Source organism: Trichomycterus rosablanca, chromosome 15 (assembly GCF_030014385.1).
Source record: "Trichomycterus rosablanca isolate fTriRos1 chromosome 15, fTriRos1.hap1, whole genome shotgun sequence".
NCBI lineage: Eukaryota > Metazoa > Chordata > Actinopteri > Siluriformes > Trichomycteridae > Trichomycterus > Trichomycterus rosablanca.
In genome coordinates, this window is record NC_086002.1 from 14,771,726 (window position 1) to 14,890,080 (window position 118,355).

At 41.4% G+C, this 118,355-nt stretch overlaps 4 protein-coding genes across 6 annotated transcripts; 2 read left to right on the forward strand and 2 right to left on the reverse strand.

The window, feature by feature from the left end:
* The first annotated feature begins 10,749 nt into the window (after positions 1 to 10,749).
* On the forward strand, positions 10,750 to 36,137 carry pgap6 (post-glycosylphosphatidylinositol attachment to proteins 6). The gene is made up of 12 exons (XM_063010866.1): positions 10,750 to 10,937; positions 12,332 to 12,542; positions 13,874 to 13,998; positions 17,149 to 17,417; positions 18,302 to 18,591; positions 19,763 to 19,856; positions 19,980 to 20,097; positions 22,391 to 22,530; positions 23,717 to 23,895; positions 25,026 to 25,172; positions 29,626 to 29,742; positions 32,867 to 36,137. Exons 1-12 carry the CDS (start codon positions 10,750 to 10,752, stop codon positions 33,158 to 33,160), a joined length of 2,172 nt encoding a protein of 723 aa, XP_062866936.1. The 3' UTR covers positions 33,161 to 36,137.
* A 7,931-nt stretch (positions 36,138 to 44,068) lies between these two features.
* rgs11 (regulator of G protein signaling 11) lies at positions 44,069 to 85,007 on the reverse strand. 3 transcript variants are annotated; one of them, XM_063010423.1, is made up of 17 exons: positions 84,945 to 85,007; positions 82,666 to 82,762; positions 75,857 to 75,907; positions 72,551 to 72,657; positions 71,269 to 71,320; positions 71,122 to 71,180; positions 70,936 to 71,012; positions 65,716 to 65,797; positions 59,060 to 59,128; positions 54,246 to 54,269; positions 53,326 to 53,387; positions 52,058 to 52,171; positions 50,087 to 50,202; positions 48,330 to 48,417; positions 47,642 to 47,780; positions 45,352 to 45,434; positions 44,069 to 44,228 (listed from the first exon to the last, which is right to left on the reverse strand). In XM_063010423.1, exons 1-17 carry the CDS (start codon positions 85,005 to 85,007, stop codon positions 44,129 to 44,131), a joined length of 1,383 nt encoding a protein of 460 aa, XP_062866493.1. In that variant the 3' UTR covers positions 44,069 to 44,128. The 3 variants fall into 3 exon arrangements, with proteins under 3 accessions (XP_062866493.1, XP_062866492.1, XP_062866494.1); XM_063010422.1 differs by having other exon boundaries at positions 54,246 to 54,274; positions 59,056 to 59,128; XM_063010424.1 differs by lacking the exons at positions 71,269 to 71,320; positions 84,945 to 85,007 and having other exon boundaries at positions 54,246 to 54,274; positions 59,056 to 59,128; positions 71,122 to 71,194; positions 72,546 to 72,657.
* A 2,655-nt stretch (positions 85,008 to 87,662) lies between these two features.
* Positions 87,663 to 101,403, forward strand: ints15 (integrator complex subunit 15). Its single transcript, XM_063009791.1, has 8 exons — positions 87,663 to 87,751; positions 89,572 to 89,762; positions 92,599 to 92,820; positions 93,579 to 93,744; positions 95,912 to 96,213; positions 98,322 to 98,523; positions 98,618 to 98,657; positions 100,879 to 101,403. Exons 2-8 carry the CDS (start codon positions 89,577 to 89,579, stop codon positions 101,129 to 101,131), a joined length of 1,371 nt encoding a protein of 456 aa, XP_062865861.1. The 5' UTR covers positions 87,663 to 87,751; positions 89,572 to 89,576; the 3' UTR covers positions 101,132 to 101,403.
* A 3,778-nt stretch (positions 101,404 to 105,181) lies between these two features.
* pmm2 (phosphomannomutase 2) lies at positions 105,182 to 116,344 on the reverse strand. The gene is made up of 8 exons (XM_063009798.1): positions 116,174 to 116,344; positions 113,304 to 113,415; positions 111,377 to 111,453; positions 111,191 to 111,282; positions 107,854 to 107,953; positions 106,866 to 106,941; positions 106,675 to 106,790; positions 105,182 to 106,438 (listed from the first exon to the last, which is right to left on the reverse strand). The coding sequence occupies exons 1-8, from the start codon at positions 116,246 to 116,248 to the stop codon at positions 106,334 to 106,336; spliced, it is 753 nt and encodes a 250-aa protein (XP_062865868.1). The 5' UTR covers positions 116,249 to 116,344; the 3' UTR covers positions 105,182 to 106,333.
* Between the last annotated feature and the right edge of the window lie 2,011 nt (positions 116,345 to 118,355).

Below are 118,355 nucleotides of genomic sequence, written 5' to 3' on the forward strand. Positions count from 1 at the left end.
AAATTATATGTTTAATTTTTCTTTTTTTTTCTACACTTTTTACATTTTAAAAACATTTCTATATATTTTTTATAAATATATTTTGACTACTTTGTAACTAGTGGCTGAGCAGTCACAGAAGCATTTCACTTCCAGTTGTACTGTGTATGACTATGTATCTGACAAATAAACTTTGATTTGATTTAATTTTGCAATCAAAATTTCAGTCCTTTCAGTTTCTCCAGCAACTTCACTGTGGTCACATGGACACTCCAGATTTCTGCCATACACACTGCTAACAGGTATATAATATAAATGATATAAAATCTATCAAATGCTTCCACCAAGATATGGTTTTAGTTCACGAGTCTGGTGTGGAGAACCTGCAGTGACCTATATAGACCTCGAACACTAACATGAATTGGAATGTCAAATGCAAGCCAGGCCTTCTAGTACAACATTAGTGTCTAATCTTACAAGTTCTTTTTAAACAATATGGGCATAAACTCTTACAGACACTGGGTGTGTATGTGTGTGTGAGAGGAGAGGTGGTACAACTCTTTGGTTGTCCAGCAGTCTTACAGCCAGGTATCCATATACTTTTAACCATAGTGTAGCTGTCAATCAGGTTAGTTGTTCACAAAGACTACTACAAACTACAACCCCATATCAGAAAAAGTTGGGACGGCATGGAAAAAGCAAATAATAAAAAAAAAACTCAGAGTTTCTTACATTTACTCTTATTTAATTGCAGACAGGATGAACCTGAGATATTTCATGTTTTATCTGCTCAACTTCATTTAATTTATTAATAAACATCCATTCCTGCATTTTAGGCCTGCAACACCTTCCAAAAAAAGTTGGGACAGTAAAGCATTTACCACTTTGTAATGTTGCCATTCCTTTTAACCACACTTTAAATCACTTGGTATCCTTGGTGCCAAAACTGGTGCAGGCAGGCCAGTCCAGTACCCGTACCCTCTTCATCCGCAGCCATGCCTTCGTAATGTGTGCAGCATGTGGTTTTGCATTGTCTGAAAAATGCATGGACGTCCCAGGAAAAGATGACGTCTTGAAAGCAGCATATGTTGCTCTAAGATCTCAATGTACTTTTCTGCATTAATGTTGCCATCACAGAAGTGTAAATCACCTTTGCCAAAGGCACTGACACAACCCCATACCATGAGAGAACCTGGCTTTTGGTCTAGATCAGAGGTCACTAACAGGCGGACCGCGGTCCGGGTCCGGACCCAGAAGCTGTCCCATACGGACCCGGACCTATAGCCAAAACAGAAAGTTAGGATTTGAAACCTGACGGAGCGCTTTTGTAGTCTTTACGGTAGCGGTTTAGCGTATGAGAACCAATCACGTGACACCACTCAGCCAATCAAGTCTGTGCATTCCATCCGGTAAACACTGCGACTGCAGTGCAGACAGTTGAGAGAGTTAGAGGCGAGTTACATGTGGAAAGACGGTGGAAAGAAAAAGAAAGATAGCGAATGTAGAAAAAACGAAGGGAGAGATACAGACGACTGTGCCGGAGAAAGTTGAGAAAAAGACGAGTGAGACAGGAGACAAATAGCGCTCTCCAAAAAAGAAACATGTACAGCGAAATTACAGCATTTTATCCGTGATGGAGAGACTCATCTCTGTTCTTACTTCCCACTGGAGCACAATTTATTGTCCGGTCAGGGTCCTCTCTGTGTGTGCATGTTCTCCCCGTGTCCGCATGGGTTTCCTTCGGTGCTCCGGTTTCCTCCCACAGTCCAAAAACATGCAAGTGAGGTGTATTGGAGATACTAAATTGTCCATGACTGTGTTCGATATAACCTTGTGACCTGATGAATCTTGTGTAATGAGTAACTACCGTTCCTGTCATGAATGTAACCAAAGTGTAAAACATGACGTTAAAATCCTAATAAATAAACAGACATTTGATTTGACAGTTATTGATAACATGCAGATGTTGATACAACTACTAGGCTACATTATACTATATTGTATATATGTTATAGTGTTAAGGTACTGGACTAATAAACAGAAGGTTGCCAGTTCAAGCCCCACCACCACCAAGTTGCCACTGTTGGGTCCCTGAGCAAGGCCCTTAACCCTCAATTGCTCATTGTGTTCCGCTCATTGTGTAAGTCGCTTTGGATAAAAGCGTCTGCTAAATGCTGAAAATGTAAATGTAAATATCAATATATTTACATTATATATATATATATATATATATATATATATATATATATATATATATATATATATATATATATATATATATATATATATATATATATAGTTAAACATTCCGGACCTTTGCTTCAAGAAATTTTCTCTAACTGGACCCCTTTAAATTTTAGTTGAATACCCCTGGTCTAGATGGTACTTTTCGCCTTTGGTCTGGAGCACACGGCGTCCACTTTTTCCAAAAAAAGGCTTGGAATGCTAAATTATCTGAACACAATACACGTTTCCACTGTGTGATGGTCCAGCCTAGATGCATCAGAGACCAGAGAAGTCAACACCGCTTCTGGACATGGTTAACATAAGGCTTCTTTGTTGCACAGTAAAGTTTTAAGTGGCATTTGTGCATGTAACTCTGTATTGTAGTGCTTGCCAAAGGTTTGCCAAAGTAATCCCTTACCCATGTGGTTATATCAGCGATTGTTGAGTGGCGGCTCTTGATGCAGTGCTGTCTGAGGGATCAAAGATCACGAGCATTCAGCTTAAGCTTGCGCCCTTGGCCTTTACAAACTGAAATTCCTCCCGATTTCTTGAATGGTTTAATGATATTATGCACTGTAGAGGGAGAAATATGCAAATCCCTTCCAATCTTTCTTTGAGGTACATTGTTTTTAAACATTTCAATCATTTTCTTACACATTTATTGACAAACTGGAGAGCCTCTGATCATCTTTGCTTATCAAAGACTCAGCCTTTCCTGGATGCTGCTTTTGTACCAAACCATGATTACAATCACCTGTTGACATCACCTGTTTGGAATCACATCATTATTTAGTTTTTTCACCTCATTACTAGCCCTAAATTGCCCCCGTCCCAACTTTTTTGGAATGTGTAGAAAGTTGAGCAGACAAAACATGAACTATCTTGGGTTCAAACTGTCTGCAATCAATTCAAAGTCAAAGTAAATGTAAGGTACACTGCATTTTTATTTTATCTGCTTTTTCCATACTGTCCTAACTTTTTCTTATTTGGGGTTGTAAATGGAACGGTTGTCTTTTGCCAAGGTTGGAAGGGAAGAATAAACTTTGGAGGAAACTGCTGAGAGTAAATTTGTTCAGATAATCAGATTTAAACCAAATACCACCAGAAAAGGAGCTCTGCAGGAAACTATCCCTGGTCAAGCAAGCTTTACATCAGTGCAAGTGTATGATGTATTTCACTTAAACTCTTGACCAAGCTTTGTTGCTCATTACGTTTTTGCAGTGCAGTGACCTGAACAGACCTCTGACCCCAACCGTATTGAACACTTTTGGGATGAATTGGAATGTTGATCGAAAAGCCAAAATGGTCAAAAGCCATTTCAAAAAAGCGGAGGCCCTGTACACAGGGTGGTAGTGGTAGGGGGGTTACAATGCCATGTTAATGTTTATGGTTTTGGAAGAGGATGTCCACCAAGCTAATTGTCAAGTGTTCACATTCTTTTGGACCTATAATACAGGTGTATATAGGGTTAGTTTGCAAAAACTTGTAAAACTACATTGAATAGTGGTCTCTTAGCCAAGGTAAGAAAGAAAAACTAAAGTGATCAGTTTATCCTAAGATAAGCCAAATGTTAGGCTTTTTTCTTGATCTCAGTGAAAATGACCACTGTTCTGTACTGTAGCCTAATCGGTGCAGTTAAACTATCCCTATTTGTGTGGGTAAAGGCACCCGTTGCAACCAATCATTCCAGCTTCCAAGGAATCACCGGGCACAATGCAGTAACACCTTCATGGCTGGTCTTTGGCCATCTCTACTCCAGACATTCCAAAACCATGAGCATTCAAATTGAGATGTTTTTGATGATTTTCAGACCATCAGTGTTCTGAAAAGGTTTTCCACAAGATTTTACAGTGTCTGTGGGAATTTGTGTCAGTTTGTTCAAAAAGCATTTACTGAATACATTTTCCAGTTCATCATAAAGATGTTTAATGGTATTGGGGTCAGGGATCTATGCAGGCTATTGGAGTTCCTCCACACCAAACATGTCAAGCCATGTCTTTATTAATCTCTTTATATGCTTAGTGACACAGTCATGGTGGGAAAAAAAACCTTTCCTAAACTGTTGCCTCAAAATTATAAGCATAACGCGTTGTGGTGTGGATAAAACACCTGAACTGAATAAGGTGTTCACATACTTTTGGCCATATAGTAGTATATTATAATGTATTATGCAAAGAAAGTAAATCAAGAAAACAGATAAGGTCTTAATGCTTGACCCAAACAGTGAGTGGGTTCGGTGGTATTGTGATGCTGTTGGCGGCATTTTGCTGCCATGGATTAGGTACGCTTGGGTGAAAGTTCACTGCGAATTCATGATTCTATGATTTCCATCCTTATGGAAGTGTTCTCGTCTAGGATGACAATGCCTCCATCCACAATCATTGCTCCCTTTCCTCATGATATTAAAAAGAGACTAGGATTTAAGTAAGGAGGTGACATTTAAGTAATGGGACACACCCATGTTCTTCTGCAGCAGCAGTAGTGAACACCAGCATCACAGCAGGTCTCTGGAGAACACATTTGGTTGAGAAATTATGGAAGTGTTCTCTCTAGAATAGAGATGTATCCCTCCACAATATTAAAATGAGACACTAGGATTCAGCGAGGCGACATTAAAGTAATGGGACACACCCAAGGATTTTATGTAAACACCAGCATCCCAGCAGACCACAGACAAACATTTAGAAATGATGGAAACGCAAACAGGGATCATGGTAAAACAGATATGCTGAGGAGCTTCAGATTAAAAGCCCAATAGCTCTACCTGTAGGATTTGTGGTGAACTGTAAAACATTTTCAAATGCCTAAAGATCCTCTCAACGGACGATCATTCTAATAACTGAGTTCCTGGTGTTTTAGCCACTACCAAATATATTATACTGGCTTTCCACAAGGTTTAGGAGTGTGTTTATGGGGATTTTTGACCATTCTTCCAGAAGCGCATTTGTGAGGTCAGACACTGATGTAGGACGAGAAGGTCTCCTCTTTAATTCATCCCAAAGTTGTTCTATTGGGTTGAGGTCAGGACTCTGTGCAGGCCAGTCAAGTTCTTCCACACCAAACTCACTCATCCATGTCTTTATGGACCTTGCTTTGTACACTGGTGCAGACACGTAGACCCCTAGTGGTGCTCAAGCACCTGCCCTTTTGCCATGGATGAGAAAAGTGCCCTATCTGCTGGAGCCCAATTTTTTTCTACATTCATCATTACTTAAAAATAAAAATTACCCTCTCAAATTACCTGTCCTCAATTCCCCCAAAAGTGTTTTGATATCTGACGGGCATTTATTTGAGTTCTGGTGAGAATTCTGCCATTACGCGTACAAGCTCCCGCCTTGCCCCTCCCTCCTCCTCCGGTTAGCACTCATGCAGTGCTGAGCGCCAGGCCAAACCGCTGCTACACACTTCTCCTCTGACCCGCAGCATCAGACAGACAGGTAATGACAATGTTTCATACAAAAAGCATCGATGCATAACGCATAGCTTACATGTTTTGTACTCATGAGTCATGAAATACGTGATTTCAAAGCCTTGTCCAGCTTTTTACTGACGTTTGTCATGTTTAATGAAGGGGGAGGGGGACAAACTGCAGCAGACAGACAGACAGGTAGACAGAGAATTTAAAGACAGTTTTACTGTTTTACAAATTAGACAAGTTCACTAGTGTTGTTTCATTTAAAATCTTACTTATTTTGATGTGAAAAAAAAGCACAAACATTTTGCAGGAGAATGTCAAGTAGCTCTCACAGTAAAGTGTTGAAAATAGATACAAACATACAATATTTTATAATGACAACATCCTGGCCAAAACGCTGTGTAGAAAAAGTCACCTTTAGTCAAGGAGTTATTTTCATGCAAGCATTTATACTTCAACCGTTGAGGTTTACAAATGAGGAATAATTTTGCTAGGTAATTAACATTACAAACTAATATATGTAGAAGGCTAAATATAATGCTCTATGATATAGAACAGCATACAAAAAATGATGAATAAATAGGAAAATGTTATTTAGCTGTCTATTTGATTTTATTGGCATAAAAATAGGCCCATTGTTAACATTAACTACCCAAAGTGGGTTTCTGATTTGAAATCAAAGGTAGGTCTGAAGTTGAGCTACATGACAGTCTGGTAAGGTAAATTAATACTAGTAATGGTATATTATTAGTGTAATGCTTCACCTCTGTCAGAAAACAGTAAAATGATGTATACTGTGTTCTCCTCTTTATGGAGATTCAGTAAGTCACTCTTTATTATTATGCACAACATTGATTTATCTCATTTACAAATTTTGCAGCATAATGCCAAGAAAAGAAAGATTACAAAAGCAGAAAGAAAAGGAACTACAGCAAGCAGCTCAGGGTAGCAGCTCTCTTTTATCCTGGATTAGGCCATCTACCAGTAAAGCCAATGAGGGAGATGTATCAGTATCAGTTGGTTATTAAAAAGCGCGCACAATATGGCCTTGTTTTTGCCTGTTATTTGATTAGATGTGTATTGATGTGTACTGATTGTGTTAACAAAATAAATATATAAGTTAAATATTCTACAGTGTTTTTTATTTTATTTTATTTTATTAATAATTTTGGCGATGGGTGCCCTTTTTTTGGCTTGAGCACCTGCCCCCAAAATGTCTGTGCACGTGCCTGCACTAGTGTGCAGTCATGTTGGAACAGGAAGGGGCCATCCCCAAACTGTTCCCACAAAGTTCGGAGCATGAAATTGTCCAAAATCTCTTGGTATGCTGAAGCATTAAGAGTTCCTTTCACTAGAACTAAGGGGCCGAGCCCAACTCCTGAAAAACAACCCCACACCATAATCCCCCCTCCACCAAACTTTACACTTGGCACAATGGAGTCAGACAAGTACCGTTCTCCTGGCAACCGCCAAACCCAGACTCATCCATCGGATTGCCAGATGGAGAAGCGTGATTCGTCACTTCAGAGAACACGTCTCCCCTGCTCTAGAGTCCAGTGGTGGCGTGCTTTACACCACTGCATCTGACGCTTTGCATTGCGCTTGGTGATGTAAGGCTTGAATGCAGCTGTTTGGTCTCTACACACTGTGCTTGAGCTAATCTGAAGGCCACATAAAGTTTGGAGGTCTGTAGCAATTGTCTCTGCAGAAAGTTGGCGACCTCTGTGCAATATGCGCCTCAGCATCCGCTGACCCCGCTCTGTCATTTTACGTGGCTACAACTTCGTGGCTGAGTTGCTGTCGTTCCCAATCGCTTCCTCTTTGTAATAATAACACTGACAGTCGACTGTGGAATATTTAGTAGTGAGGAAATTTCACGACTGGACTTGTTGCACAGGTGGCATCCTATCACGGTACCACGCTGGAATTCACTGAGCTCCTGAGAGCGACCAATTCTTTCACTAATGTTTGTAGAAGCAGTCTGAATGCCTAGGTGCTTGGTTTTATACACCTGTAGCCATGGACGTGATTGGAACACCTGAATTCAATGATTTGGATGGGTGAGTGAATACTTTTGGCAATATAGTGTACTGTTTTGAGAATTTAAGGTACGTGTGAGCCGTGACCAATCACAGAGAACTTTCTTTAAACTGAATGGACATAAATTCCCACAGACGTGCCAAAATCTTGCAGACTTCCTTATTATTGACCTTGGTTCTGAAATATACAAGCAGATGCTCTGGTGTCCATATACTTTTTTGAGAATTTAAGGTACGTGTGAGCAGTGACCAATCACAGCGTGAGGAGCTCGACGGGGCGTGGCTATCTCGGAAAAGCGGTGGGTTATGACAGGGCTCAGAGAGCGGAGGTGAAAAACACACAGAACCAGGAAGTGAAGAAAAACACTGGTGTCATGGGGACTGTCACCGGCTGATACCTGTCCTAAACTAAAATGAGATTGTTGTTCTGTTTTCTGATATAAAATGGATAAATTATTGTCAGTGTTTCCTTGGATGTTTTTCGTTGTCGCTTGTTGTTTGGCCGACGGTGAGTAAATATATTTAAGTCCACCTGTTTTTACTAATCCAGATCCTCAGACTTCTATGATCACTGGTCTACCATAAGCTAAAAACATGGAGACACTTGGACCTCCAAAAAGAGGTTTGAGTTATTCTGAATTAATGATCAAATCTGCTGGGTTAAAGACGTACAGCATTTAATACTTGACAACATCCAAAATCTTACCTTATGGTCAGGTGTCCTCATAGTTTTAGCTACAACCCCAAATCAGAAAAGGTTGGGACAGCATGGAAAATGCAAATAATAAAAACATTTACTTTGACTTTGACAGGATGAACCTGAGATATTTCATGTTTTGTCTGCTCAACTTCATTTCATTTATTTATTAAGTTGGGACAGTAAAGCATTTACCACTTTGTAATGTTGCTATTCCTTTTCACCACACTTAAAATATGTTTTGGCATTGATGATACCAAGTGATTTAGTGTTTCAGGTTTTATTTTGTCCCGTTCTTCCTGCAAACACGTCTTAAGACACAGTTCTCTACACATTCTCTATTGGGGACAGGTCAGGACTGCAGGCAGGCCAGTCCAGTACCCGTACCCTCTTCTTCCGCAGCCATGCCTTTGTAATGTGTGCAGCATGTGGTTTTGCATTGTCTTGTTGAAAAATGCATGGACGTCCCTGGAAAAGATGATGTCTTGAAGGCAGCACATGTTGCTCCAAGATCTTAATGCACTTTTCTGCATTAATGCTGCCATCACAGAAGTGTAAATGACCTTTGCCGAGGGCACTGACACAACCCCATACCATGACAGACCCTGGCTTTTGGACTTGTTGCTGATAACAGTCTGGATGGTCCTTTTCGTCTTTGGTTCGGAGCACACAGCATTCATCTGACCACAATACACGTTTCCACTGTGTGATGGTCCATCCTAGATGCCTCCGAGCCCAGAGAAGTCGCCGCCGCTTCTGGACATGGTTAACATAAGGCTTTTTTTTTTGCACAGTAAAGTTTTAAGTGGCATTTGTGCATGTAACTCTGTATTGTAGTGCCAAAGTAATCCCTTGCCCATGTGGTTATATCAGCTATTGATGAGTGGTGTTTTCTGTTGACATCACCTGTTTGGAATCACATCATTATTTAGTTATTTCACCTCATTACTAGCTTTAAATTGCCTCTGTCCCAACTTTTTTTGGAATGTGTTGCAGGCCTGAAATGCAGGAATGGAAGTTGAGCAGATAAAACATTAGATATCTTGGGTTCAAACTGTCTGCCATCAAGTAAATGTAAATGTCCCAACTTTTTTCTGATTTGGGGTTGTATTTTTGAGAGCTGCCAACAAGCTTCTGGCACAGTTTTGTTTGGATCTTTGATGAAAGTTTGGCTATAATTGTAACAAATTTGTTTATCATCTGGCACAGACGTGACCTTCCAGCACTGTCCACATGTTCTCAACAGAGTCATTGTCAATTGTAGCCTAATTTGCATTACAGCAACTGTTCTGACGTTTATCATGGGTCATTGTCCTGTTTTGCATCCAAAATTCAACCTATTTGAGTGTGTGTGGGGGGGAGGGTCATGTTTTTCATTTGTACAGGTTATTTTGGGACTTTGTGTGTGTGTGTGTGTGTGTGTGTTTTATTAGAATTTTAACATTATGATTTATACTTTAGTGCCATTTATGACAGGACAGGTAGTTACACATGATTCATCAGTTCAAGTTCAATGTCAAACACAACAGACAATATTGTATCTCCAATTCACCTCACTCACATGACTTTGGACTGTGTGAGGAAACCGGAGCTCCTATAGGAAACCCACACAGACACTAAGAGAACATGCAAACTCCACATAAAAAGGACTTGTCCGATCCACTGGGGAATCTTCTCCAGGGACCTTCTCGCTGGCTATCTTGGGACCTAAAGTTACTTAGCAATGACTCCATAAGACGATCCCGACTGATCCACTTTCTTTAATATGTACAGAATTTGGTACACTTCTATTGTAGTGCTTGTGGCTCAGTCTCATGGGTGGAGTCGAAACTAACCCTTTTTACATTGTCACCAGATATAGTGACCTATAATCACTAACAAACGCACTATAAAGTTATAAAAGAGTTCAAATGTATGATCTGACCTGTCTCACATTTATCGTAGAATTTTGTAGTCATTACCCCCATCGCCCTGTCCAGAGTATTCCAGACCATTCCTAGTGCTCAGCGTTTCACAGTTCAACAGGACTCACCTCAACCCTGACCAGCATAAAGCGGTTTATGAAAATGAAATGCAATAAACTATGTGGACAAAAGTATGTGGACACCCCTGCTAATTATTGAATTCAGGTGTTTTGCACCAATTTTACTCTGTGTTAATGACTTAGTTTTGGAATAGGGTATCCAACAAGCTCATAGTCAGGTGTCCATATTGTTTGGACCAAATAATAGTGTTGGTCAGTGTTTTTTTTTTTTTTTTTACTGCTGAGTAGTGGACAGCTGTAACAATGACTTCACATAATGCCACATACTTTAGACCATATAGTCGATGAAATGTATTGTAATAATATAAGTGAGGTTTTTTGTTGTTTATAAATATGCTGTTATCCCATTATGTCCACAGATGTCACGTACGTCAATGGGTTCTACTCGAACATGCCACAGCGTCTGTCCAAATACAGCTGGTTTGGAAATGGGCGCCTCTACCACTTCCAGGTTCCGGAGGGGGCGGAGCTGGTGCGCTGGTCGCTTACTGTAATGCGCAGCTCCGGATTCAGCTGCGGCAACCAGAACATCACAGTGTGAGTAGCAGTCGTGATTTGTGAAGCGATAAGGTCAAAAGTATGTGGACATCTGACCACAAGCTTGTTGGGACCCACAAGAACATTTGAGAGGTACCGATGTTGGATGAGAAGGCCTGGCTCTCAATAGAGGTGTTCATTTGGGTTCAAGCCACTGGAATTCCTCCACAGCAGTTTTGTCAAGCCGTGTCTTTTTGGAGCTTGCTGAAACAGAATATGGCCTTCCCCAAACTAGGGATGTCCCGATCACGTTTTTTTGTTCCCGATCCCAATCATAAATTTTGATCCCGATCCGATACCGAGTCTCAAACCGATACTTGTATTTCTAGATATTGTCTAGATAAGAACTAGATAATACTGTTCACACAGTGCACACTTCAAGTACATTACAGTTATTCAAATTAATCCAATGTATATGTTTAACAGCTGAATAGCTCTGCAGTGCTGTAGGAAAAAAAATTGCCTGCATCCAAGCTATTGCTTAAATGTTCTTTTATTTTTACAAAATAAAAGTAAATAAACTTAGTGCAGCATTGTAGTAGTAAAACTAGAACACTCAAAATGAAGTGAAGGTTCTTTTTAAGGAAAATCAGCATCTCTGCCATGTTAGCGGACAGCTGGTTCCTCTTCTCATCATATAATAATAAACTCGCTGTATGAGTGTTTATTTTTTAGGTGCCGTATCAAATTGGTAGATCGTTTGGTTAAATGATATCTGGTTTGTTTCTTATAAACCACCGTACTTGTATGCATGTTGTAACTGTAACAAACTTTTCTGTGGTTGTATTGTGACAATGGTTTGATGGACGTTTCTACGCGAAGTGAGTGTGTTTTGACCCTTTGGGGCTTCCGTGTATTTATTTCTTTATTAAGCAAGTGCATCACTATGTTGTTTTGTAAACCGGAGTGATCCTTGACTCACACACCATATAAACAGTAAAATTCTACAGTAATGAACGCAGCTCTGCTCCTACCGCCTCGTTGCAGACATTACACTTCGCTGTTGGACTTGTTTCACTTTCCAATTTAAAGTGTTGCCACACAGCGGACATGCCGACGTAAAACAAAGGATCGGGCTTAGGATTGGCCTTAGTAAAATCGATACCGGTCAGTTAAGAAATGCCTTGATCGGCCCCGATCGACATCCCTACTTAACCCTCAATTGCTTTGATTGTATTTGGTGAAAATTGCAAGTCACTTTGAATAGAAGCATCTGCTTAATGCTGTAAATGTGAATACACATTAGCTGTTTGTTAGCAGTGGCTTGAACACCTAAGGTCCATATAGTGTATCACGAGATGATATGTATTTATAATCATTACTGTGGGGGCAGGGGAAACAGCACTGTTTACTTTTAATGGTGTTATTATATAATAATGATTTTAATCCAACAGACACTTTCGGGCCGGCGCACCACCAGTCATCAACCCCATCCTCACAACCTTCCCAAACTTCACAGCCTTTTCTCCTGCCTATAACCTGACTCTGAATGTCCCAAATGGACAGTCCAGCAACGTCATACTGTTCAATGTAACGCGCCCTGAAGCCGGGGATTGGTTCCTTGTGGCTCATCTGCCTAAAGATGATGGGAAGATCGAGCAACAGGTAAGGCGGAAAAAACTTTGCCCCTTGTGTCTTTCAGTTGTTAATACAGGGAAGAATTTTACGGTATGGTGATCAAATTGACAAATAAAAAAGATACAATATGGCCAAAAGTATGTGGACACCAGACAATCACTTTGCAACGCCTTTAACCTTTTGTGTTTTTTTGGACATCAGATCATTTTTACCTGTGATGCTGCGTCCATATGGACTTTTTTGGCTTCCAGTCTAATATGCTAGCCCATTATCGCGAGACCCAGGTTGTGTTTGGATGCTCTGCAGACACTGTTGGCTGTGTTTGAGGGTGCGCAAAAATTGTGGAGAAAAAACATTGGACGTAGGACCCACTGTCTGTGTCAGAGCTCTTTGTAAACATTCGGACACTGGTTGGCATTGATTTGGCCACGGGCTTTATTGATGTGAGAGAAGTCATGTGCCAGCCTCAGTGATGGTATCAAGCTTATGGTAGAGAGTGTTTGATTGCACCCAGTTCTTGGGTATATCCAGATTGGGAAATTTCAAAATGCTGTTGTGTTTGTGGGCAGAATTTACTTCCCCTACATTACTGGAAAATCATGTTTAAAACTACACACTAAATAGTATTGAAAACCAGAACAACATTAATAATCATGTTGGTAAGTATCTAATACAATATGATGTGAATTGGAACGCAGTCGAAGATCCTTGTAAGATACCAGCTTTCATATATGTATACATTCTATGTATACATCCTCTATATGGGACAGTGGTAGCCTACTGGGTAGCGCTTTGGGCTATCAATTGAAAAGTTGAGAGTTTGAATCGGCTCTGCCATGCTGCCACTGTTGGGCCCTTGAGCAAAGCCCTTAACCTCTCTGCTACAGGGGTGCTGTACAAAGGCTGACCCTGCACTCTGACCCCAGCTTCCAAACAAGCCGGTATATGCGATCTATTGTGTCTATACAGTTTTGGATTGTCTGGATTTCCCTTGCACATGTCTGACAGTATAATGATGTCATGTTGCGTTTCGGTAAAAGTTCATTTAGACGTGTCCAATCCCTTGTTGCATTGTCAACCTCAGCCCCAAGCATGACATCCATACTGGCCAAGCAGGGCCCCAGGTTCTTCTTTTTACCAGCCAGTGGCGGATTCCACTATCCAGCATCCCCATACAACCAACTATGTTTGTAGAGGGCCAGACCAGGCCAGAAGATCATTATGCGTCAAAGATGTGCAAAGGAAATGAACAATCTAAAAGTTGCCTGTAGAGAGGAAAGCTAGTGTGATAGAATGCTGCACTTTGGAAACTTCTTAAACAAATGATGTGTGTGTGTGTGTGTGTGTGTGTGTTACAGGGGTTGCCTTCCTGCTCATATTTGTTCCAGCCTCAGATGTACGTGAGGAGAGCTGTTGACATCCCGGTCTTGCAGGACAACATTCCACAAACTCAAACACTGACTCAGAAACTGGCTCATTTCAAGTACGTTCAGTGTGTTTGCACCATTGACATTGAATGCCTGTAAAATTTGCTAATAAAAAGAACACCTTGACGTTCTAGGACAATTACGAGGTTACTCTAGGTTTAGTTTCTGACAACAATCCATCTGTTAAAGGACAGTTTTTGTAACTGGTGTATGAAATAATTCTAGTATTGACAAATACACACATTAGCTATTATGGCAAGAGTTTGGGGTAGGTCCCTTTCCAACATACAGTGTATCACAAAAGTGAGTACACCCCTCACATTTCTGCAAATATTTCATTATATCTTTTCATTGGACAACACTATAGACATGAAACTTGGATATAACTTAGAGTAGTCAGTGTACAACTTGTATAGCAGTGTAGATTTACTGTCTTCTGAAAATAACTCAACACACAGCCATTAATGTCTAAATAGCTGCAACATAAGTGAGTACACCCCACAGTGAACATGTCCAAATTGTGCCCAAAGGGTCAATATTTTGTGTGACCACCATTATTATCCAGCACTGCCTTAACCCTCCTGGGCATGGAATTCACCAGAGCTGCACAGGTTGCTACTGGAATCCTCTTCCACTCCTCCATGATGACATCACGGAGCTGGTGGATGTTAGACACCTTGAACTCCTCCACCTTCCACTTGAGGATGTACCACAGGTGCTCAATTGGGTTTAGTCCATCACCTTTACCTTCAGCTTCCTCAGCAAGGCAGTTGTCATCTTGGAGGTTGTGTTTGGGGTCATTATCCTGTTGGAAAATTGCCATGAGGCCCAGTTTTCGAAGGGAGAGGATCATGCTCTGTTTCAGAATGTCACAGTACATGTTGGAATTCATGTTTCCCTCAATGAACTGCAGCTCCCCAGTGCCAGCAACACTCATGCAGCCCAAGACCATGATGCTACCACCACCATGCTTGACTGTAGGCAAGATACAGTTGTCTTGGTACTTCTCACCAGGGCGCCGCCACACATGCTGGACACCATCTGAGCCAAACAAGTTTATCTTGGTCTCGTCAGACCACAGGGCATTCCAGTAAACCATGTTCTTGGACTGCTTGTCTTCAGCAAACTGTTTGCGGGCTTTCTTGTGCGTCAGCTTCCTTCTGGGATGACGACCATGCAGACCGAGTTGATGCAGTGTGCGGCGTATGGTCTGAGCACTGACAGGCTGACCTCCCACGTCTTCAACCTCTGCAGCAATGCTGGCAGCACTCATGTGTCTATTTTTTAAAGCCAACCTCTGGATATGATGCCGAACACGTGGACTCAACTTCTTTGGTCGACCCTGGCGAAGCCTGTTCCGAGTGGAACCTGTCCTGGAAAACCGCTGTATGACCTTGGCCACCATGCTGTAGCTCAGTTTCAGGGTGTTAGCAATCTTCTTATAGCCCAGGCCATCTTTGTGGAGAGCAACAATTCTATTTCTCACATCCTCAGAGAGTTCTTTGCCATGAGGTGCCATGTTGAATATCCAGTGGCCAGTATGAGAGAATTGTACCCAAAACACCAAATTTAACAGCCCTGCTCCCCATTTACACCTGGGACCTTGACACATGACACCAGGGAGGGACAACGACACATTTGGGCACAATTTGGACATGTTCACTGTGGGGTGTACTCACTTATGTTGCCAGCTATTTAGACATTAATGGCTGTGTGTTGAGTTATTTTCAGAAGACAGTAAATCTACACTGCTATACAAGTTGTACACTGACTACTCTAAGTTATATCCAAGTTTCATGTCTATAGTGTTGTCCCATGAAAAGATATAATGAAATATTTGCAGAAATGTGAGGGGTGTACTCACTTTTGTGATACACTGTATATATGTTCTTGTGCCTTGTGCGTGAAGCAAGGCACTCCAGTCGCCTGTCCAAAGCCTCGCCTGTCCAAAGCCCTGACCTCAATCCTAATGAGCATATTTGGGCTGAATTGGAATAATGATTTCCAGTCAGACCTGTATGTCCATTCTAAGTGTCCAAACTTTTGACCAAATAGACACACATTCGCCCAGTCACACTGCAAGATCTTTTAAAGAGACAAAAGCAACTTCCAAAAAGAATGGATGGTCCTATACCCACAAGGTGGTAGGAGGTATATACGCTTATGATCTGGTGTCCACATACTTTTGGCCTTGCTACATGAAAATACTAGTAGATTAACATCTCTACCACACCTTTGCATTTTCATCACACAGTGAAACGTCTGTCAGTCTGGGGTTTAATACAGTAATCGAAAGCACAAGAGCACTTCTGTCGCTTGTTAGCGATGAATGTAGCTGAAACAGTTTATCTGAATAATTAGGATGGGTGTCCAAAAGTTTTTGGCTTTATGGTGCATTTTAAAGTACCAGTAGGGACACTGGTGGCCTAGTGGGTAGAGCTTTGGGCTATCAGTCATAAGATTGCCGGTTCAAATCCAGACTCAGGACAGGTCTGGACCACCACAGAGTAGGTATTATTTGGGTGGTGGATCATTCTCAGCACTGCAGTGACACTGACATGGTGGTGGTGTGTTAGTGTGTGTTGTGCTGGTATGAGTGGATCAGACACAGCAGTGCTGCTGGAGTTTTTAAATAGTGTCCACTCACTGTCCACTCTATTAGACACTCCTACCTAGTTGGTCCACCTTGTAGATGTAAAGTCAGAGACGATCGCTCATCTATTGCTGCTGTTTGAGTTGGTCATCTTCTAGACCTTCATCAGTGGTCACAGGACGCTGCCCATGGGGCACTGTTGGCTGGATATATTTTTGGTTGGTGGACTACTCTCAGTCCAACAGGGACAGTGAGGTGTTTAAAAACTCCATAAGCGCTGCTGTGTCTGATCCACTCATACCAGCACAACACACACTAACACACCACCACCATGTCAGTGTCACTGCAGTGCTGCGAATGATCCATCACCCAAATAATACCTGCTCTGTGGTGGTCCTGTGGGGGTCCTGACCATTGAAGAACAGGGTGAAAGCAGGCTAAAAAGTATGTAGAGGAATAGATGGACTGCAGTCAGTAATTGTAGAACTACAAAGTGCTTCTTTATGATAAGTAAAGCTGATAAAATGGACTGTGAATGTAGAAACCAGGAGGTGGGTTTAATGTTACCCACTGATTATGGCTGATAATGTTATGGCTCTCTCCTCTCTGATAGGGTCTTTGTTCCTGAGTTCTCCTCCAATTTAGAAGTCTTTATCCATTCCTGTTCAGTGGAGTCTGTGCCATCACGGGATTGTGGATTGTCCATTGCTTTAGGTTCAGCCTCCCTAGTCCAGAGCTCAGTTACTACCGTGAACTGTTCAGGGAACGAACCGTGTTCCGCTTCTGTCTCAAATCCACCATGGAACTCCTGGGTACGAGTTACTGTGGAAAACAGCCAGCCAAATGTGACGACAACGTTTAGCATCTCCGCCAATCATACAGGTTTGTCTGCGTAATTACTTCTTAATATATTTTTACAGAAGCATCATGAGTGTGTGTGTGTGTGTGTGTGCACTCAGCCAGGTTTTAAAACCCTTCAGGTTAGATGTGCGAAACTACAGCTTGGGTTACACAGCACTTCAATGCGCAAACTCGCCACAACTGGGATTTCAAACTCTTGGTTGTGTTATCAAGTGGCCTGGCGACCGCCGGCGACCCCTGACGGGAGCAGCCGAGGAAATAGATAGAGGGGTGGCATAGAGGTCTAATTTGGTATCTCACTGGCACAAAAGCATAGCATGGTCCACCAGTGTAAAGTCTTGGAAGACGCTGTGGCATCTCCCTACGTGTTGGCTGAGGCGTGAGCTTGGGTGACGGTCAACCAACAAAGGTTGCCAGAATGCAAAAGCCAATCAGCTTCATTTTACTTGGGACAGTAACCTCTCAGGGCACCCCAAATGCACTTGTTGTCCTTATTGGACATTATGGCCACTTAAAGGCATTGATTCTTCATTTAAGTTTGTGTGGCATGATGGGAGGCTTCACACTGCCTGTTCTGGGGGTTCGAATCTTTGGTTGGGCCTAGCAGTACAGAAGGTGCAGGGCATAACTTTAACCTAGCCATCGGGGTGGGGGGCATATTAGTGCACCTTTAGTGTTGGCTCAAAGCCCAAATGAAATACGAGGGCTGCATTGGGAAGGTCATCCAGCCCAAAAGCTGTTCCGAATCGAACGTGGACGGACCCTGACAGGAGCAGCCGAAGGAATCGTCATGTTTGCAGACAAATTGCAGCTAGTTTTTAATTCACTTTATACCCTCCTTAATCTGCCTCCTGACAACCATCTTTCTCTCTTCTCTGTGATGTCTCTATGATTCTTCCCAACAGCAGGCTGTAAACCCTCCAGTGCCCCGCCAGATTCGAACGCTTCTTTTCCCCTGGGTGACACGTCTCCGAACACCACTTCTGCAGAAACCCCCCCAGCCAGAGTACCAGTTTCGAACAGCTGCATGCAGAACTTAGCTGTGGTACGAGAGGACCAAGATGTATTTTCGGTGCGCTTCGCAGTGCCCAATGGCAGCGTGAATGTGGTCTCCATGCTCCCGACCATGCTTGGCCTGGACCTGGAGGATGCATACAGTGGAGGGACACTGACGGTCCAGCTCGATCTTAACACGGTGAGTGAATAAGCTTTACCTGCATTGGTTAAAAATGTCTATCAGGCAGCATTCATCTGGATGTTCTTGGCATCAAACGACTCCCAAAAAATGCAATGCAATACATTAACGAATCCTACCCTCATGACACAAGAACCCATCACTGAGGAGAGTGAAAAATAGTAAATACATATTCACCAGATTTGGAAAAAAACAATAATGAGGCATAATAGAAATGCATTGTGACTTGTACACAATTGTACACAATGCAGCTTGTGTCTTGAAAAGTGGGCGTGGTTTAAAAATATTGGTATTTTTAATATCATGTTTTACACACTTTGGTTGCATTCATGACAGAACAGGAAGTTACTTGATACACAAATGTATTAGTTCAAGTCTGTAATGTCCATCACAGTCATGGACAATTTTGTATCTCCAGTTCACCTCACTTGCATATTTTTGGACCGTGGGAGGAAACCGGAGGCCCTGTAGGAAACCAGCATAGACGCGGGGAGAACATGCATACTCCACACAGTAAGGACCCAGACCGCTCCACCTGGAAATCAAACCCAGGACCTTCTTGATGTGAGCCGACAGTGAAACGCACCAAGCTTATATACCAAGCAATAAAAGTCTTAATACGTGGCATAAACGCGTCTGGTGGGAATTGGCCCCAATGGTACACTGTAGTGATGAGAACAACATAAAAGAATGACCTGCACTATATGCACTAAATGTATATGGACACTCTGTATAATTGTTTAGTCCAGGTATTTCAGCCTTTCAATTACAGTTATATAAAATAATACATTTCTCCAACTTTGTGGAAACAATTTGGGTACAGCTCCTTCATGTTTCATGATTTGACGTTTAAAGGTGTAAAAAATGACAGTGGCCTGCATAGAGCCATGGGATGACTTCAAATATCAGTTGCGAGCCAGGTTTTTTAGTCCAATATCAGTGCATGACCTCACTAATTGTCACTTGACCGAATACAAGAGCGCAGGCTGTTCGACCCGCCAACTCCACGTCAGTGGGGTAGTGTGCCAGTCGCCACGTTCTCGCATAGTATACCAAGTAGCAATGCCAACTCTGGGTAGGTTAAATTATTTGAGCCAAATAAAACAGTCCTGTTGTTCATTGTTTTTATGTAACAAATGGGAGTTTATTGAAACTTCTCTTTTTCTTATAGACTTCTCTGACTGGTGCATTTGACAGAGTGAGGGCGTGTCTGACACCTTCTGCTCCTTCTCTTCAACTCAACACCAGCCAGTCATGTGATGCAGGTGTGTTATCTATACACGTCTATATGTAAAAGATTTGGGTTGTGGTACCATTTTACCTTTTAACACAGTGACACGTTGCAGGGCAATACACCACTTACCGTGTGTGTGTGTGTGTGTGTGTAGCTTTTATGAAAGGATACTCACTAGAAGTGAGCAACAATGAAACCAAGGCATTGTTGAGGATTCCCTTCCCGGATGGTGAGACTTGGTACCTCACACTCCAAACCATCTGCAACACTTCGTAAGTACCAAGTAAACGCCCACCCACACGAATACACGTCCCCCCCCCTTTTTTTTGTCCCCCTATAGCGCATCCAATCGTTCAATTTGCATCGTGCTTCCTCTCTGTCTATGCCGAACCCTGGCCTGACCGAGGAGATCGAAGCCAACCCAAATCCCCTCCGAAACATGGGCAGCAGCCGGATGCATTTTTGCCACCCACACATTGATGAGTGTGGGGCCACCTAGCGTTGCATGCGGAGAGACACACCCTAAGGGCACTCTTCCTCATCTCTGTGCAGGCACCTCTAATAAGCCGGCAGAGGTCGTAATCGCATTCTGACAGAGAGAGACCCACATCCGGTTCTTTGTCCTGCCCCCCCCAACTGAGCAACCGGCCAATCGATGCTCATACAGCCACTCCGCCTCGAACTGGTAAGGCAGGTGTCTTTTTACCACTGCGCCACCTGAGCGGCTTACACGTCGTCTTTTACGTAAATCGGCTGCCCACAACTGGATTGGTGGCATTCTTCAAACGCTTTCGATTTCAATCTACGTGTTTTTATTATCACTCAAACCATATTTACATTTTAATTTTTGGCATTTAGCAGACGCTCTTATCCAAAGTGACTTACAGTACTGTGACAGTATATTGTTAGGGGCTTTGCTCAAGTGCCCAACAGTGGCAACCTGGCGGTGATGGGGCTTGAACCGGCAACCTGTGGATTACTAGTCCAGTACTTTACCTGCTAGGCTACAACTGTCCCTACCATTCTCAACAGGTGTTGGCATCTGGGGAGAGTCCATAAAAAATTGGCTATGAAGTGCAAGTTTCATATCAACGCACATAAAGTCACACATGCCTTTATCAATTAATAAGCAGACCATAGTGTGTGCTTGGATGGCGCAGCAGTCTGTTATGCTAGCCCACCACTTGCCTGCCTGGGCATCTACACAGACATGGTTGGCTGTGTCTGAGGGAGGGCTGAGGGTTGAATGTCCGGGATAAAGCTTGGTTGATAAAAATGAAAAACTACCTGCAGAACCAGTTCAGCGCTTGGCATGTTGTCAAGATTTTACCCAATGTTGGTAGTGGATAGTTCATTATAAGCACTAACCAGACATGCTAAATCAAAGCATAGCGATGCAGTCAGTACATGCAGCCTACATTTATACTGGGACATGATGCAAAATCTCCACATCATTTTCGGACAGCCAACACAGATCTACACGCACATGCATGTGCCTAATTAGAGAGGATTCTAAGAACACATTAAACTGACAAGCTGGTTATTTAGAGGCACTACTTAGACAGCGATTACGGTGATTACGTCACCGCAGTTCTCACTTACTAAGCTAACACAGTTAGCCTTGGGCCATTTGTAGACAGCATTTTGCGTCATCCTAAATTTTAGGTACCTAGAAAGGCTGCCTAATGAAGTGCCTTAATTGTAAGCATTAGTCTGACTGAATAATGAGGGAGCTTCCTTAGCGGTGAAGGCAATCCTAGCATTCAGTGCGGCACAACATATCAAATCTAAAATAATTGTTTTCACCTGCGAGACTTGATTTAATCACTGATTTGGACTCATTAGGACATTGATTATTAGTGATTCCATGGCTGTGTTCCAAATTGTATCCGGTGTGATACATTGTGTGGAACTATACTAGTCAAAGTGCACAAATTAGGCATATTATTCAGTCCAGTAGCTTGCGATTTGAGACACAGCCTTCATTATTCTGAGCTCTACTTATGTTTGTTGGGTAATATCATGTTATAGAAAGTGTTTGGCTGAAGTCATTGGTGTGAATGGTGTCGCAGGGATGATATGGACATCCTTAGATTAATGATGTTTCACAGAGTAAGCGGCACAGTTGCTTGGTGGGTAGCACTGCCGCCTCATAGCAAATAGGTGAAGCGGTCCGGGTCCTTTCTGTGTGGAGTTTGCATGTTCTCCCTATGTCTTTATGGATTTTCTCTAGGAGCTCTGGTTTCTCCCACAATTCAAAGACATGCAGTCAGGCTATATTGGCCTGGGTGTAAATGTGTGATGAACTGGTTGACCTGTCTGAGGTGTTTCTTACCTTTCGCCCAGTGAATTGTACCCACAGTGACTCTAAATAGGATAAAGTGGTGGTAAAACAGATAATGAATAAATGCTTTTCCCCACTAGTTGCCTTTGGACTGAAAGATTTCTAATAAACAAAGAAAACACAGTCACTGTGATTACAGAACATATCTGAAAGGGGGCAATTACTTTTTCACACCTGGCACACACTGCTCTTTGAAATCATGTTGTTTGTGGCATTTCCAGCACTGGCTGCAGTAACGCCTCTGCCATGGTCAGTGTGTCGGCGAGTGTGAGCGCGTGTATTGATGACTGTGGACCGTATGGAGAGTGCAGGCTTCTGCGTACACACGCCTACCTCTATTCTGCATGTGTATGCAAAGCAGGTATGAAACACACACACTTTATTTGTATGGTTATATGGCCAAAAGTATGTAGACACCCTTCATTATCATTGAGTTTAGGTGTTTTCACCACACTGTCAGGTGTATACAATCAATTGGACAAAATAAAGTGTAAACTTTTAATGCTGGGGCAACAGTTTAAGGAAGACCCTTTCTTGTTACAGTATGATTGTGACAAGTTTGATGTAGAAGAACACTGGTGGCACAGAACCTTGATCCCTACCACACTGAATACTGCTGGGCTAAATTGGAATTGAAATTGTATTACTGCATGAGTGCCTGACCTCTCTTTTACCAAAATGAGGGATTCCCACAGACACACTCAAAAATTCTGTGGAAAGCCTTCTGGCTTTGTCTATGTTATGGAAAAATTAGATATTATGTTTTTTTTTTAGTATAGTTTGCTTCTTGTGCATTAAATCATTATAGTTGTTAAATCCTAATGTGGCTGCTTGAGATGTGTCTAAAGTACAAGGTTAAGCAACATGTCTGTCGTTAAGCTGTTGTAAAATGTTATAAGCAGATAAGAAACAACAGTTAGCACAGAATGGAGATTCCAAGGTCCAACACCCAATCTGATGTGACTAGAGCAGTATAAAGGTAGGGCCATAGTTCTGTTTCTTGTTCTTCAGCTATTTCACTGCTGAAAGAACCCACGATCGTGCCAATAAATCCAGGCAGCTGTAATCTCTGTTTTCACACAGAGTGCTGATCCGCATATGCACTCGTCAAAGTGTAGGTGACAAAATGCATACGGCTGCTGTCCACATGTCGGAGGGGGCGTGGGTTAGCTTCGTTCTCCTCAATTAAAGCGGGGATCGCATTGGTGGAGAGGAAGCATGACGCAATTGGGGAATTGGATGCACTAAAAGGGAGAAAAAGGGGAGAAAATGCATAAACAACATATAAAAAAATAGCAGCAATAAATCCCCAAGGATCACTGTTGAAGAGTTAAAGAAAAAAATTTGCACCTTGGGTTCACAAAGTCTCCAAAACTACCATTAGAACAGCAAAGGGCCTTTCACAAACTGTTGCCTCAAAGTTGGAAGCACATCATTTATTTGATCAAACTGCATATGCTTAGGTAGTAATGGGTGTGGCCGCAGTTACACTGTATGTCATTTAAAAATGCTTGCATGACGCCTGGTTGTGGTTCGTTTGTCGACAGGTTGGCAGGGATGGAGCTGCTCGGACAATTCAAGCGCTCAGTCGTTCTCCCGGCAGCTGACTGCAGCCCTGCTCCTCACGCTCAGTAACCTGTTCTTCATCCCTCCTATCATCGTAGCACTTTACCGTGGCTACCACCCAGAAGCTGCCGTCTACCTTTTCACCATGTTCTTCTCTACGGTGTGTATGACAAGGCTAGACCTTTAGAAGATGCATGTCATCTGTACATAATATGTATATGCTTTCAATGTTACATTTACAATAGGTTAGATTTGCAAAAAGTGGTGGTGGTTCTTTTATTTTCAATTTAATTAACCACTTCCTGGTCAGGGTTGTGGCGGGCCCAGTTAAGCCAGGAAACACTATTCGCAAGACTGTAACATCCTGGACTGAGCACCAATCCATCACAAGTCTTCAGCCATCCGTTCAGACACAGCCAAATCATGTCTTTGTATGTGCCCCTTCGTAAGATAGTACATGAACTTAAACTGGCCTATTAGACTAGCCGATTATACCAGTTCCATTTCTTTTATTAAGTTGTTCATCAATGGGGTTTAACTCAGGGTGCAGGCCAAAAATCTGCCATGAAGAATGGAATAAACAGCCCAAATCCAGATATACAAAGCTTGTAGAGACATATCCAAGAAGAGTTGTATTGAATAAAGGGTCTGCATACTTTAATTACTTTAATTAATACTTTAATAATAATTAATTACTTTAATGAATACTTTAAAAATCTATAAAAATCAATTCACAAGGAAGAGGATGGTAAGAGAGGCAAAAATCACCAAGAATCACTGATGGAGAGTTACAGAAAACAAATTAGCATCTTGAGGTCACCAAGTCTCCAAAACTACAATCAAATACCACCTCCACGCTGGCAAAAGCACAAATGTAGGCTCCTAAAGTTTGCTAAACGCTACTGGCACCTTAAAACACACTTAAAACAGTGTGTCGGCACTGAAAAGAACCTGATGTACACTGTAAAGTATGGTGGAGGATCTGTAATGTTGTGGGGCGGTTTTTCCTCCAAACCCCCTGTGAACCTTGTTAAGGTACATGGCATATGTTCATGGGTCAATAGATTTTTTTTTTAAATGAGTGTGAGGGTGGCCGGCTGCCTTACCTCTGCTGGAGAGACCGCGTGGTAGGCTACGGCAAAGGTTTCCAGCTGTGCACAGGGAAATCAGTCTATCCAAAATATAAATTATGATAATGACATGCTTAGATGATGTGTTGTACCCTTAATAGACTCATAAAACATTATTGCTGTACTAAAGTGTTGTGTTTTTTTGCATGTCTTTACCCAGTTCTATCATGCCTGTGACCAGCCTGGTGTTACAGTACTGTGCATCATGGATTACGACACCCTCCAGTTTTGCGACTTCCTGGGCTCTGTGGTTGCTGTATGGGTCACTATTGTCTGTATGGCGAAACTAAAGGATCTGCTGAAATACGTGAGTATTCCCCCCCCCCCCCCCCCCCCATTACAATTATGAAATATATATATATTTTTTTTATCAGGTCATTGTTCAGAAGGTTCTTCCCAACCCAACAGTAGTTGGGAACCACAGATGTGCTTTGATTGGCAGCTTGTCCCAAACCAGCTCATTGGAGTTAAAGTCTGGAGACTCACGTTTGTATAAGCTGTAGTTCTGACAAAGCCTGTTGGTAAGTTTGAACCCCTGGAAAGCTAGATGTAGACCAGAGTGTATTACATAGTGCTGCAAAATGCTGTGCCAGTCTCTTCGGCTCAGGACCCAAGCACTCGAGCAAGTCACTGACTGTGGATCCAGCTGAGAGCCCATCCTCCACCATATTTGACAGTTGATATTACATTTGGTCCATAATACCTTTCTTTCAGTGGTCAGTAGTTCTCTCTTCACACTTGCTTACCTTGACCAGTGTAAAGCTGTTCTTAAAGATGTTGTTCTTTAAGTTTCCTACCAATAGCTGTTCACTCTAAGAGACTTTTCTTCTGGTGCTGTTAGGGCTTTCGGTCTACCCGACCTCTTATTGTCTGGTTTCCCCAAGTTTCCAAGTGACATTTGATTGGGCTGGAAACTGTACTTATTGACACTTGGCTTTCTTTGCAGTCTCTATAGAAAGACTGTGTTTTTCATTATTATAAGCAATATGCTATGTTTTGTACTGACCCAGAGGGAGTACTAATGCAGTCTGGTCTGATATTACACTTAAATCAGACAGGGGGGTTTGTAGGTAATGGAGGTAATCAACAAAATTTGGGACACCTTTTAAAATGGTTTGCATCAACGTTTAAAGCCTAATTTGCTTCCACTGCAAAACAGTGGCTAATGGCTAATCAACGACTTATTTATTTGTTTTTGTTTTACCTATATCCTTATTTGATCTAGGTTTTCAGATTATTCATTAAATTTAAACTGCTTAAACATCAACAAAAACACTGTAAAACTGGGAACGTTCCAAAACTTTTAAGTGGTAGTGTAAAAACTCTGTATCGGTCCGATATTGGCCCAAATCACTGGATTGGATATCGGAGGGAAAAAACGTGTAATCCGATCCGATACTGTCGCTTAATGTAAATAACACTTAATGTAAATAAGGCCATTGTTTGTGTGTAAAGCAAATAACACACAAAGATACGTTCCAACAGAGCATCGTTTATTGCCAGGTCACTCGGCAACTGCTGTAACAAGGTGCATCTTGATGACATCATTAACATGTGCCACTGATCTACAACTCATCTGCAACAGCCATTCAGAAATTAAAAAACACTGATCTACTTAAACTTTTAGCATTTTAAAAAATCATCTACTACTGTCACATCTAAAAAACAACGCTTACCTGAGATAAAGAACCTATCATGTCCTGGCTTGGAGATATCTCACATCCTCACCGATTAATCCATTAGTGTTATGAAATAAAACAAACTACATCGTTTCCCGTTTAGCCACAGACGTCCTCTTCATAATCCAGCAGGGTTTAATAATCTAAAAACGTGTCAGGACTTTAGCGGGAAATCTCAACTCTGCATCAAGTCTAATTGGTCCATCGCGTTTGATTGCTCGAACGTAAGTGAAACCAAAAATGCTGCTAAATGTAAAAGTTAAAATAAAAACAGCAGTTTTGCATAAGTGTGATGTTGGAGGTTCTGTATTTATTCCTTTAGAATACAGTGGAACCTTGATTTACGAGTGACCCAATTTACGAATTTTCCGAGATACGAGCTGTCACTTGGTCGATTTTTTGCTTTGTGATACGAGCCGAGATCTGAGTTACGAGCTCAGCTGAGTTCAGTTCACCTGGTTATCTAGCCGTACAAGCAAGTGAAAGAGAGGAAAATGTGACGAAAAAGCCCAAAGTCAGTGAAGAATAAGATTAAGTGAAGTCAAAAAAATATATATTTTTTTAAAAAGTCGCAATTAAGCTTAGCGATAAAGTGTAGCATAGTGTGTACGTTAAATTTAGCAATATATTGTAGCATTAAGTGTGTAGTGAGTAAGTTAAGTGATAGAGCACGAAATGAAACACTCCCCCAACTTCCTCCGCCAATCTCCACCTCCGCCAGCATCTTCGTCTGGTAAATACACTTAATAAAACCAGTTTATTTCTTTACATTCTCTTTTATTATGTATTATAATTTTTTTATACATTATTTGTTATTTATAAAGTAATTTTTTCTTATTTATAAACACGTAACAAAAAAATCGGTGTGGTTTTTGCGGGGCTGGAACGGATTAATAGCGTTTCAATTCATTTTAATGGGAAAATTTGATTTGATATACGAGCAAATTGAGTTACGAGCTTGGTCACAGAACGAATTAAACTCGTAAGTCAAGGTTCCACTGTATTTGCTTCACAGTCTGAGCTAGGGTTGCCAACCGTCCCGTAAAATACGGAATCGTTCCGTATTTGGAAACTAAATGTCGCGTTTCGTATTGAACTGATACGGGACGCGCTTTGTTCCGTATTTTTATCAATGGGAGAGAAACGCTGCAGATTAGACTGTTCAATACTAGAGTTGGGCGGTTCCTGAATCACCCGGGTTAATGATTCGAATCTTTGTACTGAATCAGGAATCACGAGTCCGAAATCTCAAATTAACCCGGATCCTACGAGTCCTCTGACTGGCTGCTGCTCAGAACACAAGGCGAGTGAGCCGACTCACCAGAAACACCTCTGACCCAGATGATTCGGCTGAACCGACTTCACTCCAGTCTATGAATCTAAGTAATAAATTAAATATTCCAATAAACAGCGATTACACACACTGGTGTTCGTTATGTGGCTGATTTTATGCACATGCTATTATTATTATTATTATTATTATTATTATTATTATTATCAGTAGTAGTGGTATAGATTAGTAATGCAGCATATTTTCTTGTAAGCAAAATAACAAAATATAGTTATATTATTATTAAAATGCAAATGCTTACAGGCTACTTTAGTACTGTACTGCTTATAGCCCCCATGGTAATTTTAAACCCTTGACCCATTAATATACCCATCTGATTGGTAGGTGAGTCCACCCCCCTCTCCCGCATGGTCAAGATTCCACTTAAAAAAAAGTGTCAACTTGTCACTGATAAGAGAAGTGTAAGGTGCCAAGAGAATTAAGAGCGACTCAGATTAACCCGAGTGCATAAAATTAACCGAATTTACCACCACTATAAATATTCCGCTGTTTGAGTAGCGCAGTGGGTGCCCTAGGTTCGAATCCGGCTTAGGGCGAAACTAAAGTAACACAAGCAGGGCCGGCGCTATGGGGGCGCTGGGGTGGGCATTGCCCCAACCCTCCCCCAATTTTCTCACTGCCCCCCTAAGCAACGCAGTCCAGAACCGGGGCTGCATGACGGTGTGAAGATGGATTATGTGAAAATGTTGTTTTCACTATTGAGAAAAAATGTTATGATGTTGTTTATGCATGTTCTTTTACCTAAAATATGGTTCTGATTTATTATTATAAAGAATGAAAATAATATATGTTAAACAGCCTAAATAAAACATGTTAATAATGTTCCTATGATGGTGTAAGACCCGTTATATTGTTTACAGGTGCAAATAATAAACAATATAATACAGCCGCTCTGGAAGACAGATCCCTTGTTTACTCTTAGCTCTTTTCTCTATAGCTCTCTCTGTTGAAGGTGCAACAGTGATCCTGTCCACTCGTCTGCTTAAATGCATGTGAAGGCAGAAGTCCTTAGCCATCCATAATGATCTTCAGCTGTTACCAGTTGACTGATTAGCGCTCGGCTGACTGGGAGTTGTAGTTCCAGCCGTCCGCACACACCTGACACGGCGGCGCCCTCTGCCTGCCGTTGGGCGTACAGCTGGACCACTTACATATAATAAAAATAATAATACATTTTATTTATAATGCACTTTACATTTGAAAACAAATCTCAGAGCGCTACAGAAAAAGAGTAATATAAAACATCAAGAAATATAAAACAAATATAAACATCATAGCATAATGAAACATACATTGTAACATCAGCGGTTATTTAAGAGTAATAAAATCTGGTTAAAAAAAAAAAAAACTTTTTAAAATTCTCAATCGTCTGTCGTGCCCTCAGATGGTCGGGAAGGGCATTCCATAGACGAGGAGCAGCAGAACAGAAAGCCCGGTCACCCATGGTACTTAGTTTAGTTCTGGGAATGTGGAGAAGATTTGAGTTTGCAGAACGGAGGGTTCGCGATGGAATTTTAGGGGTAAGAAGTTCTTTCATGTAGGGCGGTGCATTTCCATAGATGCACTGATATGTAAGGAGAGAAATTTTATATTCTATCCTTGCAGAGACAGGAAGCCAGTGGAGTGAATGAAGGTCAGGTACATATGTCATGATCAAGGAGAAAGGACATTGTGATAGAAGACTAACAAAAGACGAACATTTTCTTATGCTTATCTGCTTTCTCCATTAGGTGTTCTTTATCGGAGGGGCACTCCTCATCGCTATGGCGATGCAGCTGGACCGCCGTGGCCTGTGGAACCTTCTAGGTCCTGTCCTGTTCGCTTTAGCAATCATGATCACCGCATGGGTAAGAGCGCTTGCAATTTTGCACATAAAACACAAATTTGTATACTATATCACCAAAGGTATATGGACACCCCCTTTAAAAGTTGCAGTGTTTCAGACACATCATATTTTTATTGTACAATGTGATTGGATGGTATGTGGCTTGCTCAAGGGCCCAAAAGTAGTGCCCTTTCGATTACTAGTCCAGTATCTTTACCACTGATTTACCACACCAGTTGGTAACAGGTGTATAAAATAAATTCCAACTTTATAACAGTTTAGGAAAGGCTATTTTCCTCCTCCAGCATGACTGTGTACCCCTGTGCACAAACCTCTAGAAAGACATAATTTGAGTAGTTGGCTGTGGAAGAACATCAGTAGCCTTCACAGAGCAATTATTCTTTTAAACACCTTTGGGATGAATTGGAAAGTTAATGAGCCTAGAAATATCCACACAGGGATGGCAACATCATAACAATGGGGCGGCACAGTGGCTAAGTGGGTAGCACTGTCGCCTCACAGCAAGAAGGTCCTGGGTTCGATCCCTAGGAGGGGCGGTCCGGGTCCTTTCTGTGTGGAGTTTGCATGTTGTCCCCGTGTCTGTGTGGGTTTCCTCTGGGTGCTTTGGTTTCCTCCCACAGTCCAAAGACATGCAGTGAGGCTAATTGGAGATACTAAAATTGTCCATGACTGTGTTCGATATAACCTTGTGGACTGATGATTCTTGTGTAATGAGTAACTACCGATCCTGTCATGAATGTAACCAAAGTGTTTGAAACATGATGTTAAAATCCTAATAAAACAAACAAATCATAATAATGGAAATGGGTTTTAAATGCCCAAGCTCATGGTTAGGTGTCCACATACATTTGATCTTTACAGTTTGTAAAATGCAATAAAAACAAGAACCTTTAGTTAACTGACAAAAGAGACAAAATTAATTGTACAGTGGGACCTCGGTATACATCCGCTTTGGAATAAGTCCAACCTGGTATACGTCCTGTTTGGACGCGAAAAATTTTGCTTGGTGTACGACCTTTATTTAGAATACGACTCGCGTGCTAGAACTTGTATGGGTCAAAATGAGTCACAACACCGCGCTACCCTTGTTTACCTCACGCGAGACAAAGCCACGAGCGTCATTACGCCAGTTGCTACCATTCAGTAAACAACCCGCGCTATAATTCTCTGAGAATTTTCAGGTACTGTACTACAGGTACTGTAGTCCCGTTAACGGTGTGCCGTGTTGCTAGGCAACATGAGGGCGAACATACCATTCACAAACTATTACACTATTTCTTGGACGAAACACCCGCTTAATGATTAGGATTACTGTTTATATTAATCTGGACATTTCCATGTATAGTACACGACTTAAAATAGTGTTCAACCAAGTTTGTACTTTTTCTTTTCAGTGGCGTATTAATATGGAATGATGTGAGGTGGTCATAGGTGTGCGTATATCGGGGATTTTACAACGGCTTCGAACGCGGCTCAGCCAATCAGATTTTAGGACCGGAACTATCCGTTTTATAAATTATTTTATACAACCCCATCAGCGTATAATATGCCAATAACAATAGGATTGTTTTCATGGGAACGGATTAATCATTTTCCCTTTATTTCTTATGGTAAAAATTTGTTTTGTATACGTCCTGTTTGGTATAAGTCCAAGGATCTGGAACGGATTAAGGACGTATACCGAGGTACCACTGTACTTTGTAAATATAAACAATTTTAGAATTTCATGCCTGCAACACCCTCAAAAAAAGTTGGGACAGATGCGTGTTTACTACTAGGTTACATCATCTGTCCTATTAATGAGACTTTCTAATGGTTCTGGAACTGAGGACATTTGTTGCTCATTCTTGCTTAATATGAGATTTCAGCTGCTCAACAGTCCGTGGTCACTGTTGTCTGATTCTCCTTTTCATGATGCACCATACATTTTCAATAGGAGACAAATCTGGACTGCAGGCAGGCCAGCCAAACACACACACTCTGTCTACTTCCCGGAAAAACACTCTGTCTACATCACCTTGACAACGTGTGTCTCTCTAAAGTCTCAATATACGCCTCCATGTCAATGGTAACGATGCAGCCCCATATCATTACAGATCTTGGCTCTTGCACCTTTTCCTTTTTCCCCTAAAATAAGCTGAACATATCTGACCAAGCACAAGTCTGTTGGTCCATCAATGATTAGCTCGTGCTTATGCCTAGTTCACACTACACGATTTTGGCCCTGGTCACCGCTAGATGTGCCGGCTCGCAGGCAACTCGGCGTTCGAAACTCGGCTCTCGATCGCTGTGTGTGAACTGTTCAAAAACTCAATCTGAGCGATATCCAGCATGTTAAATATCTAAATCAGTCGGCCGACTGGCAGCGAGTGTGGTGTCGAACTACAGCCAATGAGAACGCAAGATACAGGGTTTTGAAACCCAGGGGAGATGTAAGATGTGGGACAAGGACATAATATAGAATACATTGGCATACACTCAAGTTTTACAGTATTTGTAACCCCATCGTCCACGCCAAACCATAATACCAGTGCGCTGCATTGCAAAAAATATTTATTGACCTCCAACTCACTACAGAACAGATGATCCCTGCTGGTCGTGTTGCCAAATCCACTCAGATTTGTTTATTTTTCTCTTTCTTTTTACACTGCACATCAACGCACAAACTTTGATCGCTCGCTTCTTGTTGACGTGCATTTTTGGACACGGTTTCATTAAACCCCTCGTCACTTCTCGTGTTTGTTTTCGTGACAAAACGTAGTTTGGGAGACCAGACCGACCCATCCTGGTGATAGGGGATTACACACTACACGATCTATCAGTCGTGTAGTGTGAAAACCACAACGATGTAGTGTGAACTTGGCATTAGAGAACTCAGTGACGTTTCTGCATAGAATCGATGCATTATTACTGATATTTTTGAGTTTCTTGATGCTGAGGCGGACTGTGTTTGTGACAATGTTTTCCTGAAGTGTTGCCGGCATCAAATTCAACATGTGTTTATATTTACAAAGTACAATTAAGTTGTTTTGTAATTTTAATGATAATCAATTTATTATCATTTCTAAAACAGTTTATGCTAATGGTTTAACATTAAAAGTCATATATTATGAATATTTTTGCAGGTGTATCGTGGAGTAAAGCGTCGTCACTGCTACCCACCAACATGGAAGCGCTGGGTCTTTTTCCTGATCCCAGGCATCGTATCGGCGCTCATCGGTCTGTGTGTGTATGCCTTCGCTCAGACCGACAGCAACTACTACTACACGCACTCCATATGGCACGTCATGGTGGCCACGAGCGTCGTTTTTCTTTTACCGCCACGCAAGAAGAACATGCCACCGTGGGGCTGGCCTTACAAACTCTGTGGCTACAAAATGTGTCAAAACCAAAAGGAAGAACTCTACATCGTTTCTTAAAGACACTAAACATTATAGGAATATCAGTGTGCATTTTGTAACGACCATTACACTACAGTTACCAAAAAAAAAAAAAAAAATGTTAGTGTTTTTTAGCCTTCTATTAATTTCTACCCCTATTCAGAGTTCCTCTCTGAAGCTCCGGTCCCACCAGGAATGTGCTTTGCAAAGCAGTCATGGTCAGGCTAAGACTGGAAGATTTTAACCAGAAATGATCCATTGTTGCAGGTAATGAGCAATTTACACTTAGCGACTTGGCATACTTGGATATTTCAGGACTTCATTCATTCAGGAATTCGTCACTAGTTTGTTTAAAAAAAATCAGCTTTATACACCGACCAGACATAACATTATGAGCACTGACAGGTGACCTGAATAACACTGATTATCTCTTCATCACGGCACCTGTTAGTGGGTGGGATATTATAAGGCAGCAAGTAACCATTTTATACTTAAAGTTGATGTGTTAGAAGCAGGAAAAATGGGCGAGCGTGAGGATTTGAGTGAGTCTGACAAGGGCCATATTGTGATGGCTAGACGACTGGGTCAGAGCATCTCCAAAACTGCAGCTCTTGTGGGGTTCCTGGTCTGCAGTGGTCAGTATCTATCAAAAGTGGTCCAAGGAAGGAACAGTGGAAAACCAGCAACAGGGTCATGGGCGACCAAGGCTCATTGATGCACGTTGGGGAGCCTTTACCAAGAGACGAACTGATAGAAAGGTGTCAGACTCCATGCCTCGACGGGTCAGGGCTGCTTTGGCAGCATAAGGGGACCAACACAATATTAGGAAGGTGGTTATAATGTTATGCCTGATCGGTGTACATGTCGAAGGCGCATTGTGAAGGTTCACAAGGGTGTAGTGTAGTGAATCTATCCAAAATTGAGAAAGGGAGAAAAAAAGATTAAATACATTTGGGGTTTGTTAGCAAGCTAAGCTTCTGACCACTGTACACTAAAACACTACAATGAAATATGTTAGCACATACATACACTGATTTTAACTCTTGTTTTTATAGTATTATTTCTATTTAATTTGGGTAATATTTATTCTCGGATGGTGCACCGTGAACTATGTATCTACACGTTGCTCCGCCCAGTTACAAGTCAAAACAACATGGCGGTGGCCCCGTTGGCTCAAAGTCTAACAGATTCAAAAAGTGCATGAAATTCTGCCTGTTTTCAGCTGTCAGTTTTCATGCTGCATCCCAAACCACATACTATTTAGTGAATTAGTATTTTAAGATGGCAGTGGTAGTATTCAAATTACACCGAACTGAGAAGTAGGTATTCAAAATGATGTCAATGTGGTTTAAAAAAACAGAAAAAAACTGAAGAAAATACTACAGTAACCTCAAAAGTGTTGCCCATGTGATCAACCATGTGTTGACCATATGATCAACATTTGACGTCCCACATCTAATACAGGGTTGTGGAGACCATCCTGACGTTTTTTTTTAGATGTTTTTCTTCGGTTATTTTCTAGTCGAACATTGTAGATTTTTTGAAAGTTACATGGGTATTCGAGCACATGAGTCTGTTGGTCCATCAATGATTAGCTCATGCTTAGAAAACTCGATGTATTACTTTGTCTTTGTGTAATGGAGTTTCAGATTGCATTTCTTGATGCCGAGGCGGACTATGTTAAGTGGCAATGTTTTCCTGAAGTACTTTTAAGACCATGTGGACACTTCTTTTGAGTGTGGGTTGAGGCATCATTTACATTTTCAGCATTTATCAGATGCTTTTATCCAAAGCGACTTACAGTTATGACTGAACACCATTTTGAGCAATTGAGAGTTAAGGGCCTTGCTCAGGGGCCCAACAGTGGCAACTTGGCGGTGGTGGGGCTTGAACCAGCAACCTTTTGATTACTAGTCCAGTACCTTATCCACTGAGCTATCACTGCCCTGCATCAACACTTGTTTATATTTACACTTTGTTTTTCTTGGGTTATTTCCTAGTCAAACATTGTAGATTATACAAAAGTTACCTAAGTATTCTAACGCAGCATTTACTTTGTGGATTGGGATGTAACCACTTTTTTCTATTTTATTTATGCATTTTCTCCCCAATTTAGCGTCGTCAGTTTGTCTTCCGCTGCTGCAGGACAACTGATTGCAGTCGAGGTGGGTATATTGCTGCTCACGCCTCCTCTGACCGTTTTTTCACCCATGCATTCTACACAGGCGCCTCTCTATCTGTCGATCAGGGTCCTTACACAGCGTTAGAAGACCCCACCCACATAGTCCGGTCATCCCGCCCTAGCAGAACAGACAAATTTTTTTATGCCCGCTAGATGGCGCCCAGCTGACCGGTGGCAACACCGAGTTTCGAACCAAGGAGTTTAGATTCTCAGCACTGGTGTGCTAGCGGGATGTAACCATTTTTGATCACCATGGAGTCTCACCTTCTGTTTGGAGAAACAAAATCTCAGTTTGAATTTGGTCGGGGGTTGTGCAACCGGCAGCAGATTTAGAGTTGTGAATTGGAAATGACTAGTTTGGGGGATAAAGGGGGGAAATCCAGAAAAACAGAAATTAATTATCACTAGCCAGTGTCAGACAGGCGAGTGCAATTGTGGCAGTTGCAGCAAATTGGCTAGATGGTCAATCAAAATAAGCATCGTCTCTCAGACACCTTTATTGAGTGAATTAACGCTAGGATAGAATGAATAAATGAATCATGTTTTACGTTGTATTTTCTTAGATGTTCAGTATTTTTGTGTTTGATTTTTCAGTATATATATATTTTTTTTAATTAGGGTGTACACAAGTGTTTTGATATTTGTTCTTTGGGTTAGGGTTATGTTATATAGCCTTGAATGAAACGCTGGAATGCTAAGCACTTTATCTCAGATTTAAAGGTGGACTTGAGTGTTGCACTTTGAAAAATTTACCTTTTCATTATGAACCAATGGCTACCGATTGTATAATATGGAAAAATAAAACTACAATGTAAACAATGTGATTAAATGAAATTAAATGGTATCATTTTTCTTTGGTGGTCGTACTGTGTCGAGTTGTGTCAGTGGTTCCAACCAACCCTGATCAATCCAAAACCTTCCTTTAGGTGTTACCTTTGGGTTTTCAGGAACACATGATGCACACAGTGTAGACAATCAGCCTGCATGGACAGTGTCGCCCTTGTACAGGACAATTTCTTCATATTTTTGGATTTGCTCAAACTGGGCCCATTTCTTCTGGGCAAACATTTTTTTCTTTTCTTTAATAGTTTTTATGCTTTTTCTCCCCTTTTTTTTCCCTTTTAGCTGGTCCAATTGCGTCATGCCTCTTCTCCACCAATGCCAATCCCTGCTTTGATTGAGGAGAACAAAGCTAACCCTCTCCCCCTCTGACACGTGGGCAGCATGCCGTATGCATCTTATCACCTACACTTTGATGAGTGCAGTGCAGCTCAGCACTGTGTACGGAGAGACACACCCTAAGAGCACTCTTTTCTCATCTCTGTGCAGGCGCCATCAATCAGCCAGCAGAGGTTGTAATTGCATTAGTTATGGTCATCCTCATTCTTAACAGGTCGTTTAATCCATAAGTACTGGCTTAATTTACCTGGCATTGGTTCCCTTCAGCCATTTACTTTTAAATACACTTAAATACACAAGTGGGCGGCACAGTGGCTCGGTGGGTAGCACTGTCGCCTCACAGCAAGAAGGTCCTGGGTTCGATTTCCAGGTGGAGCGGTCCGGGTCCTTTCTGTGTGGAGTTTGCATGTTCTCCCCGTGTCTGTGTGGGTTTCCTCCGGGAGCTCCGGTTTCCTCCCACGGTCCAAAGACATCCAAGTGAGGTGAATTGGTGACACTAAATTGTCCATGACTGTGTTTGACATTAAACTTGTGAACTGATGAATCTTGTGTAATGACATTGTCAGCAAGAATGATTAAGGGAATGACGTTTCACACTGTGACTCCGTGCTTCCTTTGCCAGACAAACTAGGTCACAGAGAAATGCACGTCTCTAAACAGGCACTTTGCATCCACCCCGTTACAAAATGCCTTTAACATACATCTACCAGAGCTGTTAAGTACACCAAGTGGAATTATTTCATCCAATGATTGCTCTGTATGGGAATACTGGTCAGAAGGCAGGAATACCCTTGACAGGACGCCAATCCATCACAGGGCTTAAGCCTCCCCCACCCCTCTTAAACATAGCCAATTATGTTTATATAGACACCTGATTGACACAAGTAAATTAGATTGTGTCACATATGGTTGAAGTAAAGTACTGTATCATGCCACTGAGTTGCATTTATTGGGCAAGTCTCACCTCCAGAAACTGGGACATTGTGCCAAGGCTTGGGACTTTCCGCTCTCCCAAGAAAAGCATGACGCAAGGCCCAAACCACCAAAACTGGAGCAAGCTCTCAGAACAATAAACAGAATGCTGACATCCACATTTAGCGAAAACTGGAACTTGCACTCGGGCATCACGACTTCAAGAGAAAAGGTGTGCCCGCTAATGCACTGACAAAGAGGATACATAGAAGAACCTCAAAACTGAAGCAAGAATGAATAAGAGAATGACGGCTCACACTGTGACTCCGTGCTTCCTTTGCCAGACAAACTAGGTCACGGTTTGGGAATCTATACACAATTAGTTGAAAGTGCATTTGATGTCTGGTACTGTTAGAGAAGGCAGTGGCATAACTAGGAACTCGTGGGCCCCAGTGCAAAAAATAGTTTTGGGCCCCCCTCTAGTATTGTCGTTCGCTACTAGAAGGTCGGCTCACCTAGTCGCTGTCCGGCGGGGATGCTACGGGTCTTTTGCTGCGTGCGGTGGTGGAGATGTGGGGAAAAAAGGCACATGACAAGGTAGAGTTCACTTTAACTGTTTAGTCAGGACTTCAATGAGCGTTACAACACTTTAGACCGCCTAGCTCCAGCACCCGAACTTCAATGCTGGGGCCATAAGGTGAGTCTCATATACAAAACTAACAGCAGATCATCCGAACACAAATGTATAAACCGGTTGCTGCATTCTGATTGGCTGAGCTGAATGTCACTCACATACTACTAATGTAATAATAACGACCTGGTGAATGCAGCCAATGGGGAAGTAGTGCGGTGGGGGTTTGAGTTCATGTCGTGGAGGGCCCTTCCCCCAGCCATGGGCCCCAGTGCACCTGCCCCCCCTGAACCCCAGTAGTTACGCCCCGGAGAGAAGGCCTGGCTTGCAATCAGTGTTCCAGTTCATCCCAAAGCTGTTCGGAGGAGTTGAGGTCAAATTGTAATATTAATTTTATTCATAATGTCCAAAGATGTATGTGCTGCCAAAATAATGCAGAACAAATGACCAGAAAAAAAACATTACAGAGAACATTTTGATTGTGCTTTATTTAGGCTTAAAATGGTTCAAGTAAAACTCTGGAAAGAAAAATAATTTAATAACAGCGTATCTCATTTTTAAGGTGCATTTGCATAGTAAGACTGTGTGAAATTGGATATTCATGCACTGAATGTGAAGGAATAGATCAATAGTTGCATAGTAAAGTATTAATAATATTCATCAAAACAATCAATATATGTACTGCTATTATAGGTTCACTCACTGAGCACTTTATTAGGTACATCTATCTGGTATATACATGTATTGATGGTTTATAAGGTAGACTTCCTATACAGATGAACTTTGTGGGTAAACAATTACTGACTGTAGCCTTTCTGTTGCTATGTCCACTCAGACATCACCCTGTACCACATTACTCAATCAATGCTTTTATCCAAACTGACTTACAGTGCTGTGACAGGATACTGTCTAAGCAATTCAGGGTTAAGAGCCTTGCTCAAGGGCCCAACAGTGGCAACCTGGCAGTGGTGGGGCTTAAACCAGTGACCTTTTGATTACTAGTCCTGCACTCTAACCACTAGGCTACAACTGCCCATTCTCAGCACTTTCATCCAAAGCGACTTACAGTTATGACTGAATACAATTTGAGCAAGTGAGGGTTAAGGGCCTTGCTCAGAGGCCCAACAGCAACAACTTGGTGGTGGTGGGGCTTGAACCAGCAACTTTCTGATTACTAGTTCAGTACCTAAACCACAGAGCTACAACCGTGTGTTGTTCTGATATGAAACTTTCTGGCCTCTTTATTAGGAACACATACCATGGGTGTGTTCGAAACCCTAGTGAGCTGCCAGCTGCCTAAGTAGAGAGGATTCTAATAAGTCACTGACTTATAGGGCAGGTTATTCGAACGCACTACTCAGATACCGATTCCATCAGTTTTCGATAACTAAGCTAACACAGTAAGCTTCATGCCATTCAAACCAATGGGATGAGGTGGCACAATGTGATAGCATGTAAACTAACATCTGTATTAGTTTTTATTACTGTATCACGCCAATGAGTTGCATTTATTGGGCAAGTCTCACCTCCAGAAACTGGGACATTGTGCCAAGGCTTGGGACTTTCCGCTCTCCCAAGAAAAGCATGACGCAAGGCCCAAACCACCAAAACTGGAGCAAGCTCTCAGAACAATAAACAGAATGCTGACATCCACATTTAGCGAAAACTGGAACTTGCACTCGGGCATCACGACTTCAAGAGAAAAGGTGTGCCCGCTAATGCACTGACAAAGAGGATACATAGAAGAATTTCAAAACTGAAGCAAGAATGAATAAGAGAATGACGGCTCACACTGTGACTCCGTGCTTCCTTTGCCAGACAAACTAGGTCACGGTTTGGGAATCTAACAGTACCAGACATCAAATGCACTTTCAACTAATTGTGCATAGAGAAGGCAGTGGCATAACTAGGAACTCGTGGGCCCCAGTGCAAAAAATAATTTTGGGCCCCCCTCTATATATATTGTCGTTCGCTACTAGAAGGTCGGCTCACCTAGTCGCTGTCCGGCGGGGATGCTACGGGTCTTTTGCTGCGTGCGGTGGTGGAGGTGTGGGGAAAAAAGGCACATGACAAGGTAGAGTTCACTTTAACTGTTTAGTCAGGACTTCAATGAGCGTTACAACACTTTAGACCGCCTAGCTCCAGCACCCGAACTTCAATGCTGGGGCCATAAGGTGAGTCTTATATACAAAACTAACAGCAGATCATCCGAACACACATGTATAAACCGGTTGCTGCATTCTGATTGGCTGAGCTGAATGTCACTCACATACTACTAATGTAATAATAACGACCTGGTGAATGCAGCCAATGGGGAAGTAGTGCGGTGGGGGTTTGAGTTCATGTCGTGGAGGGCCCTTCCCCCAGCCATGGGCCCCAGTGCACCTGCCCCCCCTGAACCCCGGTAGTTACGCCCCTGAGAGAAGGCCTGGCTTGCAATCAGTGTTCCAGTTCATCCCAAAGCTGTTCGGAGGAGTTGAGGTCAAATTGTAATATTAATTTTATTCATAATGTCCAAAGATGTATGTGCTGCCAAAATAATGCAGAACAAATGACCAGAAAAAAAACATTACAGAGAACATTTTGATTGTGCTTTATTTAGGCTTAAAATGGTTCAAGTAAAACTCTGGAAAGAAAAATAATTTAATAACAGCGTATCTCATTTTTAAGGTGCATTTGCATAGTAAGACTGTGTGAAATTGGATATTCATGCACTGAATGTGAAGGAATAGATCAATAGTTGCATAGTAAAGTATTAATAATATTCATCAAAACAATCAATATATGTACTGCTATTATAGGTTCACTCACTGAGCACTTTATTAGGTACATCTATCTGGTATATACATGTATTGATGGTTTATAAGGTAGACTTCCTATACAGATGAACTTTGTGGGTAAACAATTACTGACTGTAGCCTTTCTGTTGCTATGTCCACTCAGACATCACCCTGTACCACATTACTCAATCAATGCTTTTATCCAAACTGACTTACAGTGCTGTGACAGGATACTGTCTAAGCAATTCAGGGTTAAGAGCCTTGCTCAAGGGCCCAACAGTGGCAACCTGGCAGTGGTGGGGCTTAAACCAGTGACCTTTTGATTACTAGTCCTGCACTCTAACCACTAGGCTACAACTGCCCATTCTCAGCACTTTCATCCAAAGCGACTTACAGTTATGACTGAATACAATTTGAGCAAGTGAGGGTTAAGGGCCTTGCTCAGAGGCCCAACAGCAACAACTTGGTGGTGGTGGGGCTTGAACCAGCAACTTTCTGATTACTAGTTCAGTACCTAAACCACAGAGCTACAACCGTGTGTTGTTCTGATATGAAACTTTCTGGCCTCTTTATTAGGAACACATACCATGGGTGTGTTCGAAACCCTAGTGAGCTGCCAGCTGCCTAAGTAGAGAGGATTCTAATAAGTCACTGACTTATAGGGCAGGTTATTCGAACGCACTACTCAGATACCGATTCCATCAGTTTTCGCTAACTAAGCTAACACAGTTAGCTTCATGCCATTCAAACCAATGGGATGAGGTTGCACAATGTGATAGCATGTAAACTAACATCTTCCACTGTGTACCGAAAATGGTTAAATTCGCTGACAAGCCCAAACTTACAAATAAATGACACTTGTGAACGTTTATACAAATTAAAAATCAATAATAATCCGCCATGTTGTTTATTTTTCTGTGAGAAAAATTGTGCCACACTGAATGCTGAATGTCAAAATACCATTGAGATTTTAAGATACCTTACTAGTGAGGATATTAAGGCATCTAGGATTTCAAACAGCCGTCTTCTCAGGGGACGCTCACTAGGTTTTCGAACACACCTCAACCTCATGTTAGCACAGGTTGTAGGTGGACAGTTTACGGTTCAAGTGGACAATGTGTCTTCATCTTCCTCCAGTCTTTTGTCAATGGACACCTTCATATCATTGAGCGCTGGTGGCTTAATATTTTTGGTTTGGGCTTTATTCTTCTCCCAGCACTGTTTAAAATCCCAACAACACTGCTGCACCTGATACACCCATATAAATACCACACACTATCACGCTGTTACCATGCTAGTGTCATTGCAGTGCTGAAAATGGTCCACCACCAAAACAGCATCTGGCCAGTGGTGGTCCTGTAGGGGTGCCTTTTGAATAATTTGAATAATAGATGGAAAACAGGTGATAAAGGTAAACAAGCAGCAGATGGGTTACAGTCAGTAATTGTATGCCCACAAAGTTAATCTGTATGGTAGTAAGTGCTCAGTGGGTGGGTATACATGGATGTATGTATATATAAAGTAACAGTCAAATGCACTATATGGACAAAGGTATTGGGACACCCTTTCTAATGATTGAATTTACGTGTTTCAGCCACAACAGGTATAATAAATAAATGATATAAGAAATTTTATACTTTCAACTTTGGACAGCCCTTTCCTGTTCCAGCATGGCTGTGCCCCTGTGCAAAGCAAGGTCTATAAAGACACGAGTCCTGACATCAGTCTTACTGAACAGAATTGTAACAAACTGAACATTGATGAAGCTTTCTTGACCAACATCAGTGCCCAGCCATACAAATGCTCTTTTGACTGACTGTTGTTATAGGTGAAATGATCACACAGAGATCACTCTATTTTAATAACGTTGTTTTTTGAAATAGGATGTCCAACAAGCTCATTGTAAGGTGTCCATATACTTTTGGCTATATAGTGTATGTCAATCCAGGTCAGAGAACCCATTGCATTTCTGAATGTTGTTTACAGTATCTACGCCTTTCTCTTAGTGTAGTAGAGTCTTAACATGTATTTGTAAATGCAGCGACAAACAGTGTTTATTGACACTGGGTTTTCCGAAGCCATGTGGTTATTTTCATTACAGAAGCAGGTCAGTTTTTAATGCTGTTAATCAAATGTTATAGGCATTTAATATCTGTAATATCAGGTCTTGTTTTGGCCATTCTGTGTTTTTTTTTTCTAAATCTTTTGATAATGTTATGGACTGTAGATGGTGAAATCACTCAATTGTAAATGTGTATTAGATATCATTGTTTTTAACTTTTTGGACTATTGGTAATCCACAACACATGTTTGCTTGTAAACAACCCTGTCTTTTGTTGACACCCCTCAATACTATTGTACAACTTTTTGGGATGGGTTGCAGGCAAGTTTATAATGTACTGTTTAAAACTGTGTGATTCGGCCACTCAGGTGGCGCAGCGGTAAAACACATGCTAGCTAGCACACCGGAGCTGGGATCTGTAATACATCGTATCGAATCTCAGCTCTGCCATTCGTCTGGGCTGAGCGGCGACATGAACAATGATGGGCCTGTTGTTCATATAGGGGTGGGGTAGTAGTAAGCCAGATATGGTCTCCTCATAACTGATGCAACTACGACCTCTGTTGGCTGATTGATGGCATCTGCACAGGGGCGGGGAAGAAGTGCATTGATCAGGGTGTGTCTCTCTGTACACAGGGCTGATCCGCATTAGCACTCGCCTAGTGCAGGTGAAAAAATGCATACGGCTGCTGCCCACATGTCGGAGGGGGCGTGGGTTAGCTTCGTTCTCCTCAAATCAGAGTGTGGATCGGCATTAGTGGAGAGGAAGCATGATGCAATTCGGTAATTGGACGCACTAAAAAGTAGCTGAAAATATGTGGGCACCTGCCTAAGCTTGTTGGACATCCCATTCTAAAACCATGGTCTTTTTTGGGAAGCTCTTCCTCACTATTTTAGAGTGTGTATGTGGAAATTTGTGCCCAGTTAGTCAAAAGAGCATCAGTGAGGCCAAGCACTGATGGTAGATGAGAAGGCCTAGCTTGCAGTCTATGTACAAAGTTTGATGTCAATTACCCCACTGAACACCACTGGAATGTGTATTGAAATAAACAGTTTCACTTTGTACCATATTAACAGTCCTGCTGGAACAGGAAAGGGACTTTACCCATCTGGGCCCTTATTTCACAAAGTTGGAACCATTTACATCTATAAGCAATGGATGTGGTTAAAATACTTAATATCAGTAATAAGAACAAGTATCCTTATACTTTGCCATACAGTGTGTTTGTAAAGAATAGTGTGAGTTATTGAAGGACGCAGTTCATCCATTCTTCATCTGTGCTTTTCCATTTTCATCTCCTGTTTGTACCAGTGCTGGAGATGGACTGGAGTGTCGCTGTCGGCGCGTGAAGGGGAACACACTGGATACACACGCATGTACAACATGAGCTGATTATTCCATGATCATATTACGACTGACATTGCTAAAGCAGCGGTTCTCAAACTTTTTAGAACTTCTCAAGAACCCCCACCACCGATAGAACAAGTGCCATTATCATCTTATCAAACAGACATGGACATTCTGCTTATACTCAACAGGACCGTCAGATCCATCTGATCTACATTATATTTTCTGGTATTCATTTCTTTAATTTATTAGTACAGATGATGATATTTCGCTAACAAACCAGTGCCGAGATTCTGAACAACCCAGCAGTGCGCCATCTAGTGGGCACAATTGGCAGTGCCTGGAGCAGACAAAACAAATTGGCCACCATGTCTGCTGGGTGGGAAAATGACTGGATTAAGTGGGTGGGGTCTTCAAACGCTGTGCAAGAACCCTGGTGAGCAGAAAGTGGATGAGCTTTATGTGCAAATCCACCGAAGTACAGGTGTAAAAGGAGGAGTCAGCAAGGACTGCGCACACATCGGAGGGGCGTGAGCAGCAAATATACCCTCCTCAAATGCAATCGGGATTACCAGCAGTGGAAGACAAACTGACTCTTCCACTTAATACTCTTCCACTTAGTAGGCAGTTGTAGCCTAGTGGTTAAGGTACTGGACCAGTAATCAGAAGGTTGCCGGTTCAAACCCCACCACTGCCAGGTTGCCACTGTTGGGCCCTTGAACAAGGCCCTTAACCTTCAATTGCTTAGATTGTATACTGTCACAGTACTGTAAGTTGCTTTGGATAAAAGCGTCTGCTCAATGCCGAAAATGTAAATGTAAATACTGATCTCTGACAGGTGAAAAGAAGTGGCATGTTAGGTACAACCCCATGTTAAGGTAGGAGTCTGCAGCAGTGAGGAATGACTTACAACTGCGTAATTGTGAACTAGATTGGCAGAGAGAGGGGGAAAATTGTTGACCCCAAACTTCCATGCTGCAGGCAAAGGTCAGCAGAGTACACAGAGAAATTAGTCATATCCAATTTTTTTTCTTTAACTGCATGCATATAATCCCAGGACATTTGAAATACTTGTACCTTAGCTTGAGAACCACTGTTTTTAATGGAACTGTTAGGGTGTTTATACATTTATGTACCTTTTCTTAGTTTCCTGTGGTACTATAGCTTTAGCCAACAGGTTCTTGTACAGTTGGGACTTCAGATAGCGAGTGTACGAGTCCTACAGATTAAAGGACACAGGAGAAATATACTTTCATTAAATAGGGTAAATTGTTTTGGACCAGCTTTGGTTGTCTCAGCACTTGGTGGAACATCCTTGTTTGCCTTGATAACCTCTAATAAGTGATTAAGGAAAGTGCTAACGAGCTTCTGACACCTCTGTTGTAGAATCTTATATATATATTTTCTTTATGCATGTTATCCCCTTTTTTTCCCTTTTTTGAGCGCGTCCAATTGCCTGATTGCGTCATGCTTCCTTTCCACCAATGCCAATCCCTGCTCTGATTGAGGAGAAAGAAGCTAACCCACGCCCCCTCCGACACGTGGGCAGCATGCAGGTATGCATCTTATCACCTACACTTTTGACGAGTGCAGTGCAGCTCAGCGTTGTGTACGGAGAGACACACCCTAAGAGCACTCTTTTCTCATCTCTGTGCAGGCGCCATCAATCAGCCAGCAGAGGTCATAATTGCACGAGTTATGAGAGAGAGACCCCATCCGGCTTAGTCCCGCCCATATCTGAACAACAGGCCAATCGTTGTTCATGTGGCCGCTCAGCCTTAGCCGGTAGGCAGACCTGAGATTCGATACGATGTATTCGAGATCCCAGCTCTGGTTCCAGCTTGTGTTTTTACCGCTGCACCACCTGAGCGGCCCTCTGTTGTAGAATCTTCACCCATTCATCTAGTGAAGAAGTTTCCAGTTTCCTAAGAGGTTTTGTGCTCCAACTGCTTTCTTTTGATCCCATTGAAGACTTTATATGAGATTTAAATCTGAAGACTGGGAAAGCCACTCCAGAATATTCCAGGACTGATTTCTTAACAAAGCTTTGGTTGATTTGAAGGTATGCTTGGGGTCATTGTTCGCTAGATTGTCCAATTATCACCAAGGTCTGATTTCAGCACAGAAGGCAGAACACTCACTCACTCACTTTCTTAACTACTTATCCAATCAGGGTCATGGGGTTCGGGGGGTTGGTTTGCTGGAGCCTATCCCAGCTTTTCAATGGGCGCAGGGCACACAGTAACACCCTGGATGGGAAGCCAGTCCATCACAGGGCAGACACACATACACTCACACACACATACACACACCCATTCACCTATAGGGCAATTCAGTGTCTCCAGTTAACCTGACTGCATTAAAGATGCCAGTCACATGACCAAGTAGACAGTTCATGCAGGAGCAAAAAATTCCCACGTTATCACTATCTCCACAGTCTATCATGGAGGTGGGTCAGTGTTCCTCTGATCATAAGCCTCACCTTTCTTGTTCCAGACAAACCGCTGATCCAAATGGCCAAACAGTTCCAGTTTTGATTCATCACTCCATAAAACTGTGTCCCAGAACTCACTTAGACCTGACCAAATTCATTCTGGCTTATTCCAGTCGACCCTATCTATTTTTTCTGGTCAAGAGTGGCTTGCATCATGAAGTTCAACCATTACATCTTTGGTTGTTAAGTGATCTTCCTATGGCTGCCACAGACACATTTGTCCCAGCCTTATCAGGACATCTTTCAAGTATTCTGCACTAACACTGGGTTTATTTTTCTTCATTGTCCTGATGATACTGCTGAGGCCTCCAGGTATCCAGGCAGGTTTGCTGCTCCACTATAAGTCTGGAACCTTTTGTATAGTACTCTTAATGGTTTCTCTAAGAATGTTCCAAATAATGGAAATCTTATTAATCTTATACCTGTTGTCCTTTCGGTGCAATGAAATTTACCAAAACACTTGGATCTCTGGGTGGTGTTTATATAACACATCACAGATGAAGCAAATGAAGGCTGGTTATTTAGTTCCGATGGTTTATTCATGTTGTAACCCAACTTTAGGTCCAACAGACTAGCATTAGGTTTTCAGGCCAGTGATAATTTGTAGAGGTTGAATAATTGTGACATGGCAGTATTGACAAAATATTGTTATTCTAAATTATATCATTATCTTTGTTCCTTTGCTGTCAATACAGTGATAGTTATAAATCCTTATTTTCTTTGGGGGTTGAATATTTATTGATTGATAATTAAACTGTAAAAGTGAACCTGCATTATTAAAATTAATGTACAGCAGATACACTTAATGGCCAAATGTAGATGGACACTTGATCAAGAGCATGTCCACATACTTTTGGCTTTATGAAGTACATTTAGTTTTAGACATGATTATTGGTCGTAGGTTTGACTGTTGTCATGTGCTGAGCTCTCACCTTCTTCATGAGGACGTAAATGTGCATCTGAGCATCGTCGAAGACGAAGAGATTGGGCTGCTTCATACCTTCCAGGGTTATTTCCATGGTCTTGCTGTCGATGTTCACAGAGTTCGCGGCTCCAGGTGCGAGGTACTGCCTGTCAAAAGCAGCTCGGATGAACACACATTGAGCCACTGCAAGCTCAAACTACACTGTGACAAATGATGCGAATTCCAGAATGCAAATACAGTGATGCTGAAGCCTATCCCAGTTTTTCAATGGGCGCAAGGCACACAGTAGCACCCTGGATGGGGCACCAGTCCATCGCAGGGCAGACACACATACACACACACATACACACACCCTAATTAACTTGACTGGAAACCGCAGCTTTGGAGGAAACCCACGCAGACATGGGGAGAACATGCAAACTCCACACAGAAAGGACCTGGACCGCCCCGTCTGGGGATCGAACCCAGGACCTTCTTGCTGTGAGGTGACAGTGCTACCCACCGAGCCACCTTGTCAGTGGAAACATATTATTGATTTTATAGAATTGCTGTTTTACACTTGTACCTGAACTCACCAATTCCTTGTGACCGTATATTGTATATATATAATTTTATGTTCAATAGCCAACTAAGTAAAAAGTTGTAAGAAGTGGAGACTGAACTTTACATCCATGTGTGAATTTGTAGGGTCTTACTTGAAAACCTCGTCCACTTTCACCAGGATTTTAGAGGATTCACCATGTCGTATATCCTCACACGCCTGCCAGAAGCACAGGTTCTCAGCTGCCGTGGCAAGAAACAGTAAAAATAAAGCAGAGGTGGAAGGAAAAAAGGACAGAAATGGAAATGAGGGAGTAGAAGATTGGATATAAAAATAGTTTGGGGGGAAGGGGGAAACAAAGAAGAGACGAACATGGCAATTCATTACATTATTTATGTTTCAGAAAGTAGAGCAGGATAAAAAGAGCTCTATAAAATACCAGATACCACTGCAGTAGGACCTATTCTGGAGTCTTTCAGAGCAATGGGCTAAACTATAGAAATTAATGTTTAAATAAGTGTGCATGGTCAGGCGTTCACATACTTTTGGCTATAAGTATATGATTCAATTTGATTAATGAAATTATTTTTAAGGTTCATAATGTTAACAAAAACCACTGCGTATGTTCTTTCATATTCAACCCCAAATCAACCCAAAAAAGTTGAGACAGTATGGAAAATGCAAATAAAAAGGCAGTGTTCCTTACATTTACTTTGACTTGTATTTCACTGCAGATAGTATGAACCTAAGATGTATCATGTTTTGTCTGGTCAACTTCAGTCAATTTGGAGCAAAGATGATCAGAGGATCTCCAGTTTGTCAACAAATGTATGAGAAAATTATTAAAATGTTTAAAAACAATGTATTTTAGTGTGTTTTTAGTGTGTAAAGGGCAAAAGCACAAGCCTAATATATACACCCGTGATCTCTGAATCATCATTCATCAATAGCTAATATAACCACATGGGTGAGGAATTACTTTGGCAAACCTTTGTCAAGCACTACAATATAGAGTTTCATGCACAAATGCCACTTAAAACTTTATTGTGCAAAAAAGAAGCTTTGTGTTAACCATGTTTAGAAGTGGCATCAAGTTCTCTGGGCTCGCAGGCATCTGGGATGGACCATCACACAGTGGAAACATGTATTGTGGTCAGATGAATCAGCATTCCAGGTCTTTTTGAAAGAACTGTTATTCAGACTGTTATCAGCAACAAGTCCAAAAAAAAGTCCAGGGTCTGGCATGGAGTGGGGCTGTGTCAGTGTCCTTGGCAAAGGTCATTTACACTTCTGTGATGGCAGCATTAATGCAGAAAGGTACATTGAGATCAACATATGCTGCCTTTAAGACGTCATCTTTTCCAGGGACGTCCATGCATTTTTCAACAAGACAATGCAAAACCACATGCTGCATATGTTACAAAGGCATGGCTGAGGAAGAAGAGGGTATGGGTACTGGACTGGCATGCCTGCAGTCCTGACCTGTCCCCAATAGAGAATGTGTGGAGATTTTTGTAACGAAAAATGTGACAACGACGACCCCGTACTGTCTTAAGACGTGTTTGCAGGAAGAATGAGACAAAATAAAAGCAGAATCACTAAATCACTTGGTATCCTTAGTAAAAAATGTCTTAAAGTGTGGTGAAAAGGAATGGCAAAATTAAAAATTGATAAATGCTTTACCGTCCCAACTTTTTTTGGAATGTGTTGCAGGCCTAAAATGCAGAAAAACATGAACATAAAATATCTCAGGTTCATCCTGACTGCAATCAAATAAAAGTCAAAGTAAATGTAACAAACACTGCGTTTTTATTTGCATTTTCCATACTGTCCCAACTTTTTCTGATTTGGGGTTGTACCCACTGTCCCAACTTTTTAGCAGTTGGGTTTGTACAACATGTGTGTACATACCACTGAATTCTTTCTCCAGGAAAGCAAGGAATTCTTTTCTCCCTAATGGGTCAGTCAGCAGTTCCGTGAAGCTAAAACTCCAACGTTCCACACAGAGTTTAGTTGGCATGGCCACCCTGGTCCAAAAAGAAAAAAATCAGGAGTGAATTAAACTGGACATGTGCAGATGTAGAGGCACTTGTTGGGACTGGGGGTGGGCGCTGTCAATCGATCAGGTATCTACATACAGATATAAAACAGGCATAAAAACACAACAGTGATACTGTGGTGAGAAGCATAAACCAGCATCAAAACATAACAAATGCTGATCATTGACTAGTTACACCCAGCATAACCAGTCTAACACTACACAAGTATTAGTTGTGTTTTATGGTGTTTTTTTGCTAGTCCCTGACAAGCACATGTTGAGTTTTGGACACAAGATTAGCACTACTTAGCATAGCATTGCTCATTATAAAGCAGCAGAAGCAACCACATGTGAGTAGGGTTGCCAACCGTCCCGTAAAATACGGAATTGTTCCTTATTTGGAAACTAAACGTGGTGTTCCGTATTGAACTGATACGGAACGCGCTTTATTCTGTATTTTTATCAATGGGAGAGAAATACTGCAGATTAGACTGAGATGTCCACATTGGAAAAAGCTGAACTACAGCAAAATTACCCTAAGAAGAAATCTAGTTTGGTTAACTAAAATTACTTTGTGGAAGAAAATATCAAATTGACAGTGTACATATGAAATTCTAACAAAATATAATACAAAAAAGTAACATGCCAGCAAATGATGCCACACAGTTGAGTTTACAGTAATCCCTCCTCGATCGCGGGGGTTGCGTTCCAGAACCCTCCGCGAAAGGTGAAAATCCGCGAAGTAAAAACCATGTGTTTATATGGTTATTTTTATAACCCGATTCCATCGGCTTTAGCATCTTGTCATTAAAACCAATGGATTGAGGTAGCACAGCATGCTAACGTCAATATAACATCACTCTTCATGTAACGATAACGGTTACATTTCCTGACAAGCCCGAACTTGCAAATAAAAACACTCGGTACAAGTTTATACAAGTTAAAAATCAGTAATATTTTATTTACGTTTGAAAAGAACTCCATTCGTTTGTCCGCACAGTCAGCCATGTTTGAACAGCCTCCTTATCGGGAGCACACACAGGATGACGTAAAATGCGTCTATGTAGAGAGAGAGCTAGCTTTTCGAACACACCCCCCTTGTCTGCAGAACTTTATCAAGTTCTTTCTCCTGTTCGTGTGCACGCTGTCCACTACGCATCTTGACCAATCACGTGCGGCTTTAACAGAAAAAAAAACGGGGGAAAAAAACGAAAAAAAAAAAACGAATCCCATCGTTCACTTTAAAGAGCCGGCTCTTAGAGCCGGATCGTTCGCGACCGACCCATCACTAGCAGAAATCCGCGGTTTATATTTAGACATGCTTGCAAATAAAATCCGCGATAGAGTGAAGCCGCAAAAGTCGAAGCGCGATATAGCGAGGGATTACTGTATTTCAAACAGTGCCCACTGTAATACATCAACTAAACAAGACAAAAAAAAACAAGTATTTATGAAAAAATGTGAGAAATGTTCAGCATTTTTTATAATACCAGGTCTGTTTTATTTTTAAAATTTGCAATAGTTTGCACTATTGAGAAAAAATGTTACATGATGTTCTTCATGCATGTTGTTTTGCCTAAAATATGGTTCTGATTTATTATTATAAAGAGCGAAAATAATAAATGTTAAACAGCCTAAATTAAACATTTTGATAATGTTCCTATGACGGTGTAAGACCCGTTATATTTTTATAGGTGTAAACACCCGCCAAAGCAACCCCCACCCTATGCCTTCCGCCAACCAGCCAGCCCAGGGTGTTCCTTATTTCCAGTTCTGAAAGTTGGCAACCCTACATGTGAGTAGCAACCAGCTAATACTGCTAAAACTGGTAAACTAAGACTTACGTTTCTGAATTCATGCTCCAGTACATGATGTCGTCTGTGATCCATGGGTTGCTGGGAAGGCAGCCTTGCATTATGGGATCATGGTTCTGGTACTGTTTACTGTACTTCACAAAACTACACATACACACCCGGTTATCAGAGAAACGTCTAGAAATTCAGCACAGAATATAATTATACACTGATCATCCATAACATTAAAACCACCTCCTTGTTTCTACACTCACTGTCCATTTTATCAGCTCCACTTACCATATAGGAGCACTTTGTTGTTCTACAATAACTGACTGTAGTCCACTTGTTACTCTACATACTTTTTTAGCCTGCTTTCACCCTGTTCTTCAATGGTCAGAACCCCCATAGGACCACTACAAAGCAGGTATTATTTAGGTGGATGATTCTCAGCACTGCAGTAACACTGACATGGTGGTGGTGTGTTAGTGTGTGTTGTCCTGGTATGAGTGGATCAGACACAGCAGCACTGCTGGAGTTTTTAAATACCGTGTCCACTCACTGTCCACTCTATTAGACCCTCCTACCTAGTTGGTCCACCTTGTAGATGTAAAGTCAGAGACGATCGCTCATTTATTGCTGCTGTTTTAGTTGGTCATCTTCTAGACCTTCATCAGTGGTCAAAGGACGCTGCCCACGGGATGCTGTTGGCTGGATATTTTTGGTTGGTGGACTATTTTCAGTCCAGCAGTGACAGGGAGGTGTTTAAAAACTCCAGCAGCGCTGCTGTGTCTTATCCACTTATACCAGCACAACACACACTAACACACCACCATCATGTCAGTGTTACTGCAGTGCTGAGAATGATCCACCACCCAAATAATACCTGCTCTGTAGTGGCCCTTGGAGGCAAGCTGTAGCATAGTGGATAAGGTACTGGTCAAGTAATCATAAGGTCGCTGGTTCAAGCCCTACCACTGCCAGGTTGCTGCTGTTGGGACCTTGAGCAAGGCCCTTAAGCCCCAATTGCTCAGACTGTATACTGTAACTGAACTGTAAGTCACTTTGGATAAAGGTGTCTGCTAAATGCCAAAAATGTAAATGTAAAATGTAAATGGTCCTGGGAGAGTCCTGACCATTGAAGAACAGCATGACAGGGGGATAACAAAGTATACAGAGAAACAGATGGACTACAGTCAGTAATTGTAGAACTACAAAGTGCTTCTATATGGTAAGTGGAGCTGATAACATGGACAATGTGTGTTTTCATATTATGGCTGATCGGTGTATCTACTGTGTTCATTCAGATCATGATGTACCTTTCCAAACAGATTGAGGACTTGATCCGATTTCTTCCCAGGCATTTCCTAATTCGATCAACCTAACACCATTGGTCATAGATGCACACACACACACACACACACACACACACACACACACACACACACACACACACACAATAACGTATCATAGAAAAGGTTTTTTTTTTTTTTTTACAATACACTTTACAAATAAAAGACACAATATATAACCAGAAGTGTGTGACCATGAGCTTGTTAGACATCCCATTCCAAAATCATGGACATTATAATCGAGCTGACCACCACTTTGTGGCTATGGAATCAAAAAAGCATTTAAAAAAGCAGTGGTCAGCTCACTCAAGCACTGATACTGGATGCCAAAAGCATTTATTGGGGTTGAGGTCACGGCTCTGTGCAGGCCACTTAAATTCCTCCACAACAAATATCGTTTTAGACATTGCTTAGTGCACTGTTGCTACTAAGTTAGAAGCAAATAAACCTAATAGATTACTTTTATATAATGAATTTTATATAGGGCAGCATGATGGCTAAGTGGGTAGCACTGGTGCCTCACAGCAAGAAGGTCCTGGGTTCAATTCCCAGGTGGAGCAGTATATGAGTGGATTAGGGAATAAATTACACGCTTTGATGTAATGCTAATCTGTTCAGGGTGAAGATAAATGAATCATTGAACATTGAAATAAATCATTTGGTGTGGAGGAACACTTTTGGGATAAATCAAAACATCGAAAATCCTCACAAAGTTACACACACAATCTATAATCACATGGAAAGCCTTTGTACAAATCAACTCAATATTAATAGAGAATTATAAGACCAGCAAGCTTATAGTCTGGTGTCCACATAATTTTGGCCTTATCTAAGATAGATGTATCACAATGGGGTTTGTACTCATGCACTCATCCAAATATAATTACCTCTCTCCTGTAGAATGCGACGTTCTTTTCTGAAATTCAACCCGAAAAAGTCATTTTAAAAACAATTCTTTGATGTTTTACAACCCCAAATCAGAAAAAGTTGGGACAGCATAGAAAATGCAAATAGTAATAATAAAAAAACACAGAGTTTCTTATATTAACTTTGACATTTATTTCATTGCAGACAGGATGAACCTGAGATATTTTATGTTTTATCTGCTCAACTTTATTTCATTTATTAATAAACATCCATTCCTAAAAAAGTTGGGACAGTAAAGCATTTACTTGCTATTTCTTTTCACCACACTTACAAGACGTTTTGGCCCCGAGGAGACCAAGTCATTTAGTGTTTCAGCTTTTATTTTGTCTCATTCTTCCTGCAAACACGTCTTAAGATGTGCAACAGTACGGGGTCGTTGTCCCATTTTTAATTTAAAAATTCTCCACACATTCTCTATTGGGGACAGGTCAGGACTGCAGGCAGGCCAGTCCAGTACCCGTACCCTCTTCTTCCACAGCCGTGCCTTTGTAATGTGTGCAGCATGTGGTTTTGCATTGTGTTGTTGAAAAATGCATGGACGAAAAATTCATCTGACCACAATACACGTTTCCACTGTGTGATGGTCCATCCTAGATGCCTCAAAGCCCAGAGAAGTCGACGTTGCTTCTGGACATGGTTAACTATAAATAAGGCTTCTTTTTTGCACAGTAAAGTTTTAAGTGGCATTTGTGCATGTAACTCTATTGTAGTGCTGGACAAAGGTTTGCCAAAGAGTGGGGGTTCTTGATGCAGTGCCGTCTGAGGGATCGAAGATCACGGGAGTTCGACTTGCACCCTTGGTCTTTATGCACTGAAATTTCTCCTGATTCCTTGAATGGTTTAATGATATTATGCACTGTAGAGGGAGGAATATGCAAATCCCTTCCAATCTTTCCTTGAGGTACATTGTTTTTAAACATTTCAATCATTTTCTCACGCATTTGTTGACAAACTGGAGATCCTCTGATCATCTTTGCTCATCAAAGACTCAGCCTTTCCTGGATGCTGCTTTTGTACCAAACCATGATTACAATCACCTGTTGACATCACCTGTTTAAAATCGCATCATTACTTAGTTTTTTCACCTCATTACTGGCCCTAAATTGCCCTTGTCCCAACTTTTTTGGAATGTGTTGCAGGCCTGAAATGCAGGAATGAATGTTTATTAATAAATGAAATGAAGTTGAGCAGACAAAACATAAAATATCTTGGGTTCAAACTGTCTGCAATCAAATAAAAGTCAAAGTAAATGTAAGGAACACTGCATTTTTATTTTATTTGCATTTTCCATACTGTCCCAACTTTTTATGATTTGGGGTTGTATATTTATTCACAACAAGAAACACAGCCACTACAATATACCATTGAGGTCAAATTGCACTGTGTGGGTATACAATTACTGACTGTAGATCTGTACACATTTTAGACCAAACACCAGACCCATCGTTGTAAAGGGGCCCCTACTGACCAAATATTATTTGAATAGCTGTCAATTCCCAGCACTTCAGTAATAACAAGAACATGGTAATGCCATTAGTGTAATGTGTTGTACTAGTAGTTGTATTACTTGAAGCAGTGTTGTTAGGTGTGGGTGTACATTACATTTTGAGGCTAGAGCTATATAAATGGGGCAGTGATAACCCATTTGTTAAGGTAGTGAACTAGTAATTTGAAGGTTTCTGGTTTGAGCCCCATCACTGGTGGGAACAAGTAGTTAAAACAGCTCTGACCCAGTAAGACATGGCCTTTACGAGACCTCTAAAGGTGACCTGTGGTGTCTGGTACCAGGACATTCCCAGTACATTCTATGTCTTATGAGGTGCATCATCCAACAGTGCATCCCTGCGCCACAAGATCTACAGGAAAACCGAACAGTCGACTCTCTTCTTTTGCTTCAATTCATTTCCGACACCTACATGCCTAATGTAGGTGCTTTCAATGGTGGACAGAAGTTAGCATGGGACTGGCCTGTGACTATGCAGCCCAAAACACAGAAAAGTTTGATGCACTGTCTGTTTTAACACAGTCATTTCATCAAAAAGTCTTGGCCGCCCATCACCCTGTCAGCAGTTGTCCCTCTTCGGACCACTGTTGGTAGGTTCTCACCTCTTGCTGTATTGAAAATACAATCAGGTCTGAGTTTTGGTCTACTTCGAGTAACTACCATCATCCCAGCATTTCAAATCAGTGGCGATTTCTCTAAGACTGCAAGGGAAGCTCAGCTTCCCCTAAAATGTCAAAAATTAAATGGTCAAATATGTACAGTTGTGTTAGAACACGTTCATCTCGAAGACGAGTTAATTCAGAATCAGCTACTTATCAGAAATCGACTGACTCTATCTACTTTCCCGTAGCTCAATGCATTTGCCCGCAGAAGCTGAGCTGCATGGGAGGGTTTTTTTCATTGCTTCGAAACTCGTCGGTCATTGGATAAATGCCACGATTTTGTCCCGCCCCCGGACGCTGAGCATCTCTGGGGGTGAATGGAGCTGTGGGCGGGTCTGGACGCTGAGCTTCTGCAAGATGATTGGATCAGTCGAAAGGCTGAATCCTGTTTTGATTGACAGCTATCACTTGGAGCTTCAGTCCCATCGCGGATTTTGCGAGTGAAGTCGAAAGACAAACTGCATCCCATTTCAGGCCATTTTCTTGAAAAGGAACAGAGGGCACAATTTATATATAAATAAATTGACAAATTTTATGATGTAAGCCGACAATGAGCTTCCCCTGTTTGAAAGACCAGCAGCCGCCACTGTTTCAAATATGCCTAAAGGTAACATGCATTACGTTTCTATTTTTGGGGATTGGTCATAACGTTTTGACACCAGCGTATAACATATTTTTGTTTCAAAATGTTGGGTTCTAAACACAGAACATCTAAAATTTGTACATGAGATTATGAACCAAATGCACAAATATAAGAACACAAAAAAAAGAATGTAAATCTTTATTTTTAAAGGTAAATACTTACTTGAGTACGGTTCCAAGCAAATGGGAGAAGAACAGAGATAATCAGAACCATTCAGCAAATATTTCATCACGACACAAATGAGGAACTGTAATACATCTGGTGTGGGTTCCTTTAGGAACAGTAGATGCAATGTTGCAAATGCACTGTACTTATTCATTTTACTTTCTTTTTCTCCAAGTTTAGCATAGCCAGTTTGTCTTCCGCTACTCCAAAGAGAGTATATTTGAGAAGTCCACCGACCCTCTTTACTCTGGTGAGGCCAGTCTCACACATGGAGAGTCACACGCTGATCCTCCACCTCGATACAGGTGCCTTGGGATACTAATTGGGATCCTTACACACCGTCAAAGACCCCAAGCCTTTTTTACTTTAGTCTTTTCTTACCCAGTAGACTAGTGCCCAATTTTGTCTGCTGAAACACTGCCAATTGTGCCTGCTAGGGGGCGCCCAGCAGACCGGTAGCAGAGCTGAGATTCAAACTCCCAGTGCTGCTGTGCTATTGGCTATGCCACCTGAGCTCCATATTTACCAAATCCTGATTAATATACAGTACTTTAAATACAGGAACTTACTTTTGGTGTATGCTACTACATAACAGTATATGACCAAAAGAATGTGGACACTTGACCACTGGCACCAACATCTTCTGTGTGAATATCTGTACATTAAGTCAAAGCAGCACTTGCCTTTAATCGAAGTTAAGTAATTCATCCTAATGCCAAGTTCACACTACATGACTGGATCTCTTGTAATCGGGGGTCTTTCAAGTCGTTGTGTATTCCACACTACACAACTGATCAGTGATAGGGGGTTTTACACTACACGATCTATCACTAAATGGAATTGCAGACGAGCTTCTCTGATCTCCCAAACTATGTTTTGTCATGAAAACAAATGCAAGAAATGACGAAAGGTTTTATTATAGCACGTCCAAAAATGCACATCAACAAGTAGCAAGCGATCAGTGTAAAATGACAGATAAATAAATGAATCTGAGTGGATTGGGCTACACGAACAGCACGGATTGTTCTATAGTGAGTTGGAGGTTAATAAATATATTTGCAATGCAACATTGGTGTTATGTTTTGTAGAGAACGATCAGGTCAGAAATACTGTAAAACTTGTGTGTGTGCCGAAGTATTGTGATATAAACTATATTAAGCCCCTGTCACACCTGTTTACACTCCTCCCTTGCATTTCCCCTCACCCCGTATCTTGTGTTCTCATTGGCTGTTCAACATAGCACTCAATGCCAGCTGGGCATCTCAGATCCAGATATTTGACATGCTAGATATATTTCTTCAGTCTCTTCGAGCCGCTCGGATCAACACATAGCGATTGAGAGCGGAGTTTCGATTGCCGAGCAAACGCGAGTTGCTCCCGAGCCTGCAAATCTAGCGCCGACCATTCACCGAGCGAAAATCAGGGCAAAAATCGTGTAGTGTGAACTATGCATAAGGATATTTGGTGGGGTTGAGATCAGGGCTTTGTGCATGCCACTAAAGTTTCTTACCACGTAATTAGTCAAACCATGTCTTTATAGACCTCGTTTTGTGCACAGTCATGCTACAACAGTAAAAGATCTTTTCCAAACTGTTGTTTGAAAGGTGATTTATAAGTGGTCTGAAAACATATTATACACCTGTTAGCGATTGTTGTACCTGAAACATTTACTGTTAATCATTATCAGGGGTGTCCACATACAGTACTTTTAATCATATAGTGTAACTTAAGGCAGCTGTTGGATTCTGTCCTTCTAAATGAACTGTTTAGTACTGAAAGAATAAAAAAAAGTCAACCTACAAGTTGCACCCGTGTGTTTGCGATGTTTCTTTTCTCTGGTCCAAGATCCAAAATGTCCATTGCACCAGGCTAAAAAGAACAAAAACAAAGTAAAAACCCATTTTTCGAAAAGTTAAGACATTTTATATAATGCAGTAAAACCAAAAAGCTGTAATTTGTTAATTCTCTTAAACTATTATTTAACTGATAAAACTACAAAGCTGCTTTGGCTGACCAACTTAAATGGATCTTTCAGTATTCAATGTAACACACTCAAACAATTACTGACAGGCAAAATAAAAGTGACGAGGTGACAGTATATTCAAGTTTTACTGTTCTGAAATATTTTACAATAAGCAGGTGACTTATTTGGTATCATGATTTGGTATCCACCAAAGGCTCAGTCATAGCAAGCAGATGGGTTGTAGCTCACCACGTTTTTGCTAAACTTTGTTAAAGACTTGTTTATCAGTTAAAAAATCCGTAACGACCAAGTTAAAACATGCTTTAGAGTTTATTAAATTAATTAAAGTCAAAACTAGCATTTATTATACACAGAAGCATTCAGATGCTTTATTGAATACTTTGCAAAGGCCTCTTTGGCAGCAATTACAGCTGCAAGTCTTCTTAAATACAACCACATCTGTGGAGAGACCTGAGCATCAAATCTGACAGAGCTTAAGAGAATCTGCCATGAAGAAGAGGATAAACTGCCCAAATCCAGGTAAGCAAAGCTTGTAACAGCTGCCAAAGAAGCTTCTACAAAGTATTGAATAAGGGGTCTGAATACTTCTGAGAATTATACAAACAGTTATATAAAAGTCAAAGAGTCTAAATACTTTCCAAATCCAGAGATACTTCATTCCAGTCATCTGATAACGATTTGGATAACGAATGGCACTTTTTAATGGTTTGGGACACTACTGGGGGATGACCGAGGCCCCGTGATGGAATAGTGTCCTGTCCAGGGTGTGGTACTGCATTGCACCCAGTAATTCTGGGGAAACCGGACTGTGACCCTTAACAGAATAAAGCAGTGATAAAAAAAAATCCAGAGATACTTAATTCCAGTCATCTGATAACAATTTGGCCCCCATCAAAGTCTTCAGGTCTTGATGCTGATCATATAGGCTGCATTCAACATGTAAACTATGAGTAACTACCATTAGCCCAGCATTGTATGTCTCTCTGACTGTCAAACAGGTGATAGTCCTATTTTTTGGGCAAAAAGAACCAAGTACTTGCAGACAATTGTTTGTACAGATTATCTTAAAACTAAAACCTACTTAGAAATAGTTTCAAGTAACATTGCAGTGAGGATCAGTGCTACCCTGACCAGCACAAGTCGGTTTCTGCCAAATGCCGATCTGTTGGTGTTTTAAGGCACAGTAAATCATGGTCAATGACCAGCAATAACGTGTTTAAAACATATTAAATGCTGGATGCCATCTAGTATGTGGGTTCTCAGCTCCAAGTTTAATTATTTTGTTGTCTTAGTTCACCTAGCTGTAACTGTTACATTGTTTTGGGACCATAACTACAGTGTATCACAAAAGTGAGTACACCCCTCACATTTCTGCAGATATTTAAGTATATCTTTTCATGGGACAACACTGACAAAATGACACTTTGACACAATGAAAAGTAGTCTGTGTGCAGCTTATGTAACAGTGTAAATTTATTCTTCCCTCAAAATAACTCAATATACAGCCATTAATGTCTAAACCACCGGCAACAAAAGTGAGTACACCCCTAAGAGACTACACCCCTAAATGTCCAAATTGAGCACTGCTTGTCATTTTTCCTCCAAAATGTCATGTGATTTGTTAGTGTTACTAGGTCTCAGGTGTGCATAGGGAGCAGGTGTGTTCAATTTAATAGTACATCTCTCACACTCTCTCATACTGGTCACTGAAAGTTCCAACATGGCACCTCATGGCAAAGAACTCTCTGAGGATCTTAAAAGACGAATTGTTGCGCTACATGAAGATGGCCAAGGCTACAAGAAGATTGCCAACACCCTGAAACTGAGCTGCAGCACAGTGGCCAAGATCATCCAGCATTTTAAAAGAGCAGGGTCCACTCAGAACAGACCTCGCGTTGGTCGTCCAAAGAAGCTGAGTGCACGTGCTCAGCGTCACATCCAACTGCTGTCTTTGAAAGATAGGCGCAGGAGTGCTGTCAGCATTGCTGCAGAGATTGAAAAGGTGGGGGGTCAGCCTGTCAGTGCTCAGACCATACGCCGCACACTACATCAAATTGGTCTGCATGGCTGTCACCCCAGAAGGAAGCCTCTTCTGAAGTCTCTACACAAGAAAGCCCGCAAACAGTTTGCTGAAGACATGTCAACAAAGGACATGGATTACTGGAACCATGTCGTATGGTCTGATGAGACCAAGATTAATTTGTTTGGTTCAGATGGTCTCAAGCATGTGTGGCGGCAATCAGGTGAGGAGTACAAAGATAAGTGTGTCATGCCTACAGTCAAGCATGGTGGTGGGAATGCCATGGTTTGGGGCTGCATGATTGCAGCAGGTGTTGGGGAGTTACATTTCATTGAGGGACACATGAACTCCAATATGTACTGTGAAATACTGAAGCAGAGCATGATCCCCTCCCTCCGGAAACTGGGTCGCAGGGCAGTGTTCCAGCATGATAATGACCCCAAACACACCTCTAAGACGACCACTGCTTTATTGAAGAGGCTGAGGGTAAAGGTGATGGACTGGCCAAGCATGTCTCCAGACCTAAACCCAATAGAACATCTTTGGGGCATCCTCAAGCGGAAGGTGGAGGAGCGCAAAGTCTCGAATATCCGCCAGCTCCGTGATGTCGTCATGGAGGAGTGGAAAAGCATTCCAGTGGCAACCTGTGAAGCTCTGGTAAACTCCATGCCCAGGAGAGTTAAGGCAGTTCTAGGAAATAATGGTGGCCACACAAAATATTGACACTTCTGGAACTTTCACTAAGGGGTGTACTCACTTTTGTTGCCGGTGGTTTAGACATTAATGGCTGTATATTGAGTTTTTTTGAGGGAAGAATAAATTTACACTGTTATATAAGCTGCACACAGACTACTTTTCATTGTGTCAAAGTGTCATTTTGTCAGTGTTGTCCTATGAAAAGATATACTTAAATATCTGTAGAAATGTGAGGGGTGTACTCACTTTTGTGATACACTGTACATCTAATACTCTGCCTAATTACTGAGTTTAGATATTTTGACAACACATATTGGTATATAAATTATTTATATAAAATACATTAAAAAGCCCATTTCCTTTTCCAGCATGACTGCACCCCTGTAACCAGAGCAAGGTACACAAAGGCCTTAAATGTGGAGAAACTCAAGTGGCCTGTACAGAGCCTTTACCTAAAGCCAACTTAACATCTGGCTTGCAAAGATCCAGTTTCCAAAAGTGTTATCATAAACAGTAACATCAGTGTCTCACAAATGTTCTTTTGACAGAATGGGCACAAATCCCACAGACACACTCCAAAATGTATTATATGTATTATATGAATATGTTTATCAATGCTCAGGGATTTGGAATAGGATGTCCAACAAGCTTTGGTCAGCAGTCCTTATATCTTTGTCCAGAAAGTGTACATTAAAACAAAAAATCACTTGATGGAATGAAATGGCCTTGATCCAAATCCAACCCGGATTAAGCCATAATTTTCGGATAATGTTTCCACTGATGGTTCCACGTGTATAGACGCCTTTCCATTTTAGACCCTCTCTCTCTCTCTCTCTTTAACACACACTTTTCAGTAATGGAATCCTCTTAAGCCCTTGAGCAGAAGCTGGAGCCATTAAAGAGAAAGCCCTGGTCATCTGACCTGCCATCTGAAACACACAACTGCATAAACACAACACTGCACCACCATCCTTTATTATTCATCGTAATAATCTCATGCTCATGGTTCCTTTCTTCATCCTAACCATCGCCTTCTGGAACAGTTGGGTCATTTTGTAAGATGCAGTAAAAACAAACATCTGTGATTGGTTCATTATTTTAATTATTTAACAATATAGAAAGAAAAGATTTTCAATGTTTTCACTGATCAGCGTCATTGTATTGTGTAATTATAAACAAATGCAGAATTTAATGCCTGCAACACACTCAAAAAAGTTGGGACAAAGGCATCTTTACCACTGTATTCCATCACCTTTTCTATTAATGAGACTTTTTAATGGTTTGGGAACTGAGGACGCTAATTGTTGGAGTTTTGTAACAATTCTGGAATGACCGTCATGACCGTCCTGTCCAGGGTGTTTTACTGCATTGCGCCCAGTGATTCTTTTGAAACTGGACCCACTGTGACCCTTAAAGCAGTGATAAAATAAAAATGAATAAATAAATGAATGAATAAATGAATGCAGGAAGGGGGGGTAACTTTTTATGACACAGTATTTCCATTTCATAACTTATTTTCTTTTCTTCTTCTCTTTTGACATATTCCTTTCCCAACCCCCCTTCTTAAATGGAACTGCTGCTTTTAAACACTGAATATTTCATAAGTACAGACGGTCCATAAATATAAAAGCATATGAGGATTATTTTAACAGATGAAAAATGTTTTTTCCTAGACAATAAATCATACAGTATATTAACTTTTGACCAATATACTACACTGCCAAAAGTATGTGGACACCTGAAAATTACTTTGTTATACATACCATACCAGAACTCTAGGCAATAATAAACATTGTACACTTTTCTGTAGAACTGTACAAATTCACATGTACAAATGTACAAAAGTCAAACAAGCATTTGTGCACTGATGCTGGAAAAAGACCTAGTTTTTAGTGGACGTTCCAATTCATCCTAAAGGTCTTCATGAACCATGCTTTGGCAAGGAAACAAGAAAATTACCTTTCCCAAATTGTGGTAACATTTACATAACATTTATGGCATTTAGCAGATGCTTTTATCCAAAGTGACTTACAGTCTAAGCAATTAAGGGTTAAGGGCCCAACAGTGGCAAACTGGCATTGGTGGGGTTTGAACCAGTGACCTTCAGCTGTCTAGTCCAGTACCTTAACCACTAGGCTACAACTGCTCTATAATGTTTCTGCACTGGAGAATGCGGGCATCGATTCCGCTACCTCTCGCATGCTAAGCGAGTGCGATACCATTTGAGCTATTTCCCCTTACAAACAAAGCCTAAATTCTAACATTTCTTTTAAATAATTTGATTTGATGTAAATTTTTTTCACAACTGTTAGCAATGGGTATAGCTTTGGAGGGGTGTCCACAAACTTTCGGCAATACAGCACATACTGTATCTAGTCACTTTACAAAGATGTTTACAGGTACAAACATATGCCACAAATGTTTATGTAAATTAGTTGATAGTATACAGTGGTTAGCAAAATGTGTTGATGAAACACCTAACTAAATCATTACAATTAGGGCTGCCACTAACAACCATTTTTCTATCGATTAATCTATAGACTATTTTATCAATTATTTGATTAATCTAACGATTAATTTTCCTTCAAAATATTTATTCAGAATCTCATATAAGCTTCTTTTATTTTAACAACAAACTGTATGGCATAATAATATGGCACAAAACTAAATGTAAACAGGGTTTATGTCCATATTATCCAATTCTCAAGTGCTCCATATTATACAAAGTGCAACATGTGTTCATAGCATTCTGTACACAAAGCAAAGTGCTTCAACTTATAGCAGAAATAAGTCCAATGTACAGTAAAGACAGAATGAGCCCAGATTCTAACCTACACATTCACTTAAAACTTATTTCAAATTTTAAGTGGTGTAAACAAAGGGGTAAGTGTTAATTCACATGAGAAGGTTTTTGCGCTTTAATCGCCGCGGCAACCACAAAAATCACGAGCCCAATGCAGCAAAGTGTGTGGCGGTCTAACTGAACTCGCTAAGACATATGGTATTCCAAGATCTCCACGATTAAGAAGCGTAATGAAACAATATAGAAGTAAAAATGCACCCTAAATGAACTTGCTAAGGAATACGGTATTCTAGGATCTCCGCGATTAAGAAGCTTAATGAAACAATATAGATGTGCAATATGGCGCTAGTGCTACTGTGGTACCATCAAAGCTTTGCACAGTGTACAAACCACCTTTTTGTTTCCTGCCAGTTTTAAGTATTCCCAAACTTTGGATGATTTGGGGCTTGGAAAACTTTTAGCTTTTCATTGAAAGCTCTCTACAGTCGGTCTCTGACTGCTGCAGACGGCATTTTTTAAGACTGCGCTTAATGCCGCCAACCAGTGACTGGACCAAATACGACTTAGGTCATGCACGCAGCAAGTAGTGCTGAGGGAAATCATATGAACGGTTGTATAATTGGAAACGTTGTATAAAATAAAAAGGATCATTTATAAACATAGTTTTAAAAATGATGCATCGACTTAAAATATTGACGTTGACACATTTTAGCGTCGACATCATCGACTAGGTCGACCAATCGCAGCAGCCCTAATTACAATAGGTGTCCACATACATTTGGCCATAAAGTGATTATTTTATTTGTTTGGTTAGATTACTAGAACTGTGACTGTAAGTACACATTTAAAGGTCAGGCCAATACTGTCAAAAATGAATCATAAATAAAGTTAAAAGGTTGCTAAGGCTAACAGCTGTGAGTGTCTATAGAGTGCATAGAATGTGCTAAACTCACCGGGGGTCTGTTGACTAACCAGTATGCTTGTTCTTGACACTCCAGAACAATGCGATCAGCCTTTCGACGAAGTTTGGATGCCCTGGGAAGAGGGCAAAAACACCACTTTAGAAACATAAAAACATGCAACGTCAAATTGCTACATCGCAGCAATGCTAATGCTACAAACGCTAAAGTAAATATTGCGGTACTGCTGGATTACTTTCATTTTTACCATGTTAACTTAGGTATCTGTTAATCTTGTTAAACATACACTATAGGTAAAATGTGGCCACTTTATAGCCAAACGTATGTGAACACCTGACCATGAGCATGTTCATTTTATTTACCTGTTAACAAAGGGCTAAATGTGGCTAAAACAACTATGCTCCATCATTTAGCTCACCTAGCTCTGTAAATGAATAATCTTTGAAGATTCTGACAACTTATCCATCAGCATGGGGTAACAAATTGGGTTTTCTTGCCCCTGATACTGTGTACAGGGGTGCAGCCAAAACAACCCTATTTACTATACACTGATCAGCCATAACACTAAAACCACCACCTTGTTTCTACACTCACTGTCCATTTTATCAGCTCCACTTACCATATAGAAGCACTTTGTAGTTCTAAAATTACTGACTGTAGTCCATCTGTTTCTCTGCATGCTTTGTCAGCCTCCTTTCATGCTGTTCTTCAATGGTCAGGACTCTCCCAGGACCACTACAGAGTAGGTATTATTTAGGTGGTGGATCATTCTCAGCACTGCAGTGACAATGACATGGTGGTGGTGTGTTAGTGTGTTGTGCTGGTATGAGTGGATAAGACACAGCAGCACTGATGGAGATTTTAAACACCTCACTGTCACTGCTGGACTGAGAATAGTCCACCAACCACACATATATCCAGCCAACAGCGCCCCGTGGGCAGTGTCCTGTGAACACTGATGAAGGTCTAGAAGATGACCAACTCAAACAGCAGCAATAGATGAGCGATCGTCTCTGACTTTACATCTACAAGGTGAACCAACTAGGTAGGAGTGTCTAATAGAGTGGATAGTGAGTGGACACGGCATTTAAGAACTCCAGCAGCGCTGCTGTGTCTGATCCACTCACACCAGCACAACACACACTAACACACCACCACCATGTCATTGTCACTGCAGTGCTGAGAATGATCCACCACCTAAATAATACCTGCTCTGTAGTGGTCCTGTGGGAGTCCTGACCATTGAAGAACAGGGTGAAAGCAGGTTAAAAAGGTATGTAAAGACGTAGATGGAATAATTACTACAGTCAGTAATTGTAGAACAACAAAGTGCTTCTATATGGTAAGTGGAGCTGATAACATGGACAGTGAGTGTAGAAACAAGGTGGTGCTTTTAATGATATGGCTGATTAGTGTATATAGGCACAGACAAATCACCAGCTGTAGTCAATCACTAGTAAGGAATTAGGAGGCCAGACTACAAAAGTTAATTGACATTCTAGAAGCTTCCACATCACGAAATGAATAATCCAACAATAACACGTGCACTGTTTTGCAGTGCAGTTTTGTTTCATTCCACTTAGAACATAACTCATAAAGTATATAAACTTTTGTCTAATATACTATATGGCCAATAGTATGTAGACACCTGACCATGACTTGGTTAGACATACCATACCAGAACCCTAGTCGATAATAAAGTTGGCGTGTCCACTGTTCTTCAAGGCTGTAAAAACTTGGACCTGTCTGATCAAACAAGCATTTGAGAGCTCAGGCACTGATTTTGAAAAAAAGACCTGGTTCTCAGTGAACGTTCCAATCCATCCCAAAGGTTTACATAAACCATGCTTTGGCAATAGGGGCACAGTAGCCAAGCAAGGGAAATGGAACAACTGTTAGAATGGGTATAGCTTTGTAGGGATGTCCACATACTTGTTTTTTTTAAATGCATTTTCTCCCCATTTTCCTCATGATTTAGAGCACTCAATTTGTTGTCTTCCGCTGCTGAGAGATACCAGATTGCATCCGAGGAGAGCATGTCGCTGTACATGCCTCTTCCGACACGTGCACAGCCTTCCTTTTCCCACCCCTTCCTGCTGCACAGGTGTCTCTTCCGCCAATCAGGGTCCTTACACAGCGTATAAAGTCCCACCCACCCACACATAGTCCGGCCCCCACCCTGCAGATACGGTGGCCAATTAGTATCTGCTGCAGGCACTGCCAATTATGCCCACCAGATGGCGCCCAGCCGACCGGTGGCAACACCGAGTTTCGAACCGAGGAGTTCAGAAAATGTCCACATACTTTTGGTGATACATCACATGTCTGGTCAGTTTTCTTTAACTTCCACTTAGCATGGAGTGCAGACAAACTGTCTACAGCCCTGCATACTGAGAACATTCTGAGTCTCAGAATCTTGAGCTCCAGTGCTCATTTTCTCAGTCAGTTCAAAGCTAATTTGATCAATCCGCCATTTAGAGTTCACAATGTGAGTTCAATGATTTAAATTATGCTGTTGCAGATGTACTCAGAAACCTTGCAATAGTTCAATGTGAATAATCTACATAGAAAACATCTGTATAAAGCTCCATGCATCTGGAAACAACCAAGCTGGACACAGAAAGTATGACGGTGTTTAAGTACAATTCTCTTCTGCATGCACCAATGGTGAAAGCTAAAACTAGTACACACACTCATGGCCTTTTTATGGCATTTATGGACAAATGCCTAGTCCTCTGTAACAGCATTGATCTACTCATGCGCACTGAGGAAGTACATTAGTCAAGGACTCCATGGCTAATGGTTTTTTTTGCAAGGCTAATGGAAGAGGCTTTAGGCACTGTTTAGATTGTAGAGGTTTTAGTTCTGCAACTGTGGGAAAAAAGATATTACATTTTTGTTACTAGAACCATATTTATTAAATTGGGCCAGACATTTGCCTACAGTATCCAATTGAAGTGGTGTTGAAAATTCCATGATGGCAATTACTTTAGTGTCATGGCCTTCCAATTCCTTGTTAATGATTAAGATTGAATACAGCTGGGTTTTTCTTTGTGCCCATATAAAAAGATTAGCATTACCTGCACTCATTGAAAAGTACTTGGAACAGTTGTCTCTTGACGAGGTCAGGAATAAAACCCAAACTGTCACCTTATACTGAAAAGACATTTGTGATGGTGGGATGTAAGAACCACAGAATCTAGAAGATACTACAACCACTCTTCACTGTCAAGCAAGCTTTACATACTCATGGGCTTAGAGGTTGCTAGGCATTGTAGAGAGGTTCTACAATTACTGACTGTAGTCCATCTGTTTCTCTACAAACATTTTAGCCTCCTTTCACCCTGTTCTGCAATGTTCAGGACCCCTACAGGACCACCACAGAGCAGGTATTATTTAGGTGGTGGATCATTCTCAGCACTGCAGTGACACTGACATGGTGGTGGTGTGTTAGTGTGTGTTGTGCTGGTATGAGTGGATCAGACACAGCAGCGCCGCTGGAGTGTTTAAATACCGTGTCCACTCACTGTCCACTCTATTAGACACTCCTACCTAGTTGGTCCACCTTGTAGATGTGAAGTCAGAGACGATCGCTCATCTATTGCTGCGGTTTGAGTTTGTCATCTTATAGACCTTCATCAGTGGTCACAGGATGCTGCCCTTGGGGCGCTGTTGGCTGGATATTTTTGGTTGGTGGACTACTCTCAGTCCAGCAGTGACAGTGAGGTGTTTAAAAACTCCATTAGCATTGCTGTGTCTTATCCACTCATACCAGCACAACACACACTAACACACCACCACCATGTTAATGTCACTGCAGTGTTGAGAATGATCCACCACCCAAATAATACCTACTCTGTAGTGGCCCTGACAATCGAAGAGAAGCATGAAAGGGGGCTAACAAAGCATGCAGAGAAACAGGTGGACTACAGTCAGTAATTGTAGAACTACAAAGTGCTTCTATATGGTAAGTGGAGCTGATAAAATGGACAGTGAGTGTAGAAACAAGGAGGTGGTTTTAATGTTATGGCTGATTGGTGTATATATATTACTTGGTTTATTTACTTTAGGTTAGGCAGTGAATGTGATTAATATAACAAAGAAAACAATGTATGGAGCTGAGGAGATGTTTGTGTGCTTTCACAGTTGTGAGTGCTTGAGACTGGATTCAAACCAGCAACCCACTGAACCAAGGAGCAGGGCTTTACCACTTCTCTACAGGGGGAGTGGAAAAAACAGGTGGAAAAAGCACTGCAAAAGGTGTAATAAAAAAAGGCAGGAACGACAAACAAAGGAGACGCTAAAAATGGCGTACTCAAACAAAGTGAGACAATAGTACGCAGAATAAATCTAACACCAAATTATCCTCAGCCTTGAGACTGAAAACACTCCTTTAACTAAAATGTTTCTGTTCTCAGAAGTTACTAAACTTAAAGACAAAGACAGTGAGCTGAACCCTTTAAGTTCAACTCACACCTTTCACCCAGATTTTAGACCTTAGTTAATCTGTCTGCTGAGGTTTGTAACCATTGAGATTATTGTTTTTTCATTGTTTTAGCTTTCTGTTCTTTTCTCTCTTTTGTTTTGTTTGTTGTAGCTTTCCTTTCTCTTTTCACATTTTTTGCTAGTTACTATACTGTCTGCCCCTCTACAAAGGTGCAGCACTGAGCCATGGTTTGGGTGAGCTTTTTATCCAGAACCCAGCAGGTGTGTCTGATCAGCCATGATCAGCAGTAATCAGTGCTGGGGCTTCTGGGAAATAGAGCTCTGGAGAGCTGCTCCCAGCTGCTCTCTTACTGCGCCGCCCAGGCCCCCTGCTGGTGACCTGCGGCATGGACCAGCCCCTTACACTGGATGTTTTGGGTCTTTTTGGGTCTTCTGACTTGACTGTTCTTTGTTCATCAACCACTTTCTGTGGGTGTAGTCAAACTAGCCCTATTTGTATGGGACACAGAAGTCAATGGCTAAAGTTCATCTGAATCACCAGAGTATTAGGTAGCCATGCAACAAAGTTAAATAACACTATAGTACTGTCTACTCCACTCACTGGATCATCAAAGTTTCCAAAGGGTTTCATCTGGATCTTACCAGGTTGTAATGCTCTATTTGTTACTGTATCACTGGTACATTGTTTGCTTTTATTGTTGCCAACATTGAGCTAGTCCAACTAGAACTTTCACTGATGATTAAAAATTTCCCCCACACCTAATAAACAAAGCTGAATTAATAAGTGGAAAGATGATGTTCATTCACCTGAGCTGCTCTCTTGCCTGCATCACCACAAAGTCCCAGGTGTGATTGATCCTCTTATGTAAAGCATTATAACACTCCTGCAAACATAGCAAACAGATGGTAGAGAAAATGATCCTAATGGCCACAGAATCAAAACAAAACACTGTTCTTATTAAGATCTATTGAAATAAAATTGGATACATGTACCTTCTCATACTCAATGAGCTCCCCTTGCTTGCGAATGTTCTTCTTGGCCAAATAAATTGCTTTGGTGGAAAGCAAGAAGATCGGCAAATGAACAGTTAGATCTTGGGATAGAAATTTGAGTGATTGATTTGTAGCAAGGGAACTCACCATAATCCAGCTCGGAAGCAGGCCAACGGCTTGAGGTCCAGTAATATGGAGTCTGAAAGGGATGGATAAAAATTTAACAAAGAAGCTAAATGATTGAAGTGCGTTCTTGGTTGTAAGTGTGTGGGAATACAGATGAAGTCAAAATGGTATATACACCTGTACAGGAGATGTACACTATACATTTTTTATCAGCACCACTTACCATATAGAAGCACTTTGTAGTTCTACAATTACTGACTGTAGTCCATCTGTTTCTCTACATATTTCTTTAACCTGCTTTCACCCTATTATTCAATGGTCAGGACCCCCACAGGACCACTACAGAGCAGGTATTATTTAGGTGGTGGATGATTCTCAGCACTGCAGTGACACTGACATGGTGGTGGTGTGTTAGTGTGTGTTGTGCTGGTATGAGTGGATCAGGCACAGCAGCGCTGATGGAGTTTTTAAATACCGTGTCCGCTCACTGTCCACACCTACCTAGTTGGTCCACCTTGTATATGTAAAGTCAGAGAAGATCACTCATCTATTGTTGCTGTTTGAGTTGGTCATCTTTGAGATCTTCATCAGTGGTCACAGGACGCTGCCTACAGGACACTGTTGGCTGGATATATTTTTGTTTGTTGGACCAACAGTGACAGTGAGGTGTTTAAAAACTCCATCAGCGCTGCTGTGTCTGATCCACTCATACCAGCACAACACACACTAACACACCACCACCATGCCAGTGTCACTGCAGTGCTGAGAATGATCCACCACCTAAATAATACCTACTCTGTAGTAGTCCTGGAAGAGTAGCATTAAAAGAGGCAAACAAAGCAAGCAGAGAAACAGATAGACTACAGTCAGTAATTGTAGAACTACAAAGTCCTTCTATATGGTAAGTGGAGCTGATAAAATGGACAGTGTGTGTAGAAACCAGGAGGTGATTTTAATGTTATGGTCGGTCGGTGTATATGGACACAGAGACAGCTGTTAATCATAATCACTAATGTTGAATTAGTGATTGACTGCCATGATGTACACCTATCTGATACAGCGGGTGCCTATAGAATGATAAATGAGACACAGGGTGGAGACAGAGCAACTGATGCGCTACAGTCAGTAACTGTAATGTTCGTCTGCATAGTAGGTGTAGCTTATACAAAAATCAATTCATTTACGTACCAGTTGGGTGTTCCTAATAAAGTGCTGGGTGAGAGTACAAGTCCTTTACAAGTGTATGTACACTTCTGATTTGACATTTATATTTATGGACGTGTGTCTGATTGCTGTTCTGCACCTGAAAGCGATACGGTGAGTCGTCTTGTTTCAAACACAGGTTCCGAGGTTCCTTCAGTGGGTATATGTAGCCGTATTTCACCAAGAGGTTTCCAATATGTGATGCCTCTACACACACAAAAACACACCCTACAGTAAGGAGAAGGAATTTACACTTCCAGTATAAGATGATCCATTTGGATTTAATGTTATGAGACATTTGCAAAAGAAAAACGTAATTGTTCTATATCCACATTTTTGATGACAATGACTTTTAGCATCAATTAAGTGTTAATTAGGACTAAGTGTCTACCCAAGACCTATTGAATTGACAGTCACCCCACAATCTAAGTGTGCTGCTGAAAAAAGGGACAAATCCAAGACCAGATCGTGCCAAGACAAAGTGAAAAGAGATTAAATGAATCATTTATTGTCTTGCTTAAAATACCAATGTGTACCACTGTGCCTATGGTACCTTCACACCACTGTTGCACCCCCATACCTTGACAAATGTTGGCTTTTGCACCTTTCACTGATAACAGTCTGGATGTTCCTTTTCATCTTTGGCATAAAGAGCATGACGGCCGTTTTCCTAAAAACAAGCTGAAACCAAGCTGGACTCATCGACAATAGCGCATATTTTCAGTATATTTCGGTCCATCTGAGATGAACTCAGGTCCAGAGAACTGCACATTCTACAGTGGTTTTCCAGCCTTGCCTTACTCAAGCTAAAATGTCTCTGGATTACAATATTATGAACAGTAGATCTAGAATATGACCAACTCAAACAGCAGCAAAAGATGAGCGATCGTCTCTGACTTTATATCTGCAAGGTGGACCAACAAGGTAGGAGTGTCTAATAGAGTGGGCAGTGAGTGGACACGGTATTTAAAAACTCCAGCAGCACTGCTGTGTCTGATCCTTTCATACCAGCACAACACGCACTAACACACCACCAACCATGTCAGTGTCACTGCAGTGCTGAGAATGATCCACCATCTAAATAATACCTGCTCTGTTGTTGTCCTGTGGGGGTCCTGACCTAAGAAGAACAGCATGAAAGGGGGCTAACAAAGCATGCAGAGAAACAAATGGACTACAGTCAGTAATTGTAGAACTACAAAGTGCTTCTGTATGGTAAGTGGAGCTGATAAAACCAGGTGGTTTTAATGTTATGGCTGATCGGTGTGTATATGTATATATTTGCATTTGATCCCCATTTTCTCCCAATTTAGGGCACTCAATTTTGTCTTCCGCTGCTGAGGCATACCCGTTTGCACCTGAGGAAAGCATGTCGCTGTACACGCCTCTTCCAACATGTGCACAGCCCTCCTCTTCTCGCCCCTGCATTCTGCACAGGCGTCTCTTCCGCCAATCAGGGTTCACATCTGTAAGTCGCTTTGGATAAGAGCTTCTGCTAAATGATGTAAATTAAAATGTGAATACATTCTGGTTGCAAATCAGGCCTAAAGTAGAATAAAAAAAAAATTCTGCAGATTTACTGATAGCACAGCACACGTTTTGTTCATGTCTGAGCAAAGGTTTGCATCAATGCGTGCAAGTACCTGAGTAGCTAGGCTCCCATGGGACAACTCAAAAAAGCAACGTCATCTCTTAAGAGACCTTTACTGACAACAAAGCTCAACAACCAGCGTGAATACACACAAGCACAGACACGCACACTTCCACACTCATACAGCTGAGGTCAAAAGTGTACATACACTCGTGGTAACATGTCTCAGGCTAGTCTGTGCCCATCTAAATACAGCTAGTTTGCACTTACTAGACTGAGCCGTATGTTTGATGGAAAAATCTTAACAACAGCATGAAAAACAATATAAATTTTCAAACTAACCCTAGGAGTGTTACTTAAAGCCATTTAACAGATTTAAAATTATCTGTGTAAACAATAATCACCTAAAAGCAGGTCTGCCATTCATTAAAAGCTGCTAAAACATCAATTTTTATCCAAACTAGGCTTCTTAAAGCTCAACTGCAGTTTGCTGTAGATTACTTTTGGGGAGAATTTGTGGTCAGATTAAACAAAGATTGACTGATTTGGCACAGTGACCAGAAGCCTGTACTTAACACTTGACATACTCTGTGAAGCATGGTAGTGGCAGAATAGTGTTCTTTTTTGAAGTATGTGTGCCAATCATTCAGTAATGGATAAAAACAGTCGCAGAAATTCTGTACTTGTCTTGTGTACACTGATCAGCCATAACAATAAAACCACCTCGTTGTTTAACACTCACTGTCCATTTTATCAGCTCCACTTACTATATAGATGCACTTTGTAGTTCTACAATTACTGACTGTAGTACATCTGTTTCTCTACATACTGTTTTACCCTGTTCTTCAATGGTCAGGACCCCCACAGGACCACCACAGAGCAGGTATTATTTAGGTGGTGGATCATTCTCAGCACTGCAGTGACACTGACATGGTGGTGGTGTGTTAGTGTGTGTTGTGCTGGTATGAGTGGATCAGACACAGCAGCGCTGCTGGAGTTTTTAAATACCGTGTCCACTCACTGTCCACGCTATTAGACACTCCTACCTAGTTGGTCCACCTTGTAGATGTAAAGTCAGAGACGATCACTCATCTATTGCTGCTGTTTGAGTTGGTCATCTTCTAGACCTTCATCAGTGGTCACAGGATGCTGGCAAGCTGTAGCCTAGTGGTTAAGGTACTGGACTAGTTATCAGAAGGATGCTGGTTCAAGCCCCACCACTGCCAGGTTGCTGCTGTTAGGCCCTTGAGCAAGGCCCTTAACCCTCAATTGCTCAGACTGTATACTGTAACTGAACTGTAAGTCGCTTTGGATGAAAGCGTCTGCTAAATGCCAAAAATGTAAATGTAATGCTGCCCGTGGGGCGCTGTTGACTGGATATTTTTTGGTTGGTGGACTATTCTCAGTCCAGCAATGACAATGAGGTGTTTAAAAACTCTATCAGCGCTGCTGTGTCTGATCCACTTATACCAGCACAACACACACTAAGACACCACCACCATGTCAGTGTCACTGCAGTGCTGAGAATGATCCACCACCCAAATAATACCTGCTCTGTAGTGGTCCTGTGGGGGTCCTGACCATTGAAGAACAGCATGAAATGGGGCAAAGCATGCAGAGAAACAGATGGACTACAGTCAGTAATTGTGGAACTACAAAATGATTCTATATGATAATTGGGGCTGATAAAATCGATAGTGAGTGTAGAAACAAGGAGAAGAGGTGGTTTTAATGTTATGTCTGTGTATATCAGTGTATATGTATATAGACTTTTGACCCTGTAAATGCATAACACCCTACTCCTGAGGTTCCTACCTTCTTCACTGATGGAATACTTCTTTATCAGCCACTCAACTATGTCTCCACCTGAAAAAAACAACACGGAAGAACTGGATTTAGCAACAAGAGGACATAAAAACATGTTCAAAACAGGAATACCCTGGACATGCCAGCAAGCCATCACAGAATTTTGGCGATCACCCCTGTCAGACATAGTCAATTAAGTCAGCATAGACGCTTCTAGATGGTTAGCAGTTGATTTTACACACTGACGTTGGCTACAGTTTTTGGACATCTAGGTTCCTAAATGGAACATAATAATGCATAAGTGCACCATCTGTCAAAGCAAGCATCCGTTTCTGTATAATCCTTTTTTTTAACTCAGCACCCCTCCTCTTTGGAGGACTATAAAGACTTTGCTAGAATGTACAATTACATATTTTATGGGGTATTAAAGCTACTTAAACAGGGAATAGAAGAGGAAAGAGTTGAAGCATTATAAAGCCATTGTATAACTTTCAATTAAATACAGGTCAAAAATGATTTGCAATTCATTGCTGCCTGATTTTATTCAATTTAATTTCTACTGTCAAATTTTTTTCCAATTAGGGCTGTATGTATCTACCCATGAGCCAAAACATTAGAACCACTTGCATAATATGCTCTCAAAACCAAAACATGGTCTCCACAAAACATCTGGAGTCATGTGGTCAGGAATTATGCTTTCAGGCCTCCGTCCACATAATCTTGGAGAAAACAGGATTCCACTGACTAGTCGACCTTCTTCTATTGGTGCAATGTCCAGTTTTGATGCTTGCCTGGCAATTATAGGTGCTTTTGATGGATAGGAGCTAGCACAGGCACGTTAACTGGCCTGCGACTACACAGCCCCAGGTTGGATGTGTGTTGTGACACATTCACTTCATCACAAGGATTAAAATGATCTGCAGTTTTAGCCACAGTAGCCCTTTTGTTGGTCCGTACCAGATTCCATAGCCTTTATGTCCTCTGGAATCAATGAGTCTTGGCCTCCCAACAACCTGTCCAGCTGGTCGTGGTTTGCCTTTGACTCCATGACTGCTTTTAACCACCCCTTGCTATTTCTCAAATACTATACTACACCCAGTCGGCTGTCCATAATGATTTCGCCCCTGTCAAAGTCACTCAGGTATTTATGCTGATCATATCTGCTGCATTCAACACATTAACTATGAGGAACTAGCATCAGCCCAACATTTAACATACACTATATTGCCAAAAGTATTCACTCACCCATCCAGATCAATGAATTCAGGTGTTTCAATCACTTCCATGGCCACAGGTTTATAAAACCAAGCACCTAGGCATGCAGACTGCTTCTACAAACATTTGTGAAAGAATGAGTCACTCTCAGGAGCTCAGTGAATTCCAGCGTGGTACCGTGATAGGATGCCACCTGTGAAACAAGTCGTGAAATTTCCTCGTTACTAAATATTCCACAGTCAACTGTCAGTGGTATTATAACAAAGTGGAAGCGATTGGGAACGACACCACTGGACTCTAGAGCAGTGGAGACGTGTTCTCTGGAGTGACAAATCATGCTTCTCCATCTGCCAATCCGATGGACGAGTCTGGACGGGTTTGGTGGTTGCCAGGAGAACGGTACTTGTCTGACTGCGTTGTGCCAAGTGTAAAGTTTGGTGGAGTTGGGCTCGGCCCCTTAGTTCCAGTGAAAGGAACTCTTAATGCTTCAGCATACCAAGAGATTTTGGACAATTTCATGCTCCCAACTTTGTGGGAACAGTTTGGGGATGGCCAGTGCACACCAGTGCACAAAGCAAGGTCCATAAAGACATGGATGAGCGAGTTTGGTGTGGAAGAACTTGACTGGCCTGCACAGAGTCCTGACCTCAACCTGATAGAACAAGTTTGGGATGAATTAGAATGGAGACTGTGAGCCAGGCATCCTCGCCAACATCAGTGTCTGACCTCACAAATGCGCTTCTGGAAGAATGGTCAAAAATTCCCATAAACACACTCCTAAACCTTGTGGAAAGGTTCCCAGAAGAGTTGAAGCTGTTATAGCTGCAAAGGGTGGGCCGACATCATATTAAACACTATGGATTAAGAATGGGAGTCACTCAAGTTCATATGCGTGTGAAGGCAGAGGAGTGAATACTTTTGGCAATATAGTGTATCTGTGGTCCTAATGTTTTGGCTAATCACTGTCCCTATCCCTACAATGCTCCATAATCATAGCCAGTAACTATTTGTGCTGCTCTACCAACAGGTCCAGTTCTAATAAACAAACTTCCTAATCATGTCAAGACATGTTAGTAACAACAAGGCTGTATGGAACAATCTGTTAGGAAGCCATAAGGGAATACCAATTGGATGTGAGTGCTGACTTCAACTACAATTAAATTATGGAAAGAGAGAGTGAGTGGAACATAAAAAGAAAGTAAGGGAGGAAGAAAAAGTCAGAAAGATGTTTGGCCAAAAGTATGTGGACACCCCTGATAATGGTTCATTTTAGGAGTTGCTTCAGACCCATTGCTAACAGGTATAGACCATGCAGGTGAAATTAGTTAGATAACACAAACAAACTTTTTCTGTACTATCATGACTGTGCCCTTGTGCCCAAAGCCAGGTTTATAAAGACATGGTTTGGACCAGCTGGATGTAGAGAAACTCCAGTGGCCTGCACAAAGCCCTAACCTTCACCCAATCAAATATCTTCGAGATGAAGTTGGCTGCCTCCTACATCCTTTCATTTACACAGGACTCAGTTTGTGAGCATGAATTTGAGCCAAAAGTTCCATTCCATTTATATTGATTTGGACCCCCTATTTGTGGCTTTAAGTCAAAAGAGCATTTGTAAGGTCAGGTAGTTTTGTTGGACAAGAAGGCCTGGTTGGCAGTCAGCTTTCCAATTAATATTAAAGGGTTTTAACATAGATGAGGTTAAGGTCAAAAGGTGTGGCTGAAACCCACAAACTCACTGTTAAGGAAGGTTGTCTACATACACTATATTGCCAAAAGTATTCGCTTGTCTGCCTTCACACGCATATGAACTTGAGTGACGTCCCATTCTTAATCCACAGGGTTTAATATGATGTCGACCCACCCTTTGCAGCTATAACAGCTTCAACTCTTCTGGGAAGGCTTTCCACAAGGTTTAGGAGTGTGTTTATGGGAATTTTTGACCATTCTTCCAGAAGCGCATTTGTGAGGTCAGACACTAATGTTGGACGAGAAGGCCTGTCTCACAGTCTTCGCTCTAATTCATCCCAAAGGTGTTCTATCGGGTTGAGGTCAGGACTCTGTGCAGGCCAGTCAAGTTCTTCCACACCAAACTCGCTCATCCATGTCTTTATGGACGTTGCTTTGTGCACTGGTGCGCAGTCATGTTGGAACAGGAAGGGGCCATCCCCAAACTGTTCCCACAAAGTTGGGAGCATGAAATTGTCCAAAATCTCTTGGTATGCTGAAGCATTAAGAGTTCCTTTCTACAATTAAAGGGACGGAGCACAAATTGGCTTGTTATGCTGATGACATTCTAATTTTCCTAGGGCAACCAACTCACTCATTACCCCATCTGATGCAAACGTTTGAACAATATGGTCAACTATCTGGTTATAAGATTAATGTAAATAAAACTCAGTTACTTTCATTCAACTATAACCCACCAGGAGCGATTAAAAATAGATACCCCCTGACATGGCATACAGAATATTTTAAATATTTAGGTATTAACATTCCAAAAGACCTTACAAAACTCTCAGAATATAACTATCAGCCTATAAACGAAAGAATTAAGGAGGACATTACAAGATGGAATCTAATTCCTTTGCTTAGTTTCGGCTCAAGGATTGAATCCACTAAAATGAATTTATTGCCTAGATTGTTATACCTGTTTCAAACTTTGCCTATAGAGGTCAGCCAAAGCCAATTCAACGAATGGGATAAAATGTTATTAAAGTATATCTGGCAAGGTAAAAGATCTAGGGTTCGCCTCAAAACTCTACAATTAGCCAAGGAAAAAGGGGGATGGGGTTTACCTTCCTTTAGAGATTATTATTTTGCAGCGCAAATGAGAGCTGTGATTTACTGGTGTAATCCACTATACAATATGCACTGGAAAAATATAGAGGAGAAAATAACTACCACCCCCATACAGGCAATTCTTGCAGATGACAATTTACAAGGTTATATAAATACTATTGATAACCCATGGGTGAAATGGACCCTTAAAGTATGGAAAACTATTATAAAAGAACACAAATTGGAGGGAGATATTGCAATCCTTAAATGGTGTGCATATGATTCCAGTTTTACACCGAACAAATTGGACTCTAGATTTAAGGAATGGACGACCAAGGGAATAACAGCGTTGTGCACAATAATGAAAGAAGGAACATTACCTAGTTTTGAAAAGCTTAAAGAAATACACCTACTAGGAAAACAAGACTTTTATCGATATTTACAGATGAGATGTTTTGTTAACACAAGGGCAAAAAATGTAGCCGGGGCAAACATAGGCCTAATTAACTTCGTAATTCGTATAACACAGATATTGGCGGTGGGATAATTTCATGTTTGTACAAAGCTTTCTCTGACCTAAAAACACATTCAACTCTGTATATTAAAACAAAATGGGAAAAGGAAGGAGGGATAAGTATATCAGAGGAAGAATGGACAACAATATGGAGATATCAGTGGAAGTGCACCAGATCTCAATATTGGAGGGAGTTTGGGTGGAAAAACTCAATAAGATACTTTATTACACCCTCTCAGAAATCACATTATGATAATAACCCCCCTGTCTGCTGGAGAAACTGTGGAAATCAAAATGCTAACCACTTCCATGTGTTTTGGGACTGCCCAGGTATTAAAGACTATTGGATGGGGATACATGAAGCTCTACAAAATATCTTTGAATCTGAAATTAACTTAGAGTGCAAGACCATATATCTTGGACTCATACCTCAGGAGTGGGTGAAAAAGGATAAACACTTAATAAATGCACTGTTAGTGGCTGCCAGGAAAGCTCTTACCAGGAAGTGGTTGTCCCGGGAGAGCCCGACCATGAATGTATGGATGGACATCACAATGAGTATTTACAAAATGGAAAAAATAACAGCATTCTTAAATTTAAAATTAGAACAATTTGATTTAATTTGGGTAAAATGGGTCAATTATGTGACACCCCTTAGGCCTGATTTTATTTTCACAGAGTAATGCATATGTTGTATATAAGAATTCACTCCCTATTTGTACATAGTTCATTTAGAAATATTGTTATTATTGCTACTATTGTTATTATTATTGTTTTCTCCCCTCCACGGACGGGGAGAGAGGGAAAGAGGAAGTTTGGGGAAAAACTTCCATACTTCCATACTCAATAGTACGCGAAATGAGTACGCGAGAGCGGTTAGTATGTCCGAATACATATTATACACAAAGAGGTACGCGAGAAGTACCCGGATGACCTACTTATTGGGCAGCCATGTTTGAGTATGCAAGCGATGCACACTTGCGGTCCGTTAATGTATCCCATAATGCAACTGGAGCTGCGTAGGCGTTCGAAGCGTAATAAGAAACAAGAAAGATAGCGGTCCTCTGTTTACAAGTGTAAGTAAGATAAATAAAATAAAACATTTTAAAGACGAATTAATAACAAAAACACGATAAATATCCAAAAGTTTGGCGAATGGGGTTTGTAATGAGTCTGTAACCATGGTGATATTACGTCATCACGTCCCACGTCATCACTTGACGTTAGAAAGATGGCGGATGTAGTGCGTAGCAGTGTTGTGTGCATACTGCATACTTCTGTACTGGAAGTATGTACTTTTTTACCTGCAGAGTAGTGCATACTTCCTCCAATCTAGTACATACTCTCTAAGTATGCGATTCCGGACGCAGCCTTTGTATTGAAAATTTTGTGATGCTAAATGTCAATAAATAAAGAATAAAAAATAAAAAAAAGAGTTCCTTTCACTGGAACTAAGGGGTCGAGCCCAAGTCCTGAAAAACAACCCCACACCATAATCCCCCCTCCACCAAACTTTACACTTGGCACAATGCAGTCAGACAAGTACCGTTCTCCTGGCAACCGCCAAACTCAGACTCGTCCATCAAATTGCCAGACAGAGAAGCGTGATTCGCCACTCCAGAAAACACGTCTCCACTGCTCTAGAGTCCAGTGGCGGTGTGCTTTACACCACTGCATCCGACGCTTTGCATTGCACTTGGTGATATAAGGCTTGGATGCAGCTGCTCGGCCATGGAAACCCATTCCATGAAGCTCTCTACACACTGTTCTTGAGCTAATCTGAAGGACACATGAAGTTTCGAGGTCTGTAGCAATTGACTCAGAAAGTTGGTAACCTCTGCGCACTATGCGCCTCAGCATCCGCTGACCCCGCTCTGTCATTTTATGTGGCTATCACTTCGTGGCTGAGTTGCTGTTGTTCCCAATCGCTTCCACTTTGTTATAATACCACTGACAGTCGACTGTGGAATATTTAGTAGCGAGGAAATTTCACAACTGGACTTGTTGCACAGGTGGCATCCTATCACGCTACCGTGCTGGAATTCACTGAGCTCCTGAAAGGACCCATTCTTTCACAAATGTTTGTAGAAGCAGTCTGCATACCTAGGTGCTTGGTTTTATACACCTGTGGCCATGGAAGTGATTGGAACACCTGAATTCAATGATCTGGATGGGTGAGTGAATACTTTTGGCAATATAGTGTACTTTTAGGAGGCAGCACAGACAAACTACAGACAAGGGAAGGAGATAAAGAAATAGATATCCAGAAAGAAAAGAGAGATATACAGAGTTAGAGAGATGCCCTCACCAGTCATGGCATGAGGAATGACTGTAATAAGCAGCCGCTGGCTTCTCATCTTCATGCCCATGTCAGGATCCTGCATGGACACAATCATACGCTCCATCTACAGAAAAGCAGAACCACATAAACAACACTGTCAGGAAGAAATTATGTTTGATAGAAAAAAAGGGTGCTCTGGTGGCACAGGTGGGCCAATCTGGTCGGGCACCCGACAGACACAACTGGTCAGGTCTTTGAAAGATAAGCCAAAATTAATAAGATAAGATTCCTTTATTGAGTGTTCGAGTGTTAAAACAGCTTCAGTACAGTGTAAGTACAGTAAATAGAGTAAATAAATTAGTAAGTAATTAAATTGGAAGCCATTCCTTGCTGTTCACTAAAACCTTTGCTGTTATTTCCACAAGATTTTGTAGTGTTTGTATGGCAATTTGTACCCATTCCGTCAAAGGAGACCAGGCTTACAACAAAACAGTGTTAAGGGTTAAACTTTAGGGCTCTGGCAGGCCATTGGCATTTCCCCACACCAGGCTAGACAGGATGCCAGTCCAATAATGTCTGTGTAGATCTGGGTTTAAATCTAGAGTAGAAGACCTCTGCACCACCTGAGTGCTTCCAGGTACTTTGGTTTCCCCAACTTTCCTAAAAATTCTAACTGGATATTTTAATTGCCCCTAGGGGAACGCAAGTGAATAAATGCCACTATGACCAGTATAAAGCAGTTAGTAAAAGGTTATTTATTTATTTATTAGGATTTTAACGTTTGTTTGTTTATTAGGATTTTAACGTCATGTTTTACACTTTGGTTACATTCATGACAGGAATGGTAGCCACTAATTACACAAAGTTAATCAGTTCACAAGGTTATATCGAACACAGTCATGGACAATTTGGATCTCCAATTCACCTCACTTGCATGTCTTTGGACTGTGGGAGGAAACCGGAGCACCCGGAGTAAACCCACGCAGGCACGGGGAGAACATGCAAACTCCACACAGGAAAGACCTGGACCACCCCACCTGGGGATCGAACCCAGGACCTTCTTGCTGTGAGGCGACAGTGCTACCCACTAAGCCACCGTGCCACCCAATTTTAACATCATGTTTTACACTCTTTGGTTACATTCATGACAGAAATAGTAGTTACTCATAACACATTCATCAGTTCACAAGTTTATTGTCAAACACAGTCATAGGCAATTTTGTATCTCCAATTCACCTCACTTGCATGTCGTTGGATTGTGGGAGGAAACCCACAGTCCAATAACATATTTATATTTCTTGAAAATATACAATAATTAATTGAAGTTTTAAGGTTTAATTGACAAAAATTATGTGCAGGCACCTTGGGTCACTGCCAGTCCAGAGTTTTGCATATTCTCCACATATCTGTGTGGGTTTCTTTGCTTTCCTACAAATGAATGTGAATGAATCATAAATATATATATATATATATATATATATATATATATATATATATATATATATATATATATATATATATATATATATTCATATAAAGAATAATTGTATTAATTTTAATATAAATAATATTTTTAAAACATGTCTTTCATAAATAGGCAGTGGTATCTCAGTGGTTAAGGTACTGGACTATTAATCAGAAGGTTGACGGTTCAAGTCCCACCACCGCAGAGTTGCCACTGTTGGGCCCCTGAGCCAGGCCCTTAACCCTCAGCTGCTCAAATCAACAGTCATAATTGTAAGTAGCTTTGGATAAAAGTGTCTGATAAATGTCACAAATGTAAAATGTAAATAAATGCAAATGTACTGTACTATTCAACATAATAATTAAAGTTTTGGAAAAATAAAACTTTACAAACACTGATGTTCTTATACACTTAACTATTTTTAAAAAACATAATAATAATAATAGTGATAATAATAATAATAATAATAATAATAAACGTAATGGAAATATATTTAAATATTAAAACTATTTTTAAAAATATTAAATAATATAGTATTCTGTCATACAGTGAAGTGATTGTTATGCTATAAAAAAAATCATATTTGAAAATGTATATGATGCTTTTTTATGATTGTCTTGCACGTCAGACTTCAGCTGCGTCTCTCAATGTTCAAAACATAGTCCATAATTACTTTAATTACACACAGTGATTGCAGAAGTTGTTTAAGCTTTTCTGCAGTCTAAAGCATCACTGCATCAGGGCTATAAATACATGTCAGAAAGTTTAGATATAAAATATCTTAAACATTAAACAAGCTGTTTAATTCAGTAGAACAGTTCTAGTTCTGAATTAAACCTACCTTAGTTAAGCAGGCCATCTGTACCCGGGTTACCTCTCTCTTACTGCAGGTGTTTATGGTCATCACTGCGCTCAGCATCCAAACTCACTTCATTTGTAACGCGTCGACACGGGGGGGGGGGGGGGGGAATACACAAGAATTCCCTGCCCAATCACAGAGCGCAGGATTCGGTTGGGCGTGTCGAGGGCGTGGCTAAAATTACAGAAGCGGTGGGATAAAAAGCCTTCAAAATGATACAAGCGTCTGTAAGCGCTGCATGAAGCGCCCACTAGCGGTGTGTTTAGTAAACAATGAATGACAAACTCCACTTCATACACAAAACAAATGTTAAAGCTTTGTGTGTCCATTGACCTGGTTATCAGTACATAGTATGGATGTACTGGAACACTTGTACTTTAGAAAATAGGTTTGATCACTGTCTTTAGTTAATTTAATTAATTAATAAATGTCTGATGTCCTAAACACTTGACCTAAAAAATATGGGTAGCCTTTCAGTGTCCTTACAAAAAAGGGTTTTTCCCCCCATCTATGTTAACCTGAAACTGACAGAAGTGTATTAAATCAATTATTCTTTATTTCACATAAAACCTTTTGATTTATGACTGAACATACAAACCCCATTTCTGAAAAAGTTGGGACATCAAGTAAAACGCAGTAAAAAGAAGAGAACATTCAGCAGCGGATTTGCCCTACATACACAGACTCTCCAAATTTAGATTTCACAGTATGTTAAACAATAGTTGGTGAAAGATTAAATTATTTGCAATCTTGCATTGAGAAATATTATTTTTAAACTGATTTCTTAAACTGCCAATTCTTTCCTTAAGTTTGTCAGAAAGTGGTGAGCCATGACCCATATTTCCTTTCAAGTACACAATCATGATTCTCTCACCTGTTAACAACTAACCTCCTTATTGTGGAATGCTGTAACTTGAATATTCTATAAACTTTTCACTATTATTTTGCCTCTGTTATGACATTTTAGAGTGTGTTGCAGGCATCAAATAATGTATTTATATTTACAAAATACAAATAAGTTAATCCGTGAAAACTTTGGAAATTTTTCCTTTCTATGTATATCACTTGAATGAAGATTCATTAATCACACATTCTTCTTTTTACTAAGTTTTACAATTCTGGAAATCTCTGTTCCAGCTCTTTCAAGTTTAGGAGGGGTTGTTTTCCAACAGCAAGTTTCAGGTCTTTCCACAGATGTTAAAAAAAAAAAAAAATCAGGACTCATGTTAGGCCACTTAAAATTTTGTGTCTTGCTTGCAGAAGAAGCATCCTCTTGGGTCCCATTAATATTATTTGGCCAAAGACATCCTTTTTAATGATTAAACCCACAACTCACAGTGGCTCGTTGAGTAGCACTGTCACCTCACAGCAAAAAGAACCTGGGTTTGATTTCCAGGTCCCTTCTGCAGACATCTCAAGTCTCCCGGAAGTTCCGGGAGTCTCCCGCATATACATAGCGGCTCCCTGATGCCTGCAAATAAGATAAAATCTCCCGGAATCTAGAACGAGCGGCCAAGAGCGACACACACACACACGCGTATTAAATCTGTTATCTGATATACAATCTAGCGCACTGGGTAGGGAACAAAAATCAATTGTCTAATATACTGTCTAGTGCACTATGTAGGGGACATAAATCCGTTATCTGATATACAATTTAGTGCACTATGTAGGGAACATAATTATGTAATACACTATCTAGTGCACTATGTAAGGAAAACAAATCATCATCTAGTTATCTAGCACTATGTAGTGAACATGAATGCGTTATCTAATACACTATCTAGTGCACTATGTAGTGAACATAAATCCGTGATCTTATATACAATCTAGTGCACTGTGTAGGGAACATAAATTCATATATAAAATACTATCTAGTGCACTATGTTCACTAATTCACTATCTAGTGCACTATGTAGGGAACATAAATCCGTTATCTGACATACAATTTAGTGCACTATGTAGGGAAACTAAATCCGTTAACTTATACGCTACCTAAAGCATTATGTAAGAAACATAAGTCTACTATCTAGTACACTATCTAGTGCACTAAGTAAGGAACATAAATTATTTTCTGATATACAATCTAGTGCACTATGTAGGGAACATAAATTTATTATCTTGCACACTATCTAGTGCACTATGTAGTACACATTAATGTGTTTATGACGCGAACAGTTAGCTTAGTAGCTCAGTTAGCAGCTCCTAAAAATTCTGTTATCACCCATATCCTTTGGTTTGTGCAAGAGGCTTTTTAGCTTTTTTTTTTTTTTTTTTGCTTGGGGGGGTCGGGGTCGGGGTCGGGGTCGAGGTACGGGTCCGCGGGTACCTCCCTGAAATGAGTTTTTGCAACTTGGGATGTCTGCTTCTGTGTGGAGTTTGCATGTTCTCCAGTCTGTGTTTCCTCCGGGTGCTCTGGTTTCCTGTCACAATCAAGGACATGCAGTCAGGTTAACTGGAGATACTGAATAGGATAAAGCGATGGTAAAATACACAATAAATAAAAAAATATATTTATTATATTATCCAATTTAGCAGAATTTCTATTTAATTGCTAAACACAACTATTTGTATATTTCAAGCGCGTTCCAAACGCCATGGTGCCTACCTAGTGCACTCTATATCTTATCGGAAGCCATTCAGGATTCAGCTCGAAATGGAAACATGTAACATGTCCTATGTAGGGATCCGTAGTTGTGTTGTAGCGCTAGCTGTTTAGCTGAAGCGTTCTTGACAGACATTAATGGAATAAATCTTGAAACCCAGCGCAGGCGGGATTGCACGCTAAGGTTTTCTATCTATTCTGTCACATTATTTGTGCAAAATTTGCACAGAAGTTGTTTGAAAAGCCAGTTTGTCCGTTAACCTGCTAGCTCTATGGCTAATAGCTAACTTAGCAAAATGCTAACTACTGAGAGAAGTGGTGACGTGAACAGTACTTAGCAAAAAGTGCTTGTTAATGTTTGTTTAATATAAACATAAGACGTAACTTTAACTATGTTTTAGTAATTTTATTCATAGTTTAACGTGTGTTAGAAATGTGGTAAAAAGGATAAATTACATTAAACGGTTACTGAAAACTTTTAGCCTAGCAATTAGCCATTGTCACCTGCTAAAAGCATCACAGTATGTGGACAGCCCTTTTCTTTTGAGGAGAAATGTGTAACATTTTGGGGGGTAAATATTCATAAAACCATGGTATTAAACCCCAGTTAAACACTTTTGGCATGTTTTGGATGTGGGTAGTCGATAGTAGTGCCTAACATCACAAGTGTACGTTTTTCTGAATGAGCACAAATTCCCATAGACACTAGGTTGTGGAAAGCCTGAAGTGAATAATGTTATTAGATTTCTCGTCATTTATCTTTGTATTTGTGATTTTCTTTCCATTCAGTTTGCTTTATTAAACTTATTTAGGATCAGTTCTTGCAGTCCCAATTTAGATATCAAAGTTCATATTAATGCTCATAGTTTTGGATTGTGTTCATATACTTTTGGCCACATAGTATTACATTTACATTTTCAGCATTTTGCAGACACTTTTATCCAAAGCGACTTACAATTATGACTGAACACAATTTTGAGCAATTGAGGGTTAAGGGCCTTGCTCAGGGGCCCAACAGTGGCAACTTGGTGGTGGTGAGGCTTGAACCGGCAACCTTTTGATTACAGTCCAGTACCGTAACCACTGAGCTATCACTGCCCTATCTATACTGAGCTATCACATAGTATACATATTGTAGGGTAAGTTAAATCAAAGCACTTATTTATTATTAGTTGATAAAAGACTAGGGATGCAGATATATTGACAATAAAGAAATAATGGGTCAGATTTGACATTTTCCAATTCCACCATAATAACACTGCTCAGGTGGCACAGCGGTAAATTATGCTAGTCTGCAACCACTGGGATCCAGGGTTCGAGTGGTGCTATTGGCCGGTCGGGCATCTACATACAGACATGATGGGATATGTCTGAGGGAAGGGATTGCCAAGGCCCCTGATGGATTGTCATCCTGTCTGGGTTATATTAGTTCAACTGCTCCCGGCAGATCACACACACTTGAAACTATACACCCTTGATTTTATTAATGTATATATTGTTATACATTGTACTGTTAATTGGTCTATTTTTGTACTGAGTGCCTGGCTTTCCCTTCACTGCTGCAACACTGTGAATTTCCCCACTGAGGGACGAATAAAGGATTATCTTATCTTATTGCGCACAGTGATTCCACATAAACCCTGACCAGGAATGAAAGTTGTCAACTTGATTGTCACAACATAATGGACATAGGACACACATTGTCTTAAATACTTTAATCACGCATGGACAGTTTGCATAACTTAGCGACTTGTAGCTAAGGCAATGTCAAGATTGGCTGCTTTAATATCAACATTGTATTTTTAAAAATGATTGATCAATCAATACTAAAAAAATTAGTTCACTAGCTAACCTGCATGTGATCCTAAGAATTAACAGTTGGGCTGGGCTGTCTGGCTTCCCGTCATCAGTAAGATACAGTGAAGCTAAACCATAAGGGCTTTAAACTTTAAAAACAGGACTTTGTAGGCAATAGAACAAGTTTTAAACAATTTTATTTTTCAGGAGATATGAGTGATATTCGCCATGCCCTGCTTCGGCGTGACCCACTGAGTGCGGCCAAAGAAGTGCTCTACCATCTGGACATAGCATTAGGCAGCTCGATTCAGAATGCACAGGGCCTGGACAAGAACACAGTGGACCTGGTGGAGGAGTTCATCTTCCACGTCCCCAAAGACAGGAACGGACAACGGAAGGTGAGGAGAAAAACATCTCAAAGCATTATGAACAGTGTGCATGATCTCGAAGTGCCATAGAAGTTAGAAGGATTAGTTTGTGTAGTGTTCCACTATATAAGCAGATATTACTAATTACTCCCTTTGGAAATCCCAGAAAAGTAATTCCTTGTAGGTGTATACGCAATGTTACCAAAGGTATATGGACACCTGACCATACTCTTGTTGGACATTCAATTCCACAACCATGGTCATCAGTATAAAGCTAGCCTTCTCTTTTACAACTATAGCAGTTTCCACTTTTCTGATAAGGCTTTTTACTAGATTTTGGAGAGTGTCTGTGGTGATTTGTGGCAATTCTGTCAGAGGCATATTTGTTAATTACTGGTTCACAATTGACGGTCCTGAACACAAAGGTGTTCAGTAGGGTTGAGGTGAAGAATCTGTGCAGGCACATTTGCATGGCATCCAGGTTGTACAGTGATCCAATGCGCTAACCCACCACAATTGAGATTTGAGTTTGAATTCTAGTGGTTCTATCGACCGATCGGGGTGGGGGTCCGTGTACCTTTGGTAATTTGTTTTTCACTTTAAATCCCACAGTTGAAAAACAAGAAAACGAGTCGTTTTTCGTTTCAAAAACCAATATGGGAAAACGGGGATCAAAAATCAAATAACAAATAAGCAGAAATTGAAAAACGGGTCGTATTAAAATTTTCCAAAATCAAAATTTTTTATCAGTTCAACCAGAAATAAAAGTGCGAGCGCGTGCACGCACTGACGTGCGTATACATGCTTCATATAAACTGTAAATCAGGTACAAACGTTGAGAAGACAGAGCAAAAACTCATAATAACGTTATGCCGCGTCCCCTGTTATTTAAGCAATAGAACACTAGAGGGAGTGTGTTATTGCGAATAACATCACGGCTGATTTGGTCGCAGGCACGAGCCGAAGCATATAATAAATATGCTTTAATATTGACAATACCTTCTGCCAAAAAGTAGTTCCACAACGAATATAAAGTTTAACACTACAAAACAGACATCCCAAGTTGCAAAAACTCATTCCAGGGAGGTAAGAACAACAAGAAGAAGAAGACAAGAACCTCCGAAGGGGAAAAAAAAGAAATAAAAAACCTCTTGCACACACCAAAGGATATGGGTGATAACAGAACTTTTAGGAGCTGCTAACTGGGCTATTAAGCTAACTGTTTGCGTTACAAACACATTAATGTTCCCTACATAGTGCACTAGATTATGTATCAGATCATGGATTTATGTTCCCTACATAGTGCACTAGATAGTGAATTAGACAATTGATTTATGTTCCCTACACAGTGTGCTAGATTGTATATCAGATAACGCATTCATGTTCACTACAAAGTGCACTAGATAGGGTATCAGACAATTGATTTATGTTCCCTACACAGTGCGCTAGATTGTATATCAGGTAACGGATTTAAAATGCGATCGGGAGTAAAGTCTGTGTCGCCTGTGTGCGCGTTTGTGTGCATGAAGCTTGTCGTTAATGGCATATCAGCGGAGTAATACAGTTGTGGTGTGAAAAGGCTGTGCTGTTATCACAAATATCAGCACGGTTAGAACGCTTCTCAACCAATCAGATTGTAAGGTCGGAACTAACTGTTGTATAAATTACCGTATAGAACTCAATTCTGTAATACAGGCATAACTAATCGTACATGTCACGGTGAAACTATTACATCTAATGCTTTTTTTTAAATCAGCGATCTGCTGAGAAGAAGAAATATTGAATCGCCTCGGTTAAGGATTCAAATCTTCGTACTGAATCAGGAATCACGAGTCCGAGATCTCAATTAACCCGGATCCTATGAGTCCTCTGATTGGCACTGGCTCTGAGTGCACGGAAGATAAGTGATATTTGGATGCATTTTCATGCAGTAAATCAATTGCAATCAAAATGTCAGTACAAGTGACTCAAGTGAACCGAATCACATTACTGAGTGACTCAGACTAACCCGAGTCCATAAAATGAACCGAATTTACCACCACTATGTGACATGTACGGTTAGTTATGCCTGTATTACAGAATTGAGTCCTATACGGTAATAATAATAATAATAATGTAAAAAATAATGCAGCATTCTTTTTTCTTAGAATAGCCCCCTATTTTTTTTTAGGATAAATAGTTCTTGTGTGAATTACAAGGGCAGGAAAAAGTACAGCAGACACAAAAGTCAGAACAGGGGACACGGCGTAACGTTATTATGACTTTTTGCTCCGTCTTCTCAACGCTTGTACCTGATTTACAGTTTATATGAAGCATGTATACTCACCTCAGCACGTGCACGCGCTCGCACTTTTATTTCTGGTTGAACTGATAAAAAATTTTGATTTTGGAAAATGTAAATACGACCCGTTTTTCAATTTCTGCTTATTTGTTATTTGATTTTTGATCTTAAAACGAGTAACGCCCCGGTTTCCCGTTTTTAAATATTGGTTTTTGAAACGAAAAACGGCCCGTTTTCTTGTTTTTCAACTTTGGGATTTAAAGTGAAAAACGAATGACCAAAGGTACACGGACCGGTGGGTAGAAAAGATTCCTTATTATTACTATAATTTTGGCCTATGCTGACTGGCTTGCTAAAGGCGCTTGTTGTGAACCTGTTTCTGGCAGAGGTTGAGGTTGGAGGGGGCGTGTGCTAGGTACAGCTGGCAGTCAGGATATAAAGAGAAAAGCAGGCCACTTGAGTTTGTCAAACCATGTTTTTATCGACATTGCTCTTGTGACATGAACTCAATATTGTGGGTGTCTATATACCTCTGGTCAAATGGTATGTTGGATGTTAATGACATCATTTCTCATGTCATTGCAGAGATTGAGCTGCCTTCAAGAGCTGCAGCTGCTGGAGATCATGTGCAGCTACTTCCAGGAACAGAGTAAAGATGCAGTAAGGCAGGTGATCTTCACTGCTCTCTTCAGCCTGCAGGGCAACAAGGCAGACGAGAGCCGGATGGCCATGCTGGGCAAGCTGGTGTCCATGGCTATCGCCGTGTGCCGCGTGCCCGTCTTGGAATGTGCCGCCACTTGGCTACAGGTGAGTCACTAGTCTGGAGTGTTTATTAATACTGTAAAAGCCTGTGCTCTCTGGCGACCCCTGCTGGTTGCATGACATGCTGGCTGAGGAGGGCAGTGCAGTGCTGCATTAGACAGAAAGTGTTTAGCACTTTAAACAATGTCACATGGTTTCTGTTTTGACCCATTTTATAGTTGAGGCGCCCATGATGAAAACACACATCTATAATATGCTAATATAGCATTAGAAATACTGACCTAAATGCTCTTTTAACTGAAGAAATACCCTTCCTAGACGTTTTAGAATGGGACATATGACAATCCTATTGTCAGGTGTCCACATACTTTTGCCTATATAGGATGTAGACTATTGGATGCATTATTATGGGTAATGGATATTGACTATTACAATTCTTATGCCACTTGTGCCTTTGACACTCTAGTCGAGAAGGTCCCTTCCCCATCTGGCACATGACAGTGGCTGCTTTTTTTACACCAGCCAGTGGGGGATTTTCACAGAGAGCCTTACCAGACATGGAGGGTCACATTATGTCCTCTGTGTACATCCACTTTTTGTCCTGGCACCTCAGCTACCTTCCTCACTGCCAGTTGTGTCTGTTGGGCTGGCCCGGGTCGAGCCAGGAGCACAACTAAGACTCAAACTTAGGAGCTTGCACTCAGACTCTGCTATTTATGTCTTTACCCACACACTTTATGTATGGCTTTGCACTGTAGTTTAACATTTTCATTGTTCTTTTCTGTTCATGTTCTTGTGTGCAGCACACTCACTCAGCATGCTGTGTTCGGTTGGCGCTGGTGTTGGTGGATGATTACTGCACACTGGTACCCGGTTCCATTAACACCTTGCAGAACGTCCGCTCCGCCAGCCCTCGTTTTTGCTGCCAGCTCATCACAGCCGTCACCGCCCTGTATAATTTCTCCTCAGGTATGACAATGAAACCTTAAAATAATGTTCTAGGACTTCAGGGATGCAATATACTTTAACCAGGCACTTTATTAGGTCCACTTATCTGGTCAGTGCATTCATTGTTTTAGAACCTACACCTACTATGCATATTAACTTTGAGAGTATACGGTTACTGAATATAGCTCATTTGTTGCTCTACTGTATACACCGTCACCCCCTTGTTTCACATTTATCAAATGAAAGGGACCCCCACTCACCAGATAATGTTTGGGTGCATGGTAATTAAATGGTAATGTGTTGTTCTGGTATGGGTGTAGTGGGTGCAGCAGTGTTGTTGGGGATTTAAAAATCCTGTTTAACCTTCCCGGCCTCTTTATTAGGAACACACCCTGCTAGCACTGGTTGTGAGTGTACAGTTGGACTAGAGCTATTTTTTCCTCATGGACCAATCATTTAGTTGTGAATCAGTAGACTCTTTCTGATCAATGGACAATGCTGGCTTTATGTTTTTTATTGAAGTGCTATTATTCACCTGGCATTAACACTGAAAGCTTAAAAAAATCACACCAACACTGCTGCACCTGCTACACTAATACCAGTACCAACAGTTAAACATTATCTGGTCCTTTGGATCCTTTTAGTGTGGTATGAGAAGGTGACAATGTGTATAGATTGTAGCAACAGATGGGCTACAATCATTATTAGAGATGCATGAGTACCGATACTAGTATCGGGTATTAGCCCGATACCGCGCTCATTAACTCGTACTCGCACTCGCAAACGAGGCTCCGATACTAAACATCCGATACCGTGTACCTAGTGCACGTTGCTGCGTTAACGCAGGGATTTTCAACCTGTGGGGCGCGAGTGCCTGACCGGGGGGCATTGCGAGATTTTTTTACTTCTAAACCTAAAGCAATTCATTTTTCACCCACGGGAGACAGATTGAATTATTCTCACTGACCACGCTCACACGCACGTTTAATGTTATTTAGTTCCGTTTGAAAAAATAAAAAAACCCTTCAAAATAGAGCTAACAGCGAAGATAACCGGTTACAAAAGCAGCGACCGCTGTTATAGGACGTGTTTGTGTTCAATACTCTGTTCAGTGTCGATACAAGTGATTCAGGAGTCGACTCATTTTAAGCTTCTTTTCTCAGTCATCTCTCCGTGTTTACTGTTATAATGAATGATGTGGTTGTAAATAAACACCAACTACTACAGAACATTTTGTGTGACTCGCTTACATTATAAAGCTCAGGCTTAATTATACTGGTTATTACTACAGAGCGGGAGCCGACTCGGAGTCGTTTACGATTTACCGAGGTGAACCACGAATGTATGTGCTGATAGAATCGGCTCAGATGGGATCGGACTGTATTATCCTTTTTAAAGTAAATATTTCAATCAGCAGAATCGCATCGCATGTATGATGTGCACAACGTTAATTACGTGCGTTTATTAATGAACGTTAACGTTAGCTTGTCAGAAGCTTTCTCAATGATGTCTGTGCGGTGTATTTTTTTTTTTTTTTTTTTTACAATTAGTGATGGCAACCCAAGCAACTGTTCCACTGCACTATTTTACACTAAAAACTACACTATTCCATAATGCTCCAGATTGCATCATTCTAAATAGGTATCGGTATCGGCGAGTACTAAAATACATGTACTTGTACTCGTACTCGGTTGGGAAAAAATGGTATTGATGCATCCCTAATCATTATACTCAAAGTTTATCCATATGACAGGTGTGTCCTATAGAGTAATCAATGAATATACTTACCAGGTTGGTGTACCTAATAAAAAGCTTAGGTACATGCTATATGGTTCCTATTTTTATGTGTTAGTGGGAGCTTTTTGGTGACCATATGTGCAGAATGTCTGTTTAGGGTGGGGAAAATACAACCCATAATAATCACACCATTTCATTCAGTTTTAAAATAAGATATTTCCCTTTATTCATTTGTCAACTGTATGGGGCTTTCTAATGTATTTATAATGCAACATGCTTTAATAAGAGAGATCTAGGCTGCAGGCAGATCAGTCTAGTACCCACACTTTCAGATTAAGCTGTCATGCTATTGTAAACAGGACAAAATGTGGCTTGGTTTGTAATGAAATTGAAATAGAATGGATGTCTGTACGTATAAACCTCCAAAACTTGTGTGTGTGTGTGTGTTCAGATGAACTTACTCCACCCCCTGCCCTGTTGGAGATGGTGGTTGGCTGGATCACAGAAGACCCCAGACTACTCCTGCTCACCCTCATCAACACTCCGCTCACCTCCAGCTTACCACTCGGCTGCCTTGAGGTCACACCTCTCATGGGCCTCCTCCGGTGGTGCGTCAAGGCTCCTCTGGCCCATCAGAGAAGCAGAAAGCCATCACTGACCAATGGTCAGGTGGAACCAGATAAAAAGACAGGATGTGATGATCTTTACTCCAAACTGCATCTAAGTGTTCTTCAGGTTCTTCTCATGTTACAGGTAATTTCTCTTCTTTGAATATCCTGAAGGAAAAGCACAGCACCTGCAAGGAGCTAAATATGATGTCTGCTATGCACACATCATGGCACGTTTACTACTATTACATCACCTTTATATTGCACCTCATAATGTTTCACAAGTGTTTATGAAAGACAGGCCAGTCCAGCATCTGCACTGTCTTACTACAAAGCCATGCTGTTGTAACTTTCAGATGTTGTCTATATGCGAGCATATCTACCTCCCAAGTGTATATGGATGGTCCTGTTTTTCTTTGGCCCCAGTGTGCAAAGGTGACTTGACAAAGCTCAAGTAAAGCATTTGAAATGAGTTGGAATGCCAGTTGCAATCCAGGCACTCTCATCTAGCGTCAGCACCTGACCTGACAAAGAAGCTTATTTTGACTGAATAGGTAGAAATTGCTATAGATGCATGCCGAAATCTTGAGAAAAGCTTACCAAAAACATGAGGCTGTTATTGACACAAAAGGGGTAAACTCCATATGCTTTTATTTTTTATTTATTTATTTAAACTTTTTAAAGTTGCATCATGCTTCCTCTCCACCAATGCTGATCTCTGCTCTGATTGAGGAGAACGAAGCTAACCCACGCCCCCTCCGACACGTGGGCAGCATGCCGTATGCATCTTATCACCTACACTTTGACGAGTGCAGTGCAGCCTAGCTGCGTGTACGGAGGGACACACCCTAAGAGCACACTTTTTTCTTTTTTTTTCTTTCCTCATCTCTGTGCAGGCGCCATCAATCAGCCAGCAGAGGTCGTAATTGCACCAGTCATGAGAGAGAGAGAGAGAGACCCTATCCGGCTTAGACCCGCCCATATGAACAACAGGCCAATCGTTGTTCATGTGGCCGCTCAGCCTCAGCCGGCAAGGCAGAGCTGAGATTCGATACAATGTATTCGAGATCCCAGCTCTGGTTCCAGCGTGTGTTTTTACCGCTGTGCCACCTGAGCGGCCCTAACTCCATATGGTTTTATAATGGGATATCCAACAAGCTGATGGTTTACCTTTCACATACTTTCGACCATATATGATATTTCAAAACAACCACTCTGAATCAGTCTGAAGTAGTGCCACTGCAACAGCGACTTCTAGTGTCAGGTCAAGGGACTGTTACTAAAAGCATAAGAGTACACTATATGGACAGAAGTATTGGGACACCCCTTCTGATAATTAAGTTCAAATTTTCCGTACACACCCATTCCTATTAGATATATTCAATCAATTATGTAAAATATATTATATTTCTACAAATATGTGGCAATAGTTTGGGAAAGGCTATTTCCCTTTGCTCCAGTATGACTGTCCCCCTGTGCACAAAACAAGGTCAATAAAGACATAGTTTGACATGTTTGGTGTGGAGAGACTATACACAGCCCTGACCTCAACCCTGCCGAAAACCACTGGAATGATTTGGAACGTTGATTGCACGCAAGACCTTCTTGTTTATCATGGGTGCCTGACCTCATGAGTGTTTTTCTTTAACTAAAGGGACACACTCAAAATATTGTGAAAAGCCTTTCCAGAAGAGTAAAGGTTATCATTGCCTTTAAAAAAAAAGGGTGGTGAGGGCGCTCCGGTGGCACAGCGTTAAAACACACTAGCACACTAGAGCTGATTTCGAAGTCACCGGTCCAAAACTCAGCTCTGCCGCTCCGACGGGACATCATAACCGATGCAATTACGACCTCTACTGATTGATTGATTGCGCCTGCACGGAGACGAGGGATAATGCGTCGATCAGGGTGTGGCTCTCAATACACAAAGCTGATCTGGAGGTGAAAAAGATGCAGTCGGATACTGCACATGTCGGAGGGGGCGTGTGTCAGTCTCGGCTCTCCTCAAGCAGGGCAGAGATCAACGTCAGTAGGGAGGAAGCACAATGCCACGATTGTTTTGGAATGGTGTGTCCAACAAGCTCATTGAAAGGTGTCCAGATACATTTGGCCATACGGTGTAAACGTGGCCTTCTGTATGTGCTCTGGCTAGTGGCTTCCCAATTGTCAGAGTTGGCCCAGTGGTGTGTTGTTAAACTGGTATAGGTCTGAGGACAGTCAAGTATAGCCGTGTGTGTGTGTGTGTTTTTACAGGTCCACCTTACAGAACAGAATCTATTTGGCCGGTTGGCCGTGCTGCAGGTGGAGTCTGTGGCTGCCCTAATTGAAGAAGTTTGTGGTTTAATAGAGGAGCTCAACCCGCTCCATGCCGCCAATCAAATCCACCTGGCTCTGGATAGGCTGGCCCAAGCACTGCAAGTCACTATGGCAACAGGAGCCTTGCTGTGCACCAGAGGTGGGTGGCTTGGACATTTTTTATTATTTAGAAGCACCTGTAACAGTAGCTGATTGTGATCGGTTTGTTCATTTTTCTTAATTTTCTTTTTTAGAGGACCTGCGAACACTCTGCTCAAGGTTGCCTCACAACAAGTAAGTCAGACCCAAACTCCCAATGCCAGCTCAAGTGCCCATGAACAATGGTTACATGCCATAGCCATACTGACCCCTGACCTTAGTCTCATTGAACACCTTTGTGGTAAATTTAAACATCAGTCACGACAGTCCGAAAGCTTTTGTGGACAAGTGAAAGCTGTTGGAGAGAGAAAAAGCTAGAATGTTTTTTAAAAGAAATATATTTGGATATACTCACTTCCCTTGCGTACTCTGTGACTTCTGCTGTCTGGTTGAGAAACCTTGTGAAGTTCATCTTGTGTACAGTATTGCTGTCAGTAAAGCTTCACCACTGGCAGTTGCTGAAGGGGCTGCATGATAGTCCCATCTAGGGTTGGGCGGTATTGCCGATTTTCATACCGTCTTCAGAAAATACCGTGGTATACTTTACAGTGTACAAACTTTACAGTGTAATCACTATTCAAATGTTTCATTACAAAAAATTAGACAATCAGAACATCAAACATTGCTTATCCTATCTGATCTACAATAAATATCTCACGCATAAGTGTAAATGCGTCTCTGGGAGCCGTTATATAATTTTTTATTTCTGCGCAGTTCTTATCGGCTGTAATCCACCCATTCAGCTTGGCATCAGTAGAAGGAATCAGTTAGTCATAATGAGAGCTGTTTATTGTCGAAATTCTAATCCAAAAACACTTTTAATATCGGAGAGCGAGCGAGACACACAGAGAGAGAGAGAGCCGTAACCGAGCTACAGAGAGAACATGCAGAAAACAAACACAAATAACTGAGAAATAAACTTGTTTAATGATGTTAAATCTGATTATTTCATGGCGCTTATGTTTTAAAGCAGAAACGAACACAAGCACATCTCTACACGAGAGGATTTTTCTGAAACTTAATGCGATGCAACCACATCATGTCTCTTCCCTGTAGTTTCCTTTTTAAAATAAATCTTTTTTCTCATTGAAGTGTTGTTTGAATTAGGCCTACATTTAAGGCAAAGTAGCAAAATGTGCATGATTGTTCATAATTGATATTAATATCGGGGCTGTATTATAGTTTACCCAGTAGCACTTCCCGAAGAACGAAGAGCCATTTTTTTGAACGGCTCTTTAAAAGGAACCGAGCCGAAAGATCCGACTCCCTTCAATGAGCCGTAATTCCCATCACTACAACCAATCAGTGAGCTCCAACCGCCTACCACTCCCACCCCTCCCTTACTGTGGATGCGCGAATGTCTTAAAGTCTCAGTTTTCAAAGTAGACCTGAAGCAGAAATCTGGCGCTTCACATTTTTTTAAAATACCGTCATCATTTTTAAATACCGTCAACATTTTTAAATACCGCGGTATACCGTAGTACCGTCATATCTTCCCAACCCTAGTCACATCTCTCCTTTCCCAGCACAGGGTGGTACAAACGGCAACAGAATAGCAATACATCTAGTCATATCCAATTACTCGATTGCATTATGCTTCCTCTCTACTGATGCTGACCTCCACTCCTGACTGAGGAGAGCCGTGACTAACACACGGCCCCTCCGACACGTGTGCAGTAGCCGACTGCATCTTTCACCTGCACACGGCGAGTTCATATGTGAATCAGATTTGCACATGGAGAGTCACGCACTGATCTCCATCATCCCCCGTCTCTTTGCAGGCGCCATCGATCAGCCACCAGAGGTCGTAATTGCATCAGTTATAAGAAATCCCCTCTAGTATCCTCCTTATGAACAAGCCAATCATTGTTCGTGAAGGTGCCCAGCCTGCCACTAGCAGAGCTGAGAGTCTAACTCAGGAGTTCGAAATGTCAGCTCTGGTGTGCTAGCGTGTTTTACCACTGCGCCACCTGAGTGCCCTGATTAGCATGTTTTATATAATATATATTTTCATATGTTATGTTAGTATTTTTGGGCGGCACAGTGGTTTGGTGGGTATCACTGTCGCCTCACAGCAAAAGGGTCCTGGGTTTGCATGTTCTCCTCGTGTCTGTGTGGGTTTTCTCTGGGAGCTCCGGTTTCCTCCCACAGTCCAAAGACATGCAAGTGAGATGAATTGGAGATACAAAATTGTCCATGACTGTTTGACATTGAACATTTGAACTGATGAGTCTTGTGCAATGAATAAACACCTGTTCTGTCATGAATGTAACCAAAGTGTGTAAAACATGACGTTAATATCCTAATAAATAAATGTATCTTACATTGAATTTAAACCCCTTTTTTCTCTTTTCAGTCTGTTACAGCTGGTCATGTCCGGACCTGTGGTTCAGCACGCCGCGCCCTTCCAGCCGAGCCTGTACCCCTACATCCACCCGGCTCGGCCCTCCCCTATTTCGCCGCACGCCGCCCATCCTGCCCTCTCCCCGCTGCCCGCGCACCCAGCCCTCGCGACGCATCGTCCACTAACACCGCACACGGCCCACTCGCCTCTCCCGCACGCCTTTCATCCCGCCAACATGGCCTTTCAATACCGGTCCATTCGCTGAAACGAACTCCCACCTGCATTAGATTGATCAAACGAGACGGACCATTGCAACAAAATGAAACCAGGACGCATTCTGCTCGTGACATGCTGGAGCTGGATCAGTTTCCAGTGGTTGTTCAGATCTTGATGCGGTTTTCAGAACCCAGAATAAAATGTGACTTTTTTTTAATTCTATGGACTTATAATTCTGTAAATTTGTTTAATCAAAGCACAGCGCTGCATTGTTGTTGTACTATGTTTGTAGAGGATTACAAATGAATCCCATTTGTTTTTTTTTTTTGTGTTGTCTTTGTACTGTATATGCTCCAATCATGCATGCATACACATGGCCGAAAATATATAGATGCCTTTTGTCAGCTGTTTTAACCAAAACCTTTGCTAACAGAAACATACAGGGTGCTCGACCCACAGAAGGTTTAAAATGCTAGCCCATCACTTCCGAACCTGGGCTGGTGTCAGCAGGAAATAAGGACCCGAATGAGCTACAGCTTGGTGTAGGGTTAGAACGAGAACTAGGGTCAAAGTTCCAATTTCCTCAGGTAAGGTATCAAAACTTTCTGTACTACTTGTATTAATGCATTTTCCAGGTGCTCTGGTGGCACAGCAATAAATTATGTAAGCCCATGGACTCCGGGGACCAGGGTTCAATCTACAGCAGTGCTATCGGCCAGTTGGTGATTGGGAGCTGGTTGACAGACATGCTTGGCTATGTCTGAGGAAAGGAGGAAGGCCACAACCCTTGGATCAATTGCCGTCCTGTCCAGATTGCATTACTGCATCGCACCCAGTGAATCAGGGGAAACTGGACTCGCGATTCTGACCTGGATAAAGCAGATGTTTTCCTCTATCTATCCCAATCTAGCCTCATACACTTACTCAGTTGTATATCCTCCTCTGCAGACCCCTGCTCTGACCGGCTGTACCCAAAACATGCCCCTCCAACACACCATTTCTTCTCACCAGCTAGAGACGGGTTCACACAGAGCAGTATCACCTACAGAGGCATTGAATCACTGGGTGCAGTGCAGTATCACACCCTGGACAGCATGCCAATCCATTGTGGGGTGAAATCCGGTCAGACATGATTGGTGTGTTTATAGCATTGTGTCCAGTGATTCTGGGGAAGCCAGAGAAAACTGGTGAACATATAAATGTGTGTATATACACTGATCAGCCATAACATTAAAATCACCTCCTTGTTTCTACACTCACTGTCCATGTTATCAGCTCCACTTACCATATAGAAGCACTTTGTAGTTCTACAATTACTGACTGTAGTCCATCTATTTCTCTACATACTACACTGCTCACAAAAAATAGGGGATATTTCAAAATAAATATGAAGTGATAAAAAAGAAGGACTGGCCTTCACGTTCTCCAGACCTGAATCCCATTGAACATGCTTGGGATGCACCGAGTAGACGTCTGGCAAACCGTCTGATGCCTCCCACAACACTTCCTGAGCTGGAAGTTGCCTTGGATTAATTGGCAGAGGATCCCACAAGAACTGCTGAACAATCTGATCCTGTCCATGCCCCATCGCTGTCTTGGGTGACCATACACCCTACTGAACAGTCAATGTGTGGCACTCTCGTCCAGTTTGACATGATTCTGGTCACCCCACCAATATGTCACTTGCTACTCAATCACGATAATTGAGTTTGCATCTCATTTGCATAATTGAACAACTTTCTTTGACTTATCGTTTGCTTTTCTGATGTTCTTGTTTAATAAAAAAAATCAAATGCTTATTTTTTTATTACTTTATATTCATTTTGAAATATCCCCTAATTTTTGTGAGCAGTATATTTTAACTTGCTTTCACCCTGTTCCTCAATGGTCAGGACCACCATAGAGTAGGTATTATTTGGGTGGTGGATCATTCTCAGCACTGCAGTGACAATGACATGGTGCTGGTATGAGTGGATAATTTTTAGTTAGCAGATAGTTTTTAAACACCATGTCCACTCATTATCCACTCTATTAGACACTCCTACCTAGTTGGTCCACCGTGGAGATGTAGTCAGAGATGATCGCTCATCTATTGCTGCTGTTTGAGTTGGTCATCTTCTAGATCTTAATCAGTGGTCACAGGACGCTGCCCACAGGGCACTGTTGGCTGGATATTTTTGGTTGGTGGACTATTCTCAGTCCAGCAGTGACAGTGAGGTGTTTAAAAACTCCATCAGCACTGCTGTGTCTTATCCACTCATACCAGCACCATGTCATTGTCACTGCAGTGCTGAGAATGATCCACCACCCAAATAATACCTACTCTGTGGGGTCCTGACCATTGTAGAACAGCATGAAAGGGGGCTAACAAACCATGCAGAGAAACAGATGGACTACAGTCAGTAATTGTAGAACTACAAAGTGCTTCTATATGGAAAGTGGAGCTGATAAATATATATACAGTGTATCACAAAAGTGAGTACACCCCTCACATTTCTGCAAATATTTTATTATATCTTTTCATGGGACAACACTATAGACATGAAACTTGGATATAACTTAGAGTAGTCAGTGTACAACTTGTATAGCAGTGTAGATTTACTGTCTTCTGAAAATAACTCAACACACAGCCATTAATGTCTAAATAGCTGGCAACATAAGTGAGTACACCCCACAGTGAACATGTCCAAATTGTGCCCAAATGTGTCGTTGTCCCTCCCTGGTGTCATGTGTCAAGGTCCCAGGTGTAAATGGGGAGCAGGGCTGTTAAATTTGGTGTTTTGGGTACAATTCTCTCATACTGGCCACTGGATATTCAACATTGCACCTCATGGCAAAGAACTCTCTGAGGATGTGAGAAATAGAATTGTTGCTCTCCACAAAGATGGCCTGGGCTATAAGAAGATTGCTAACACCCTGAAACTGAGCTACAGCATGGTGGCCAAGGTCATACAGCGGTTTTACAGGACAGGTTCCACTCGGAACAGGCTTCGCCAGGGTCGACCAAAGAAGTTGAGTCCACGTGTTCGGCGTCATATCCAGAGGTTGGCTTTAAAAAATAGACACGAGTGATGCCAGCATTGCTGCAGAGGTTGAAGACGTGGGAGGTCAGCCTGTCAGTGCTCAGACCATACGCCGCACACTGCATCAACTCGGTCTGCATGGTCGTCATCCCAGAAGGAAGCTGACGCACAAGAAAGCCCGCAAACAGTTTGCTGAAGACAAGCAGTCCAAGAACATGGATTACTGGAATGCCCTGTGGTCTGACGAGACCAAGATAAACTTGTTTGGCTCAGATGGTGTCCAGCATGTGTGGCGGCGCCCTGGTGAGAAGTACCAAGACAACTGTATCTTGCCTACAGTCAAGCATGGTGATGGTAGCATCATGGTCTTGGGCTGCATGAGTGTTGCTGGCACTGGGGAGCTGCGGTTCAATGAGGGAAACATGAATTCCAACATGTACTGTGACATTCTGAAACAGAGCATGATCCCCTCCCTTCGAAAACTGGGCCTCATGGCAGTTTTCCAACAGGAAAATTACCCCAAACACAACCTCCAAGATGACAACTGCCTTGCTGAGGAAGCTGAAGGTAAAGGTGATGGACTAAACCCAATTGAGCACCTGTGGCGCATCCTCAAGTGGAAGGTGGAGGAGTTCAAGGTGTCTAACATCCACCAGCTCCGTGATGTCATCATGGAGGAGTGGAAGAGGATTCCAGTAGCAACCTGTGCAGCTCTGGTGAATTCCATGCCCAGGAGGGTTAAGGCAGTGCTGGATAATAATGGTGGTCACACAAAATATTGACACTTTGGGCACAATTTGGACATGTTCACTGTGGGGTGTACTCACTTATGTTGCCAGCCATTTAGACATTAATGGCTGTGTGTTGAGTTATTTTCAGAAGACAGTAAATCTACACTGCTATACAAGCTGTACACTGACTACTCTAAGTTATATCCAAGTGTCATGTATATAGTGTTGTCCCATGAAAAGATATAATGAAATATTTGCAGAAATGTGAGGGGTGTACTCACTTTTGTGATACACTGTATGTGCGTGTGTGTACACTGTATATATAAAATCATAAATGTTCGGACATTTAGAAACACAGCATCATGTTTTAATTTACATATACTTTTCCCAGCAAGCACCATTTCATTAAATTTTTCGTACATTTAGCCCCACACCCACAAACTTATCTCTAACTATTTGCTAAAATGATGATTACAATCTGCTTATGTTCCAAAATTGACAATCTGATAAAATATCCCATTATACTGGCAACCACATTTTCCCAGTCACAACACAATCATAAAAATCAACTTCAATCTGCAGTGCAATAAATACCTTTTGTTCTGGACGTCTAATTTTAGACCTTCTAGTGCATATTTAATTGTATTTTTAGTATTGTAATATGTTCTGATTCTGTACAACACACAACTTGAGTAAGATGCCATTAGTCCAATCAGGCATGTGTAAGGTCAATATTAATGAAAACCCTATTCCCTAGTAGTTTTTAAGCTCTAAAAGTATGTGGACACCCTCATAATACTTTTTTTCAGCCTCATCAATTGCTAATAGATGTATAAAATCAAGACGCTTTCCTGTTCTAGCATGACTGTGGCCATGAGCACAAAGCGAGATCAATACTGCATATTTAAATGAGTAAGACATGTGCAAACCAGGCCTTGCTGTCCAATAAAAGCTCACAAATGGTCGTGGCCTACCGAGAAGAGAAGTGCCTGTAAATTAACGGGGGAGCGACCACTGCCTATAATAACGTACCAACTGCATATTATATGCACTATAGTTCTAAAATGTGGTGTCCACATACTTTTGGTCACTATTCTATTACTACTACACAAATTCTGGAACACTTGATGGTGCCAGTCCAGCACATTAATGCACATGTTTTTTTAATGAATTGTCATAATAGTTTATGGTCAGTTAGTATAAGTCCAATTAGAGTTTTTTACTGTTTTAAAAGGACATTCATAGTCGTCACTGGGCAAATTTGGCATGCTAAGAGAAATCTGGTTTGTTATTGAATGCTACAGGGTCCCAAACAATTTACAGTGCACACAACCAGTGGAACAAGGCATGTCCAAGAAAGGATGCTCTGAATCCTTCATGTATACTGTTGAGTTCATTCATTGCATAATTAGTGGTAAAAAAACAACAACAACAACACTCAGGCATTTCAGTAACGTTATATCAAGTCCTACAGGCTCCAAGGAGGAACGAGGTCACTCAGGAGAAGAAAAGTTCCTGACAGATCCGCTGCGTGTCGTCGGGTGATTTGACCTCGTGTCCGATCGTCCGGGGGTCAGTGTAGATCTCGTAATCGTTTCCTCCCTGAGCGAGAAGGAAAGAGAATGGGGGATTAAGTGTGATTACATGCACAATAATTATCAGAAGAGGAAATGTTTCTTGCCAAAAGTATGTAGACACGCCTCTTAATTAGCACCATGCGTTCCTGTTCTACCATAATAGTGCTGGCTCTATAAGACACGCTTTGATAAGTTGGTGTGGTGTGGAGGAACGTAAAGGCTTAGTCACAACCACATTAAAAAATGCTGGGATGTACTTACTATTTGGATTTTGTCCCCAAAGAAATGGATGGTTTTGTAGGTGTCCTTTTCTACGATGCCCAGACAGTACCGCTTATCCCAGCCTTCTGGGAAGACGTCAAAGCTGATCTGCCCTCCTACAGTGCACACGTGACATGTCAGTGATAAAATGCATCATCAAGCAAGAAACCACAGAGCCTTTAAGCCATTACCAATAGAGAACGCCAATCCTTTTTGACCAAACTTCTCTTTCAGAACAGCCACGAACTTCTCTCGGATCTTCTCTGTCTGAAATGTAGTTACACACACAATACCTTCAGGGTTTGCTACATTTCTAACCATCATTCAACCTCCAGATGTAAGCTATATTGGCAAAAGTGTGTGGACACCCAACCATTAGCTTGTTGGAGATCCCATTCTTCAGAATACTTGTACCCATTCAGTAAAAAGAGCGTTTGTGAGGTCAAGCATTGATTTATTTGTTTCATTTCATTTTAATCAACTGTCTTTAACCTGGTCAGGGTCACGGCGGGTCTGGTTCCACCAGGAAACAATAGGCACAAAGCAGACATATCCTGGACAGAGCGGTGATCCATTGCAGGAATTCAGCTACCCCCACAGACATACATTTATTATCTGTTAAATCTGTGTAGACACCCGGCCTGCTGGAAGCACAGCTGAGATTCAAACCCAGATAGACCACTGTAGCACCTGAGCAGTCAGGCTATGATATGAATCGAAAAGACCTGACATTCCAATACATTGCAAATTTTTTTATTTTATTTAGCTCTGTGAAGGCTCCTGAAGTTTCTCCAGACCAAGCAGTCATCCTGTTGACAACTGGTGAGGCTGAACCTACTAATTGGATAGTCTGGTTTGATTCCGGGCGGCACGGTGGCTAAATGGGTAGCACTGTCTCCCCACAGCAAGAAGGTCCTGGGTGTCTGCGTGGGTTTCCTTCGGGAGCTCCCACAGTCCAAAAACATGCAGTCAGGTTAATTAAAGACACTAAATTGCCCTATAGGTAAATAGGTAGGGTGTGTGTATGTGTGTGTATATGTGTGTCTGCCCTGTGATGCACTGGTACCCCATCCAGGGTGTTACTGTGTGCCTTGCGCCCCCCCGTCCCCCCGACCCTGATTGGATAAGCGGTAAAGAAAGTGAGTGAATGAGTGGGTCTGGTTTGTGTTTAAGACTTACCTTGTCAAGCTCAAAAAATTCAATTCGCTCCTCCTGGCTGCAGCTTCGACCAATGGGAGAAATGTTTAGCATTCCATTCCGAAACTCAATAAACGTGCCCCTAAGATGCGAATGTGAGAAAGCAAGAAGAATTTACATGATGCACATTGGACCAGTACAGTCAGCTTCAAAATTATTGGCAATATTGGTTAAAAGAGCTGAGAATGTTTTCACTGCTATGGAACTAATAAAGAAATTGAAAATGACTACAGCTGTGTGAGGATTAAAGTGGATTTTCTTCTCAATGGTAACAGTTTTTTGTGATTGAGGAGTTTTAAAATGTACAACTAGAAAACACCAGCATTTGCTTTCTTATAACCACAATGTGTCTGGAATTTGCAACAGGAGACTGGGACTGGTTTCTATATAAAAAAAAAACACTTTCTGTCAACAAACAGAAACCCTTCAGGTGGGTTGAGCACAGTGGTAAGACAGTAATACAATAAATAACCTAATAATAACTATTAAGAAACTGTCATGTTTTGATGTTTTTTCCTCAAAGTCCAGGACAACCTTGTTAGGATGCATGGAATCATGGGCTCATAAAGTACATAAAGTACCAGGAGATACTAAATGCAAATCTGGCTGCATCTGGATCATGCTTGGGTCTTCTATTTGGACAGTGATCCGAAATACACATCCAAATCCGAAAGCAGTGGCCCGCATTTAATTTGGAGTGGAGTCTATAAGTAATTGAAGGTAAGATTTCTTTAATTGGGACCTTGGCACCAGACCCACTGTTGACCCTGATCAAGAGGAAGTGGTTACTGGAAATGAATGAACGGATGGATGAAACTGTAATTTCTCAGCTTAACCAGCAGACCAGTCCAGACCTATTGAGTACAAAATAAATGTCTAGTGGGGCACTTGGGTGGTGCAGCAGTACACTGTGCTAGTCCCAGTACTGCTGAGATCCAGGGCTGAATTGGCAAATGTACATACAGACATAACTGGCTATGTCTAATGGGGGTGGATTGGTGTCCTGGTCAGGGTGTGTTACTGCATCGCGCCCAGTGATCCCTGCAGCCCTGACCAGTATAAACCAGAATAAATGTAGTGCTTTCTGCTGGTAAAGATGTGGATTTGCATGTCCTACAGGGAATTCTGCATAGGTTTTTCAGAGGAAGACAACTGTACCTGTGAAGAATATAAACTGGTACATACAGTGCTGTGAAAAAGTATTTGCCCCTTTCTGAATTTTTTATCCCTATTCTAGTCGTGTCCAATTACCCTGATTGTGTCCCCTATACTGATTCGACCCTTTTGCCGCTGAGGACGCCACTCAACTGACTTGCGCCCCCTCTGGCACGCAATCAGTACAGCCTGCATTTTTCACATGCACGAGCCGAGTTCATACACCGAGAGACACTGCGCACGGAGGGTCACACCCCCCTCAATGTTATTCCTCAGCCCTGTGCAGGCGCCGTCAGTCAACCAGCAGGGGCCGCAGTGGCACCAGTTATGAGGACCTATGCTTCGACTCTACTATACTGCCGCCCAACCCAGTCGGAAAGGCAGAGCTGAGTTTCGATACGATGTACAGTGGGGCCAAAAAGTATTTAGTCAGCCACTGATTGTACAGGTTCTCCTACTTAGAAAGATGAGAGAGGTCTGTAATTTTCATCATAGGTACACTTCAACTATGAGAGACAAAATGAGAAAAAAAAATCCAGGAAATCACATTGTAGGATTTTTAAAGAATTTATTTGTAAATTATGGTGGAAAATAAGTATTTGGTCAATAACAAAAGTTCAACTCAATACTTTGTAACATAACCTTTGTTGGCAATGACAGAGGTCAAACGTTTCCTGTAAGTCTTCACCAGGTTTGCACACACTGTAGCTGGTATTTTGGCCCATTCCTCCATGTAGATCTCCTCTAGAGCAGTGATGTTTTGGGGCTGTCGCTGGGCAACACGGACTCCACAAATTTTCTATGGGGTTGAGGTCTGGAGACTGGCTAGGCCACTCCAGGACCTTGAAATGCTTTTTACGGAGCCACTCCTTCGTTGCCCGAGCGGTGTGTTTGGGATCATTGTCATGCTGGAAGACCCAGCCACGTTCCATCTTCAATGCTCTCACTGATGGAAGGAGGTTTTGGCTTAAAATCTCACGATACATGGCCCCGTTCATTCTTCCCTTAACACGGATCAGTCGTCCTGTCCCCTTTGCAGAAAAACAGCCCCAAAGCATGATGTTTCCACCCCCATGCTTCACAGTAGGTATGGTGTTTACTCAGCATTCTTCTTCCTCCAAACACGCCGAGTTGAGTTTTTACCAAAAAGTTCCATTTTGGTTTCATCTGACCACGTGATATTCTCCCAATCCTCTTCTGGATCATTCATAAGCTCTCTGGCAAACTTCAGACGGGCCTGGACATGTACTGGCTTAAGCAGGGGGACACGCCTGGCACTGCAGGATTTGAGTCCCTCTCGACGTAGTGTGTTACTGATGGTAGCCTTTGTTACTTTGGTCCCAGCTCTCTGCAGGTCATTCATCAGGTCCCTCCGTGTAGTTCTGGGATTTTTGCTCACCGTTCTCATGATTATTTTGACCCTACGGGATGAGATCTTGACCCCAAGGGAGATTATCATTGGTCTTGTATGTCTTCCATTTTCTTACAATTGCTCCCACAGTTGGTTTATTCACACCAACCTGCTTGCCTATTGTAGATTCACTCTTCCCAGCCTGGTGCAGGTCTACAATTTTCTTCCTGGTGTCCTTCGACAGCTCTTTGGTCTTGGCCATGGTTGAGTTTGGAGTCTGACTGTTTGAGGCTGTGGACAGGTGTCTTTTATACAGATAAAGATGTCAAACAGGTGCCATTAATACAGGTAACGAGTGGAGGACAGAAGAGCTTCTTAAAGAAGAAGTTACAGGTCTGTGAGAGCCAGAAATCTTGCTTGTTTGTTATTGACCAAATACTTATTTTCCACCATAATTTACAAATAAATTCTTTAAAAATCCTACAATGTGATTTCCTGGATTTTTTTTTCTCATTTTGTCTCTCATAGTTGAAGTGTACCTATGATGAAAGTTACAGACCTCTCTCATCTTTCTAAGTAGGAGAACTTGCACAATCAGTGGCTGACTAAATACTTTTTGACCCCACTGTATCTAGAACTCTCGATTTTTGGATATGTCATTTATTTAAAATTTACACCTGGTTTGTGTAAAGAAGTATGTCATCCCAGTTAGTCAACAAGTTACATTTAAATACAACAGCCATGTTGAATAAATGAACTTGTTTTATAATGATGTCACAGGTCCTGTGTGGTGCATTTTTAAAGATCACTCACCTCTTTTTGGGCAGTTTGATCTTTGCCATGTAGTCTAAACAGAAGTTGATGAAGTCCTGTAAAATCTCCTCCCCTAGATAGGCTTGAATACTCTGGTTATGAAAACACAAGTAATGTAAGCAATACACATCAGAAGGTGTCAAGCCTGGAGCTTTGCATGTGATTGTAATCAAAAGTGATCATCACCTGCACAGAATGTAGCTGCCCAAATCTGTAGGCAACCAAACCGTTCTCGGCGAAAACATAGTCCACTTGTTTAGTCACTGCAACAAATAACAATAGAAGGGAAGCTGTGTCAGGCATCAGTCATGCAGCTCATTTAATACTGAATGTTATACTAATGTGTCAAAAATATCGTAATATGGCCAAAATTATGTGGACACCACTTGTACCAAATGAATTTGTGTGGATTATATACACTATATTGCCAAAAGTATTCGCTCACCCATTCAAATCATTGAATTCAGGTGTTCAAATCACTTCCATGGCCACAGGTGTATAAAACCAAGCACCTAGGCATGCAGACTGCTTCTACAAACATTAGTGAAAGAATGGGTCACTCTCAGGAGCTCAGTGAATTCCAGTGTGGTACCGTGATAGGATGCCACCTGTGCAACAAGTCCAGTCGTGAAATTTCCTCACTACTAAATATTCCACAGTCAACTGTCAGTGGTATTATAACAAAGAGGAAGTGATTGGGAACGACAGCAACTCAGCCACGAAGTGGTAGCCACGTAAAATGACAGAGTGGGGTCAGCGGATGCTGAGGCGCATAGTGCGCAGAGGTCGCCAACCTTCTACAGAGTCAATCACTACAGACCTCCAAACTTCATGTGGCCTTCAGGTTAGCTCAAGAACAGTGTGTAGAGAGCTTGATGGAATGGGTTTACATGGCCGAGCAGCTACATCCAGGCCTAACATCACCAAGCTGGCTCCGTCTGGCAAACTGATGGACGAGTCTGGGTTTGGCGGTTGCCAGGAGAACGGTACTTGTCTGACTGCATTGTGCCAAGTGTAAAGTTTGGTGGAGGGGGGATTATGGTGTGGGGTTGTTTTTCAGGAGTTGGGCTCGGCCCCTTAGTTCCAGTGAAAGGAACTCTTAATGCTTCAGCATACCAAGAGATTTTGGACAATTTCATGCTCCCAACTTTGTGGGAACAGTTTGGGGATGGCCCCTTCCTGTTCCAACATGACTGCGCACCAGTGCACAAAGCAACGTCCATAAAGAAATGGATGAGTGAGTTTGGTGTGGAAGAACTTGACTGGTCTGCACAGAGTCCTGACCGCAACCCGATAGAACAACTTTGGGATGAATTAGAGCGGAGACTGCGAGCCAGGCCTTCTCGTCCAACATCAGTGTCTGACCTCACAAATGCGCTTCTGGAAGAATGGTCAAAGATTTCCATAAACACACTCCTAAACCTTGTGGAAAGCCTTCCCAGAAGAGCTGAAGCTGTTATAGCTGCAAAGGGTGGGCCAACATCATATTAAACCCTGTGGATTAAGAATGGGAGTCACTCAAGTTCATATGCGTGTGAAGGCAGACGAGCGAATACTTTTGGCAATATAGTGTAGGTTATATACGTTTATAGAAACTGAGATGTTACTTTTAATAGGACACCATCATATTTGTCCTGCTCTAGCCAACTTTAGGTGCAGTTACAATAAAGTGGAAACATCTAAGAGCAACAACAGCTCAGCATTAGTACACTGAATTCCAGACTGCTTTACGAAGCAACTAGCTTGGGATCACTGAAGTCAATTCAAATAGATGGTTAGAGGTGTAGAGAAATCATCAGAGCTATTGGACTCTGGAGCATGACCTGGAGTTACACTTTACTATCTGGCAGTCTGATGGACCAATATGGATTTAGTGGATGTCAGAAGAACGAGGTTCTTAAGAAATGTGCTTTTAAGTTAGCGGCAACATTTTAGGGAAGACCCTGGTACAAAGCACAGTCCTTACTGTGCCCGGGCAGATCCCACGCCTCAACCCAATACTGCACCTTTGGGATGAGTTGGAAGGCTGATGGCAAACAGAGCCTTGATATGAGGTGTCCACAGTGATACAGATGTGTGTTGCATATGGCAAATTGTTGTTGAAGTTTCTCACCATCGTCACCCAGCTGCTCTTTGATCTTGGTCAAGTCTGAGCCCCCGACGACTCCAACCCGGACCTTCTGTCTTAGCTTGTTCAGGAACTCTAGCATGTGTGGAGTGGCTTTCTAAGAAACAAACACACAAAAAGTGTAACGTTAAAGTAACTCTCAGACTGTTAACGTGTTAAATCTGATGAGCCCTGGAGTTGACACACAGGCTGTTAAGCACTGTATTATTTATTTGTTAATAAATGCATGTGTTTAGACTGTGGAAGGAAACCGGAGCTCCCGGAGGAAACCCACACAGAAAGGACCAGAATCGCTCCATCTGGGAATCAAACCCAGGACCTTTTTGCTGTGAGGCGACAGTGCTACCCACCAAGCCACCGTGCTGCCCAAACAGCGTTAAAAAGATAAAGCAGTCGGCCGCTCAGGTGGCACAGCGGTAAAAACACACGCTGGAACCAGAGCTGGGATCTCGAATACATCGTATCGAATCTCAGCTGTGCCTGCCGGCTAGGCTGAGCGGCCACATGAACATCGATTGGCCTGTTGTTCAGATATGGGCGGGACTAAGCCGGATGGGGTCTCTCTCGGTCATGACTGGTGCAATTACGACCTCTGCTGGCTGACTGATGGCGCCTGCACAGAGATGAGAAAAGTGTGCTCTCAGGGTGTGTCTCTCCGTACACAACTCTGAGCTGCACTGCACTCTTCAAAGTGCAGGTGATAAGATGCATACGGCATGCTGCCCACGTGTCGGAGGGGGCGTGGGTTAGCTTCGTTCTCCTCAATCAGAGCAGGGATCGGCATTGGTGGAGAGGAAGCATGATGCAATCGGGCAATTGGACGCGCTAAAAGGGAGAAAAAGGGGAGAAAATGCAGTTTTAGGATGCACTCTTTGAAAACACAGCATGCATGATATGCTGTAAAACCGCTTTGCACTTGTTGTGCCATTGTTTCCTAAGGAGCGTCTGCAGATTTCCACTACTGAGCATAGTGCACACGTGCACATTCACTGTTTTGATGCTCAGTTTTTACTGCCTGCTGCTGCGCTCAAAGTTCATTCTGACTGATCTTTGACTCAGTTTGCTGCTGACCATTTCAAAGCACCGCCAATGAGACAAATTGTTTATATGACATTGATAGAAGTGAAGTACAGACACAACAAAGAGAAATTGATTCTCAGTGCTTCACAAAAACCCTGAACCCTTTTATTCAACCTTTAATCTAGCATGATGTTGTGAGGAAAAAATACAGCACGGCGACTTGTCATCTGTGAAATTTGTAGACCAGGTTTGCATTTTAGATAGCAAGTTTCCTCATCCATGTATCGCTTGTCGTGTCTTTGTAGCTCTTTAATATGATTTGATCTACCATTAGATTAACAAGCCATGTTATTATTTTGCTTCCTATGTATTCAAAGCATGACTCTGCAGAGCTTCATGGTTGTATTGTTTGTTTGTTTATTAGGATTTTAGCGTTATGTTTTACACTTTGGTTACATTCATGACAGGAACGGTAGTTATTCATTACACAAGGTTCATCAGTTTACAAGGTTATATTGAACACAGTCTTGGACAATTTAGAGTCTCCAATTCACCTCACTTGCACGTCTTTGGACTGTCGGAGGAAACCCACACAGACACGGGGAGAACATGCAAACTCCACACAGAAAGGACCCAGACCGCCCCATCTGGGGATCGAACCCAGGACCTTCTTGCTGTGAGGCGACAGTGCTACCCACTTAGCCACCGTGCTGCCCGCTTTATGGTTTTAAATTAAAATACATTACAAAAAACTGCATGTGAATAAACCACCAAGATAGACCAATATGAATTTAGCAAATACCAGGAGAATAAAGGAAAATCTTAAAACTGTTTTCGCAACCTTGCAAATAAACCACTGTTCCATGTTCTTTTATTAGGTGAATTTAAATTAGTTTTATTTATATGGGCACAGAGAAGCTGTTTTCATAATAGTATGATTAAGAGGCCAGTTAGTGTGAACAGTATTTAAAAATCCCAACAATACTCGTACAACACACACTCTGTTGTAAATACCATGTTAATGTCAATGCAGTGCTGAGAATTTTTTCCATTTTTTACCACCACTCTATTCTGGTCAGGGTCTCGGTGGGTTCAGCTTACCTGGAATCACTGGGCGCAATGGATCAACACACTCCAGACAGGATGCCAATTTATCAGGGGGGACCTCACCCATCCCTGCCTTAAACATAGCCAATCATGTCAGTATGGCGGTGCCGGACCGGCTGATAGCATAGTTGGGGGCGATTTAAAAATTAAATCTGGTCAGTGGGCTCCCTGGGGTTCCTTTTGATTGGTTGACTGGATACATAAGGTGACAAACTAAGCAACAATTACAGTCAGTAATTGTATACCTGCAAACATCATACGTACTGTAGGTAAGTTATAAAATAATCAATAAATGTACGTACCATATAGTTGTAAATAACAAAGCTTGATGCGTGATTTTAATTGTTGTATTTTAATTCATGTATAAAGTATTTGTTTCAATCATTCGCCTCTGAAAACATTAACATTCCTCTGACTTTAACTATTTGTGGGCGTGATCATTGATTAACCTCCACACTGTTATCAAGGCAAAACTAGAAAAGTTCATTACTCATTAATTTATTAATTAATACAGAAACGAAGGTTCGAAAACGATTTAATGTGTAAATATCTGTGGTACTTGAACGCACCATTTGTAAAGCGGTTTCACGAACGAAAATAAAATGTTGTTTCAAATTGATCCGCAAAATATCAAATTTAACGTAACAAATGAAGTCGAAAAAATACTTTTTATTTTTTAAATGTTAATTGTAGTTCATATGTTCAGCTATAACACAAAACACACTTACTTGGCGAGCTGCTGTTAAAGTTCCGTCCACATCAAACAGACAAAGTGTTGTGGTGTCCACACCCGAATTATTCATCTTTAATTTAAAATGTATATATTTATTTATAATAATTATTTACTAATTATTTCCAAATCTGAAGAGCAACTGGGAAGGACGAAACCATGCAGGAAAGACACGTCAACCGAATTGCAACGACATTACGATTAAATCTCAAACCACACCTTGCTTCCTACATATTCGCCCTATATGTCGGTCAAAAAACGGCTCGAACACTTTACGTAGTGCACTTGAAATTCAGATTTGATTCATTTGGTATTCGGCCTACTGCTGTGCTACAGAAAAGGGAAAGCTTTAAAGGACTCGTTCAATCGGTTTATGGCTGCGTCCCAATCCGCATACTACCTTACTAAATAGTATGCCTAAACCAAATCAAAAAGAGGTTAGTACGCGACTTCGGACACAGCCTACGCATTCACAGTACAGTAGACCCTTGACTTGGTTCCAAAGGGCTGTTCTTAAGTCAGAATGTTCCTTAGTTAAACCTATTTTTCCCATAAGAAATCATGTAAATAGAATTCATCCGTGCCAGACCTCCCAAACCCCCCCTTACCTAATCTTTCTAATGTCTTAAATTGTCTTTTTTGTTATGAATACAAGTATATTTCCACAATAATAATAAACAACAATACACAGTAGTACTGTACATAAAACACACACCACATAATGGGGTGGCTCAGTAACATGGGTCCCGAGGACCTGGGTTCGATATTTGGCAGGTTTTATGTTTTTGCCATGTTTATGTTTTCTCCAGGTACCTTAGTTTCCCTAATATCTCCCAAAACATGCAACTGAACTGAGATTCTTAATTTAACCCAGATACATAACCTGTTTGACCAGCAGGACCAGCTTTGACTAGTATGAATACATCTTAACGTACTAAGAACAGCTATGATCAGCTACCGTCATAACCGTCATTGTTACCTGGATTTTTTAGCTAGTATCTATTTTGCCATCTGTGTTTGTTCAGTGAGTCCTTGGTGATGTCTGCAACTGTTCTTTGTCTGCGTTTAATTTCTTTTTTATATATTGTAAATCTTGTAATGATACAAGCTGGTGACTTCTTAGTATCCATATAAACAAAAATTACTGCTCCTGCTTTTTGTCCATGTGATAATCAATAATCTTCAGTCAAGCTTTAAGTTGCTAATTTTGGAACAGGAGTGGTGATGTTGATTCTCTGCATACGCTATATGGTCAATATTTTGTGGATACCTTTCTTAATTATTGAGGTCAGATGTTTTAACCACACTAATTACTAACTGTTTACTCAAAGCATCCATCTTTTCAGCAACAGTTAAGGAACAGATTTTTGTTTAATCACAACTTTGTCCAAAGTGATGCCGATAATGACCAGACCCAGACTGGATGTAGACTGGATCCACAAAACAGCACTGACTGTAAAACAGATCTGGCAAAGAAAAAAAACTGATCCGGATTGGAGTCATTTGTAGAGGAACGTCACAAATACTCCATATCAATGCTCATGGTTTTGGAATAGAAAGTCCAAATACTTTTGGCATTATACAGCACTTTTGCCTATGAATCAGTTGATTTCAGCCACACCTGTTAATAACTAGCAACTGAAATCATAATGTATTATAATATAAAATATACAGTACTGTATAATAATGATATGCTTTCAACATTGTGGCAACAGTTTTGGAAGGCTGTTTTCTGTTTCAGCACGATTGTTCCCCTGTGCACATAGTGAGGTCCATAATGAAAAGGACACAAATTACTACACCGATCAGCCATAACATTAAAACCACCTCCTTGTTTCTACACTCACTGTCCATTTTATCAGCTCCACTTACCATATAGAAGCACTTTGTAGTTCTACAATTACTGACTGTAGTCTATCTGTTTCTCTGCATGTTTTGTTAGCCTGCTTCACCCTGTTCTTCAATGGTCAGGACTCTCCCAGGACCACTACAGAGCAGGTATTATTTAGGTGGTGGATCATTCTCAGCACTGCAGTGACACTGACATGGTGGGGGTGTGTTAGTGTGTGTTGTGCTGGTATGAGTGGATAAGACACAGTAGCACTGATGGAGTTTTCAAACACCTCACTGTCACTGCTGGACTGAGAATAGTCCACCAACCAAAAATATATCCAGCCAAC

Excerpts from the sequence above, each read along its gene's own strand:
- pmm2 (XM_063009798.1), bottom strand. The coding sequence starts at position 116,248 with ATGAATAATTCGGGTGTGGACACCACAACACTTTGTCTGTTTGATGTG. Across the intron at positions 111,454-113,303 it reads AGAGCAGCTGGGTGACGATG|TGACTAAACAAGTGGACTAT; the intron begins GTGAGAAACTTC and ends TATTTGTTGCAG. Across the intron at positions 111,283-111,376 it reads GGCAGCTACATTCTGTGCAG|AGTATTCAAGCCTATCTAGG; the intron begins GTGATGATCACT and ends TTTCATAACCAG.
- rgs11 (XM_063010422.1), bottom strand. The coding sequence starts at position 85,007 with ATGACCATAAACACCTGCAGTAAGAGAGAGGTAACCCGGGTACAGATG. Across the intron at positions 82,763-84,944 it reads AGATGGCCTGCTTAACTAAG|ATGGAGCGTATGATTGTGTC; the intron begins GTAGGTTTAATT and ends GCTTTTCTGTAG. Across the intron at positions 71,181-71,268 it reads TGCTTCCGAGCTGGATTATG|CAATTTATTTGGCCAAGAAG; the intron begins GTGAGTTCCCTT and ends TTTCCACCAAAG.
- pgap6 (XM_063010866.1), top strand. The coding sequence starts at position 10,750 with ATGTCCACAGATGTCACGTACGTCAATGGGTTCTACTCGAACATGCCA. Across the intron at positions 12,543-13,873 it reads ATGGGAAGATCGAGCAACAG|GGGTTGCCTTCCTGCTCATA; the intron begins GTAAGGCGGAAA and ends TGTGTGTTACAG. Across the intron at positions 19,857-19,979 it reads CAGCCAGTCATGTGATGCAG|CTTTTATGAAAGGATACTCA; the intron begins GTGTGTTATCTA and ends GTGTGTGTGTAG.
- ints15 (XM_063009791.1), top strand. The coding sequence starts at position 89,577 with ATGAGTGATATTCGCCATGCCCTGCTTCGGCGTGACCCACTGAGTGCG. Across the intron at positions 89,763-92,598 it reads ACAGGAACGGACAACGGAAG|AGATTGAGCTGCCTTCAAGA; the intron begins GTGAGGAGAAAA and ends ATGTCATTGCAG. Across the intron at positions 96,214-98,321 it reads AGGTTCTTCTCATGTTACAG|GTCCACCTTACAGAACAGAA; the intron begins GTAATTTCTCTT and ends GTGTTTTTACAG.